The 136802-nt window shown below is 42.4% G+C and overlaps 2 protein-coding genes across 4 annotated transcripts in view; one reads left to right on the forward strand and one right to left on the reverse strand.

Annotated features, from left to right (window-relative positions):
- LOC117418613 (ras-GEF domain-containing family member 1A-like) overlaps nt 1-22387 on the forward strand; it is a 78378-nt gene extending 55991 nt beyond the window's left edge. For both annotated transcript variants that reach the window (XM_034031805.3, XM_034031803.3), the window contains exons 5-13: nt 3166-3387; nt 4852-4926; nt 6361-6453; nt 6980-7082; nt 13415-13494; nt 15195-15386; nt 15728-15851; nt 16129-16201; nt 20027-22387. In XM_034031805.3, coding sequence (XP_033887696.1) covers nt 3166-3387; nt 4852-4926; nt 6361-6453; nt 6980-7082; nt 13415-13494; nt 15195-15386; nt 15728-15851; nt 16129-16201; nt 20027-20048 — 984 coding nt within the window. In that variant the 3' untranslated portion in view covers nt 20049-22387. The remainder of the gene's footprint in view (nt 1-3165; nt 3388-4851; nt 4927-6360; nt 6454-6979; nt 7083-13414; nt 13495-15194; nt 15387-15727; nt 15852-16128; nt 16202-20026) is intronic.
- A 7744-nt stretch (nt 22388-30131) lies between these two features.
- Nucleotides 30132-107160, reverse strand: csgalnact2 (chondroitin sulfate N-acetylgalactosaminyltransferase 2). 2 transcript variants are annotated; one of them, XM_034031526.3, is made up of 8 exons: nt 106979-107160; nt 85380-86803; nt 66682-66898; nt 63523-63624; nt 43049-43227; nt 42401-42495; nt 36789-36870; nt 30132-32090 (listed from the first exon to the last, which is right to left on the reverse strand). In XM_034031526.3, exons 2-8 carry the CDS (start codon nt 86011-86013, stop codon nt 31792-31794), a joined length of 1608 nt encoding a protein of 535 aa, XP_033887417.2. In that variant the 5' UTR covers nt 86014-86803; nt 106979-107160; the 3' UTR covers nt 30132-31791. The 2 variants fall into 2 exon arrangements, with proteins under 2 accessions (XP_033887417.2, XP_058891670.1); XM_059035687.1 differs by lacking the exon at nt 106979-107160 and adding an exon at nt 89417-89539.
- Between the last annotated feature and the right edge of the window lie 29642 nt (nt 107161-136802).

Raw genomic sequence — 136802 nt, forward strand, 5'->3', positions numbered from 1 at the left:
GGAACTAAACTCTTCTGAAAGAAGTTACTCTACATAGACCACTGTGTTTGAATGTCCGCCCCCTGCTTGGCCAGGTTTTAAAACTCCTCTCTTTTTTGGAGGCCTGTGTGTTAACTTGCTTATTTCCATGTATTCACTGTGGATGAAGGTCACCGTACCCTCCTTTTCCTGATACTGACTTGAAATGTGAATTTATGGCTCTGCTTGAGATGATTGTGCTGCAGTAATGTTTCCCATTAAATTTCAACAAATCAAGGTATTATAATGGAACTGCTGTGAATGTTTACCCTGTCAAGTAAAGGAATAATTACCATTATACTGTACATTACAAATGCCTTTTATGTACATTGATATAACTATTACTGTAGTCCAAGCAGAGTCCAACCAAAAGTAGCACTTTTCAAATTCAGATTGCAGCAAGAAAGAAAAAAGCACTCTGCTCAAACAAGTGAAGTTTCAGTGAAGTTTTTTTTATGATGCTCCAGTCTGGATCAAATCTATTGAACACTTATCGGTTTAAAGCAACATTTTCAATTCACAATTAAATGCTTTATGAAAAAGCCCTGACTTGGCCAAGTAAAAAATAAATACATTAAAAAGTTATCAATTTAATGTTACGTCTCGGGCTGTGTCTTATTTAGAACCCCTCTATGTGTGATAAAAAGCTATACAAACAACTGTGGTGTGCTCCTAATCACGAGTGTGCCATTAGTCAGATTTTTTTTTTTTAGAGGACTTTTGAGCCCAATTGTGCTGGAAACTCCCAGGAGTACCGAAGAACCTGAACCAAAGGACAGGATTCGTATGTGCTTTGACTGGGAGTCTATTTCTGGACTCAGAAATAGATATCCTGACTTTAGTTGAGACATGGCTGAAACAGGACGAGACTGTGCCACTAATAGAGGCCTGTTTCTCCTTCTACCAGAAGGCACGAAATCAAGGTCGGGGTGGTGGCATTGCGACCATTGAAGAGGTGAAGAGCTTGATCTTTATCTTGAAAACACAACCTATATCTTAATAATTTACCGACCACCTAGACCAAATTATCTTTTTCTCTCTGAAATTGCCGAATTATTTGCAATGACTGTCAAACACGATAGAAATTTAATACTAGTTGACTTTAATATACATGTTGATATGGATCTAAATCCCCTTGCTAGAACTTTTAGGTCACTGTTAGATTCACTTTTCTCAAAGTGTTACTGGTCCCACCCATATTCATGTCCATACCTTGGACTTAATCATCACACGCGGTTTAAATATTCTAAATATATTAATCACAAACCTCATGTTTCTGACCATTCTGCCATCCTCTTTGAAATATCACTACCTAGCTCTACTAAACACACAGTGTGCTATATTAAACCCGCCCTAATGTAACTCACAAGCCACTCATTTATTTTTGGAAGCATTGCCTACTCAAGCCCCCATCCAGTTGACATGTTGGTGGACTATTACAACACCACCCTGAGCGCTATCTTTGACACTATAGCACCTATCAAAAATAAGAAAGTTGCTGTTGCATGATTCTCCCCATGCTTCAACAAAACTACACGAGCACTTGAACATACATGTAGAAAACTAGAACGTAGATGGAAAGATACTGCAGGTCTTCTTACTCGCTTGGAAAGATATCTTGAAATATAAGGCTGCCCTGTCTTCAGCTAGATCAGCTTATTACTGAAATCTTATAGATAACCAACACTTTCTTTTTAAAACAATAGCCAGACAATTAATCATCAGAAAGAGCTCTCCTTGGTGCACTGTCACCAGTTAGCAGTGATGATTTTATGAACCATTTCAACCAAAAAATCTTTGATATAAGAAATCAGATCTCTACTACTGACAACTAAAACAAGCCACTCAACAACACAGACAGAAAGAGTTGTCTGGGATCTGCTATACCAGTGATGTGTCTGGGTTCTGCTATACCAGAGATTTGTCTATACCAGACCATACAAAATCTACCCTTCATCCCAAACCCGAACAATGTTAGGCCTAACTCCTTAGAGAGAGTGGTAGCTAACTAACTAAATTCCTTCTTAGCAGCACATGACATATGTGAGAAATTTCAGTCTGGTTTCCACCCTGGACATAGTACTGAAATTGCTCTCATAAGAGTGGTAAATTATGTGCTTCTATCTACAGATACAGGCTCATCCTCGGTCCTTGTTCTCTCAGATCCAAGTGCAGCATATTGACCATCCTATCCTGATTGAACGTCTCGAGCATCTTGTGGAACTGTCAGGCACTTTATTCTCTTGGTTTAAATCAGCAACAATATGTTAAAATTGGGGAAGATAACTCCTTTCTTTCTGAAGTTGCATGTGGCATCCCACAGGGTTGCAGGAACGTGTACATGTATTGATAACTCCTAGATTCACCTCTTTGTGCTATACTAACGAGGGAGACTGCAGGAACATGCACATGTATAACTCCTAGATTCACCTATTTGTGCTATACTAACAAGGGAGACTGTAGGAACATGCACATGTATAACTCCTAGATTCACCTCTTTGTGCTATTCTAACGAGGGAGACTGCAGGAACAGCTCAGTGTCTGGGTCAGCGATCTTAGCGACGCTGCAGCTCCAATCCCAAGGCACATCTGCTGTTTCAGGGCTCTGAGAATGAGGGTGTGTCGGGTACTATTTAGATCTGACAGTCAAGGCGGACGTGATTGGGGTCAGAAGGTGAATCTCAATATAATAGCTTTTTAAAAATGTATTTAACAGGACCAACTGGGGTGCTCCCAATTTGTAGCCATAAAAATATAAGGGTGCTTTAAGGACATTAAAAATATATATAACAGAAGTAACGCTGGGGCAAATATTCAAACATATGCAGCTTGAAATGTATTCTGTGGCAAAAATGTCCATATTCATTCATATCAAATTTTAAAATGAATGTATCAAAGATATTATGCAAAAGAAACAAATACATAAATAACATCTGAAATGAACAATACATTTTGAAAGCGTATTCAAACATGTCCCAGCACTACATGTTGTTGTTGTTGGTGTTGCTGTTGGTGTTGGTGTTGCTGTTGGTGGTGTTGTTGCTGTTGGTGTTGTTGTTGTTGTTGGTGTTGTTGCTGTTGCTGTTGTTGGTGGTGTTGTTGTTGAGTGAACCTCTTGTTCTATACTGATCCACCCTGTTCCTCTAGGAGAACTCCACCATTAAGAAGACCCTCAGTCACGTGACAGAGAGCTTGGACAAGGCCCTGCTCAGCCGTGGTCAGCAGAATGAGATCCAGGAGAAGGTGCTGCCCTGCCTGCTGGAGAAAGGGAGTCTGCTGAAGAGCAAGGCCCAGGCCTCCCAGAAAGATATCCTCAGTGTGTGTGGAGACGCCTCAGTGCTGGCGCAGCAGCTCACTCACGTGGAGCTGGTGAGTGAGGGAAATGCACACACCCTATCCCTTTCCTGACAAATATCAACTGCAGCAAAAGAGAGGCCTCACCTTTAGAAGCAACAGCTGTTCTGTCACCTCCAGTGCTGTGAGATACTGACACTCGCTGACCCTGTCGATCAGTTCTGTGAGATACTGAGACACTCGCTGACCCTGCCAATCAGTGCTGTGAGATACTGAGACACTCGCTGACCCTGCCAATCAGTGCTGTGAGATACTGAGACACTCGCTGACCCTATCAATCAGTGCTGTGAGATACTGAAACTCACTGTCAATCAGTGCTGTGAGATACTGAGACACTCGCTGACCCTGTCAATCAGTGCTGTGAGATACTAAGACACTCACTGACCCTATCAATCAGTGCTGTGAGATACTGAAACTCACTGTCAGTCAGTGCTGTGAGATACTGAGACACTCGCTGACCCTGTCAATCAGTGCTGTGAGATACTGAAACTCACTGTCAATAAGTGCTGTGAGATACTGAGACACTCGCTGACCCTGCCAATCAGTGCTGTGAGATACTAAGACACTCGCTGACCCTATCAATCAGTGCTGTGAGATACTGAAACTCACTGTCAATCAGTGCTTTGAGATACTGAGACACTCGCTGACCCTGTCAATCAGTGCTGTGAGATACTGAGACACTCGCTGACCCTGTCAATCAGTGCTGTGAGATACTGAAACTCGCTGTCAATCAGTGCTGTGAGATACTGAGACACTCGCTGACCCTGTCAATCAGTGCTGTGAGATACTGAAACTCGCTGTCAATCAGTGCTGTGAGATACTGAGACACTCGCTGACCCTGTCAATCAGTGCTGTGAGATACTGAAACTCACTGTCAATCAGTGCTGTGAGATACTGAGACACTCGCTGACCCTGTCAATCAGTGCTGTGAGATACTGAGACACTCACTGACCCTGTCAAACAGGTGCAGGGTCACCTTGGGCAGCCAGAACACCACTGATTCCACATTGTAGTTTGCAAGGTGTTCTGCGGGGAAGGTGTTCTGCAGGGTACATGACCTTTCCTCCGTGATTTATTATTATTAACGAGTCATTTAGCAGACGCTTTTACCCAAAGCGACTTGGAGACTACAGGGTGAACTATACATCACAACTGCTGCTGCTGCAGAGTCACTTGCAATATAGGACCTCAGATTTACAAATCATTCGAAGGATGGAACGCAAGGAGGTTAAGTGACTTGCTCAGGGTCACACACACTGAGTCAGTGGCTGAGCTGGGATTGAACTGGGAACCTCCTGGTAACAAACAAGCCCCTTTCTCTAACCCCCACATTTCTTTAGGGAAGTTGTATTGGGTGTGGAAATCTCATACCAGAACTATTCACCTGAATGTTGCATAGAAACCCTTTCTTCCCTGTGAATGTTGCAGTCATGGTTTGTTACCCACCCCAGTCACAGGCTATCCCTTTTTGTTTTTTAGGAAAGGATAAAAAATATTTACCCTGAGGATCTGATGCAGCTTGTCAGTCACACTGAGAGTTTAGACAATCATAAGGTAAGACAATCAGTACTATACACACATAAAGTACATGCCTGTGTACCACTGACTCCTGACAGCTATAGAGGTTTCATGCATGATGCATTGACAGAATGCAGCCCCACTTGTTTAGTGACGCTATTGATCAAACACAACCAGTTTGACAGAGACACCATCAATGGGATTCTCTTACTCTGTGGACAAGTCTTAGGTTTCTTATTTGGTAATGCTGCTGTCCATTAGGTGCATTCTTAGATGCCTGATTCCCTCAGACCTGCCATTGGTGTGCATGATTTGGTTCTGTGTGTTCTGGGATTAGGTTTTCACAAGTCACACAATTAATTTGTTAGGGTTAGACATGCAGCATGCAGGTCATGGTAAGCCATCGTTTTAAATGAATCTAGAAAACCTCTTTCCCAGTTGTGGACGGGAGATCATGGCAATGTACTTTGTCATGAGCAGAGTTGGGCACGTTACTGAAAGGTAACTTATTACTCGCTACTCGTTTCTTCAGAAAAAAATTATAGAATGTCCTTACTTATTACTCAATAAAAAAAGGAGCGTGTTATATTACTCGTTATATTTCTTGTCCTGCGAAACAGTTGTTGTGACTACAATTGTATATGTTTGGTAATTCATTTATTAAATGTGTCAAACAGGTTTTTACAATGTTTGTAGTAATAAATATATTTCATTTTTGGCATATAAACAATGTACTGTATATTTCCTGACTCAATAATTTTGCATTATGAAGAGAAAATCATACCAATGATAAAACCACGAATAGCAAATCAACAGTAACAAAAAAGTCTGTAGAAAAACAAACTATATGGTGATAAAGCAGTAAGTGTAGAAATGATGGAGTGATGCAGTAAATATGGCCACAACTGTGTAAACAAGCAAACAAATAAATAAGTGGTACGTACAGTCAGGTAAGCCTCCTCTTGATCTTGTCCTATTGAACTCGGTGTATGCGGTGGTAGACGTGTTTTCTGTGTTTTTGAAGTGTATTATCAAAATTGGTGCCTAGTGCCTAGTCTTATTTGAAGACAAGTCTCAGAAAGACTGATTTGATTGCCCTATGGCTTATTATTGCCGTGAGACATCCCGGAACTGAGGTAAAAAAACTATGTAAGTGTACAACAGGGAAAAGGTAAGGGACGAACTTCTTTCTTATTTGCGGAAGGTAACTAATATTATTACTCGGATTAAAAATCGAACGCGTTTCATGACCTTGTAGTGACAAAAGTAAGATTACAGCAACGCATTACTTAAGTAGTGAGTTACCCCAATTCTGGTCAGGAGTACTGACACACTTGAAGCAGGTTAAAGTTTTGTAATGGCATTATTTGGAGCTGTTTAGATCATTAAAAAATAGCCCTGTTAACTTTGTACCTAAGAGACAGGGCTGGATGAGGGTGACTAATGTTTGTTTTGCATGGTCTTTTTCAGTGTTGTGGTGATATCAAGAAGACTCAAAACCTGGAAGCCTATGACAACTGGTTTAACCGGCTGAGCACTCTGGTAGCTACAGAAATATGCAGGGTGAGTGAAATATAATATTTCAGTAGGTAGCGGGCTCCAATTCAATGTAAATGCAAGTGCTTTTGAAGCAGTTTAATTACTGCACAGAACTGGCAAGGGAGGGCAAGCATGGGTTTGGGTTCTCTTTGTTTGAAGGCTTGATCTCCACAAGGATGAGGGAGGTACAAAAACAACTTCAATTACATTTAAAAATACAATCTAAATATAATGATCAGAATGCACTGTGACTGTACATCAGACATTCCAGTAAGTCTACACAATATTGTAAACAGGCATCATTATTATCGGTACATAAAAGATATCCATATGTTGGTCAGAAGTTATTTATGCAAGGGGTAGCGGGATAACTCAGCAGACTTTCATGCATTTCACCTGTAGAGACCTGGGTTTGAATCCAGCTGCTCGGGTTAGCCGTCTCTTTAGTCCAGGTAGGCAGTGGGGGTTCAGGTGAGGGTGGAGGAGCGCGCTGTTGCGGTGCAGTGCTTGTTCATTATGAGTTCTCACATCACGCTGTCTTCTCTTTCAGGTTGGCAGGAAGAAGCAGCGCACTCGGTTGGTGGAGTTTTTCATCGACGTGGCCAGAGAATGCTTCAACATCGGCAACTTCAACTGCATGATGGCCATCATCTGTAAGGATTGTCTATTTCTTCATTCCCATCCCTGCACTGTGCTGGGTGTTTTCAATGTTCAGGTGTTTAGTACGTTGAGAACTTTTGTTCCAGTGGGCATTTGCATTTAAATATCAAGTCTATCATCTCTAGGACACACAGCCGTGCAGCACGTTTCTCTTGCTGAATTTGGTGGACTCTAAACTGTTGTCCAATAGTCCATAGTAATCCCTTTCTAGCAAATAGAATTTCCCTTTCTTTGAACAGATATTGCTCTTTTTTGGGACTAGCATCTAGGCTAATGCCATTAATGTTGCTTTCCATTGGCCCTGTTTCCAGAGCAATTGCCCCTGGGTGCTGTATTTGGGTTTTACCTTCAGCTGTTGACCCAGAAGCTACTGCATGTGTGTATTTTACCAGCTAGTATTGATTCATATTCTTCTAATTCCCCCTGTAAAACATCATTGTATTCTGGATCAAGAATCATACAGCCATGGCTTTTTTTCTGGGAAGCATCCAACAAAATGAACAACCAGCAAAGATCTTTACAAAAGCCACTTGGTTCTGACTGCATGGCACAGGCTGCAGCCCATTATGTCACAAATAAGAGCTTGTTTAACTGGGACAACACCGTGTACAGAGCTGAGTCATTTGGAGGCGGGGCGGGGGTACTATTACCAGAGCAGAGTTTGCGAACTTGCATGTTGGTCAGCTACCACTGCTGCACTGCTGCCCAATGCCAACTTTATTTGACTATTTTGTACTACTATATTCTGACCTGACATTATAGAAATGTGATTATTAGTACTGTAGTTCCCTTTCAAGTATGAAATGTAACCATTACTGAATGGGATATATCTCTTGTAGCCTGATTTACCTGAGCACTTGTATCAAAGCTGCTCCTTTAAGAGCTCTCGTCAGGCGCTGTCTTCACCCCCAGGAGATGGCTGCGACCATCGCAAGGGGATCAGCAGCATTTCTTTTTCCAGCCTGCCTGAGGAAGGAGTGAGCAATTACTTTTAGTCAAAACTAAGGAGATACGTTGATATAAGAACATAAGAAAGTTTACAAACGAGAGGATGCCATTCAGCCCATCTTGCTCGTGTGGTTGTTGTAGCTTATTGATCCCAGAATCTCATCAAGCAGCTTCTTGAAGGATACCAGGGTGTCAGCTTCATTACTGGGGAGTTGGTTCCAGACCCTCACAATTCTGTGTGTAAAAAAGTGCCTCCTATTTTCTGTTCTGAATGCCCCTTTATCTAATATCCATTTGTGACCCCTGGTCCTTGTTTCTTTTTTCAGGTCAAAAAAGTCCCCTGGGTCGACATTGTCTATACCTTTTCGGATTTTGAATGTTTGAATCAGATCACTGCGTAGTCGTCTTTGTTCAAGACTGAATAGATTAAATTCTTTTAGCCTGTTTGCATACGACATGCCTTTTAAACCCGGGATAATTCTGGTTGCTTTTCTTTGCACTCTTTCTAGAGCAGCAATATCCTTTTTGTAACGAGGTGACCAGAACTGAACACAATATTCTAGGTGAGGTCTTACTAATGCATTGTAAAGTTTTAACATTACTTCCCTTGATTTAAATTCAACACTTCTCACAATATTTCCGCGCATCTTGTTGGCCTTTTTTATAGCTTCCCCACATTGTTAGATGAAGACATTTCTGAGTCAACATAAACTCCTAGGTCTTTTTCATAGATCCCTTCTTCAATTTCAGTATCTTCCATATGATATTTATAATGCACATTTTTTTTGCCTGCGTGCAATACTTTACACTTTTCTCTATTAAATGTCATTTGCCATGTGTCTGCCCAGTTGCAACAGTGTTTGCCACTCCTCCTTTTTTTGTGTTGTCTACAAATTTAACGAGTTTGCTTACTATACCAGAATTTAAATCATTAATGTAGATTAGGAATAGCAGAGTGCCTAATACTGATCCCTGTGGTACACCACTGGTTACATCGCTCCATTTTGAGGTTTCTCCTCTAATCAGTACTTTCTGTTTTCTACATGTTAACCACTCCCTAATCCATGTGCATGCATTTCCTTGAATCCCTACTGCGTTCAGTTTGAGAATTAATCTTTTATGCAGGACTTTATATATATTCACTTTTTCTCTCATTTGAAATAATTTCGCATTCATTTTAAGCGTGTAATTCTTTCTTAGCCTAGGTTCTGATTAAGTTCCCTCCGCAGCCTTGTGTGCTGCGTGAAGCTGGCGGTGCTGCTTGTCCCTTCCCTGGGATTAAGTCCCTTCTGCTGCAAAGTTTTCACGCTCTCTTCCTTGCTGCTCAGCTCTTCATATCATTTCTTGCTAATACCTTTTCATATATATAATCTGAGGACATGGATGCCCAAGAATTAATCTTCCTGTCTGAGGATGCAGAGTCTTGGCTCCCACAGTAAGCCCCTCCGTCAGAGTAGCTCACTGCTCTGATCAGACGTGCTACCCCGACCTGCGCGTGCCTTGGCCGACGGAAGATGAGCCCAAACGCTTCATCTTTGGTCGGGTTCTTGCTGCTATACGCCACCATTTGGCCCCCCAGGTTCTCCTGATAATTGCATGAGGTACAGTTATCCTGGGCATGTCCGGTGACTGCCCCTGCTGTCTCCAGATCTTTGGACAGCCTATATAGGGTACACAATGCAGATAAACTGGGCCTTGGCCAGTTTCCATCTGTTGAGGCCCCATCGCCTCTCTGGTGCAGATGTCCAATCTTGCTGTGCTGCAAAGGGACGTCTCAAAATACAGAACCGTTTAATTTACCTTTATAAGAAAGGAGATCTGCATCTTTGCCATAACCCTCTATTTTCTTTAATGGCGTTGCAATCTGTGTCACCTGATGTGAGAGTAGGGTTGCCAACAGGTTCCAGAATCTCAGGACACTTTAGGTAGGTCAGGTTTTGTAACTCGCCTCTCTAAACTGCAATGGATTCAGTAAAGTGAGTGTGAATTGTGCAAACTGTCGCTAAATTAATTGAATTGTTAACTTAATTGTTACCAAAAGCAGACACCTGCCTGCGAGGATCGTTTCTATCAATCAGACCTATAGAGCAGCTGATTGGCTTTCTGAGTCTCTGACTGGGCGGGACTGTAGAAGTAAGAAATATTAAACAAATGTAAACTTTACCTGCTGCCACAAGATTAAATGAAAGAGTGCAGGTGAGTGCACAGTTATCTATAGTAATGGTGTTGCGCTATTTTGAGAGAGATTGTTTACTGTATAAAAAAATCCAAGCTATACGATTAATCGGTGTTACGAGGCTCTCCTGATAGACTTGCCACCACAATTAAACAATTAAATACATTTACTAAACTGCTCACACAATTCACACTCACGTTACATGTCAAACATTGCAGTTTAGAGAGGCGAGTTAAAAAACCTGACCTGCCTTAGTGTCCCGAGGTTTTGGAGCCTGTTGATAACCCTATCTGAGAGTTATGAGGAAAAAATTGCTGTGATGAGTGACCTGAATCTCCCTGCGAAATAAAACCCACGTTGACTTAAATGCACTGCGTGTGTAACACATATCAAATAGGCTACGAAATAGTTTAAAAAATATTTTAATAAAACACAGCAGTTCCCAAGTGGTTCAACTTGTATTGGCACTTTACAATAACGTAATGTAATTTACTGAAGCATATTGATCAACGTCTTGCATATTTGACATATCTCAGTATGATCTCTAGAACACGTCTCAGACAAAGCAACAAAGCACAGAAGTCTATAACAGTTTGCCGTTACTATATATTACAGGTTTACTGCATAACTTTACTCCATGAGAAGTGTGATGTGACTGTGCTGTTGCATACGGGGGGTATGTTTGCATTCAGCAGCTGCTTGACGTGTTTAGTGCATGTGCCGCCAGTAATTTAGAGAGTTGAGAGCTGCAACAGAGTTCATCAAACGTGTTCTTGTTATAAGTACAACAATTATGTTCAATACGGGATTTGTGTATTATTTGAAGAATAATTGCACACATTGGAGGGATGTATTCAAATGGATGTGCATCTGGGCGGATGTAGGATTCGGATTTGGTTCACCGAATCCTAAATATTCGGCTGAATCCGAACCCTGCTCAAAAAGTAGGTATTCGGGCCGAATCCTGGATTCTGTGCATCCCTAGTTGTTGGCGATCATGCACCACAGACACCTTGGTGCTTACCACCATCAAGGTCGGCTACTCTGCAGTTTTGTTCCAGCCCACCTCCCTTTCAGGGCATGATCGTAACAGTCATGAACCTTCAAGACACTGTATTAGTGTCTCAGGAGGTGGCCATTGCAGTTGTTCACCCTCTCAACGAAAGAGAAGGGTTTTACTCCAGGTATTTCCTGGTGCCGAAACGGGATGGCAGTCTCTGACCAATCCTCGACCACAGACATCTCAACCTGTACTTGAGAGAATGAAGGTTCAAGATGCTGACAATGCAACAGCTGTTGCAGTCAGTCAGGTCAGGCGACTGGTTCACTACGGTGGACCTCAAGGACGTATACTTTCACATCCCTGTAAAACTGGGCCACAGGAAATGCTTGCAGTTCACCTGTTGCCGTTCAGCCTCTCTCTAGCTCCTTGTACTTTCTCAAAGTTCATGGACGCTATACTGCATTAGGGTGCTCAATTACCCGGATCACTGGCTGATATGTGCTGAGTCACCAGCCACCCCCAACGGCTAGGCGTCACAATGAACCATTCAAAAAGCCGGCTGACACCCTCTCAAAGGGTTGTCTATCTCTGTGTAAGCTTCGATTCAGTAAACATGATCGCATCCAAAGACTAACTCTCTGCTTGGAACTTTTTCAGCCCAATGCAGCGTTGAGGGTACTGACCTTCCAGAGACTTCCGGGCCTAATGGCATTAGCATATTAAGTTTCCCTTTAGGGCTCCTACACATGTGCCCTCTCCATGCCTGGTTACCACAGGGTCCTTCACCCTGTCTTGGACCGGCACCGCCTGCTCACAGTGTCTCATCACTGTTTGGAGACTCTCTTGGGCACAGTTCTGGGCTGTGTCATCAGGAGGATGTTCGGGTGCGTGGAGATAGATCCCTTCGCGACGTGGTATCAGTCGCATGCACTGGACCCCATGACTTGCCCCATGGCAGATATACTGCGATTTTTGCAGGACCTTTTTGATGAAGGGAAATCTCCCTCCACAATATTGTCTACCTGGCAACTATATCGGCTTGCCATATTAAAATGGCTCGGTCTCCCCAAGAGCACCGTTTTTTGAAGGGTGCTCGGAGGTTAAGACCCCCTGAGAGCACTTTGTCCCTCACTGGTGGCTCAGTGTATTGCTGGACACACTTACAAGAATGCCATTTGAGCCCCTACATTCCTGTCCTTAAAGACAGCTTTCCTGCTTGCTATTACCTCTGTGAAGGTGAAATGCAAGGTGAAATGCAAGCTCTCAACGGTGAAAGGCTGTTTGTTTTTTGCGGAGGCCAGAACAAAGGTTACTCAAAGTTACTAATCCTGCTTTCTCCCTAAAAGCATTTCTACTTTCCATATCAACCAATCAGTGGAATTGGAGGCCTTCCATCCACCTCCTTTCTAGTCTGACAGGGAGAGAAAGCTCCCTATGCTCTGTCCAGTTAAGGCACTGGCGTATTATGTTGACCACACCTAGAGTTGGCGGCAATCAGAGCAATAGTTTGTTTGCTTTGGGTCTAAGTTCCACGGACAAGCCCTATCTAAACAATGGCTATCGAGGTGGATTGTAGACATGGTCAGGATTGCATACGATCTGCCAACCTGCCCCCACCAGAGAAGGTCACTGGTGACCACAAAAGGACTTGCAACCTCCGGGGCGTTATTCCAGGGCCCATCTGTCACAGTCATTTGCAACGCTGCAGTATGGGCCACTCCTCATAATTTTGCCAGATTCTAGCGACTGAATGTCCCTGGTTTTGGGACCAGTGTTAAGGGCAACCACTCATTTAACATATTTTTATAGCGTTCCACTTTAAGTCCTGAGGTAGTTAGCCACACACCTTAATTGGACTTCTGGTGTTTTAAATGCTAAGGTTACCCAGTGTAACCTTGTAGCATATACATTGCATGAGGGCCCTCCCTCACTGTACTGTGGACCAAAAGTCATGGACCCTCAATCGGTCTTCTGCAGTTTTATCTTCCCTTGCGACGGTCATCGATATCTCCTGGGGGCGGAGACAGTGCCTGATGCAAGCAGGGCTCTTAAAGGAGCAGCATTGCTATAAGTGCTCAGGTAATTTGGGCTATTACAGATATATCCCATTCAGTAAAGGTTACATTTGTATTTCAGGGAACTAGGGTTATGATAATGATCTAATATTTCTTCTTTTTTTTTAAACCACTTCTTTCCAGCTGGGATGAATCTGAGTCCAGTTGCCCGGTTAAAGAAAACTTGGTCCAAAGTTAAAACTGCAAAGTTTGATGTTTTAGAGGTATGTGCTTTCATTTCAAGATGTGTATTTCTCACTCGGCGCAGAATGAACTGAGATGAAATTGTGGACTAGACATGAAGAACATTGTCGTTAAAGATGCTGCGTAGCATTGCTGGCCCTAGCGACTGGCTGGCTTCCCCTGCTCAATGCCTTTGCACTGCTCTGGCTTCCCCTGCTCAGTGCCTTTGCACTGCTCTGGCTTCCCCTGCTCAATGCCTTTGCACTGCTCTGGCTCCCCCTTCTCTGGCTTCCCCTGCTCTGGCTTCCCCTGCTCAATGCCTTTGCACTGCTCTGGCTTCCTCTGCTCAATGCCTTTGCACTGCTCTGGCTTCCTCTGCTCAGTGCCTTTGCACTGCTCTGGCTCCCCCTGCTCAATGCCTTTGCACTGCTCTGGCTTCCCCTGCTCAATGCCTTTGCACTGCTCTGGCTTCCCCTGCTCAATGCCTTTGCACTGCTCTGGCTTCCTCTGCTCAATGCCTTTGCACTGCTCTGGCTTCCCCTGCTCAATGCCTTTGCACTGCTCTGGCTTCCCCTGCTCAATGCCTTTGCACTGCTCTGGCTTCCTCTGCTCAATGCCTTTGCACTGCTCTGGCTTCCCCTGCTCAATGCCTTTGCACTGCTCTGGCTTCCCCTGCTCAATGCCTTTGCACTGCTCTGGGTTCCCCTGCTCAATGCCTTTGCACTGCTCTGGCTCCCCCTGCTCAATGCCTTTGCACTGCTCTGGCTTCCTCTGCTCAATGCCTTTGCACTGCTCTGGCTCCCCCTTCTCTGGCTTCCCCTGCTCTGGCTTCCCCTGCTCAATGCCTTTGCACTGCTCTGGGTTCCCCTGCTCAATGCCTTTGCACTGCTCTGGCTTCCTCTGCTCAGTGCCTTTGCACTGCTCTGGCTTCCCCTGCTCAATGCCTTTGCACTGCTCTGGCTCCCCCTTCTCTGGCTTCCCCTGCTCTGGCTTCCCCTGCTCAATGCCTTTGCACTGCTCTGGGTTCCCCTGCTCAATGCCTTTGCACTGCTCTGGCTCCCCCTGCTCAATGCCTTTGCACTGCTCTGGCTTCCTCTGCTCAGTGCCTTTGCACTGCTCTGGCTTCCCCTGCTCAATGCCTTTGCACTGCTCTGGCTCCCCCTTCTCTGGCTTCCCCTGCTCAATGCCTTTGCACTGCTCTGGCTTCCCCTGCTCAATGCCTTTGCACTGCTCTGGCTCCCCCTGCTCAATGCCTTTGCACTGCTCTGGCTCCCCCTTCTCTGGCTTCCCCTGCTCAATGCCTTTGCACTGCTCTGGCTTCCCCTGCTCAATGCCTTTGCACTGCTCTGGCTCCCCCTGCTCTGGCTTCCTCTGCTCAGTGCCTTTGCACTGCTCTGGCTTCCCCTGCTCAATGCCTTTGCACTGCTCTGGCTCCCCCTTCTCTGGCTTCCCCTGCTCTGGCTTCCCCTGCTCAATGCCTTTGCACTGCTCTGGGTTCCCCTGCTCAATGCCTTTGCACTGCTCTGGCTCCCCCTTCTCTGGCTTCCTCTGCTCTGGATTCCCCTGCTCAATGCCTTTGCACTGCTCTGGCTCCCCCTTCTCTGGCTTCCTCTGCTCTGGATTCCCCTGCTCAATGCCTTTGCACTGCTCTGGCTCCCCCTGCTCTGGCTTCCCCTGCTCAATGCCTTTGCACTGCTCTGGCTTCTCCTGCTCAATGCCTTTGCACTGTTCTTCCTTCCAGCACCACATGGACCCTTCAAGCAATTTCTGCAATTACCGCACAGCCCTGCAGGGGGCAGCACAGCGTGCACAGACAGCACGGAGCAGCAGGGAAAAGATTGTCATTCCGGTCTTCAACCTGTTCATCAAAGACATCTACTTCCTGAACAAGATTCATTCTGACAGGCTTCCCAACGGGCAGATTAACTTCAAGGTGAGTTTAAACAGCAGCAGCTCTTGGCATGGTGCTGTTGGACCCTTATGAGGCTCTGTTTGTTCCAACTAGTCCAGCACTGTACTTCACACAGCCTAATCTAAATGCAGACCAATATTCAGAAGCTTTTTTCATTTTCAAAGAATAGTAAGAAATAAAATATAGGAAGAAGAAATCAGGCAGTGTTTAGCGATGTCCAGTATTGGATGGTCGGACTGAAGGCATTGAATGTATTACTGCAGTATATAATATTTCATTGTATTGCCTCTACAGCTATCTCATTATGAAGACATTGGTCCTGCATTAAGTGTGTGTTTTGTTTTTTTTTAATCCTGGCGCAGAAATTTCTGGATATCTCTCGGCAAATCAATGACTTCATGACGTGGAAAGCTGTGGAGTGCCCATTTGAGAAAGAGAAGCGAGTCCAGAATTACCTCCTCACCGCACCAGTCTACACAGAAGAAGGTGAGAACCCTGATCCCTCTCTCAGCCTGTGATCCTTCAACCCTCGCAGCCAGATTGCCATGGGAACCGGCTGAGCCATGCTTTCACTACAGTGTGTAGGAGAGATTGCAGGAGCCCACACAGCTTCCTGGTCTGTGCCTCTTATTCATACTATATTAATGGCATGCACAAAATGCACATTCATACATGTAGCTTCACAATACTGTCATACACATACAGATATGGCCCAAGACTTCTGTGGCTAATTATTTTGCTTGTCTAAAATATCTGATTCCAGCTCTCTACGTGGCCTCTTTTGAAAGTGAGGGACCAGACAATCACATGGAGAAGGATAGCTGGAAAACACTCAGGTATGAGACCATGCTTTCTGATCATTTTTATATATCAGCTTGTAGTATTCCTGGGTCACTGTGTGTTTATAACCCTGCCCCATTCCAGTCCTATTCCACTCCCAATCGCTGCCTGTGGCAAAGAGTGTTTTGCAGTGCGCAGGTGTAGAGGTGATGTGATAACGAACAGAAGACAGACAACAAACAGATGTTTATTTTTGTAATCCTGGTCTGACGACCGCAAAGAATAATCTCAGGCAATACACAGCAAACAATGGGTTACAGTCTGAAATAATAAGCACAGTATAACACACACAAAGACACACACACATGATCACAAGCTCAGAGTGAGTGCTAACGTGCAAGTGGTGAAATATAATTTTAGTGCACAGTGGTGAAGTGTTGTCTGGGTTGGTGCTGGCCTTAAGCGACAGCTCCCAGTACGTGTTAGCCGTCTAATAAGAACAAACGAGTACAATTAGACTGACAAAACAAACAAACACTAAACACTCACGGTTATGTTATTATTTTCCTTCATGGGTTCTCTCGCAACCATTACAAAGGAACAGATCGCTTAGCCACGTCCCCTTTTGTACCGCCCTTGGTTAGCAAGTACAACCGTTTCTCCTTCAATCTGTGGTTGCCACATCACTTCCCTTCTGGGGCGATGACTTGGTGTACCGTAGCTCCGCCCCCTTTCTAGATGGCCGACCTTCCACCTTTCCCTGGAATTAATTGTCAGACCATCCAGTCCGACCATCCACTGCCCCATTCCAGTCCTATCCCACTCCCAATCACTGCCCCATTCCAGTCCTATCCCACTCCCAATCACTGCCCCATTCCAGTCCTATTCCACTCCCACTCACTGCCCCATTCCAGTCCTATTCCACTCCCACTCACTGCCCCATTCCAGTCCTATCCCACTCACTGCCCCATTCCAGTCCTATCCCACTCACTGCCCCATTCCAGTCCTATTCCACTCCCACTCACTGCCCCATTCCAGTCCTATCCCACTCACTGCCCCATTCCAGTCCTATTCCACTCACTGCCCCATTCCAGTCCTATTCCACTCCCACTCACTGACCCATTCCAGTCCTATCCCACTCACTGCCCCATTCCAGTCCTATCCCACTCACTGCCCCATTCCAGTCCTATTCCACTCCCACTCACTGCCCCATTCCAGTCCTATTCCACTCCCACTCATTGACCCATTCCAGTCCTATTCCACTCCCACTCACTGCCCCATTCCAGTCCTATTCCACTCCCACTCACTGCCCCATTCCAGTCCTATTCCACTCCCAATCAGTAGCATGGGGCTTTGACATGGCCCTTTAGGGCGATATGTAGGTAGTGCAAAACAAACAGTTTGCAGAGATGCCAGTGTGGACTGTATTGGCAGTGTGAATAGCTGTACTGAGATTTGAGTGTAGTATAAAACTCTTTCCAAACCGCAGTTAAGGGGACCTAGCAACAGGTTTGAAGATAAATTGTGATCACTCTTCAATCTGAAGGTTATAACTGTTTTCTATACACAACTGATCTTCATTCATTTTGACCATTCATTTCAACATTGGAGGTACATTTTTGGTATTAAGAAAATTAGGCAAACAGACACTAATGCATACCCGCAGATGAAGGAATTACTTGTCACAGCTCTGTGGGCTTTTGTAGAGCACATAAACAGAAAGTAAGAGGTCTGCATGATAAGAATGCACAGGAGAACTGAAAGGAAATGTACAAAGTTGCTAGGCAACAGGTTAATAAGTATTCATTATAGATTTTAAAACCTCGCACCACATCCCCTACAGAGTTTGCACATCACACTTTGGAAGATACTGAACCTGCTTTCACACTGCATGGGGGGGGGGTTACATTACTGGGTGCTGTGTTTGGGGGGAGGACTGCAGAGCGACCAGCTTTAGAAAATTATAATTAGTTGTGGGAGTGTGTTGCCACAGCCAACATTTCCATGTCACTATTACCATATAGTGATTGTTCTGTCGCCTTGGAATTCATAAGTAGAAGAAAAAAAAAGATTTTCAACACAGAATAAAGATGACCCTTAGCTGAATAGTAGCAGTGCCCACAGCCCTCAAGCATGGCAACCAGTGACACACAGAGGAGGCACATTGTAAGGGAACTGGGTTTTTATGAGTGTGTGTGGGGGGGGGACCATAAGTCACATGAACCACATAAAACCATAAACAAAGTACCATAAACTGAACACACAAATGCATTGGAATTAATATACTGGCAGAAATGGGCTTCCATACATGTAAGCACAATTATGGTATCAAAGTAGTTAATAATAGAAAGATGCAGCAAATAGCAAAGCCACAATCCACATACAATCCACATACAATCCACAAATAGCAAAGCCACAATCCACATACAATCCACATACAATCTTACAAATAGCAAATCCACAATCCACATACAATCCACAAATATCAAAGCCACAATCCACATACAATCTTACAAATAGCAAATCCACAATCCACATACAATCCACAAATATCAAAGCCACAATCCACATACAATCTTACAAATAGCAAATCCACAATCCACATACAATCCACAAATAGCAAAGCCACAATCCACATACAATCTTACAAATAGCAAAGCCACAATCCACATACAATCCACAAATATCAAAGCCACAATCCACATACAATCCACAAATATCAAAGCCACAATCCACATACAATCTTACAAATATCAAAGCCACAATCCACATACAATCCACAAATATCAAAGCCACAATCCACATACAATCTTACAAATAGCAAAGCCACAATCCACATACAATCCACAAATATCAAAGCCACAATCCACATACAATCCACAAATATCAAAGCCACAATCCACATACAATCTTACAAATAGCAAAGCCACAATCCACATACAATCCACAAATATCAAAGTCACAATCCACATACAATCTTACAAATAGCAAATCCACAATCCACATACAATCCACAAATATCAAAGCCACAATCCACATACAATATTACAAATAGCAAAGTCACAATCCACATACAATATTACAAATAGCAAAGCCACAATCCACATACAATCCACATACAATATTACAAATATCAAAGCCACAATCCACATACAATATTACAAATAGCAAAGCCACAATCCACATACAATCCACATACAATATTACAAATAGCAAAGCCACAATCCACATACAATCCACATACAATATTACAAATAGCAAAGCCACAATCCACATACAATCCACATACAATATTACAAATAGCAAAGCCACAATCCACATACAATCCACATACAATATTACAAATAGCAAAGCCACAATCCACATACAATCTTACAAATAGCAAAGCCACAATCCACATACAATCCACATACAATATTACAAATAGCAAAGCCACAATCCACATACAATATTACAAACAGCAAAGCCACAATCCAGTCTACAAATAGCAAAAAAATGCTTTCTTCATTTTTCTTAATCCATATCGATATCTAATTAGAACAAAGATCCACTGTCTGCTAATCTGTGATATCATGACCTCTCTGCTAATCTGTGACATCATGGCCTCTCTGCTAATCTGTGACATCATGGCCTCTCTGCTGATCTGTGACATCATGGCCTCTCTGCTGATCTGTGGAACACGTTAAGTTTTATAAGGGAGCACCACATCCTCGGTAGCAGTGGTACTGTCAGAAACAACATTATCGTCAGGCTTACTTTTCACTACTAAGCAAGTGGCAATACAGTCTAGATAATAGTGTGATGAACTGATTATTGTTCCAAGCCTATGATGGATATTTGATTACAATAAGACTACATTTGTTTCTGTTTTTGTTTTGCAGAGCAACGTTAAACAGGGCGTGAATCTGGGGAGAGGAACTCAGTGGACAGGTTTTCATGGAACTGTTTTTTAAAAAGGGAAAAGACCTTAAATCTCACTGGTTGGGATCTCTTTGTATATTTCTTTTGAAATCTGTATATACTGGTGCTTGGACTGGAGATTGCACTCACTAGAAAATTAAGGATTACTTTTTTAAGGGATAAATATAAGGGGCAGGGCCCTTTTATGAAGCGAAGCATCCAGGAGTTTTGTATCTGAGGGGACGTTGCACTTGAATTTGACAGGGTGGCGGTTGTCATGGAAACGAGAACGACTGCCCACACGGAATCCAGCTAACCTGTCTTGGAAGGAGAGAGCGGACATTTAAATATTTTTGTTGTGATATATAATATGCAGTTGTAATCAAACGTTTACATAACCCAATGGAAATTTATAATTTATAGAAATTTCTCAAACAAATAATTATAGGAAAAATCTTTTGTAAGCAATTTTTTGGAAAAACTCCAAAAATGCTAATTCAAAAGTATTCATACCCTGACAAGGAAAATGAAATTAATAGGTATCCATTTTACCATGTATTGAAACTAAATTTCCTGTGCCATTAGAGGAAAAACAACCTCATAGAAGGATATTACCACCTCCGTGCTTGACAGTAGGTATGGTGTTCTTTTCTTCGTACGCCTCACCAGACTTTCTACAAACATAACGACTATCAGCATGACCATATAGCTCGTTTTTTGTTTCATCACTCCACAAACCTTTGACCAGAACTCATATTCATCATTCAAATGCAGTTTTGCAAACTTTAAGTGATTGTCCTTGTGACATTTTCCTAAGAGTGTCTTTTTCTTTGGCCTGTGACCAACCATTGAGACCTTTGGATGAAATGGAAACTCCCGTCCCACTTGCAGCCGGTTCACTTTGAATATACTAGCAGTCATTCTCGGATTGTTATTAACCTTCCTCACAATTATTGTACTTGTTCTTGGTGAAAGAACCTTCTTTCTTCCAATAGGAACAATAGTTGAAATTGAGATACTCAAATACTTGGAAATCTTCTTGTATCCTTCTCCAGCTTTATGACAATAATTAATTTTCTGCCTAAGGTCTTCAGATAGCTCTTTACTTTTTCCCCATATTGACTTATTGGTAATGACAGCAATCATCCTATGCCTAACCCTTTTATACTCTCTAAGAATGTTCACCTACAATCCAGCATTTTCTAGACTTTTCTAGAATTAGGTTCTGCATTATCATATTGAAATTTCTAGCACTTTGTAGACAATACTATCATAGCATCAAAGGGTATGAATACTTTTGAATTAGCATTTTGAGTTTTGCTTTTGAATACTTTGAAACTTTTGACTACTGTACTACAACTGTATGTATGTATGTATGTATGTATGTGTGTGTGTGTGTGTGTGTGTGTATATAATATATATATATATAATGTGTGTGTATATTTATATATATTAAAATATATGTGTGTGTAAAGCTATCGCTATCATTCCATACTTAACGGAAACGGGTAACCTGTTTTGTTAAACATTCCAATTGCATTTTCTTTGGTTTTCTCAAGTTAAGTAAACGGCTGTCATTTTTAAGGGTATGTTTGTTTACAAAACAAACTCCTAATAGAATATTTTTAAATGACTCAGATTCAATCTTATGTGAGAGTGACTGCTGCCCCCAGGCAGTGTCAGTCTACTGAAGCCTTACCAGACCCTTCTTTGTCATCTCAAATAGACTTTTTTTTTAGCAGCTTTCCATTGATTCTTGGTACTCAGGAACAGCTTTGTTTTTATACTGTATATGTATTCTTGCCATTGGTTTGTGTGCATTTAAATCTGAACCACCTACACTACAGACTGCATGCTTCCATAGGCCTGACCTTGCCTCCTGTGACCACATGCATGGAAACATCTCTCAGAGTATAGATATTCTGAACCCTCAAACATCTCAGAGTATAGATATTCTGAACCCTCAAACATCTCAGAGTATAGATATTCTGAACCCTCAAACTGTCCGGTTCTAACTGTGTTTCAAATAGGTCAGACTACAACTCCAGGTCAGTCAGTTTTACAGATTTATTGAAACCTGTACGTTTAAATGTACCTGATTTAACATATTCTTCTCTAATAAAGGGACTAACTGCAACAAAGCTGCAATTCACTTTACTGTTTCTATTTTTCCTATGCTAGACTATGCTGGTGTTCATGGAGCTGAACGGTTACATTTCCTTGTTTTCCTGTTGAGCACAGAATATTGCTTATAGAATCTGCATGTAAACCATAAAACAGGTTGCTCTATTCTTCTGACTAAATGTACTTGCGACAATAAACAATTGCATCCACCAAATTGAGACTTTGTTTCTGTGTGTTATTTTCACCCAATTGTGCTTTTCTAGGCTGAAAAAGTGACACATATAGAAGCTGCACTTGGTCTCGCCCACCGAGGGATTAAAACCATCATCCTGAGGAAGGCATTTCTCTTTTTCCTTCTCAAGATGGTAAAGTAAGACCTCTATGTCTAGCTGAGTGTGTTGATAGAAAATAGCTTCTTGAGTCGAATCAAGTTGATTGTATTTCCCTTGCATTCGTGCTGAAAGCTGGCTCGACACTTCCCTGGAATCAACGACTCTGAAAAGACCAAGCCTTTCGCCTTTCTGTCTTTCAGCGGCCTCCTCGCTTGCATGGTTGGCCGCTCTTTGTTATCTGTCTGTCGTGTGTGAGTGACTGCCTGTGCAGTCACCTGCAAGTGGTTGTCTGTTTCTTTCTTGAGAGTACACAGTTCCTCCATGGAGCTAGGCTTTATTGAGTGACTCTTCCAGCTGTGCTCTCCTCCACGGGGCTAGGCCTTGCCACATCCCCACTGTCACGTAGACCTCGCCGGCTGCGTAGGCCCGCCCAACTCGGCGAGTTGGGCCTTGTAAACAAGCAGTGTGCTTTCCCCTATCCTACGTTTTTTTTATGTCTGCTTCCGACTCGCCCACCGTGGCTTCGGCCCTTGTGTCCCCCTGGTGCATGCTACGCACTGACCAGGTGTGTGACCGCACAGTTAGGGTAGGCACAATTGCATAGCTGCCCCCCGGTGCTTCTGTACCATGGTGCACGCATAGCCCTTGGCACTTCGGTATCTTGGTGCGCAAGGTGCCCAGCACTACAGCGTCAGTACACAGACACAGCGCCACTCGGTGCGTGCGGTGCTTGGCCTACTGCTACAGCGCTAGAGCACAAACGCACAGTGCTGCACGGTACACAGTGCGTACGGTGCTCGGTAGGCAGGTGTCTAGTACCTCGTTGCACGTAGTCCAGGCTAGACATCCCTGTCCAGTTGCTGTGATTGTGTGAAATAGCTCTCTCTCTCTCGAGTTTTCTGGAGTTCCCCTGCAATTTCGGAGTGTTTACTCTTTTTCTTTTCAACAGCCTACATCACTTTACGATTTGCAGTCTGCTTTCTAACCTTACAGCGTTCGCCGTTTTGTGTTTTCCTCTGCTATTGCAGTTAAAGAAAAAAGAAAACGAGACGCGTTGTCCTTCACCGGACCCTGGCTCTGCCACGCCCCGCTATGGAGTTGACTCTGTTGGATTGTCTCGGCCCACCCTCTCTGTGTGCTTAAAAATTTCAGTTCACACATGTTGCCGTGGTGTCTGTTGTATTACCCTCACCCTTTGCTGTTGTGTGCATGTATGTGTGGTTTTATTTCATTGTCTTGCAGTTGAAAAAAAAAATATATATATATAGTTTATAGTTTATAAACTATATATATATATATAAGCCTTGGTACTTCACACCACAGCACACCACAGCATGTCAATAACACCTGCACCGGTGGTCTGATTCTTCAGTGCACCAGTACTGTATTCTACTTCACTCAGTGTCCTCGGTGCTTCTGCACCCTTGGTGCCCGAGTGCTTCAATACACAGGTCTACACCTTCCGGTGTTTAAACAACGCCCTTGTGCTGTGCAGCTATTAAGCATGGCTAAAGTCTACGCTTGCACGTCCTACACAATGTCCCCTGCTAGCACGGCTGAGTCGTACGCTGTGTTGGGAGCCCCTGGCCAGACAGCAGGCTCAGACAATAACGCCGGCCCCGAAGCTGACCCCACCTGCACTGGTGGTTGCCCCGGATGTTACAGAATGTCAGCAATGCTGAGGAGGACCATGATGCAATTTCGATCGCGGCCTCATGGGAAGGTGGCTCCTTCCTTCAGAAACAGCCCCTGCCTCCCCTGACCATTCCTTTGGACCAGTGGTTGAGGAATTGCTGCAGCGCTCTCACTGAGAACACAAGGTGTCTCGGCAGGTAGCCTCAATGCTCCCCTCCTGTACTCTGGTACGGGAGAGAATGAGATGCTGGCGTCCGCCGTACTCACCAGGCTGTCTGGCTGGGTTTATCACAGTGGACCGAAAGGACGTGGATTCCACATCCCTATTCGTCCAGCACACAGGAAGTATCTCCGCTTCGCCTTTCAGGGGAGCGTCTTTGAGTTTTCTGTGTTCCCATTCGGTCTCTCCTTAACCCCCCGCACGTTTTCAAAGTGCATGGATGTCATCCTAGCTCTCTTACGGCTGCAAGTGATCAGGAAGATGAACTACTGGTTGATTTGTCCCAGTCGCAGGAAGCAGCAGTGGCCCACACAGCGATTGTGACGAGCCAGTTAATACTGGTGTAAAGTACAGTCTACTTGGGTCTCTGGCTGGATTCCCTTACGATGTGAGCTTACCTGTCGGATGTCAGAGTAGCTGCCATTCGCAACTGTCTGGCCCTGTTCAATAAGGGTTCACAGTGTAATTGGTGTTGTGTTAAACTATTGGGTCTGATGGCCGCAGCTTCATCAGCCACCCAACTAGGGTTACTCCACATGCGCCCGATCCAGGTGAGGCTCAATGCCTTTCGGCTACACCTCAAGCGCAACAGACACCTTCGGCTGACCGTGTCTCGCCTATGCTGGGAAGCTCTACGCTGGTGGAGGCAAGCTTCTCACCTGAGTGAAGGCGTAAGGATGGGAGTGATACACAACTATCAATTGGTGATGACAGATGCATCCAAATCTGGTTGGGGGGCGGTCTGGGCAGGCAGAGGAGTTTGCGAACCCTGGTCGGATCGCTGGACATCCCTGCACATAAATGCCTGGGAGTTGAGGGCAGCCCACGAGTGTCCCAAAGCGTTTTGTACTCTTTCCCGTCAATACCGCTGCTCCATGCCTGCTTCAAGAAGGTCAGGAGAGACAAGGCGACAGTTCTCCTGGTGGCCCCTAGATGGCCCAGGAGATTCGGGTTTTTAAACCTCTGCTAGCTGCTGCAAGACCAGCCCTGGGGGATCCCGCTGCGCATGGATCTCCTCAGTCAGGCGCAAGGCACCCTCTGGCACCCAGGACCGGGCAGACTCCAACTGTGGGTCTGGCCCCTGAACGGGACCGTCTGGCCACCTTGGAAGTATTTTCAAAATTGGTGCATGGCCAGAGGTCATGACCCCAATTATTGCCCTATAGTAACTATTTTGCAGTTTCTGCAAGATCTGATCAATCTCTACGTTGAAAGTGTACCTAGCAGCCATATCTGCATGCCATGTCCCCATTGACTCAGTGTCCCTGGCACTTATACTCTAACGACCCATTTTTTTGAAGGGTGCTCGTGGTTACGCACCCCCAGGCGGGCCGTTCTCCCCGAATGGAGCCTTGATGTTGTACTGGAGGCCCTCACGGAGGCCCTGTTTGAGCCCATACACTCCACAGAGTTGAAGCACCTGTCTATGAAGACAGCCTTCCTCTTGGCTATCACCTCTGCAAAGCCGGTCAGTTTGCTTCGGAGGAGGATAGGACATTGAATTTCCTCTGCCCGGTGCGGGCATTGAGGTGGTTACATGGATAAGACAAGAGATCTGTGTCATACAGATCAGCTCTTTGTCTTACCTGGTATACGGACCCTAGGACAGCCCCTCTCAAAGCAGCCCCTGTCACACTGGATTGTGCACACAGTCTCGACTGCGTATGATGGTGCTGTCTTGCCCCCACCTGGGAGGGTAGCCGCACACTCCACTAGAGGGTTGGCTACATCTTGGGCCCTCTTCAGAGGGGCCTCGCTGCCCGATAGCCACTTACTTTCTCCAGGTTCTACTGCCTTAATGTGGTAGACCCTGCCCTACCTTCATTAGGCACAAGGGTCCTTGAGGGTGTAAGTTCACACTGCTAACCTCTGGGTTAGGCAATGCTTGTGCGTCCCTCATATGCTGCCATTCCTTCTCCTTCGCGACGGCTCTGGTATACATTATCCCATACCTAATGTCGTTGGTGGTCGTCTTCAAATTGAAAGGGCATGTTAGGTAGATGACCACCAACCGCAAGGTTGCATCGGTCGCCCTCGGGTTTGACGGAAAAAGAGAAATGGCTTCCTCAGGATGACGGTTTTAATCTCTCGGTGGGCAGGACTGAGCCTGTCATCCCAGGAAGGAGCCTATCGGCAGTATAGAGAGCTCAGCAATACCTACCCAATGGGCAGGCATATCCCATACATAATGTCGGTGGTGGTCATCTTGTCTTTCAGGGAACCAGGGTTACGGTAAGTTTTCAATCTGTGGTACCGACAGTTTTTTATGAAGATATGATTCCTCAAAATATAATGCTCTGTTAATCGCACCATCGGGTATCAATCTGCTTGTACCACTGAAGCACAGAGAAATGAGATTATAATGCAGCGTTCCAGACTGTGGTTAAAATGGTTAGAAATGCCAGAACAAAAAAAACTAAAACAAACAAACAACATTGATAATTTAAAAGCAAGTGTCAATATCTATGAATGCGAGATGACGTCTGATTTTATATATATATATATATATATATATATATATATATATATATATATATATATATATATATATATATATATATATATATATTATATACCCACACACACACAATGAAAGTCTCTACAGCAATGCAAGCATTCAAATTTCTTTCAGCCAAACTATATTTAAATGGCTTACCAAACGAAATCCATCACTGCTTCAAAAGAGGTTTAAGTACTTGACTCCTGCTCGTTTATATTCTTCATCAAAATCTCTTTATTGATTTAAAAAAATGGCATAGTTGTAAAACAAACAACGCATTTCGACACCAACGTGTCATCAGGGATATTAACACCAGCAGAATACATGAACCCCAGTTTCTTGCAACAGTTGTGATGGTGACCAAACATGGAAAAAAAAAAAAAAAGCTTAAAATGAACAGTTGTTTAGGAAATGTAGAACAAGAATAGCAACAAATAAAAATACACTTAAGGTTTGTGTCTTGCACACAGTTTTTGAAGGAACTCGGCAGGTAGGTTGGCCCAAACATCTTGGAGAACTAACCACAGTTCTTATGTGGATTTAGGCAGCCTCAGTGCTTCTCTCTCTTCAGACTCGATGATGTTGAGATCAGGGCTCTGTGGGGGCCATACCATCACTTCCAGGACTCCTTGTTCTTCTTTACGCTGAAGATAGTTGTTAATGACTTTTGCTGTATGTTTGGGGTTGTTGTCATGCTGCAGAATAAATTTGGGGCCAATCAGATGCCTCCCTGATGGTACTGCATGATGGATAAGTATCTGCCTGTACTTCTCAGCACTGAGGAGACCATTAATTCTGACCAAATCCCCAACTCCATTTGCAGAAAATGCAGCCCCAAACTTGCAAGGCACCTCCACCATGCTTCACTGTTGCCTGCAGGCACTCATTCGTGTACCGCTCTCCAGCCCTTCGGCGAACAAACTGCCTTCTGCTACAGCCAGATATTTCAAATTCTGACTCATCAGTCCAGAGCACCTGCTGCCATTTTTCTGCACCCCAGTTCCTGTGTATGCATAGTTGAGTCGCTTGGCCTTGTTTCCACGTCGGAGGTATGGCTTTTTGGCTGCAAGTCTTCCATGAAGGCCACTTCTGACCAGACTTCTCCGGACAGTAGATGGGTGTACCAGGGTCCCACTGTTTTCTGCCAATTCTGAGCTAATGGCTCTGCTGGACATCTTCCGATTGCGAAGGGAAGTAAGCATGATGTGTCTTTCATCTGCTGCAGTAAGTTTCCTTGGCCGACCACTGCTTCTACGGTCCTCAACGTTGCCCGTTTCTTTGTGCTTCTTCAAAAGAGCTTGGACAGCACATCTGGAAACCCCTGTCTGCCTTGAAATTTCTGCCTGGGAGAGACCTTGCTGATGCAGTATAACTACCTTGTGTCTTGTTGCTGTGCTCAGTCTTGCCATGGTGTATGACTTTTGACAGTAAACTGTCTTCAGCAACCTCACCTTGTTAGCTGAGTTTGGCTGTTCCTCACCCAGTTTTATTCCTCCTACACAGCTGTTTCTGTTTCAGTTAATGATTGTGTTTCAACCTACATATTGAATTGATGATCATTAGCACCTGTTTGGTATAATTGTTTAATCATACACCTGACTATATGCCTACAAAATCCCTGACTTTGTGCAAGTGTATCTAGAAGAATGGATGCTGTTTTGAAGGCAAAGGGTGGTCACACCAAATATGGATTTGATTTAGATTTTCCTTCTGTTCACTCACTTTGCATTTAGTTAATTGATAAATATAATCTATTAACATGTCTATTTTTGAAAGCATTCTTACTTTACAGCATTTTTTCACACCTGCCTAAAACTTTTGCACAGTACTATATATATATATATATATATATATATATATATATATATATATATATATATATATATATATATATATATATATATATAAGCTCAAAGAGACAGCTGCCCATTGTTTCGGTATGTTGTACATCATACATTGGAGGTATTTATAGTTTTTTTGACAGCATAACAACTACTTGTTATTGTTTAGATTCAAATCCATGATTTATTCTTACATGATGTAATGGTGTTCTATATATTGCGACATCATTTTTACTTCTATCTTTGAATATGTATTAATTCTAATTAACACTACTTTATATAAACTTATATTTTTATTATATCATGCAATGCTGGCTCTGAGGATCAGTCTAGATTTGGCCTCCCCAGCGCATCAGCATGCACAACTTTTGAATGAATTTGGTTTATTTATTTAAATGTTATATATTTATTAGAGTTAATTAGTTCATTTTTCTGTTGAGTCCCGCTGACATAATCGTGTTCAGTCTATTTATCCATTTACTTTCTTTTATTCTTCTATATGTTGCATTGTCTAATTTTAGCTGTTCTAATACTACAAACTTTACATAATTTATGTCATGTCCCTGACTGGTGAAGTGCTGTACTATTGGTTCATTCTTTTTTTTATTTCTAATTAATGAAAGGTGGTTCTGAATTCTTTTGTTCCAGTCTCTCCAACATATTTGATTCCATCACATTTTTCACAGGCTATTCCATAAACAACACTGCTATTTTTACAGTAGGCATTAGTTATTAATATTACACACGTTTACAGTTTTTCTAGCTGGTTTCACACATCCAGCTTCATACTAATCTATACTAGTGCAAGACCAGTGCTAACTAGGGGTCTGTGAAACTCGTGAATGTGGCAGGAGCAGCCGAAGGGTTTAGAGTCTGTGGAGATCTTAGCAGCTCAATAGCACCACCTTGCGGGTCTGATTAAAATTGCAGACATTACTCAGATAATGTAATGGTAGATTATAGTAGGTTAAAAATGGTTACAACACTTAAATCTACAAATCAGATCTAAGCATCAATTTGCAATGTAAAGCAATGAAAAGTTACAGGCAGGCAAGTCTATAGAAAAAAAACACCTGCAGATGAGGCAGACAACCGAAAACAAAACTGAACAGAAATGTGGGGGTAACCCTTCCACTGCAATCTTTCAACTCTCAGCTGGTAGGCAATACTAACAAAGCCGGTACATTTAAACCCACCTCAGTATGTTGTCTGCTGTGTTTTGCTTTCTGTTTATCAATTACTTCTGAAATTATTATTTCCTCTGGTTTGGACCCTTTGGGACATTGTGTTTGCTAAATCCTGCCTATTACTTTACACTCACTTTAACCACGTATGATTTTGACCAATATGTCATCATTTACATTATCATACTTTTGCCTGCCCTGTTTAACAGGTATATCCATAATGATAAAAACAATTCTTCCCACAACTAAATCATGTTGTATCATTTTATTTATATTTGTATACGGTAAAAAAAAACACACACACATTTGAAAAATAGTCCATTAATGCTGTGAAGCACAAGTTGCCTGTGTGCTTGCCATGTTTAGTGCAGGAGTAACTTAGACACAGTTCGACACCATCAGAAAGCAGGAATATAACTGGATTTGAATTGCATGTTTGTCTTCCCTTTAACAAAACTGATAGCAGAGGTCATTCTTTGGTCAGTGAGGGCTTAATACATGAACACTTTCCCTTCAGTGACACTGACCCCTGCTGACCTCAGCCTGAAACAACACCCCACAAATAGAGTCACCCCTCAAACACATTCTATTGGGCGAAACAAAACAGAAAGAAAAAGATCTCCCTGGAAGTGATTGGACTTTTCTCAGATATGTCAGGAATGTAAATTGAATTAATAATTTGTAGTTCCCAAAACTACAAATTATTAAATTGACTACCAGTGTTAAACACCAAGCAAATTCTCATATCCTGACTTAAAAAGAAAACCAAATCTATCATTGCAGCTCTCCTTTAGATGGTTATGCATGTTAGAAAATAAAGTACATTTAATACTATCCACGGCTATAAACATGAAACAGTGATTTGTGTCTCCCAACACATGATTTGAAAATGATTGCGAAAATATGCAGCACAATATAGATATATTTTTTTTCATTCAAGCAAAACTACAGTAAATAAACCAATGCAGCTTTTTTATCCATACATTTAAAAATATTGTATTCAGTTACTGGTCAATGCAGGTGAATGTCCTTGCCTGCCCTCCAGTCAGTCTTGGGTCTCTTATAAGCAATAGTGCCACATTGTCTGGTGGTTTTGTGATATGGAAAAATGTCTACTGCCGTCCAAGTTGAGCCCATCAAACTCCTCTTACTTGTGCCCCAGGCCTCTTGTTGCAGCAATTTCAAAGGCAGGTGAAAGAAGCTCCCTGTAGCATGTGCAGGGATTGCTTGTGTGTCAACATCAATGTGCAGCACACAGCAGGTCACGGAATGACACAGCTGGAAAAAGTAGACAACTGATTTTGATCTTTTTTGTCTTGTAAATATGCTACACTACACCCTTTCATGCATCAGAAATCACACCTGGTTGACTTTCTTGTTTGTTTAAGTTACTTAGACTTCAGCTGCAGGCACACAAGCTTCGTCCCTCTTTAAAGCTGTTTGCCACTTGGTCAACTAAATAGGCAGGATCCTAATAGTGAGGAGTAACCATAGCAAGCTCCGCAGAGTACAGAGGAAAAGCAATAATGTCAGACAAAGAAAAGGAAAAATTCCTCTGTTAGGCATTTCTGGTTGAAATCACGTCAAGGAGTGATTAGAAATCCACTTCTTACTAACATTAGAAAGATTCACGGTGTCCCATCTGAATAGTGATAGACAGGTTGTGTGGTCTGATACCAAACGGTTCTTGAATTATTAAATTAATGATATGCTATGCAATCTTATTTAAGACTTTTAACAAAATAATCCATTGACCAGCATCATCCCATTGTGTTGCGATGCATACTGTAAGGTATAGAGATACACTGCTGCTACTCTTCTTGTATTGGTAGGATACCGTTATTGTACTGGAACACTTGGCACGGTTCTGTTCTTTGGCAGAGATGGAGTTTCTCTTGAGCTACCTCCTATCACTCTGCTGGCTTGCTGTTGCTGTGTGTCTGGAAGGCTTGCTTGCGCAGGTGGGACTCAATCTCCTCTCTGAACACCAGCATGCCCAGGTGGGAGTGGGAGGCCTCGTTCATGGCCTTGGACTGGATGCACATGCGGTACTGCTCGGGGGTCAACTCGTCCGCACACTGCTTTTCGTGCCACAAGTGAAAGAGCCCTGCGACCGGTGTGCGCACCGCAATCAGGTCACTGTGCAGGTACTTCCTGTACAGGTGCACATCCTCCACTCCCCAGCCTTTTACTTCCAGGTCGAAGCCTCCTAAGAAGAAAGCAGCTAGGGTTAGAGCAAGCAGCAGCAGGACAGGGTCTGGGATCATTTCGGTCACCTCCCTTTCCATGTACTGAACATCTTTTTAATACAACATGTTGCTTTCTGGCATGAATCACTTCCTGAAAGAGCGTGTAACCTACAGCACAGGAAGTGACTGGGTACCGGGAATCTATACAGCTCCATTCCTACTTTTTCAACACTTTGCAATTTGGCTGGTCACCACAACTGTTCCACCCAGTCATTCTGCAACAGTAGTAAAAAAAAAAAAAAAAAAAAAAAAAAAAATTCAGATACCTCTGCATTTCTGACACATCTTGTTTATTAAAATTTTTTGCCTGTTTTGAAGAGGGGACAATTCTCTATTTAGGGATACCATGATTCCGTGAGCAAGCGGTCTGAGGGGTAAGATTGGTAATAAACACTCCATCTCCGAGCACAGGTTTCACAGGTTTCTCATTTTTGGAGTCCGTGGTTTATGCAGCAAATTATATTTAGTTACAAATTTCTTTAGGTTTTAAAAGGGTCACTGGTTGTACCAGATTGACTAAATGTGCTTGATAGATAAACTGCAGATTTACTGTTAAAAAAAGGGTTACACCAAATAAAACTAGCAAATCTCCTGTGTTCAAAAATCTCCATGGTCTGCAAAAATATTTCTCTTTCAAATCCCCTTATCTGGCACTAAAACAACTGGATAACTAGAATGTGTGTGTGTAGATCCTAGAATAGGAATAGGCATTTAGACTGACTCCTGACCATGTTCTCAAATTTACACCTTCTCCCCCAGTGGGGAAGGAATCTAAAGAGGCATGTAAAATTCAGGTTAAAGTATCCTGCCATTCCCGCTACCTGCGGAGTAAACACAGAGGTGTGTGCTACAGTAACCTTCATCAAATTCCTATTACCCCTGCTCAATCACATGCTTTGATTGGACCAATTTACATATAAATTAATGTCAGGTCTCTGTCTAATAAGGCTCTGTTAATTAGTGATTTTATTCAGGATTACAACATTGATATTCTCTCTTTAACTGAAACATGGCTTGGACCGAATGCCAATGTTTCCCTGATTGAGGCTTCTCCACCTAACTATTCTTTTTTCCAGAAAGCTCGCTCTACTGGGCGGGGAGGTGGACTCGCTATTGTTTTCCATAGTGAACTTAGAATCAAAAGGGACACTGTTGAAGGTTATTCATCTTTTGAAGTTTTAACCTTGACATTAAACAGTTCATTACCTGTTCACATTGTAATTATTTATCGACCAACCAAGTCAAACCCGCTATTTCTGAATGAATTTGGGGATCTTCTATCTATATTGACAGTCAAATATGATAGGATTATTTTATTAGGTGATTTGTTTATTTTTTATTTATTTATTTATTTTTTTTAGTCATTGCCAATTATTTTTATTATTTTCTCCCAATTTGGAATGGACAATTATTTTTATGCTCAGCTCACTGCTACCACCCCGGTGCTGACTCGAGACGCTTGGCCAATTGTGCGCTGCCCCCTGGGAGCTCCCGTCCACGGTCGGCTGTGTAATAGCCTCTATAGCATGGATGTCGAACCAGCGACGTCCAGGCAATAGAGCGCATCCTGCACTCCATGCGGAGAGCCTTTACCGGATACGACACTCAGGAACCCCCTTATTGGGTGATTTTAACCTTCATGTTGACATTGATCCAGATCCAACTCCTTGGAAGTTTTGAGGCTACTGGATTCCTTAGATTATATTCTGCATGTCAAAGGTCCTACTCACAATCATGGCCATACCTTAGATCTGGTAATTTCTCGTGGTTTAGCTGTTAAGAACATCATAACCCTAGATCTTACTATTTCTGATCATCCTGCCATTCTTTTTGAGGTGAATCTGCCAGTATCTACAAAGACTGTGGACCGTATATTTAAATCCCGGGTAATTAATTCTTCAACTGCTGTTAAGCTTTCTCATGTCTTGAGCTCATTACCTCTCTCTGAGTCCTCATCAGTAGATGAGCTGGTTAATACCTACAACACCACCTTGACTGGTATCTTAGATACTGTAGTGCCAATCAAAACTCGGAGAGTGTATTTTAAAAAAAGCTCACCGTGGTTCAAGGACACAACTCTTAAGATGAAATATGAGGGTCGTAAAATAGAACGAAGATGATGGGAATCTAAACTGCATGTTCATTATATCGCATGGAAGGGCCACCTGGTTTAACATAGGAAGGCTCTTGTGTTGGCTGGATCATCATGTTATTCCAATTTAATTGAAACAAATACAAATAATCATTTATTTTTGCTGCCCTAGATAAATCAATCCTTCCCCTAACAGTCCTATCCTCGACATTGGCTCCTCTCACAGCTGCAATGACTTCTTACATTTCTTTAAAAATAAAATACTAGACATCAGAAATGAGACATCTTCTATTAAGGAGGGCTCCAGCACAATTTTACCAACTACACTATTAAGGCTACTATGGGGGCTTTTTCTTTGATTACCTAACATGAACTGACAGAGCTAGTTCAACATATGAAAGCTACTGCATGCTCTCTTGAGCCTATTCCTACAAAACTATTAAAAGATGTTCTTGGTGTATTAATGCCCACATTTTAAAAATCATAAACAGTTCACGTTCCTCTGATATAGTTCTCTCAGCACTTAAGGTAGCTGTGGTGAACCCTGTGCTTAAGAAACACAATGTGGACCCTAAAGTCCTCAATAATTGTAGGCCAATCCACAACCTAACATTCTTCTGGAGTTCTAGAGAGTTGTTTCAATTCAATTACACAAATTTCTAACTCTAATGGTACATTCAAGAAGTTTCGGTAGCACCGAGACGGCCCTTGTCAGAGTTGTGAACGATCTACTGATGAGCTCTGACTCAGGCTTTCCATCAGTTTTAATTCTTCTAGATCTAAGTGCTGCCTTTGACACTGTAGACCATTCCATCCTACTGAATCATCTTGAAAACACAGTAGGACTGGCTGGCCTTATCCTATCATGGTTCAAATCTTCTCTTTCTGATAGGTTTCAGTTTGTCTCTATTGGGGAGGTAAAATCGGCATTATCGGAAGTTATCTGTGGTGTTCCACAGGGCTCCATTCTAGGTCCCTTGTTGTTTTCATTATATAGGCTACCATTAGGTGACATTATCCGCAGACACTGAGTGAACTTCCATTGCTATGCTGATGATACTCAGCTATATTTGTCCAGAAAGCCAGGAATTTCTTCTGCCTGAGTGTTATTAGCTACTTGCCTTACAGGCATCAAGCATTGGATGTCACAGAATTTTCTAATGTTGAATTCAGTTAAAACAGAGGTTATGCTAGTGGGATCACGGAATGGAAATGTGGGATTACATGAGCTTGCAGTCTCTCATCAAAACTTAAACTAGAAATTAAGAGTTTGATCCTGATCTCTCATTTGAGACTCATATTCGGGAAGTTGCCTTTGTTTAATCTAGAATTGATTATTGTAATGCACTTTTTTTCTGAAAAATGTGTGGTATCCCGCTTGCAGCTTGTTCGAATACCGCCACTAGAATTCTAACTAAAACTAGGAAAAGTGAACACATTACCCCTGTTTTGCCTCTTTACACTGGCTCCCTGTGCTGTACAGAATTGTAAGATTTTGCTGTTAATTTACAAGGCCCTGAATGGATTAGCACCTAGTTATTTGCAGGAGTTACTGACCCCATATCTTCCAAACTGTACTCTGAGATCACAGGATGCGGGACTGCTGGTTATTCCTAGGGTCAAAAAAAGCAACACGGGAGGTAGGGCTTTTTCTTGTAGAGCTCCTAAATTATGGAATGCTCTGCCTTCGTTTGTCAGGGAAGCTGGGACCATTACAGTTTTTATGTCAAGACTAAAAAAGCACTTTTATAAAATGGCTTTGTGAGAAACCCTGGCACTGCCCCGCTCTGCGAGGAACCCTGGCACTGCCCCGCTCTGCGAGGAACCCTGGCACTGCCCCGCTCTGCGAGGAACCCTGGCACTGCCCCGCTCTGCGAGGAACCCTGGCACTGCCCCGCTCTGCGAGGAACCCTGGCACTGCCCCGCTCTGCGAGGAACCCTGGCACTGCCCCGCTCTGCGAGGAACCCTGGCACTGCCCCGCTCTGCGAGGAACCCTGGCACTGCCCCGCTCTGCGAGGAACCCTGGCACTGCCCCGCTCTGCGAGGAACCCTGGCACTGCCCCGCTCTGCGAGGAACCCTGGCACTGCCCCGCTCTGCGAGGCCAAGGGGCTAACGATCATGACCTGATAAACACAATCCACTATATTTCTGTGTTGTAGCATTAACCTGACCAACCCAGCAAGGTGTTTCCAAGCATGGCATATCATGACATACTTTTGCAAGTCAGTTTCAGTCATAATAGGACTTTTTCTTGTAGAGCTCCTAAATTATGGAATGCTCTGCCTGCGTTTGTCAGGGAAGCTGGGACCATTACAGTTTTCAAGTCAAGACTAAAAATGCACTTTTATAAAATGGCTTTCTTATTTTAGTGGGTTTTAATGTAACTTTAAAATTGCTGCTTTTGTATTATTATGTGTCTGATTGTGGCAGTTGTATGTGTGACATGCTATACAAATGCATTGTGGTTTGTTCTTTTTTCTGCTATGTACTGTACAGTGCTTTTGTATAAAAAGCGCTACATAAATACAATGAATAAATACATAAATAAAGCACACGTAACTTACCAATATTGAGGAAGTCAGTCCGGTACTGACAGGTCATCCCAAATCCAAAATCTCGCCAGAAACCAGCATCTTTTTTATGAGCCTTAAAGAAATAAGAAATCTTTCAGTACAGCATAGCGCCTGAGAGTGCAAATAGCTTGTTAAGGTGAATACTAGCCCACTGTATTTCAAAAGATGCAGTTGCTGAAAGTTTGTATTCCACAGTTGAACCTGTTCTCTGCCAGTTATTCTCAGCCCTGTTTTGGAAGCACATACCAATCTGTAACTTGGCCATGCTAGCTGAATACTGAAATCCCATTTTCACATTTGTTCATTGTGACCCTTAACCTACATCAGAGGTGTTTGTTTGATTTAAACATAATCATAATCGTCCTGTCGTGGCGCGTGCCCAGCCCCGCCCTGACCCAGCCCAATCCTTATCCCGAAGTTACGGATCGGACTTGCCGACTTCCCTTAACTACATTGTTCTAACATGCCATAGGCTGTTCACCTTGGAGACCTGCTGCGGATATAGGTACAGCCCAGCACAAGATTTACTCCTTCTCCCCTGGATTTTCAAGGACCAGCGAGAGCTCACCGGATGCCGCACAGCCCCTCTATTTAAGCATAGAACCCGAAAAAGAGGGCTTTACCGCCTGGTAAGGCCAACACTGTACCATTAAATGTCCCGAGCCGAATAGGAGGGCATTTAATATAACAAGAAGGGCCTTACTGATGGTAAAGCTTCTTATGAGGGTTATATTGCAATTAACAAATGGATATGTTAAACCTTTTTCTGTTTGTGTTCCTTATTAACAAAAACTAATGCTGCATAAAATCACGAATAAAACAATGTTTTCCCTCATTATTCCAGGAGTAATGCGGTTCCCTATCAAGTACGAAATGTAACCATTACGGTATGAGTGTGTACCTCCTAAAGACCCCGAACCTGAATAGATATACCAAAGCTGCACGCCAGTGCCTGTGACGCAGTTATGCCCGCCCCCCGAGGGCATAAAGAGACTACACGCACAGATACCAGCATCATTTTTCCTTTCAGTGGACTGAACCTGATGGGAGGGCCACAGACAGATGAGTATTTGTTACTTTTTATCTGCATATATATGGCGCCGAGCAGGTGGAGTCTTTATACCTAAAGAAAAAGATTCTACAAGCATCAGTCAGTTTCGTCCCATTTCCCTATTAAACGTAGAAGGCAAGATTTTCTTCAGCATTATTGCTCAGAGATTGTCAGCTTACTTATTAAAGAACTGCTTCATTGACACTTTAATACAAAAAGCGGGCATTCCAGGTTTCCCAGGTTGCTTAGAACACATCAATGTGATCTGGCAACAAATTCAATCAGCTAAAAAGGAGAGGAAGGAGCTCCATGTGACATTCCTGGATTTGGCTAATGCATATGGTTCAGTGCCACATGAACTACTTTGGGCAGCATTTGATTTTTTCAGTGTACCGATGACAATAACAAATTTAGTGAAAGCCTATTTTGGAGATTTGCAATTCAGTTTTTCAACTTCAGAATTCAGCACTACATGGCAATGCCTAGAGGTTGGAATAATGGCAGGATGCACCATTTCTCCACTGGCTTTTACCATGGCAATGGAAGTAATCATTAGGGCATCAAAATGGGTAGTAGGAGGAGAGCGCTTGGCTTCTGGAATGCGACTACCACCAATTCGAGCATACATGGATGACATGACAACCATGACTACAACAGTAGCCTGCACTAATCGATTATTGGGCAAATTAACCAATAACATTGAATGGGCACAAATGCAATTCAAGCCGACTAAATCAAGGAGCATCTCTATAATTAAAGGCAAAGTAGTAGATAAAACATTCTTCATTAATGGTGAGGCAATACCAACAGTGTCTGAGAAGCCAGTGAAGAGTCTTGGGAGATGGTACGACGGGGATCTAAAGGACACAGTTCGTGTGGGAGAAGTTAGACAACAAGCAGTGGAAGGGTTGAAGAGCATAGATAGCTGCGCTCTACCAGGTAAACTAAAACTCTGGTGCTTTCAGTTTGGTCTACTGCCGAGGTTGCTGTGGCCACTGACTGTGTACGAGGTTTCTTTGACAACAGTAGAGAAGCTGGAAGCTTTAATCAGTTCATACATCAAGAAATGGTTGGGAGTTCCACGCTGCCTCAGCAGAGTGGGACTTTATGGTCTCTGCTCTCACCGAGGAGTTTAAGTGCGCCAAGGTCAGACTGGAAATGACATTAGTAGAGTCACGCGATAAATGCGTAAGGGAGGCAGCACCTGTGTTGAAAACTGGAAGAAAGTGGGCGGCAAAGAAAGCTGTGGAAGATGCAAAGGCTGCCCTTCGAATTGGTGATATCATGGGGCAAGATCAGCATGGAAGAGGGGGTCTTGGTTTCAGTTCAGCTCCTCCTACATGGCACAAGGCAGCCCCAGCTCAAAGGAGGAAGCTGGTAGTCAACGAGGTGCAAAAGCAGGAGGAGAGGATGAGGTGTATAAAGGCCATTTCCCAGGCCAAGCAGGGAGAATGGATGAGATGGGAGAATGTGGAACAACGCAAGATTGGCTGGCAAGACCTATGGTCAATGGAACAGAGCAGGATCAGTTTCCTCATCAGGTCAACATATGATGTTCTCCCATCACCACAGAACCTAAACCTCTGGGTAGAAGAGGATCCCTCATGTCCTTTGTGTTCATCACCTGCAACATTAAGGCACATTTTGACAGGATGTAAGGTGGCTCTTAGCCAAGAACGGTTCACTTGGCGCCATGACCAGGTGCTGCGATGTTTGGCCTTAGCATTGGAAGACAAGCGTAACATGACCAATAAGTTGTCACCTGTTCCATCAAAACATTACACACAAAAGACAACATTCCTCCACCCAGGAGAGCAACCACCAAGAAAAGGTGTGAAAACCAATCCTCGCCCAGGACAACTGGAAGCTGCTAGAGACTGGAAAATGCTGGCAGATGTTGGTCAACGGCTTATTTTTCCACCTGAGATTGCCACCACTAACCTTCGACCAGATATTGTCTTGTGGTCTGGATCAGCACGCCTTGTTCACCTGGTAGAGTTAACAGTGCCATGGGAGGATGCTGTAGATGAGGCGTATGAGAGGAAGAAACTGCGGTATGCTCAACTAGCCACTGAAGCGGAACAGCGAGGATGGAGAGTTCGGGTTTACCCAGTGGAAGTGGGTTGTCGAGGATTTGTGGCACACTCTACAACCCGGTTTCTCAGAGACGTCGGATTCAGTGGCCAAGAGTTGCGTCGCACAGTGAAGAACTTATCTGAAGCAGCAGAGAGAAGCAGCAACTGGCTGTGGTTGAGACGGAAAGATTCTGGCTGGGGATCTCAAGCACAATAGAAAGAAAGAAACACTGATGTACAGGTAAGTAAGCTGGGCTGAGTTGAGTGGGGGACGGAGGGGGGTGATGCTGGGACGCCAGAATCACCGTCGAGCCCTCTTGAGGTGTCATGGGCTAGTCGACGAAACACTGAGGATGGAAGGTGCCCACTTGAAAACCCCAGAGATGTACCCTACTTAGCTCAATCCAGACGGTTGTCATGCTGATGTGCTGGGGAGGCCGCACTGTGGTTGATCCCCGGAGCCAGCATCGCAGCCGTTGTGTGTGCTGATGCACCAGGGAGGCAAAATAAGCTGATCCCTGGAGCCAGCATTACACTTCAGCCATTAACACCAGACAGAAGGATATCTACATCATCATATGGAAGGAAACGTAAATGGATGGAGACACATATGGATCACGTTAGTTTACTGTAAAGCTACGTCTTAGTTGGTGCTTATCTTGGCAAGAGCCGAGTTCAAATCAGCATGAAGTTTTAACATCTACTCTCGTGTAATGGAAATCACCTTTTGCTAATTGTGTATTACACTGTTTATGTGATAATTATTTACGTTGTTTTAGTTTCACTAATTATTGTCGCCCCTTCCCAGGGATCAAGCAACTTGAGCTAACTTGTGCTCTCCTCACAGGTGCTTAACTCTGGTTGGAGTTAAAATAAAAGTGTTGTTATTTTTAAACAATTTTATTGTTATTTGAACTGTATTACTGTATTTTCTGTGAGTTTTTCTCTTGTGTGTGTCTTTTCTGATTTTTTTGCAGCAACACACGCTTCAGCTGAGATTGCTTGAAGTCTCTGCCACAGTATCTCACTGCTGTCTTGGTGACTGCTTGCAGCACCGTTACGAAGGCTGTTAGGGCTCTAACAGTAGACTTCCCTCAGTCTTGTATTCGTTCAGACTGTTTGGGTTTGCCAGAAGCTATATAGATGGGCATTCCTATATATTGCTTCTTGCGGTAACGTGAACCATGTGGACCTGTAGATCACAGACCCGCTCTGTTCCCGACCTAATATCCGTACCAAACAGGGATCAAGGTTACCTGGTGCAAGTCAGACCGGGCACTAAGGCATCGAACCGCGGTTCCATCCCGGTACAATACCGCTCCGTTCCACAACTGTGCATTCTTCCTGTACAGCGATTGCTATTTGTATAATGCCTTTGTTTGTCCCTGTGATATGCCAGGCCAGCCTGCCTGTGGACAAGTAGATGTTCTTCCTGCCTGAGGCAGCAGCATGCAAAGGAGTCACTGAGTCAGTCGCCTGGTAGCCTTCACTCAGGCTTCACTACCCCAGCAGTGGATGCTTCGCGGGTATTTCTGATTGCCAAATAATACTTCAATACTAAAAAGCTGTTCTTCAGTTCAGGTACCTCAGAAAAGCAAACATGGTATGTGAACTGTTTGTAAAACATTACAAAATTAAAAAGTTAGCTGTACTTTTATCCTTTTACATTAGGATTTGAGTGCAGGTTCATGTATTTGTGTAAGTTCCAGTATTTAAGTTACTGTTAGGTCCTAAATGTATTAGCGAAAATAATTCAAAATATCTAGTGTTAATGCTGGTCATTCTTCAGAAACTTGTTCACAGTGTGTGTTGATAAAGTTTATTCAAAGTCTCTTTGTTAGAGAAGACCACCTCATCCTGTTGTTACTGAGATGCTGAAATAAAGTTGCTGAAAGTACTCAGACTGCATCCAGTTGTTTGATTTCAACTCGTCATTTAAACCAGAGACCAGTTGTTATTGTGGCTACTGTATGCCGCTGACAGCAAACACTATTCTCGATTTTTCACTTTATTTAAATTTAATACAGCAAATAAAAGTAGTTGGATAGGACAGTGAGGAAGCAGAATTAGTCTACATTGACAGACAATACTCAGAGGGCATGTACAAGAACAGAGATTTTAAAGCCCTCGTATTAACCAATCAGGTTAAAAGAAATCTCCAATCCATTTTCTAATAAACGTTTAAACTTTACCATATTGGGAAATGTGTAACCAGTCAGAAAAGTGATCAAAGAAGCCCTCCATCAGAAAACTACTGCAACATGTGGTTGTACATTAGACTACATGTACAGCATTTAATTGCATAGAGAAAAGACTGTAAAGAAAAACTGAATATGAAATAAGTCAGACTACTCTGTTAACTTGCTACTGTGCAGTCATAATTTAAACATTTCTTCTTTATGTTTTCATAACATTTCAATTGTAATCTACTGTGTACTCCATGGTCATGAAGCCACTCCGCTTGCTCCAGCACTCACCAGCTGCTGCTCCATAGGGGGCGCTATCTCCAGGTTACCATATACGATTGCAGGGTTGTATAAACTGAACACCACTGGGTAGAACACTCTCTTATCTGCACAAAGAAAAGCACATGGAAATCTCAACGACACAAGATCACAATGCAGCAGTGACTATTACTGAACAGAAAAGATATGTTCCAGCACCCCAACGAAATAGAACAGGGGAGAAAAATAATATGAACTTCCTGTGTGACACGTCACGTGATTGAGAGCAAATTTATTTCAAGCAGTGACACCTGCATTAAAAAGAGAAACATGGTCAGTACAACCTTTATTATCCAAACTACTTGAGACAGGGGTTGTTCAGATAATCAAATTACTGCGAAACTATTTAAATCAGTCAAGAAACCTTCAGACAAGATAGAATTCAACCCCTTTACCTGTAAATATACAACATAGAGTGCTGAACTTTCTGTAAATATCACAGAATGAGGCCTGAATGGCACATTTTCTATGACATCAGCGTTGGAATAATCAAGGTTTTACTGTGTGCCCATTCTTCAAGTGCCAAATATGTAAAATAATTCTGCTTAAGGGCTTTAAACTTGGCCAAAGGTTTGAAAAATAAATAAATAAAAGCTGTATAAAGCTATGAAACAGACGTACTTGGCCGTGCGTTGAGGCGGCAGGTGTTGAGGAACTCTGCCGTGAAATAAATATCAACGTCGCAGAAGAACATGAGCACGTCGCCCTTCTTCCAGGCACGGGCTCCAATATCCAGGCCACGTCCCCGGGAGAACTCCTCATCCACAGGCACCAGTGTGTAGTTGGAGAAACTCGCTTCACTGGCAAAAGAGAAAACAGGGCTGTAAAAAAGGGCAGCACAAAGGAAATGGTGTTGCAGGACACAGTCGATCTGTGTTACTGCCCTTAGGGGTGATCCAAGGCCAGACAGACAGGCTGAATGGTTTAGGTTTCAAGCTGTCGAGTTCCTTCTCTATTTAGCATCACTTGCCTCTTGTCTTCTTTTTTTATAGCTTCCCCACATTGTCTAGATGAAGACATTTCTGAGTCAACATAAACTCCTAGATCTTTTTCATAGATTCCTTCTTCAATTTCAGTATCTCCCATATGATATTTATATTGCACATTTTTATTGCCTGTGTGCAGTACTTTACACTTTTCTCTATTAAATGTCATTTGCCATGTGTCTGCCCAGTTCTGAATGCTAGCTAGATCATTTTGAATGACCTTTGCTGCTACAACAGTGTTTGCCACTCCTCCTGTTTTTGTGTCAACTGCAAATTTAACAAGTTTGCTTAATATACCAGAATCTAAATCATTAATGTAGATTAGGAATAGCACAGGAACTAATATTGATCCCTATGGTGCTCCACTGGTTACCTCTCTCCATTTTGAGGTTTCTCCTCTAATCAGTACTTTCTGTTTTCTACATGATAACCACTCCCTAATCCATGTGCATGCATTTACTTGAATCCCTGCTGCGTTCAGTTTGAGAATTAATCTTTTATGAGGGACTGTGGCAATGTGCTCCGCCCCTGTGTGCATTTCTGTGTTGTATGTTGCGTGTGTTAATGTTGGTGTATAGAGATTGGTACACGGGATATAAACGGGTCTGTGTTTCACGTGTGATTTAAATTGTATAATTGTATTTAGGCACGGGATTGCACGTCACTGCACGTGCATTTAAAGTAAGTAATATGCGCGCACGAGGTTGCACATAATTAATTCACGTGCTGGGATTCAAGTGAAATTAATTAGTAATTGAATCCCGAGAGTGGAGAACGGGAGAGAGAGAAAGGAGAAATACAGTTAAGGAAAAATAACAATTGCTACAGCGTGCTGGAAGTGCCAGCACGGTACTTGTTTAACGTTCGTCCACTTGTTTTGTGTGTTAGTACGTTTTGTTCGTCTATTTATTTTGGCCTCAAGTGCCGCGTCGTGTTTTTGTGTGCTCTTATTTTGTTTATTAAATGCTGAGCACAACCAAATGCTCAGCTTCACCGACCTCTCTGTCTGTCTGTTTCTTCCGGGTCTGATGTGTCACCACTCAGCCAGCCTTGTGACATATGGTGTCAGAAGCTGGGTAACAGCGCCCCCCAGACTCAGGCCGGAAAGAATAACGCAGTTTTTGGAAAGAAAAAAAAAAAAAAGGATTTTTTTTTTGGAGACATGGAGGGAGGAAAGACGCTAGACAGGAAGCAACAGCAGCACCCATCCTGCAGGCCAGTGACAGAGGAGGTGATCGACTGGCTGCTGGATCAGGAGAAGCAAGGGGGCCCCAGAGTAACATCAGCGCAGCAGCTGCAGGCGGTGTTAATAAGGTGCCCCGCACCGCTACTAGCAAGGCTGTTGTCCTCTCTAGCGCCCAAAGGGGGGGAGCCCGAACGTCCTACGCCTGAGTGGGAGGAGCCTGAACGTCTAACGCCTGAGTGGGAGGAGCCCGAACGTCCTACGCCTGAGTGGGAGGAGCCCGAACGTCCTACGTCTGAGTGGGGGGAGCCTGAACGTCCTAAGCCCAAGAGGGGGGAGTCGGTGCGTCCACAGCCCAAAAGGGAGGAGAGGGTGCGTCCACAGCCCGAAGAGAGGGAAGTCGGGGCTTCCACAGCCCTAGGACCCAAGCTGCCAGCAGAGGGAGAATGCCTGCTGGTTCCACCTCCACCAGCAGAAGAACAATGCCTGCTGTCCCCATCTACACCAGCAGAGGAACAAGACCTGCTGTCCCAGTGTCCACCAGCAGAGGGAGCATGCCTGTTGGTTCACCTGCTGCTGTCGTCCCAAGAGCCAGAAGGGGAGGAGTTACAGGCTCAACCCCCTGAATTTTTCTGGGGGGGGGGGAGAAGGGCAGGATGCTGGTGTCCCCCAGCAGCCTCTCTTTATGCTGCTGAAGGGAGCACGGCACACACCAGCCCAGCCGCCACAGCAGAGGGAGCCAGCACCGCCACAGCCTCCCTCTGAGTGGCCAGCATCCGCCCCATCGCCACTGCCTCCACCACAGTCCCCTGCAAGTGAGGCAGAGCCGCACCAGTCCCCTGCAAGAGAGGCAGAGCTGCACCAGTCCCCTGCAACGTCAGGAGACTACACACTGCTCCCACCTCCATCGTCAGGAGACTACACGCTGCTCCCACCTCCACCGCTTCCGCCACTAGGAGCAGAGCAGCAGGAGCTGCCTCTGCCTCCGCCACCACCACCAGCAGAGGGTGAATCCCTGCTGGTTCCACCTTCATTGTTGTGGGAGGACTGCTTGCCCCTCCCACCTCCACCAGCAGAGGGTGAATACCTGCTGGTTCCGACACCACCAGGAGCAGAGCAGCAGGAGCTGCCTCTGCCTCCGCCATTGCCAGGAGCAGAACAGCAGGAGCTGTCTCTGCTTCCCGCACCTCCACCACAGGGAGTACGGTGGCCGGAGCCCCACAGGAGGGAGCTACCGGCTACGAAGACAGGGGGAGAGGTCAGGAGACCACTTTCCCCAGCAGCAGTTTCGCTGCAGGAGTTCTTGTGGCCGGAGCCCCACAGGAGGGAGCTACCGGCTACAAAGACAGGGGGAGAGGTCAGGAGACCACTTTCCCCAGCAGCAGTTTCGCTGCAGGAGTGGACCAGCATGCTGTCAGCCGTGCCACTACCGGCAGGGGTGCTGACAGCATTGCCAGCCATGGGCCCACTGAAGCCTCCCTTCCCAGCCCGAGACTTTGTCCTGGACTGCTGGGTTTTTAAGGGGGGAGGTGGCCGTTGAGGCCATGTGTGCTGCGCACAAGGGGGGGTATATGTGGCAATGTGCTCCGCCCCTGTGTGCATTTCTGTGTTGTATGTTGCGTGTGTTAATGTTGGTGTATAGAGATTGGTACACGGGATATAAACGGGTCTGTGTTTCACGTGTGATTTAAATTGTATAATTGTATTTAGGCACGGGATTGCACATCACTGCACGTGCATTTAAAGTAAGTAATATGCGCGCACGAGGTTGCACATAATTAATTCACGTGCTGGGATTCAAGTGAATAATTAATTAGTAATTGAATCCCAGCACAACAGTATAAATAGATGCACGTTTCATTCACTCGGGGTTGGGTGTTCGAGAGTGGAGAACGGGAGAGAGAGAAAGGAGAAATACAGTTAAGGAAAAATAACAATTGCTACAGCGTGCTGGAAGTGCCAGCACGGTACTTGTTTAACGTTCGTCCACTTGTTTTGTGGTTGGTGCGTTTTGTTCGTCTATTTATTTTGGCCTCAAGTGCCGTGTCGTGTTTTTGTGTGCTCTTATTTTGTTTATTAAATGCTGAGCACAACCAAGAGCTCAGCTTCACCAACCTCGCTGTCTGTCTGTTTCTTCCGGGTCTGACGTGTCACCACTCAGCCAGCCTTGTGACAGGGACTTAGTCAAAAGCTTTCTGGAAATCTAAATCCATGTCATATGCTTTGCAATTACCCATTGTTGATGTTGCATCCTCAAAAAAATCAAGCAGGTTATTTAGACATGATCTCCCTTTCCTAAAACCATGCTGACTGTCTCCCAGGATACGGTTACCATGTAGGTAATTTTCCATTTTGGATCTTGGATCTACATGGCAGTGCAAAGTAAAAGTTACTGCGTATTGTACATGCAATACACAGAGCAGACTGCTTCTCAAAGTAAAAGTTACTGCGTATTGTACATGCAATACACAGAGCAGACTGCTTCTCAAAGTAAAAGTTACTGCGCGTTGTACATGCAATACACAGAGCAGACTGCTTCTCAAAGTAAAAGTTACTGCGTATTGTACATGCAATACACAGAGCAGACTGCTTCTCAAAGTAAAAAGCCGGGGAAGCTAGTTAAGGGCCATTTGATTTTTGTTTCCAACATGTAAAACCAAAGCAACATGCACTCAATATCACTGTTGTCAATGTTAGCCTTTCATTGCCAAACACAGTTGCAACGTTATAACAGGAAATTGCCCAGCGCTACTGTTGGTGATCCGGTGGTTAACTCAGAGGTTCCTGGTTCAAATCCCAGCTCAGCCACTGACTCACTGTGTGTGACCCTGAGCAAGTCACTTAGCCTCCTTGTGCCCTTTTTTGCTGGGTTAACCAATCTATTAAACCTGATTTAATAGATTGTATTCTATGGGGCCTACATACCAAGAGCTGGCAAGCGCAAGTAGATGCAGGTGTGTATTCAATTTGAGCTGCACAAGTGCGCTGGTATAATGCCATCATAACCCTTTCACACAGATCGTTCTCTTGACTACAGAAACTTCACTTCAACAAAACTTTCGACACCCTGCAAACGCAAATGCTTTATACTGCACACTGCATATCATTTAAAACAAATATAAAGGTGCTGATAGGGGCACTTTTAATATTTTAAACACCCTTATTTAATTTACAACTATGTATTCATTTTCATTACCATTGTTAAACCATCTCAATTACTGTACATCATGAATATCAGACAATAAAACGTGCAAAAAAAATTCTAGCTATACATTTCTTGAACAAAAGCTGTTTGCTTTCCTCTCCCTTTAAGGAAGATGTAGTCACTGAAGCACAGTACACACAACCTGTTTCAGAAAATAGATACATTCTGTCTGGAAACACACTCTTTTTAAAATAAGCAAATGACAGAAATGCAGAATTAGCAAGAACCACTGAGCTCAATAGAACGCGGGTAGTACTAGCAAAAATGTTTACAGTTCCATAGAGATTATAGTAGTATGATATTCTGCTTTATCTGTCTCTCTATCACAGTAACCCTGGACCCCTGCCTCTCCAACTCACAGCACATCTCCACTCTTGCACGCTCCTGCCGATTCTTCCTGAGCAATATACGAAGAATCCGACCCTTCCTCACCAACTACTCCACGTAACTCCTGGTCCAGGCCCTGGTACTCTCCCACCTTGACTACTGCAACTCCCACCTGGCCAGCCCCCCTGCGTCCGCCACCCGCCTGCTCCAGCTCATCCAGAACTCCGCTGCACGCCTGGTGTTCTCTCTGCCTCGCTTCTCACACGCTACTCCACTGCTCTGCTCGCTCCACTGGCTCCCGATCACCGCTCGCATCCAGTTCAAGACTCTTGTACTCGCCTACAGATGCCTTGACCAGACTGCACCCAGCTACCTCCAGACACTCATCTCTCCCTACACCCCCAATCGACCTCTCCGCTCCTCCTGCACTAGAAGACTGGCTCTACCTCCTCTACGCTCCCCTGCCTCCAGAGCCCGCTCCTTCTCCACCCTCGCCCTGCAGTGGTGGAATGACCTTCCTACAGATGTCAGGACTGCCCAGTCCCTGACCACCTTCCGGCGCCTCCTCAAGACACACCTCTTCAAACAACACCTGTAAAACTCAACTCTTCCCTTCTGGACAATATAGCACTGCCTTTAATGCACTTTAACTTGCTCTTATCTGCTCCCTATTTTACTGTATTTAATCCTGCAATTAACCCAATCTGTAGTATTTTAAGAACATAAGAACATAAGAAAGTTTACAAATGAGAGAAGGCCATTCAGCCCATCTTGCTCGTTTGGTTGTTAGTAGCTTATTGATCCCAGAATCTCATCAAGCAGCTTCTTGAAGGATCCCAGGGTGTCAGCTTCAACAACATTACTGGGGAGTTGGTTCCAAACCCTCACAATTCTGTGTGTAAAAAAGTGCCTCCTATTTTCTGTTCTGAATGCCCCTTTATCTAATCTCCATTTGTGAACTCTGGTCCTTGTTTCTTTTTTCAGGTCAAAAAAGTCCCCTGGGTCGACATTGCCTATACCTTTTAGGATTTTGAATGCTTGAATCAGATCACCGCGTAGTCGTCTTTGTTCAAGACTGAATAGATTCAATTCTTTTAGCCTGTCTGCACACGACATGCCTTTTAAACCAGGGATAATTCTGGTTGCTCTTCTTTGCACTCTTCCTAGAGCAGCAATATCCTTTTTGTAACGAGGTGACCAGAACTGAACACAATATTCTAGGTGAGGTCTTACTAATGCATTGTAAAGTTTTAACATTACTATTGATTTCTATCTCTCTCTTGGCCTTTCTAACTTCCTTTTTGACTTGTGTTTGCAGTTCCAAGAACTCTTTCTGTGTACTTTGTTTTGGTCCCTTTTAAACACTCTGTAAAGTGCCTTTTTTCGCTGAATATTTTTTTTAATTGATCTATTAAACCATTGTGGCCATTTTGTTTTAGATTTAGATTTTTTTTTTTTTTTTTTTTTTATTCTTAGTCATTGCCAATTATTTTTATTATTTTCTCCCCAATTTGAAATGGCGAATTATTTTTTAAGTTCAGCTCTCCGCAACCACCCCTGCGCTGACTCGGGGGGGCGAACACAAACACACGCTGTCCTCCGAAGCGTGTGCCGTGAGCCGACCGGTTTTTTTCACACTGCGGACTCACCATGCAGCCACCCAAGAGCTACAGCGTCGGAGGACAACGCAGCTCTCGGGCAGTTTACAGGCAAGCCCGCATGTGCCCGGCCAGACTACAGGTGTCGCTGGTGCGCGGTAAGCCGAGGACACCCTGGCTGACCTAACCCTCCCTCCCCCCGGGCGACGCTCGGCCAATTGTGCGCTGGCCCCGGGAGCTCCCGTCCACGGTCGGCTGTGGAATAGCCTGGACTCGAACTTGCGACGTCCAGACTATAGAGCGCATCCTGCACTCCACGTGGAGCGCCTTTACTGGATGCGTCACTCGGGAGCCCCTTTAGATTTAGATTTGTCTACTTTTGGGATGCAATTGTTTTGCGCCTCTAGTATTACATTTTTAAAAAACAGCCATCTTTTTTCTGTGGATGATTTCTCTATTTTACTCCAATCTACTTCTGTTAGTCTCTGTTTCATACCTTCATAGTTTGCTTTTCTAAAATTGTAAACCTTAGCTTTAGTCATTACTTTTGGGGTTTTAAAAAATACTTCAAAACGAGACCATGTTGTGGTCTGAGATTGACAATGGCTCTCTAGCCTCTGTTTTAGTTATTCTGTCTTTGTTATTTGAAAAGACTAAATCAAGGCTTCCCCTCTAGTCGGTGCCTTGACAAATTATGTTAGGAAGCAGTCATTTTTCATTTCCACCATTTAAATTTCATCTGTCTTGCTCCCAACTGGGTTTTCCCATTTTATATGGGGGAAGTTGAAATCCCCCATTAGTATGGCTTCTCCTTTTCTACACGCATTTCTAAATGTCATTGTATAACAGATTATTTTGCTCGGCATCTGAATTTGGTGGTCTATAGCATGCTCCTATTATTATGCCCTTTGAATTTTTGACCATTATTCTGACCCATATTGATTCGCCGTTGTTTTCTTTGTCCAGATTTAACACCTGGGCAATTTGTATTTCACTTGCACTCTTATCTAACCCTGATGTAACTATCAACATTATCTGCTCTTGAATTGTCCCGATATCAAATTGTACTGTGTTTTGTATTTGCAGAATAAACAGAAGCAGTCCTCACTAGTGACTACTGGGCTGATTTTTTTCTTTGTCACTGTAATTGGCGAGAATGACAAGCGACAGCGAAAACAATGACCGCAGTACAATAAAATATACAATTTATTTTTAATATAGCCCTTCATAAATGAAATAAGCCACATAAATACAGGCACTGAGTCAGAGATGTCATATTTTTTTCCCCAAAGGCATGTATTTAAAACAATATTAAATATGTATATATGTATTCTTGGTATAAATAAGATATCTAATTAAAGTCCATGACATACAGCATTTTTACGTTGGTGAATTTTATTGCTGAATTCTTCATACTGTACAATGACATTTCTAAATACTACCAGAAATGTAAAGTGTGTATAAGAAAAACACAAAAGCTTTGGTTTTAGTCATTTCAGGTTTGCAGTTAACGTTTCTCCTGTGTTTAATATTTTGGGCTTAGAGGCAGCAAAATGGGCTATGGGAATTACACGGTCATTTTAATTAAACATTTTAAAGGCTCGAAAAAGTGGCTGAATTTGTCATTCAAGGTTGTTTTTAAAAAATCTATTTTGTCTGCTTGTTACTTTTTTTGCAGCCAGCACAGACCATTTTAACTTTAGCATAACAAAGGCAGAAGTGTTAGCAGTGTGGAGTAGTGGTTAGGGCAGCAGTGTGGAGTAGTGGTTAGGGCTCTGGACTCTTGACCGGAGGGTCATGGGTTCAATCCCCGGTGGGGACACTGCTGCTGTACCCTTGAGCAAGGTACTTTACCTAGATTGCTCCAGTAAAAACCCAACTGTATAAATGGGTAATTGTATGTAAAAATAATGTGATATCTTGTAAGTCGCCCTGGATAAGGGCGTCTGCTAAGAAAGAAATTATTATTATTATTATTAAAGGGACTAGGAGCTCTTAAAATAAACAAATCCCTTGGGCCGGATGAGATCCTCCCAATAGTACTCAAAGAAATGAAAGAAGTTATTTACAAACCGCTAACCAAGATCATGCATCAGTCTCTTGACACAGGGGTTGTACCAACAGACTGGAAAATTGCAAATGTAAAACCGATCCACAAAAAGGGAGACAAAACCAAACTAGGTAACTACAGACCGATAAGCCTGACTTCTATTGTATGTAAACATATGGAAACTATAATAAGATGCAAAATGGAAAATTACCTATATGGTAACAATATCCTAGGAGACAGTCAGCATGGTTTTAGGAAAGGGAGATCGTGTCTAACTAACCTGCTTGATTTTTTTTGAGGATGCAACATCGACAATGGATAATTTATTTAGATTTCCAGAAAGCTTTTGACAAAGTCCCTCATAAAAGATTAATTCTCAAACTGAATGCAGTAGGGATTCAAGGAAATGCATGCACATGGATTAGGGAGTGGTTAACAGGTAGAAAACAGAAAGTACTGATTAGAGGAGAAACCTCGAAATGGAGTGAGGTAACCAGTGGAGCACCACAGGGATCAATATTAGTTCATCTGCTATTCCTAATTTACATTAATGATTTAGATTCTGGTATAGTAAGCAAACTTGCAGACAACATAAAAATAGGAGGAGTGGCAAACACTGTTGCAGCAGCAAAGGTCATTCAAAATGATCTTGGCAAATTACATTTAATAGAGAAAAGTGTACCTAGGACCTAGGAGTTTATGTGGACTCGGAAATGTCTTCATCAAGACAATGTGGGGAAGCTATAAAAAAGGCCAACAAGAGGCTCGGACATATTGTGAGAAGTGTTGAATTTAAATCAAGGGAAGTAATGTTAAAACTTTACAATGCATTAGTAAGACCTCACCTAGAATATTGTGTTCAGTTCTGGTCACCTCGTTACAAAAAGGATATTGCTGCTCTAGAATGAGTACAAAGAAGAGCAACCAGAATTATCCATATATTTGCATACGATTGTACGTCACCCTGGATAAGGACGTCTGCTAAGAAATAAATAATAATAATATTAATAATATTCAGTCTTGAAAAAAGAAGACTACGCGGTAATCCGATTCAAGCATTCAAAATCCTAAAAGGTATAGACAATGTCAACCCAGGGGACTTTTTTGACCTGAAAAAATAAACAAGGACCAGAGGTCACAAATGGAGATTAGATAAAGGAGCATTCAGAACAGAAAATAAGAGGCACTTTTTTACACAGAGAATTGTGAGGGTTTGGAACCAACTCCCCAGTAATGTTGTTGAAACCGACACCCTGGGATCCTTCAAGAAGCTGCTTGATGAGATTCTGGGATCAATAAGTTACTAACAACCAAACGAGCAAGATGGGCCGAATGGCGTATTCTCATTTGTAAACTTTCTTATGTTCTTATGTAAACAACTTGTTTCCAGCAGAAGTTTGTTACTTTTTAAAGATTGTTTCAATAGCGACTCGAGTTCCAGTGTTACAATAAACATTTTAAAGAATTGACTTGGTTTTTGGGTGATGTTCTTGATGAACGATCAATAACACATTTTAGACTCAGTCGAATATTTTTTTTAATAAAATTCTGGTTTCATGACACTCCGTGAAATGTGTTGGTTTTTTTGATTGGCCCCTACTTATCTCTGTCTGGAGAACACACTAACACAAGCACACCTCTTTTTACAGCCCCGTCACATCATTTACACCAGGTCCTAAGTGGCACAAAGTTAAGCATGTGCAGGTAATGGAGTGATGAGAGGCTCACTTTAGTACATATCATTATGCACAGGTGCATCTGGTCTGCATGTGTAATCAGGAGCATCTCAGAGGTCAATGAGATGCTAATCACCTATCTCCATATTCCCTGGAGCATCTTGCTGCGGAGGTGTAACGTAGCCCTTACGAATTTGCGCATGCACATTTTTAGAGATGCCCGGGACATTTCCCTTTTGTTCATCGCAATGTTACGCACGTTGATAACATGTCTGCGCACGTGCGACTTGATATTTGTGCATGCACAACTCTTAGTACACAGGCCCCTGTGTTTGTGTCAGAGAATTAACCGGGCTGCTAGTCACACTGGGTCAATTGCAACAAACTGAAAGCAGCGTACTAACTGGGGATGATCCCGTGGTTAGTAAATAGTGCTCTTCTCAGGGTGTTTTTAGAAGTGATTATCTATGATACTTCTTCGGAATACCACCCCTTCCGTTTTGTACTTGTTGTGGTCCAATGAGAACGGTGTCAAAACAGCCCGTGTGTGTTGAGTGTCAAAAAACAGCTTTGATAGATTATTTCATGGCATTGCACTTTGTTGAGTATTTATAGGCAGTCTGTGTGCCCTGATATGGAGTATTTTACTATGCATATATATCTTAAATAAAATAAAATAAAACATATTACGTGCACACAAATATATGTTAGAGACGAATTAATATTTATGTATAAATGTCAGCCTATTTGTAATATTGTAAAAATGATTATTAGCTCATAATATTGTAAAATACATACATTACTGTTACAAATATTTCAAATGTTCTGATTCAGAGCCATCCCGCCTTACGCCGTGTCTGGCTCTCTGTAAAAGGCTGAAGCGGTTCTGATAATGAATGAATGAATGATTTAGAGCCCCCTTCAGTTCCTGTTTGGTAACAACAACAATGCTTGATCCCTAGTACCGTACTAAAGCTGGGGATCAGCTAGTCTCCAACTTTGTTCCGCTTGTTTTTTCGATGCAATTGGTACTAACTTAGTACGCAGCTGGGGATGATCCCGAGATAGTACCGTACTAGCTAGTACGCCCTGTCCACACTATGCCTTTAAACCGTATTAGTTGCATTTAAGCTGGCTTAAAAGTGCTTAATACAGTTTGCGTCCACACTACGCAGCATTTAATACCGTACTCGAGAACTGGACTCGAGACCACCTCTCGAGTCCGGTTCTAATTAGATCGCATCGGGTAGTGCGGTTTATCAGAAGTGTGGACGCTGTAATACCAAACTACATTTTTTTGTGTATCCTCCAATATCCCAAAATGCTTTGTGGTATGTTTGGCGAATTACTCAGAGCAGGCGCCTGAAGGACTTGCTATCAGTGTACACTCCGCACTAGGTATTCATTTTTATGCTTCAAAAAATCTGTCAGGACATCTCTGTTAAACTAGTGGGGAAAATAACAAAAACACAACGTTAAATTAGGCGACTGCAAAAATGAAATGCAAGTTAAAAGTAGGATCGGGGATGAACAAATTACGTAATTTGAAATAAAATTAAGAGGACCAGAATTTGGCGCAGGCAAGATATAAAAGTAAAAACAAAAATTGTTTTGTAATTAACAGCTTTTTCTGAGTTTAATTATAAAACAGAATCAGCTCAATTTGTTTAAAGGGACTTCACCTGATTCAAAATAAAACCTGAAAACTTCAAGCCCTACTTGTGTGTGTGTGTGTGTGTGTGTGTGTTTGGATTTACTTTTTCCACAATACTTGTTATATTTCATTTATGCAATATGGACCTCTGTTAATATGGGGCATAACACATTATTTTAAAATAAAACACAGTGCATGGTGGGATACGATTGTATTCATTTCCACGGTTCGTTGCGCTGCTGGGAATTGTAACTGAACTATTCTAATGGTGTGTGGACGCATTAAGCCTGACTAAACATGAAACGGTACTTCAGTGCGGACGCTTTGAGCTGGATTAATTAGAGCGGTTTCGAGTACGGTTCTCGAGATCGGTTATGTAGTGTGGACAGGGCCTTAGTATGCAGCTCTGTACTAACTCTGCAAGTTTGTTGCAATTGACCCATTGAGACCCATAGTCTTGTTTGTCTTTATTATCATTATTATTATTATTATTAGACACCCCTGTGTGTTTTTGATGTACTGTTAAACGCCCATTTTGTTCTGAGATGCAGGTTTATACAAGGCGTTTTTATGGTGAATTTTCTCAGTCGTGGTGGATATTCATTTATTTGTTCTGCGTACTGTTGGTGTTCATACACATTTCAAAACACATTTATTTTCACTATTAGCCAACATTTTTAGACAAACAGATTGTTGCTCCACTTAATTTATACAGTGTAACTTCATTATAACGAACCCCCCTGGGACCTGGAGAAATGTTTGTTATATCAGGTTGTTCACTATAATAGGGTTTGGCAATTTACTGTATCAGAATAATGAAGAAACGCCCAAATTGAATTGAACATCTTTATACAGTATATAGTAGTTCTTTTAAGACAACTTCGAACTGTATATTTAAGAGAAAACAGTAAAGAAATGAAAAAATAAAAAGTACTTACATGCTGAATACAGTAATTACACGCCTTTTCTCTTGAAAAACATATCCAGCATAGATTGCTTCATATTTGTCATGCTTTTCTTAATGCAGGCTTTCAATCTTGATACCTCCTCACGCCTGTTGCCGTGGTTGCAGTTTTTGTAAAGATGGCAACGGTTGCATACGTCGTACATGATTCGCACTGCAATAGGTTATCTATGAATCAGCCTTTCGAATTAGCCTACCAAGGTCTTTGTTTTCACTGATAGAATAACACATTCACACTGGAGAAAGTTCAGTGTCAGTCACTACCGAGATCATTTTATCCAGGTAGGTTTTGTAAAAGTGATCGTTTAATAGGGCTAATTTCCACTGAAAAAAAAATGGTTCTTGCTGCTTGGATCGTTAAAAAAATGGGGTTCGTTATAAGAAGGGTTTGTTATATCAAATTAGACTATATTAATAAACTGATAAAATAAGTGTTCTATAAAGTGCAGTATCTAGTATGTTCTATATTACAAACATTTGAATTATACATTTTATTGAACTATTTAACTGACCACTCATCAATCTGTCATACTTAACATTGCGAACATGATAACTGGATTGATTTTGCACCAATCTAAAAATATATTTTCTTTTCTCCTGGTCTAATATTAGTTTCAGAATACCTTGCACTCTAACCTTGTGCTTGTTATGGGATTACAAGGACCCTCTGAGTGCTGCACAGTTTAAAAAATATATTATTATTGTTGATGTTTTATTAGTGGATTTCATTTTCACTGTAATAATGAGCTATTCTGAGCAAGGACTTTCTTAGTAAAACAAAAACACTGATGTTGTGCAACTTCCTCAATTTAACTGATCTCTGGAGGCAGCAGAGGATAAGACTGCCACACAGGAAGTTTGTTTTCTGTTTTCACAGTGAATTTGAGCCATTGTGGTCGGTCAGTGGTGCATGCAGAGCTTCCAGATTGCAGGGCAGCATAGTGCACTTTCAACACAGTGTGCATCTGCGCATATTGCACATTCAATACAGTGTGCATCTGCATCCGGGAAACAGGGGCTACGATTACTAGAGTACACTTTAGACTAGAGTATATTTGTTTTGAAATGCTTGGAATTCAGTTTTAACTTGTGGAATTGGTACAGTAAATAAATGTGGGTTCAAGGTTTGTGTCCTCACAACTAAGGGCCCTTTCATACCTAATTCATTTGGAGAGGATGGCAGGTGTGAAATGTCAAATATTTGTTTCTCGGATCCACTTGAAAATGGTGTGTCTCGTTTCGATTGAGAGGGGCTCGTTTCCCTCTCAGTCATGCAGTTAGAATTCACAACGCAGCAGAAAGCAAACATACCTGTGGTGATGTAATTCATAACCCACAGTCCACAAGAGCCAAGTTATTAAAAGAAAGGAGGATTAGTTATACCGGTGGCACAGGATATTGGTAGACCGTAAAAAAGCAGATATCACTTTTATTGTGCATGTGCAAATTTCTGATATTAAAGGGAGAGTTCATGGTGCCAGTTGGCATTTTCTATCTGTGGACTTTAAATCGTGGAAAACCCTGTTATCGATGTTTTTGTTTTAAATTCGTTACCATCAAATTTTAAAATATAGCAAACTATTTTAAACTTAAAATCTACATTTTACGAGAAAAAATATTTTGCTAATATACTACAGACATAAATCACATTGTTTTAATAATAAGAAGACCATTAAGGCTTTATATGTGTACAGAGACAGGAATTAACTGATATGCATGTTGATTTTTTTTTGCTATAGGCCAATAAATAAATTAGACTTATTTTCAGCCGATTCCATTTGTTAATTTAATTCTGAAAAAGCTGTTAAATTACAAAACATGGCCATTTACATTCATATCTTGACTGAGCCTCTCATTCTGTTTCACCTTATTTTTATTTCAACAGAGCTGACAAAGGACATTACTTAATCATCCCTGATCCTATTTTTAAAACACTTTCATTCTTGCAGTCGCCTAATTTAGCCTCCACTGTGTTAGTTTATCGTTGTGCTTTTGTTATTTTCCCCTAGTTTAACAGAGATGTCCTGACAGATTTTTTTTTTTCAGCACGGAGTGTACACTAATAGCAAGTCCATCATTTAAATCTCCTTTGTAGCAAAAAAATAATAGTAATAATCTTAAACCTAGTTCACAATTAATAGTTAAAATCGTTCTCTTAATTAGGATGCAAAGACGGCTTATTAACATTTAAAGGGAGGCAGCAGAGAGATGGAAAACAAAAACCAAAACTTCTGAAGGATTTGCCCTTTTTAAATAGACCCAAACACATAAATTGATGCTGAACACTTTTATTAAACACAAAATAAAATAAACAAAAAAAAAAACCTAACTCCCCACGGAGCACTAGCTACACTTTTCTTTTTAAAACCCTAACTCCCCACAGAGCACTAGCTACACTTTTCTTTTTAAAACCCTAACTCCCCACAGAGCACTAGCTACACTTTTCTTTTTAAAACCCTAACTCCCCACGGAGCACTAGCTACACTTTTCTTTTTAAAACCCTAACTCCCCACAGAGCACTAGCTACACTTTTCTTTTTAAAACCCTAACTCCCCACAGAGCACTAGCTACACTTTTCTTTTTAAAACCCTAACTCCCCACAGAGCACTAGCTACACTTTTCTTTTTAAAACCCTAACTCCCCACAGAGCACTAGCTACACTTTTCTTTTTAAAACCCTAACTCCCCAGAGAGCACTAGCTACACTTTTCTTTTTAAAACCCTAACTCCCCACAGAGCACTAGCTACACTTTTTCTTTTAAGTTCTTATTAGGTTGAGTGGCTAAGCCGTTTACCGATTACACAACCCTTTTTTACACGTTACAGCACACACACAATGTTTACACGTTACAGCACACACGGGCTCACACAGCACCTTGCTTTCACAGAGACTGCCCTGAACAAACATTTCTGTCCCCTGATATACCTGCCTGCTAATCAGAAACAGGTGTCTCTCATTTAGCTCAGAGCCAGGTGAACCTCCTCCTAGCTCACTCCTGTGGCATTCTGGGGATTGTAGTGCCCCCACTGCCTCTCCTCCTCCCTCTAGTCTGCCACATATACATTATATATATTTATATATATACATATATATATATATATACACACACACAGTCTTTCTACATATTTTATATATTTGTTATTTTTACATGTTACATGTATAGATGGCTTGGTCTCTCGCTGTGCAGAAGTTGATCTGTCTCACTATGCAGCTTTGCATAATTGGTTTCTCTCTCTCGATACACTTTTGTCTGAAGCAGCTCCTCACTAATAAAGGGGTATTTGCCGAGCAGTAATGTATCATTACAATACGATCATATTGAGACCAGAAAGACTGAAACAGGGGTTGGTAGGGACTACAACTTACTTATGTCGGACTAAAGCCAGTGGAAATGAACATCTAACATACATTCAAAGACTAAAGAATTCCTCCATATTTGTCGCCTTTGAAAAGGCATATAATCTAGCACAAAAACATCAGTGTTCCTCCATAATCTTTCTAACCTGACTTTCGTTCTGCCATTTCATCAATAGCAGATGGCGAATAAACAGAGCTAGTACAGCAAGCCTGACGCGGGCTCAACCTTCCATGTTTATTATGTGCTATAGACTGGGATTGAATACTAATGATAATGAAGTTGAAAACAATTAGATTAAAATTCAGGGATATAATGTCAAATGCAGTATACATTTATTCCAAATGAGAAAACACGATGGGTAAATCGATCTCTTAAAGGGTACTTCAGCACTACATGCAAGATAAAACATAAACTATCCCACCTTGCTGTTCTGAATGTATTTGGCCATTGTATAATAATAGCTATGCGCCCAAACATCTGCATAATGCCACACTGCTATGTCCAAAATCAGTGAGCATCTCTTCTGAACCAAAAAACATGACTTCCACATGTACCCTCACATGATAAGCTATATTACTTGTCTGTGTGACACACATGATCCATCTAATTTTCCATAAGGAAGGAACTTGTACCTGCTTTTGTTTTTCACACTGTACATGTTTCCTTCGCATGTTGTATTTTGATGTATTATAATGCTGCATTATAATAAAGTGGTTGCGGGAAAAGGCGGAGTTGACGGAAAAGACAGAGTTGTTCTCATTTCAAACTAATGAAAGGACCTACCCACAATTATAGCAGCACTATGTTATTTCAATATACATCCTCAACTGATTCGGAATGTTTGCAGAATAGACACGATCCCACCTAAAAAAATAAATACTGCATTTTTTCATCCTTTGTATTTGGGTTTCATTTGCATTTCCTGACGCAACACATGCACAATCGTCTACACACCGTTGAGTGGGAAAGTGGAATTCCCTGTCTGTTTCTGAACAATCTGATGTTGAAATATTGTCTGGCATTATTTTGGATGATCCCTGTGTACAGTCACACTCTGTTGCTGAGGACAATTTGAATTTAAACTGTTAATGACACAACTTTGATATGGCAGTGGAATGGTATGTTTTTCTTTCCGTTTCGCTTGCCATCACAGTTGCCATGTCCACTATAATAAGCGGAATTGGGCTTGTATTTTTAAAACATTGCTTTAATTTATAATGCTATAATTGTGGGTAGGTCCCTTCATTAGTGGGAAATGAGAACAAACTCTGTCTTGGTTTTCTTTTCCTGCAACCACTTACACAGCACACTTACACAGCACAATTTTATTGAATGTAACATTAAATCATAATAATACATCAAAATACAACATGCGAAGGACATGTACAGTGTGAAAGATGTCAACTACACAAAACGAAAGCAGGTACAAGTTCCTTCCTTATGGAAAATAAGACAGACCATGTTTGTAACACAGACTAGTGTGTTTCCACATGGAGGTAATATAGCTTATACATCGTTTCACTGAGCATACGTCGGCACGTTTCAGAGCACATGTGAGGGTACATGCGGAAGTCATGTTTTTTGGCTCAGATGAGATGCTTGTGAACAGTAATTTTGGACATAGCAGTGTGGCATTATGCAAATGTTTGGGTGCATACAGATTATTATACAATGACCAAATACATTCAGAACAGCAAGGTGGGATAGTTCATGTTTTATTCATGTAGTGCTGAAGTACCCTTTAAGCTGGGTATTAAAACAAAAGAAAATTCTATCTTTCTATTAAATAAAAGGAAGCAGCCTCACAAATAAAGTACAGAGGCCTGTAAAGACCTAAAATAAAAAACAGACTAGGAGAGCGAAAAGGGAATTCGAGAGGCAAGCAGCGATAGATAGTAAACTTAATCTAATGCTAAAAGGAAACTGAAAGAGGAAGTCGGTAGTCTATGTGGCAGCAGTGGTGATTTAGTGACAAAAGACAACCAAATTGCAGCTGAACTTAAATCAATATTTGGTACAAGAATTTACAAAGGACGATTTATACAATATACCAAGGTTAACAGAATATACACAAACATCATTACTGGAGTTTGTTATAAAAGAGAACGAAGGGAGCTAGCAGCACTTCAAATAAACAAATCCCCAAGGCCTGATGGAATCTGTCCAGAAGAAATTTTTAAACAAATATCTTATAGTGCCCTCCATAACTATTGGGACAGTGAAGTCAAAATTGCTATTTTTGCTGTACACTCAAGCAATATGAAAATACGAGTAAGAGATTAATATGAGGCAAAAGTACAGAATGTCACCTTTTATTTCAGGTGGTTTCAAGACATACATGTTTTACCCCCCCCCCCCCCCCCCCCATTTTATGTGAGTATAAGTATTGGGACAATTCAACTTAAAGCAGATATAAGAAGTATAAAAGCTAGTATTTAGTCGCAAATCCCTTGCATGCAATAACAGCAGTGAGTCTGCGACCCCATTGACATCACCACTCTTGGTATCGTCCTTTGAGATGCTTTGCCAGGCCTTTACTGCAGCCATTTTCAGCTGTTGCTTGTTTTGGGGAGTTTCTGACTTCAGTCTCCTCTTCAGCAAGTGAAATGCATGTTCAATCGGATTGAAAATCAGGAGATTGACTTGGCCAGTCCACTTTTTTCCCCTGATGAACTCCTTGGTTGCGTTGGCAGTGTGTTTTGGGTCATTGCCATGTTGCATTGTGAAGCGACGCCCAATGAGTCTGGTGGCATTGTCTTGTACATTGGTAGCCAAGATGCGTCTGTACACTTCTGAAGTCATTCTGCTGCTGCCATCATTCGTTACATCATCAATAAAGATGAGTGAGCCCGTTCCAGAGGCAGCCATGCATGCCCATGCCATGACACTACCTCCACCATGCTTCACAGATGAGGTTGTATGCTTTAGATCATCTGCAGTTCCTTTTTTTCTCTCCACACTTTTGCCTTCCCATCACTTTGATAAAGGTTAATCTTCGTCTCACCTGTCCATAAAACTCTGTTCCAAAACTCTACTGGCTCATCTCTGTACTTTTTAGCAAATTCTAATCTGGCTTTTCTGTTTTTGGTGCTGACGGTTTGCATCTTGCACTGTAGCCTTTGTAATTCTGCTGCCGAAGTCTTCTGCAAACAGTAGATTGTGACACTTTCACCCCAGCATTCTGGGGGTTGTTGGTGATTTCACTGACACTTATTTTAGGGTTGTCTTTCACAGCTGTGGTCATTTTTCTGTCATCAACTGCTGTTGTTTTCCTTGGCCAACCTGGTCGTTGCCAATTGCTGAAGACACCAGTGGTTTCTTTCTTTTTCAGGACATTCCAAACTGTTGATTTGGCTATGCCCAACTTTTGTGCTATGGATCTAAATTGAGTTCCTCTTTTCTTTTAGCATCCAAATCACTTGCTTTTCTTTCATAGACAGCTCCCTAGTCTTCATGTTGAACAATCAATGCAACAGGAAACACCTGATCAATTAGATGCACCTGTGAGCCAAATGTCCCAATACTTGTGCTCACATAAAATGGGGGGATGGAACTCTGAAAGTGCTGTTATTCTTAGTTGGTAAAACATATATGTGTTGAAACAGCCAGAAATAAAAGGTAACATTCTGTACTTTTGCCTCATATTCATCTTTTACTCATATTTTCATATTGCTTGAGTGTACAGCAAAAATAGGAATTTTGACTTCACTGTCCCAATATTTATGGAGGGCATGGTATGTTCAACAAATCTATAAATAAAGGAGCCATCCCACTGGACCGGAAAATTGGCAATGTTGTTCCTATGTGGAGATCAATTTAACCCCAGGAACTATAAACCTATACATTATAGGAGACAGACAGCATGGCTTTAGGAAGGGTAGATCTTGTTTAACTAATTCACTAGATTTCTTTAAGAAGGTGACTACTAAAGTCGACAAGGATAGTGCATGAGACATAATCTACTTAGATTTTCAAAAAGCATTTGACAAAGTACCGCAAGAAAGACATCTCTAAAGATTAAATCAGACTGATTAAAAATCAGTCTATTTATTTTAACCCACATTTCTAATATTTCTTGATAGTAGTGTACAAACCTTGCTACAGTTTCCAGGATGATTTTCACTTCTGTCAAGCCCTCCTGTCCAAAATATACCACAGTGAGATGGACAAGTCTGTCCTGCAGTATACACACGTCCCTGTTCAGGGCAAGAACACAAACATGTCAGCAACACCCACAGACACACCAGCCCAATCAGACCGCATGCTTACTAAATATCTTTATAATAACAGATTATAATAAGCATAACATCACATAAGTGCAGAAACACCTAAAATACCCAATATTACCTTCCTGGACAAGTATGACACCTTTTGGTATATGAAGATTTCTATCCCTGGTCCCTCTTTTTCTTTTGGTTTTTTCATTTTTACACTAATTCGGGACATGCATAACATTCAGATATAACACTACAAAATGAAAAGCTGCCGCTGCTACTTCTTCCGGCAACATACTCAAGTCTCAAGTCGCCAGTCTGAATTGTCTGACGACAGTTGGCAGTGAAAATCAAAATAGCCACCAGCCGCTGTCGCAGTCAGATTTGTTCTGACTGACAAATGAAGAAACCAATAATGGAGGCTGCAGGACTAATTCCGAGTCTGTACTGGCAGGCAAGATCCGTGACAACTGCCTCTTAGAGTGATGTTTCATCCGAGTCATGCGCTGGGAATCTTGGGAGTCATAGTTATTTTACAGCATGGTGAAGGGATTCAGTGGCACGCAAAAGCAGAGCAGGTACCGTCATTATAAACTACATTTCTAAATGTTATTATTAAATGGAGGCTGTGTGGTCCAGTGGTTAAAGAAAAGGGCTTGTAACCAGGAGGTCCCCGGTTCAAATCCCACCTCAGCCACTGACTTATTGTGTGACCCTGAGCAAGTCTTTTAACATCCTTGTGCTCCGTCTTTCGGGTGAGACGTAGTTGGAAGTGACTCTGCAGCTGATGCATAGTTCACACACCCTAGTCTCTGTAAGTTGCCTTGGATAAAGGTGTCTGCTAAATAAACAAATAATAATAATAATAAATAATGTTTCTGTAGTTTTAATCACCCTCTTAAAATGTGTTTTATGAAACACTGGTAGGTGTCTTCAATTTCCTAGCCGCTGTCTCGTTGGTTTTACATGTCGTGTTATGAAAAGTGTATAATTTAAATTTAGAATGCATTATTCATAATGTTTTTTTTTTATTTATATAAACCTCCTTCACACAAATATCCAAATTTAAAAGCAAGCTAATGGACTGCAACTTACTAAAATACTTTTATCTATGAATAAATTAGAAAAATGCCTTGAGAAATTATTCCTAATTGTACAAGTAGTGAATATAAAGCAAGAGCTGTCTTTACAGCCACTTCACATATTTACTACTCTGTAAATAGTAAAAAATAAGAACTTAAAACATTCTAGATTGGGTTGGTTTTAGTCTTTTCTTTGTGCAAAGAACCGCAAATAATTGCAATTTTTTTCTGGTTGCTCACAAAATAATGTTTTATATTAAAAGGGCAACACATGTTTAAATTAAAAAGAAAGCTTTCTGTGGCTTGCCTTAACCTAAAAAAAAAAAAAGTTTTAAGGTAATTCTGAATAGTGTTAGCTGCCTTTAATTAAAATAAATGTATTTATTGTTTTTAGATAGATTTTGAGCAGTTGCATCCAGCAGGGAGGTGTAGGAAAAAAACAAATACGTTTGTTAATCAGTCAGGTACCAGGCACACCATCTGACACCAGGACTTTATCATCTTTGATTCTGGATGACACGAAGCACTTCTGTAGGCTTTGCTTAGAATTTTATGCCAAGGGACAGGCAACAGCACATATCAGTAAAAGCTAAATTCAACTGACTTCGGGGTATAGTACATACTACAGCATAGAGAGGGAGTGACAGTGATATCAGATAGCACATTCACAATTAACAAAATAACACCACTGTACCAGAAAACAGTTCCCACTTATGATATCACCAAATCTACAATTCTCACATGGACTCTCGTCTTTCTTTCTATCTTTACCTTTTTTTTTTAAAGATATTAATTTGTTAAGTTTGATTATCCATCACAATGCCTGCGCAAAGTAGCTGTGTACACGCATTTGTGACTATCCCTCCAACACAAGGGAAGAAGACTGCAACAAAGATGCAGGGTCTGCTACGAGTATGAAAACAAAAAGAAAAGACACAAGAAAAATGTGCAGTGGTTGCGAAGGCAACCCCAGGTTCCGCTGTATTGAACATTTCAATAAATGGCACAGAGCAAGTCGATGATGGCACACGTTTTGATGTTGTTTGATTTTTATTTGATAATTACGGTTTACTGATTATTATTGTTATTAGCAGCATTTTTGTTTTCATTGTTAAAAAAAAGGTAATTTATGTCTTTCACTCATCACATTTTATAGCAGTTACAGGTTTGAAAACATTATTATTATTTTCAAAATTGGGTACCTGGGAAGGGGTTTCATTTTTACATCTGGAGTTGAAGTGGTTAAAAATCAGCACTCGTGTTAATGTTTACTGTATTAAGAACCAGCACTCGTGTTAATGTTTACTGTATTAAGAATCAGCACTCGTGTTAATGTTTACTGTTTTAAGAATCTGCACTCGTGTTAATGTTTACTGTATTAAGAATCAGCACTCGTGTCAATGTTTACTGTATTAAGAATCAGCACTCGCGTTAATGTTTACTGTATTAAGAATCAGCACTCGTATTAATGTTTACTGTATTAAGAATCAGCACTCGCGTTAATGTTTACTGTATTAAGAATCAGCACTCGTGTTAATGTTTACTGTATTAAGAATCAGCACTCGTGTTAATGTTTACTGTATTAAGAATCAGCACTCGCGTTAATGTTTACTGTATTAAGAATCAGCACTCGCGTTAATGTTTACTGTATTAAGAATCAGCATTCGTGTTAATGTTTACTGTATTAAGAATCAGCACTCACGTTAATGTTTACTGTATTAAGAATCAGCACTCACGTTAATGTTTACTGTATTAAGAATCAGCACTCACGTTAATATTTACTGTATTAAGAATCAGCACTCACGTTAATGTTTACTGTATTAAGAATCAGCACTCGCGTTAATGTTTACTGTATTAAGAATCAGCACTCATACACCTCGAGCATTAGGAGACCACATCATCCAGCGATATAAGAACACGACTCTACACTCATTTCAACACTTGTCATTGACTTCACCTGAAGTTGCGCATAAACTGTGCGAAGGCCTCAGTCCTCCCTGCCAGTGGGACGATGATGTTGAGGACGGTGCCGGTGGCCTCCAGCGTGCTGCTCCTCACCCTCATGAGCGGGCCGAACGGGCGGAACAGAGTGACTTGCCGGAATCCGGTCACGCCCTCCTTGTGGTAGAACAGCTCGTACTGTGTGCCTTTGTCTCGCTCTGTGCGGTATAGACCTGAAACACACCAAAGCTTTTAAACTGTAGCATTAAACACATATGTTTATTACCAATCAGAAAAGTCACCATAAGAACTATAAATCAGCGCAACATGTATCTGTGTGCAAGAATGCATTTGTGACAGAGAGAAATACTGAATCTGAAATAAATTGCCTCACACTGTGCACTTACTACTATATAAATACTAAGGGGTAGGTTTACTAAAATGTTGCACCCGTCACAAAAGTCGCTAACCAGTTGCAAACAAGTCAGAAGTCTTGGGTGAAATATACTAGACAGACGCAATGCTATTTGCGACTTTTTAGGGAATGTTCTGCGGTTGCAGTTTCTGTTTGCTGTTCAAGAGTAGATGAATTATGGGTGTTCCTGCATAAATTCGCAAATAAGGGGCAGAGCTAGTGCAAATGAGGGTTCTCAAATATTATAATGAGATGTACGAAAGTTGCAGATAATTGCGACACTTACAATTACATCAATTTGTAAAGAACTTTTGAAAGCATGTTTTAAACAGTAATTGTTGCTGGCATTTCCAAGTCCGCATTCTCATGCATTGCCAGTTGTAATCAATGTATTTTAGAGGCAAACAGTCAAACACCTATTTTTCCATAAGCAGGGTGTGCTTACAATCCTTGAAAACAAATTTCTTTACTGGTTTCCCCAACGTGCTGGACGCAATAGACTGCACACATGTACCAAACCCCTCCTGCTCATTCTGAGCATCTTTTAGCATTGCACCACTGGCTAACTTAAATAAAAGCAGACAGTATACATTTGGCTTATAGGCTACTCATGATAATACGAATTAGTGGTATAATGCAACATTAGTTGCTGGTCCCTTGAAATTGGTATTAATGAGAACTGACTGTCCTCCTGTAAGTATCGTAACTTGTCAATGCGACACCATGATCTATGTTGTGTTAATTGTCTAGGCTGCCAAGTTAATAATAATAATAATAATAATAATAATAATAATAATAAACGCTAAAATCATTGTTTCAATTTAAAATAATATTTTATTTGCATTGTGCACCAATGTGTACAATGCAGTAGCATGGTTTATTTTGTGTTACCACACCGGTAGCCTGCAGTCTAGGTGCTGTTCATTTGATTTTACTACTGTACTGTATACAGTATAGGCCCACTGTACAGATTTATATATTTTCATAACGTAATAAGATGTAACAAAGTAAACATTTTGTTATAAGAAGAACATAAGAAAGTTTACAAATGAGAGGAGGTCATTCAGCCCATCTTGCTCGTTTGGTTGTTAGTAGCTTATTGATCCCAGAATCTCATCAAGCAGCTTCTTGAAGGATCCCAGGGTGTCGGCTTCAACAACATTACTGGGGAGTTGGTTCCAGACCCTCACAATTCTCTTTGTAAAAAAGTGCCTCCTATTTTCTGTGCTGAATGCCCCTTTATCTAATCTCCATTTGTGACCCCTGGTGGTCCTTGTTTCTTTTTTCAGGTCAAAAAAGTCCCCTGGGTCGACATTGTCTATACCTTTTAGAATTTTAAACGCTTGAATCAGATCACCGCGTAGTCTTCTTTGTTCAAGACTGAATAGATTCAATTCTTTTAGCCTGTCTGACTCTACTGCCTTTTAAACCCGGGATAATTCTGGTTGCTCTTCTTTGAACTCTTTCTACAGCAGCAACATCTTTTTGTAGCGAGGTGACCAGAACTGAACACAATATTCTAGATGAGGTCTTACTAATGCATTGTAAAGTTTTAACATAGCTTACCTTGATTTAAATTCAACACTTTTCACTATATATCCCAGCATCTTGTTGGCCTTTTTTTATAGTGTGTGGCGAGGTCCACATAAGTTACACAATAAGCGTGTTGCCTGTTGTGACTTAATTGCACAGCAGAAAGCCTGGCCAGGCAAAAACGGTTCACATACAATTTTCTAAGAAATATATTTATGTTAAACAATAATCACTTTCTATAAGCAGTTTGGAATTGTGCCTGTACTTTCATTTTATTGCCTTAATCATCAATAAAGAAAGTGACGTGTTTGTGTATATATAGGTCCCTGGGGCTCCCTCGTTGCTGACCTCCACTTCCTGCATGATGTCATCGTACAGCTCAGTGTCTGAATGTACCGCTAAACTGAGTAGGGGAGAGAGATGCTTAAGCAGTAGAGTCAGAGTGATTTCAGTGTATTAGCAAGCTTTATGGTTCTAGCTTTGTTGGAAATGTATTAAATCTAGAACAGTGTTTCTCAACCTTTTTGAGACCCTCACAACTCTGTGTAAAAAAGTGCCTCCTATTTTCTGTTCTGAATGCCCCTTTATCTAATCTCCATTTGTGACCCCTGGTCCTTGTTTCTTTTTTCAGGTCAAAAAAGTCCCCTGAGTCGACATTGTCTATACCTTTTAGGAACACACCATGGGTTTTGCTGTTGTAATAAAGCTGTTACTGTGTAAACTGGAGATTATTGATTATTTTGTTAACTTTAATTATACAGGGCGATTTCATAGATTGCACAATATTGTTGGAACTTCTGCTCACACATTGATATATGGACATGTTTTTCTAAATAGTTTTGGAACCAGAATCGAAATACCCGGTTCGGAACCGATTCCAAAAATCTCCTCAAATGCAAATCACTAGATAACAGTAAGAATGAACTGTGAAATTCAGACGTGTAACATAACATGGCAACAGGCGTAAATGGAACGGCTGCTTTGTTCTGATTGGACCATATTACATTTGTGTGACAAACCGGATAGCACAAATGGCAGCGACGTTCCTGTGCAGCAACACACATTTCTGACTTGATCTGCACACGATCTTATAGTGCACAAGTCAGTGAGTACATCACTGGCACGTTGTGTGCAAGTAGATAATCAACATTTTGAAATAAGTTTCCTTAATTTTAAATAAGAAAACGCAATGCCCCCTTTTTTAGCTAAAACACCCCCCTCCCACCCTCTTGGATGTAAATGCAGCTGTCGTTTTATTTTTCGATGGATTAGAGACTGTGTTTGATTTTTTTGTTTGTTTTCATTTGGGATATACTGCGTTTCTACATTGAACAAAAAACGTAGAGTTTGAACTTTGAACATTGCATTTTTTTGTTGTCATGATCACATCTATGATTTATACAAAAACTGTGACGCTAATGAAATTTGATTGTTTCTTGTTTTGAATGTCCAGTGTTTTTTTTTTTTTTGATGCTGTTCATAACTAGCCAGGGCTGTTTTGCCAAGAAGGAGTCTGGTAATTTTTGGTATTGAGGGGAAAACTACAAATATAAAATAATGGTTTCAAAGTCTGTTAAGATTATTTCTGGTTCTTTTGTTGCACTTAATGAGTTAGGTAATAATTGCTGAAAGTAAATATAATACTCAAAGTACTAAAAGTGAATGTTTTTTTTTTTTGGAAGATATTAGAACTCAACGTTTCCTAAGCTTTCTACGCTGTCAAGCAGTTTGTTTGTTCTAGAACTGCTATATATTTGAATTTGGAGCAACAACTTTAAATTTCATTAAATCTGGAACCTTACAGTTGGCAGGTGTTAAAGGCTGCTTGTTACAATAGCTTCCCCACATTGTCTAGATGAAGACATTTCTGAGTCAACATAAACTCCTAGATCTTTTTCATAGATTCCTTCTTCAATTTCAGTAGCTCCTGTATGGTATTTATAATGAGCATTTTAATTGCTTGCGTGCAGTACCTTACACTTTTTTCTATTAAATATCATTTGCCATGTGTCTGCCCAGTTCTGAATGCTGTCTAGATCATTTTGAATGACCTTTGCTGCTGCAACAGTGTTTGCCACTCCTCCTATTTTTGTGTAGTCTGCAGATTTAACAAGTTTGCTTACTATACCAGAATCTAAGTCAATGTAGATTAGGAAGAGCAGAGGACCTAAAACTGATCCCTGTGGTACTCCACTGGTTACCTCGCTCCATTTTGAGGTTTCTCCTCTAATCAGTACTTTCTGTTTTCTACCTGTTAACCACTCCCTAATCCATGTGCATGCATTTCCTTGAATCCTACTGCGTTTAGTTGAGAATTAAATCTTTTATGTGGGACTTTGTCAAAAGCTTTCTGGAAATCTAAATAAATCATGTCATATGCTTTGCAATCATCCACTGTCAATGTTGCATCCTCTAAAAAATCAAGCAGGTTAGTTAGACACGATCTCCCTTTCCTAAAACCATGCTGACTGTCTCCCAGGATATTGTTCCCATATAGGTAATTTTCCATTTTGGATCTTATTATAGTTTCCATAAGTTTACATATAATTAGAAGTCAGGCTTCTTGGTCTGTAGTTGCCTGGTTTGGTTTTGTCTCCCTTTTTGTGGATCGCTATTACGTTTGCAATTCTCCAGTCTGTCGGTACAACCCGTCTCAAGAGATTGTTGCATGGTCTTAGTTGGCGGTTTGTAAATAACACCTTTCATTTCTTTGAGTACTATTGGGAGGATCTCATCTGGCCCAGGGGATTTGTTTATTTTAAGAGCTTCTTGTAAAAACTTGTGAAAAGTAATAATTTCATGTATGTATTGTAACCGAGCTGCAACTCACTCGGGTTCATTGCCCCTTTAAAACACCGACCCAGGACACAGAAATGGAGTTTAAGCGCTGCCGCGCTATTTTTAATAATCACACAAAAACAAAAATAAACAAAACAAATACCTAGCTCTACACGAGCACTAACTAGACACACGGAACCTAAACTAAATGGCAGGACGGCTAAGCCATTTACCTGCTACACAACTCCAACAAAACCACACAGGTTTACCCTGTACACACTTTATGACTGCTTGGAAGCAGAGCACCCTTTCTGCCTCCTCCTCCTCAGCAGCCCTAAGCAAACAGACTGCCCTCTTTAAATACCCTGCACCTGGTTCTAATTTAACAATAATTACCAGGTGCAGGGGATAATTAATAATAAAACAATTAACAAATTAAATTAAACAATAAAGCAAAACAATTAAATTAAAACAAATGTGCATGTGTTACAGTATATTTTTTTCTCTTCATCTATGATTTTGCCATTTGTATCTCTTAGACATTTTACTTCCTCCTTGAATGTTGCTTGCAAAATTGAATATATCTTTTGATTCATTGTTTGTAAACATCTGTGTTTTTTTACATTTTAAAAAGAACATTCTGGGGATTTATATGTTGTATTTTGAAGTGTTTATGTGCATGGTTGGTTTTGAAAATAACTGATGTTTTGATGATAAAAATACCGTTTGTATAACAAAGGTGTCTTTGCCAATACATATTTCTATATTCAGTCCAAAAATATATCAATAACAGAAAGAACAAAAAACTTCAATGTCTTACGTTTCTTGTGATATATAGGTTTCATATAATATATATATTTTTGGGTGTAAAATTAAGTAATTTGCTACGCTATCCCAAGTGCTGTTATTTGCATGTGACAGCTGCAGTCCTGTGGCCACAATCGGCATCGTGCATGCGCATACCGTGCTTAGCAGCCGTACTGCGACTGTAGCGGACACAACAAACGTGGCGTGTGTAAAGAATGATTTTCACTTGGAGTTCTGCACCACTGTAAAATGAGCACTTTGCCATCATTAATCCAGTTAAAGGATAATGAAATGTATTCAAATGAAGGAAAGAGCATGGAATTGGGCAGGGATCTGGAATACTGAGCAGGTGGAAACATTATAATGAGACGTAAGGATTTTGCCTTGCACTTTTAGGCAATTGCTGACCCTCCAAAAATATTGCATCTTCTCTGACAAGGAGCAAACCTTTTTAAAAGTGAGCAATTAAGAGCTGTAGAAAACTACACACCTTCAGACCTGTCATTGGCCTCAGGATGGCTGCTGTGGTACGCTTCCTGGTGCGGTGACGCTTGGCTCTTGTTGAGGACAGGCAGGAAAACCTTCAGAAGAGAAGGGTAAGACAGAGAAGATCCTGCATATTTCAAACCCAGGGTCACTTTGTTTGGGATGCCGGAGAATACGGTGGTAAGGCGTTATCGTCTCACTCCGCAGGTCATCCTAGACCTAATCGCTGAATTCCACCTTTTCATCACCTGGTTGATTGTCCTGGTAACACCAACAGCATTGACTTTCTCCACTATAGAGGACAGTATGGCCTCTTTAGTAGCATAACTGATATTAGCTGAAGATTTGGAGCCTGACTTCTATTATATGTAAACTTATGGAAACTATAATAAAAGATCCAAAATGGAAAATTACCTATATGGGAACAATATTCTGGGAGACAGTCAGCATGGTTTTAGGAAAGGGAGATCGTGTCTCACTAACCTGCTTGATTTCTTTGAGGATGCAACATCAACAATGGGTAATTGCAAAGCATACGACATGGTTTATTTAGATTTCCAGAAAGCTTTTGACAAAGTCCAGCATAAAAGATTAATTCTCAAACTGAACACAGTAGGGATTCAAGGAAATGCATGCACATGGATTAGACAGTGGTTAACATGTAGAAAACAGAAAGTACTGATTAGAGGAGAAACCTCAAAATGGAGCGACGTAACCAGTGGTGTACCACAGGAATCAGTATTAGGTCCTCTGCTATTCCTAATCTACATTAATGATTTAGATTCTGGTCTAGTAAGCAAACTTGTTAAATTTGCAGACGACACAAAAATAGGAGGAGTGGCAAACACTGTTACAGCAGCAAAGGTCATTCAAAATGATCTAGACAGCATTCAGAACTGGGCAGACACATGGCAAATGAAATTTAATAGAGAAACGAATTATCAGAATTATCCCATGTTTTAAAAGGCATGTTGTATGCAGACAGGCTAAAAGAATTGAATCTATTCAGTCTTGAACAAAGAAGACTATGCGGTGATCTGATTCAAGCATTCAAAATCCTAAAAGGTATAGACAATGTCGACCCAGGGGACTTTTTTGACCAGAGAAAAGAAACAAGGACCAGGGGTCACAAATGGATATTAGATAAAGGGGCATTCAGAACAGAAAATAGGAGGCACTTTTTTTACACAGAGAATTGTGAGGGTCTGGAACCAACTCCCCAGTAATGTTGTTGAAGCCGACACGCTGGGATCCTTCAAGAAGCTGCTTGATGAGATTCTGGGATCAATAAGCTACTAACAACCAAACGAGCAAGATCGGCTGAATGGCTCTCGTTTGCAAACTTTCTCATGTTCTTATGACACCTGAGAAACAATCCTTTACGATGTTTCACGATGTGTGGTTTCAAAGATTCATCAGTTCTGTAATTGTGATCCTCATCTGGTGAGTCAATTTCTGAACTACCACACATAACAGTGACAGGGAAGTGAAAAGGCAAATAATTTTGTGAGTCGAGTATACTCGGGGCAAAATCTCAACTGTTCCACTGAGGCAAACTGAGTTACGCATTAAAATCCTGGTGTGGAGCCAGGTGATGTCAAAATCTCAACCCCTGGTCCTTGTTTCTTTTTTCAGGTCAAAAAAGTCCCAACGATTCAATTATTTTAACCCGTCTGCATACGACATGCCTTTTAAACCCGGGATAATTCTGGTTGCTCTTCTTTGCACTCTTTCTAGAGCAGCAATATCCTTTTTGTAACAAGGTGACCAGAACTGAACACAATATTCTAGGTGAGGTCTTACTAATGCATTGTAAAGTTTTAACATTACTTCCCTTGATTTAAATTCAACACTTGTATCCAAGAATTTTGTTGGCCTTTTTTATAGCTTCCCCACATTGTCTAGATGAAGACATTTCTGAGTCAACATAAACTCCTAGGTATTTTTCATAGATCCCTTCTTCAATTTCAGTATCTCCCATATGATATTTATAATGCACATTTTTATTGCCTGCGTGCAATACTTTACACTTTTCTCTTTTAACCCTTTGCGGTCCATTGTCGGACTGGGTCCGACATTGCAATTATTCCTCAAAGGTCCTTTGTCGGACTGGGTCCGACATCATTATAGCAACGCAATAAACGGGTGTTTAGTCGTTTTTTCTCCGGAAAAAGCCGAGAAAACCATTCAATTGCCGAGTGGTAGCGACAGGAGCCGAGACAAGTCGGAAAAAAAAAAGAAAAAAAAAAAAGGCGTATTTCATGAATAGTCATACATGGTATCAGGTATCAGATAATGGGCGTTCATAGTAAACAAGCTGGCTAAGTGCGTCAGCGCACTGAGACTATCATGGACATTTGCACAGCTTTTTTCAGATGTTATAGTAATAAAATAATGACTTGGATCGCATTATTGAGGAGTTTGGTGATAAAACGAGTGATCTGGAGATGATCGATCGGTATGTACGACTATTATTATTATTATTATTTATTTCTTACATAGCTGAACGCTATAGCAAACAAAAGGGTGGGGCGGGGCTGGAGATGCCTAGTGTGTGCTTTGTTGATATGTAGGGCCATTTAAACCCGTTTGACTGTGAAAAAAAATACTTTTAAACAGCGCGTATAAAATTAACTGCGCGTGTGAAAATTAATTAGACCTGGCGTGCCTGACGCGCGATTAATAAATGGACCGCAAAGGGTTAAATGACATTTGCCATGTTTCTGCCCAGTTCTGAATGCTGTCTAGATCATTTTGAATGACCTTTGCTGCTGCCACTCCTCCTGAATGACCTTTGAATGACCTTTGCTGCGTATCCATGCCTGGGTCTCGGCGCCAACCACATGACAGAACTGTTCCATCACAATGGCTTCCCCCAGTTGTACACCTGTTTTCTGGAGGGGGCTGAGCCAGTGAGTCATGTGGTCGCACAATCATTGGATGACCACCCTGGGCCGGGTATCTCGCGGTCTCTGGTACTTAATGAAGCGCACGTGATGAGTTTCCCCCATGATGTTTGTATTTCAATAAACCTAACAACTGAGTGAAGAAAAGGACTATGTGCATTTTCTTGAATCTACTTACTCACCATCCTTTTTTTAAGTTACATCAATGTTCAAATGTTGGAGCATGGCCTGTTTTACCAACCCATACTAGCGCGTGTCGGTGTCGGTCAGAGTCTAATAGGCTGCTTGGGCCTCCCCGATTAAAATGGAGCCCAGTTGGCTACCCCAGTACTCCTGCGGCCATGACGTGGTGGTAGCCAGTTGCACAAACGCCACCAGATATGCCTCCGGGTCATTGGGGATCGCCATCACGGGTCCTGCTGGTGCGCTGTTGTTGTTACCAACCCTCTTAACCCTTTGCTGCCGACACGCTGTAATTTCGTAACTTTTGTTACGATGACAAAACAAGTCCTATCTCTGCCGTCCAACCAGGAAACTTATTATTTTTTTTAAGTGTGGGTCACAGCCATGACTACGGGGCATGTCATGATACCATTGGCTTAGGTTGGGCTAGGATGGGCGGGACATATAATATTTTGATTACAAGGACGAGTCTCTTACAACTGAGGGCACAGCGGATTCAAAGTTCTGTATCTCCGGTTTTACAATTCCAGGAGTGCTAATCTACATATCATCTAAATGGTAAGTACTTGGGCTAATTAGCCATATTGTTTTTTTGTGTTGAGTACATCTGCAGTGTTTTTTTTTTCCGCTGTGTCATGTCTGTGTGAGTGCGTGCTTACTTGCTTGCTTGTTGGGCAGGGCTAACTTTTAGTAAATTTTTGTTTACTTTTTCTAGTCGACTCATTATTTACAGTGCCTTGAAAAAGTCTTTCACACCCTTGAACATTTTTCACATTCTACTGCCTAAAAATACAATTCAAAATGCATTAAAGTAGGAGTTTGTTTCACTGATCTACACAAGATCATCTACACTTTAAAAGTGAAAGAACAATTATAGAAATATTCAAAAAGTAATTAAAAATAAAAAACCAAAAAGTCTTGATTGCATTAGTCTTCACACCCCTTGAGTCAATACTTGGTGCAAGACCCTTTTGCAGCAATAACAGCCATGAGTCGTTTTGGATAAGTGTCTACCAACTTAGCACAGCGGGATGGTGCAGTTTTTGCCCATTCTTCTTGGCAGAATAGCCAAGCTCTTTCAAGTTGGCTGGGGATCGTCTGTGGACTGCAGTCTTCAAGTCTTGCCACAGATTTTCTATAGGATTCAGGTCTGGGCTTTGACTCGGCCACTCGAGGACATTCACTTTCTTCTTGCTGAGCCACTCCATTGTTGCTTTTGCTTTGTGCTTAGGATCATTGTCCTGCTGAAAGGTGAATCATCTCCCCAGTCCCAGGTGTCTGGCAGACTGGAACAGGTTTTCCTCCAGGATCTGCCTGTACTTTTCACCATCCATCTTTCCCTCGATCTTCACAAGCCTCTCTGTCTCTGCTGCTGCAAAGCATCCCCAAAACACAATGCTACCACCACCATGCTTTACTGTAGGGATGGTGTTAGCAGGGTGATGTGCTGTGTTTGGTTTACGCCACACATATCGCTTAGCATTGAGACCAAAAAGTTCCACTTTGGTCTCATCACACCACAAAACCTTCTCCCACATGCGTGCAGTGTCCCCTAAGTGTTTCTTTGCAAAAGCTATGCGGCACATCATATGGCTTTTTTTCAGCAGTGGCTTCCTTCTTGCCACCCTCCCATACAGGCCATGTGTATGGAGTACTCTTGAAGTTGGGGAAAATGTTGACTGTTCAACAATCTCAGCCAGAGACTTCTGTAATTCTTTTAAAGTAATCTTAGGCCTCATAGTGACCTCCCTCAGCAGTTTCCTTAAGCCACGGCTACTGACTTTGGAGGGACGGCCTGATCGAGGCAGCGTCTTGGTGGTGCCAAACTGTTTCCACTTTACAATGATGGACCTGACAGTGCCCCAAGGGATATTCAATACATTGAAAGTTTCTTATAGCCTTCCCCCAATCTGTACCTTTCAATAACTTTATCTCCTTGTTCGGCATGTTTTGCCATTTGCTTCAAATTCACTCCATACAACAGAAAGAGCTTGATTCTTCATCCAGGAGTATTCGAATCAGTTGAACTACTGTGATTGGACACAGGTGAGCTCTATTTAACTTATTATGTGCCTTGTTAAGGCAATTTGTTGTACCTGAGCTAATTTGGGTTTGCTATGACAAACGGTGTGAAGACATACAATCAAGACTTTGTTTTTTTTATTTTTTTAATTACTTTTTGAATATTTCTATAATTGTTCTTTCACGTTGAAAGTGTAGATGATATTGTGTAGATCAGTGAAACAAACTCCTACTTTAATGCATTTTGAATTGTATTTTTTAGGAGTAGAAAGTGAAAAATGTTCAAGGGTGTGAAGACTTTTTCAAGGCACTATCTGTAGTCGTTATTATTTAGCTATGCATTTATTATTTTTTAACTTAATGTGTTTTTTTTTTTATTCGATGTGTAAATGAATGAGGAATAACTTAAATTGTCTATAGATAATGTCGACGCCTGCGCTGACTCGGGAGGGGCGAAGATGAACACACGCTGTCCTCCGAAGCGTGTGCCATCAGCCGCCTGCTTCTTTACACTCTGCAGACTCACCGTGCAGCCGCCTCAGAACTACAGCGTCGGAGGACAACGCAGCTCTGGGCAGCTCCCGTCCACCCCCCTGGGAGCTCCCGTCCACGGTCAGCTGTGGAATAGCCTGGACTCGAACCAGCGACGTCCAGGCTATAGAGCACATCCTGCACTCTAGCGAGTGCTTTTACTGGATGCGCCACTGAGGAGCCCCAACCCAGGGGACTTTTTTGACCTGAAAAAAGAAACAAGGACCAGGGGTCACAAATGGAGATTAGATAAAGGGGCATTCAGAACAGAAAATAGGAGGCACTTTTTTACACAGAGAATTGTGAGGGTCTGGAACCAACTCCCCAGTAATGTTGTTGAAGCCGACACACTGGGATCCTTCAAGAAGCTGCTTGATGAGATTCTGGGATCAATAAGCTACTAACAACCAAACTAGCAAGATGGGCTGAATGGCCTCCTCTCGTTTGTAAACTTTCTTATGTTCTTATGTTCTTCTTATGACAAAATGTTTACTTTGTTAAGTGTCGCAACGAAAATGCAAACTGCTGTATGTTTGCGCTGCGAGTGGCCCATCTTAGTAAACCTACCCATAAGGCTCAAATATGCTAGTACACTAATATATGTGTCTCTATGTTTAGGACAACTGTTCTGTAAAATGACTTAGTGCTGAAACAGGCACATTTTTAATAAAGACCAGGTTGAGTTTATTACCAGAATTACACATCTAACCGCATTCAGTTTGTAAATTTAACAGTTTTAAATTACTTGCCTGGAACAAAAAATTCTAAAGTGTGTAGATATGGCCAGAGGGTAAAACAACGTGACATGTTTTACAAGACAACACTCAGTGAAGGCTGTTTATGACATTTTAGCAGATGGAAAAAGTGTCGGCGGATTTCCCAGATTGGACCATTTACTGCAGATTACAGTTACTGCAGATTGGACAATTTACTGCAGATTACAGTTACTGCAGATTGGACCATTTATTTCACTATGTTAAGTAACAGTTTGGAGTATATTCTCTCTTCGATTAGAGGTTGGGGTACACAATACAAGAGTCCTAATTGTCCTAATAGATACAGGCTGCTGCAATAGATGTCACCCCCCCACACTCCTGAGACAGCATGATGGAGAAAGCGATGTGCTGAAAGAAGCTGTTAATATTTGACACAGTCCCAGGCAAACTAAACTGTGCAGCATGCTCAAGATATTGGTCGTTTAAAGCGACACATTTCAAAATGCTTACACAAATACATTTTTTTTTTTTACCGTGGCACCGTTCATTTCCCAACAGCAAAAATGTTAAAGTTTGAAATAATGAATTTCGCCATTATCAGCTCAAACTGTTCCCATGCCCGAGTTCATTCTTCCTATTAGGGTCAGTCTCACACAAAGGCTACTGAGACAGGAAACCTACTATTCCCAAAGAAAGCTCTTCAGCTGCAGCTTGAACTGCAGCCAATGCAGGCCAGCTAGCGTCCACACAGAGAAACAGAGGGGTTTACTGCCGCAGTCTCTTACACACTGTGACAGCCGCTAGAAGTAGGACATCCCCGGATAGATTAGAATGAGAAGAGCAGGCCAAGGAAACGGTGGTGTGGTCCTTAGCGGCCTGCCTGCTGGATCTAAGAGAGGAACCCCAGCACTGCCCCGCAGAGCGAGAAACCCCGGCACTGCCCCGCAGAGCGAGGAACCCCGGAACTGCTCCGCAGAGCGAGGAACCCCGGCACTGCCCCGCAGAGCGAGGAACCCCGGCACTGCCCCGCAGAGCGAGGAACCCCGGCACTGCCCCGCAGAGCGAGGAACCCCGGAACTGCCCCGCAGAGCGAGGAACCCCGGAACTGCCCCGCAGAGCGAGGAACCCTGGCACTGCTCCGCAGAGCGAGGAACCCCGGAACTGCTCCGCAGAGCGAGGAACCCTGGCACTGCCAGATCCAAAGCATAATTCAAACAGCTTTATATTAAATTGGGGTTTTATAAAATAAATAGACCTTTCTATACAAATTCACACAGACATATAAAAACATCCAACAATCCCTTCTCCTGATGTAACAAGGGTTGTACCTACGAACTAACCCGTATTTTTGTGTAATACATGAAACTTAAAAATGTCATATATAGTAAAACATGACTCCAGGATAGGTATCACATTGAATATCAGATTTAATGTAAGAGTATACTGTGTTTGCATGTTGTCACTGGAGTGGTGTAGTGCTCACGACTAACCATTCTTCTGTGATCAGTGCTGGTTACGTGGCTCTGATCACAGTGCTGTGCCAGAGGTGGCAACTCTTAGTACAAGGGACCTGGAATTTGTTTAATGTTCTCACAGAATCTTCTCTGGGAATAAGGCCCAGTGTCTGGGAATGTAATTTTTAAACACAGTTTCTGAGCCATTATTTCACGTTCTGGCTGACTAGTAATTATAGTTTTTCTGTAGCAAATGGCCAACATTTACTTAAGGTCTATTACACATATCTGTTTTTACAGCAACACATAAACACTAAAAAGTCAACTTTACATTCCTCTTCTCTATCTAAACAGCCACGGATCTTATTAACATCACCCTCAATGCTGCTGTCAGCTATGTACCAGGGAAAGGGTCAGGAAGGGGTCTGTTTCACAATTCATTATCATTTATACAGAAAGCAAAACAGTGGCACAGTTATACTACTTCTGCATCTAAAATTACAGTCTCCCTCCAGACCAATTCAAATGTTTAATCCATGACCACCTGGCTTGGGGGCCACACTCCTTATTGACAGTTAAATCTGTCAGACTACATGTCCAGACAGTCTGGAACAGCTAGACCAACTTGATAAAGAAGCACAGAAAGCAGCTGGGAAGTTTCACAGTATTTACAGCCTCCCAGGTATTAGTCTGTGGACAACTTTTCTTATCCCTTTCTTACTGGCAGCACTTTAAGGCAAGGTTTGGCTGCCTGAAGTGGTCTTTTAAAAGGAGTCCGCACTGGCAGAGTCACTGCAGTGTAGTCCCATTCCAGACACAGCTCTGAAGAATGGAGCTCTGTTTCTGCAGACATTTCATAGTTTCCTCAACAGAGTCCAAGAAGAATCAACGGTTTACTGGAGTGAGATCATGACTGCAGTGCCAAGCCTAAGTGAGTTATTGATCTCAATTGGCAATGCTAAGTTGTTCCAAAGCACTGGGAATTTATTCATTTAACCCTTAACCTGCCGTTGTTGATTTCAGTCACCCTGTGTCAGGTGCTGTTGTCAACAGAGATCCCACCCATGAAATCTACACAGCAGAAACTTAAATCACATAACCTCAATATGGCAGCCATAGGCATGTGCCAATTCATACAAGCTCTCCTCTCAGGGCTGCTTAACACTAGAACCGCCATGGCAGTCATTTTGACGGTTTGAGGTTTTCAAATTTACTCTGCCATGTGTGAAAGTTATGCGGTTGTCCATTTATGACTTTTCCTAAATACATGTATTAAATACCCTGAAGTCACCTGAAAGGCAGGATCACGAAAATAAGGAAGTTATAATCCCACCCACCTAGAATCTTTTACAATACATGTTTTTATTTTGAATATAACCGACAATATTCTATTTTACTTTTATATACAAGCCTGTTGGTATCTCTACTGGACCTGGCAGCCATCAATTCCTTCGTTTTGTACAAGGAAGGCACCGGGGAAAATATCAGTAGGAGAGATTTCATCTTGAAGCTAGCCACAGCGCTTCGGCAGAAACATTTCAATCAGAAACCTGCAAAGCAGCAGGCTGCAGCAGCTCAACTTGGATTCTGTGCTGCACCAAGTGACACACATGCAAGAGAAAACATATATTACTTCCTGTGACAGAGATCGAATGGTGCTTGGTGTTAGATCTCCCTCTCGACCTGTGAGGGCACTGTGTAACGGGAACAGAGTACCCTTAACTAAATGGCACGACAATTTATTCCGTAGGGTAGGTGGAAGTTGGTCTTTTAGGAAAGGGGCGCAGCTACGGTATCCAAACTCAATGACCCAGACGGTAAACGGTGTGGCATCCGAGGATTGGAGGAGCAGATGCGCTCGTTAACCTAGGGGTCATGAGCGAGGATATAAATAGGGGTCATAGCTGACGTGATCTGTTCCTTGGTAAATTGTTAGTGTTGAAAACCTACAAGGAGTCTGTGTGCTGTATCGTGAACCGTGAGTTTTGTCTTGTGTTTGTTAGTGTTATGTTAACTGTCATCTGTTTTTTTAATAGACTACCAGTTGCACGATCCGGAGCTGTAGCGAAAGCCAGTATAAACCCCAACATCACTTTCACCCCTGCATTTCACGAAGAACTGTATTACACCACTTGCACGTATTCACTATCACTAAGAACTGTGTTTGTGTTTTGTGTTTAGTGTTGGTATGTAAAACTGGACTTTTGGTTACGGGTCAAACCCGGGGAATTACAAATACCGAGTGATACACGCCGCTGTATCACTCCAACATTATTATTTACAGGTGTTTGCCATAAGGCTCTGGACATTGTTAATTTCTCAATAAACACCCTTGCACCTGGAAATCATTTTCTGTCTGTTTTGTATCCGCGCTGCACTGCACTCACCTGTATTCACTTAACACTTTGCCACACTTCCATTTTAAATTAAACACGGCTCTCGTTTTACTGTTTTGTATGTACATATACCTGTTTACACACTATATTTATTTTATTATAGTTTTTCATTTTTAAAGTAGTGCTCCTCTGTGAGAAACCCTGGCACTGCCCCGCTCTGCGAGGAACCCTGGCACTGCCCCGCTCTGCGAGGAACCCTGGCACTGCCCCGCTCTGCGAGGAACCCTGGCACTGCCCCGCTCTGCGAGGAACCCTGGCACTGCCCTGCTCTGCGAGGAACCCTGGCACTGCCCCGCTCTGCGAGGAACCCTGGCACTGCCCCGCTCTGCCAGGCCAAGGGGCTAACGATCATGACCTGATAAACACAATCCACTATATTTCTGTGTTGTAGCATTAACCTGACCAACCCAGCAAGGTGTTTCCAAGCATGGCATATCATGACATACTTTTGCAAGTCAGTTTCAGTCATAATAGGGCTTTTTCTTGTAGAGGTAAATTATGGAATGCTCTGCCTTCGTTTGTCAGGGAAGCTGGGGCCATTACAGTTTATAAGTCAAGACTAAAAACGCACTTTTATAAAATGGCTCACTTATCTTAGTGGGTTTTAATGTAACTTTAAAATTGCTGCTTTTGTATTATTATTATTATTTATTATTACTGTTATTTAAATCTGTTATTTAAATGGTCCGATTGTGTCAGTTGTATGTGTGACATGCTATACACATGTATTGTGGTTTGTTCTTTTATTCTGCTATGTGCTTTGCTTTTATAAGCGCTATAAAATGCAATAAATAAATGCAATAAAAATAAAATGAATAATATAGATAAGACATCAGATCAGCCAAGGCTAGCTAACAACTCAGGAAGTTTGATGTTAATCATGCTTCAGATTCTCTCTATATCTAACATCCTCTTGGTACAGCATCTGGTTTGACAAGGGTCTGTAACACAGAATGTTAATCAAACAGACCGTGCAGGCTGGCCATGTGCTGTCACTGTGAACTGTAGTTTGCAGGTTCTGTTAGTCAGACTGCAGTGCTGTGAACTGTAGTTTGCAGGTTCTGTTAGTCAGACTGCAGTGCTGTGAACTGTAGTTTGCAGGTTCTGTTAGTCAGACTGCAGTGCTGTGAACTGTAGTTGGCAGTTTCTGTTAGTCAGACTGCAGTACTGTGAACTGTAGTTTGCAGGTTCTGTTAGTCAGACTACAGTGCTGCCCTACAGTACTGTACCTATTTAAACAGGAAGGCAGGGGGCTGGGAGGATCAGCAGGTAATTCACTACCCTGTACTATCTGAAGGGATGGGTTTGAATCACAAATAAAAATGAGTTGGTCTAAACTGTTTCTGTATTTCTTGTTCCAGTTTCCAGTTCAAGGGTAGACAATCTGTACACGATCAGAGCCAGCTGACAGAGCTAGTCAGTACAATTGATTTTCACCAGGGCCAAGGAATTCCAAGGTTAGATTCCTCATTCATTAGCCAAGTTTGCATCCCATCATGCACCGACTACTGGCCAGGTTCACCCACCCCTGTGTATGCATGTGTTACAGCAGTCTGGACTAGTGTCGGGATATTGGAACGACAGTAAAACTGGCTACACAGAATACTTCATTTTTAAAATAATGGTTTGTTACATTGATAGTGAAATGTGAAATTTGCATGGAGACAACAAAGTCGTGCCATTATTAAGACCTACTTGAATGATCTAAACTACAGCAATATATAGATCTATTGAATCAGCCTCAGCCCCTTTGTATCTGTAAGGGTGGAGCTCATTTTAGGACAGCAGGAAAAAGGACGGCTCACACATGAGGAGTGACTGAAGAGGATAAGAGGACAGTTCTGTTTTAAGAATGAGACCAGCATCCATTAACAGACAGTGATGACACCTCCCAAGTGTGTGGTTCAGCTCTCCCTGTGATGGAAGCTGTGTTCTCTGTGGCTCTACCCGTGATGGAAGCTGTGTTCTCTGTGTCTCTACCCGTGATGGAAGCTGTGTTCTCTGTGTCTCTACCCGTGATGGAAGCTGTGTTCTCTGTGTCTCTACCCGTGATGGAAGCTGTGTTCTCTGTGTCTCTACCCGTGATGGAAGCTGTGTTCTCTGTGTCTCTACCCGTGATGGAAGCTGTGTTCTCTGTGTCTCTACCCGTGATGGAAGCTGTGTTCTCTGTGTCTCTACCCGTGATGGAAGCTGTGTTCTCAGTGTCTCTACCCGTGATGGAAGCTGTGTTCTCTGTGTCTCTTAGTTCTACTCTGTAAAGTGTACTCTGTTACAATCCAGTTTGGAGATGTCTCCTACCCTCTGTCTGAAATCTCCACTTTACTTCCAACTGTCCTTTAGTCCTGGTTCTGTGCTGGGCTTAAAGTATTGGCAACTTTGTCAACTCCTTTTAGTTTTTAAAGACTTGAATCAAGTCCCCCCTTCTTAGTTCTAAGACTAAATAAATTCACTTGTGTGCTTGAAGCTCTGAAAATGCAGTGACCCTACCTTCCACGAAGTCCACATCGGTGTAGGTCAGTCTCTGCTCCTCGTCCTGCTCCTCCTCCTCCTCCTCTGGGTTGTTGATGACCTCCAGCCCAGCCTCGATGACCTCGCTCAGTTCGTCACGGCGGTCCTTCCTCACAGGCTTCTCCTCGGGGTGCCGGGTCAGACCCGTCTCAAGCTGGTACACCTTGGTGGCGGTGAAGCTCTCGAAGGGCACCACTGCGTATTCGCTTGCTAGCCTGGCGCCCGTGCCTACCTCCGCCTTGTCGATCTGCGAGTGCAGGTACTCAAGAAGGTCGTTGGGCTCCTGCTCCCTGGCCCCTCCCCCGGCCAGCCCCTTCTTGTCCTGCAGAGCCTTGAGTTTCTCGCTCATGTCCTGGAGCTCCTGCTTGAGCTGGCCGATCTGCCGCTTGAGGCTAGCGGCTCGGTTCTGGTAGCGCTCCTCCTGCTCCTGCAGAAGGGCCTGGTAGTACTCCTTCCCAACAAGCTCCCCTGCTGGCCCAGGCAGAGCCGGGCTGCTGTCTGGAGGAGGCGCACACTCCAGGAGGTAAGTCAGCAGCACCAGGCTGAGCAGCAAGGAAACACCCAGGAGCAGCCAGCGAGTCCGGGCCTGCAAGGGCAAGCCTCTTCTAGGCATGGTGGAGGCTTAGGGTTTCATAGGACAAAGGGAAGTGTCATCTGCATGCGAGCACTGCCTTCAATTCCAAATGAATCACTATATAATACTATACAACTCTATCGCCGTATTGTTGTGCAGCAGAGTCTAGAGCGAGAATCATTTGGATTCTAAAAGTCGTAATTATAAACTGCAGCACATTAGGGGAGCATCTACTATACTGCATTTGACACAATACACATGTAGGAAACTGGCATGAAATATATAATACTATATAGCATTTTTCTGATATTTATACTGGTACAGTTATTGTTTTATAATATGTCAGTACCTATGCTATAATAGTGCAATATAGGACAATCTGAAATTAATATTCCAAGGAAAAGTCGTGCATGATGGTAAGCATTACATCAACAAACTGAAAATTAGAGTTTGTTCGTTCACATTTTATTGTCAGTCTTACTTTAAGTTCCCATTCCACCGATATAAACAGCATTCATTTTGGTCAAAGTAACAATTCTTCTTGGCTTTCTTGAGGTTTTTCATGATAATGCTGTAGCTCATTCAAGTTTAAAAGGTACATTACCAAATACAATGCCAAACTCTGGGTTTTTTTCCATAATGGCAAATCCAATAATTCTTATATGGCCATGGCAAACACCGAATTTCAACACAAGCTCATTTCAATTCTGTTCGTAGATACCATGCCTCAGAGTGGCAGGCAGTGAATGGCTTGGCAGGGTCAGGTTGTGCACAGAATCCTATTTCTCATGCATTTTCAAATCCTGGAGTCAGCAAAACAAGATGTAACCTAGGCATGAATGGAAAATCAGATTAGTACACAGACTATTGTTGCTGGTTTAACATCCACAGAACAGAAGTATATTAGAAACATTCAAGAAACAGCAATAAGGTAGGTATGTTAATAGCAACAGATAGTGTTTTATTGGCTCCCGGAACAGCAATGCCCGTGTAACAGGGGAGGTCTGTGCTGGCTATCGGCCACATGCGTGCTCCTGCAGGGGGTGGTCGAAAGCCTGGAGGACCCCCTTGTCAATCATGGTGATGACACAGAGGTTGGGTGAGGGTGCGTCACGTCTCTCCCTCTCCGAGTGGCTGGGAGGCAGTCTTGGGGAGAGATGGTCAACCAATAAAACGAACGCTCTGCTATTCCCCCGGTCTTGCCCTTCTAGGAGAAACAACAGGGGGAGCTCTATTCATAGACCTGGATTAAAAACAAACCAAACAGTAGTCTGGAGTGAGAGAAAAGGGACAAGCACACCTGGACCATTGAAAACCAAAACACCAAGCAGTATTTCTTTATCATGTACCCCGAGTGGGACGGTATTAGTTTAACTGGGGAAGTCTGGGCAACCCTGCAAGTGATAGCGAGGGGAATAGGAGAGCGTCATGGAAACTTGAGCTGCACCGGACAGCGGAGGCCCCGGGACCTTTTATTTGTAGTTTTGTTACAGTGTTTTATTTTCCCGGTTTTCTTTCATGGTTTGGTTTTGAACTTTCTGTTTGCTTTCTGGCACTTGCAGGTGACTCAGAACTGGATCACTGAAAATCAAATACCAATACCATTGTTGGCAGTGGCCAGCCATGGTACAAGTGTGCCCCTTTGAGCCGAAAATAAAAATGGGATGCCGGTGAGGCGGTATCAAATAAACTTTGACTCCTGTGTGTTCACACACCCTCCCACAGCCTGTAAAGAGTAGCAGCTCACACGGATTATAATAATAATAATATTATTTATTTCTTAGCAGACGCCCTTATCCAGGGCGACTTACAATTGTTACAAGATATCACATCATACATTATTTCACATTATACAGATGTCACATTATTTTACATACAATTACCCATTTATACAGTTGGGTTTTTACTGGAGCAATCTAGGTAAAGTACCTTGCTCAAGGGTACAGCAGCAGTGTCCCCCACTGGGGATTGAACCCACAACCCACCGGTCAAGTGTCCAGAGCCCTAACCACTACTCCACACTGCTGCCCATTAAATAATAAATAATAACTGACCCTCTTCCTTGTACAAGACATTTCCTCCATTCTCAGCAGCTCGTCATTGCTTGCTGATCAAGGAATTATGCTCAGGAAGGAATTTCTTTCAGGTAAGGATGCAGCAGTTATGATTTTCCCAAACCAATGTTGTTTTGTACAGTGAAAAAGCATTGGCAGTCTCAGCACTAAGCCAGCTGCATTTTCGGGAGCTCATAGCACACTTTGCTGCAGGTAGACGGTTTACATTAACATCCCTTCATAATTTTAATATGGACATTGGGATCCACAATATATAGTGATGCTGCTTTGCTGCTCTTTGCTCGGGCTCAGGCAGAGAGAGCATCTTGCAGACCCTGTGCGATTGCTCCCCAGTGTGGTCGTCGGGAAACCACGATGTGTGTAGGCTGCATAAGTTCCAATCAGGATCAAAGTAGTGTACAGTTAGGCTAATGTATGGCTCAGTGGTTTGGCTTGACCACAGGTCAAAGGTACTTTAAAATAATCATTTTCATCAACTAGTGTTGATAGGAACCATATCTTTTGCAATGAGGTTACTGCATCGGTAATTTGTTTCCATCGTGTCCTGTCTGGTTGATAGGGCGCAACATTAGAAAATGATTGACAGAAAGATTTGTTTTTGGTTTTCGATGACTGAATGTTTAGCAGGCTTGTCAGACAGTTCTTTTTTTTACCACATTTACTGTATTCATTAGGATGACGATGCCTCGGCTGATAAATAAGTTTACACAGAATGGTACTTTGTCAGAATCAGTCGATTGAATCTGAAAAAGCCCAAACCACTGAAGACGTATTCATCTAGACCAATCAGAATACATAAAATACTACAGGTTCGAAATAAATGTAAATTACATGTTTTCTACATGGTGGCTGATCATTTTACAGTAGTACCTACACGGTGGCTGATCATTTTACAGTAGTACCTACACGGTGGCGGATCATTTTACAGTAGTACCTACACGGTGGCGGATCATTTTACAGACCTGCAGCATAATTACAAGAGTACCCAATCACCTTCTGGATACTTTTTTTTTTTTTTATTTCAGACTTTTTTTTTCTGATGTTTGACCTGCTCTGGGTGCATAAAGTACAGCAGCAATGGGGCAAATCAATGACAATATGCGAAAACATAAGGCTATGGCACAAATCTGGCTTATTATAATTTTAAAAAGGAGATAGATAGAGAGAGATTTAGACAAAGATATAGCTATATTTCAATGGAAAGATTCCACACTTTCTAAATATGCACTTAGAATCTTTGTAACTGCATCACAAAAACAAAAATCAAACAAAATCACTCCATCAGCTATCAACAAAATGTCGTTTTAAAGTAAATTCCAACCTTTTTAATAAGATGTCATTTAAGGAATGGCTAAATCAAAACATACCGGAAAATACGAGCACCTCTCAGATGTCTACAGTCACTGTAAAAGAAGTACAGAGAGAAGTACTATGGGACAAACTGAACCAGTTTCTTCATCAAGCTCTTCCGAAGGTCACACTGCTTCTGCTAGGCAAGTTTCCTGGAAGCATTTTTAATAACTGCTCGACATCTGGAAATATTCAAATCAATTACCAAGGAAAAGACCATTATTATTATTATTATTACAATTGCTCAATTTTTTTTTTCCCCCCGATCTTTGTCCTCAGTTTATTTTCACGAAAGAAATTAATAACCACACTAAAAATAATAATAATAATAATAATAATAATAATAATAATAATAATAATAATAATAATAATAATATTTTTCACAATCTTTTGTTCTCTGTTTTCAAATAAATAGTATACAGTTTTAAAAACGCTGTTTTGTACACATTTTATAGAGAAGATCGTTGTTATAGATATTTATAGAACGTTCATTTTAGAGTGCTTCTGTGGCAGGATACGTGGAAAAAAAGAAAACCTAAAAATTCTGTTAAAATCAATCAAAATTACAGTTAATTGTGCTGTAAGGCTCGTTAAGGTTGCAGTTCCAAATCACAAGAAAGTCAGGAAATGGGACGTTAAGGCACGCAACCTTAACTCACCCCTATTATGCCGATGCATCACATCAGTAGTGACATCAGCAATAACTAATCACATGACAAATGCTCCACCAAGACTGCCCAGAAGGACATTACCTGGGTGTGTTTATTGGTATGCAGAATATTGTGCCGTCGGCTGTTCTTAGGAACTCATGAGACAATAACAAGAGAAAGAAGCACAGTCTGGTCCTCGTTCCCCATGGCACTGTTCTAGAAAAAAAAAAAACTATCCTTTTACTGATTGAGACACATATTCAAATGCATTTGGTAAACCAATGGTCTTGGATAGATATGTGGCAATGCTATATTGCATAGTGGCAAGTGTGCCAACTTTTGCATTGGAAGTAACATTAGTAATTATGCAACACCTATATCTATAGACAATAGTGCAAAGAGTGACCTGAGTGACAGTGTTCTTGTTCTGTCTATGATTGTGTCTACGTTGGCACGTACTCCAAGAAGCATGATAGCTACAGTCCAGAACAGTTACTTTTTTTTTCACAGTGTAACGTCCATCTGGGCAGTATTGGTGGAGCATTTGTTATGTGAACAATTCATGTTAAATTTAAATTACAAAAACAAAAAAAAAAGTCATATTCCCCTAGACGATTAGATTTGACCTGTGACCTAAGCAAAGACACCTTTATATTGTCTTTAACATATACTAATATCCAGGTATTATAAAAAATAAAAGACGTACTTCATTGAGTTACAGGTTCTGTGACCTAAAGGTCTCCAAGTTTATGATGACATCACAGAAACTCTCCAAAGGTTATTATTTTGGTAATGTCGTTCTGGGCAGTCTTGGTGGAGCATTTGTCATGTGATTAGTCATTGCTGATGTCATTACTGAAGTCATGTATGACATCATATCTGCAACCTTAACGTCCCATTTCCTGACTTTAGTGATTTTGAACTGCAACCGTAACGTTATTTTAACAAAGTTTTTGTTACTGAATTGCCATAGTTTTTTTTAACTTGAATCTACTACAGTATCAATTTCTAAACTCCTACACACGTGGACGGAAATATGTTGTACAGCAACCCATGAAGTGGAGACCACACAAACAAAGGCAACCAGCCTGGTATAATGCAAGTGAAACAGGACTGTTCTAAGAGATCTAAGTAAAACACTGCATCCCAACACATTTTTTTTGTTTTTCACCCAGGGTCAGGGACATAAAAATGTGAGATCAGCTACTGAAATGTGTCAACTGGCTTATTACAGTCAAAAAATCTGTCCCTATGCACATGACTTTTTCATACACTACAGCAATCCAGTAATGAGACCAGCGTAGTTTTTGTATGCAACACATTGTTTTTGTATGCAAAAACATGCTAGTTATCATCTATTACTGAAATATATATAATACTCCATACAGCATACCGCGTATACAGTGAGATGAACATGAGACATAAATGTAGCTTATAGTGCAAATGTTAAACGTATTTAAGCATTTGAACCCGAAGGAGCGCTATTAGAATATGGATCTGTTAAAAAATAAATAGTTTTATTCCAATTTTATGAAGAACTAGTTTGTGTTGCTAAGCGTTTACCTCAGTATTCCATGAGTAACGCGGTTTCCTCAGAAAGCATCCGTGGTCTGTTCAGGTTCTTTCAGTTTAATCCAAGTGGACCCTGTAGTCTACTTCCAGTTGTGGTGTAAATAGCAACTTCATACTGCACCAGATTTAATTTAAATATTCTACTGACATGCAGCTGTTCTTACCCTGTTTTGTGAAGGGTTTGTTATCAGTAACTTTTTTTTTAATAGGGTTTGAGTGCATATTTGTGCAGCCAGGTAAGTTTCAGTATGTTACGCTCTTTTTTTTTTTTTTTTTTAATGTTTTTGGTAATCATGCTGTTTGTTGTGTTCATGAAGTTTATTCAAAATGCTGTCAGGTGATCTGTTGCTGGTGATCTCTTAAATAAAGTCTGCATCCACTTGTTTTATTTTTAACTTGTGAATGAAACCATAGAGTAGCCTAGTTTGCTATATTTATTTACTAAATTTAAGTGTTTCTATAAATCTACTGTTAAACTGCAAGAACAATTTGACTGTGATTCTGCATCTCTGAAAATGTCTAGCCTAAGTCCTAAGACACTTTTTAAATGAGGAAATTGATAATAAGTACAGATAACAATACGTCCTGACTGCAGTATTTGCACTAAACAAGCATGACTGTACAGTACAGTGTTTCAAATGGTGTTGTATATTTGGCATTTCTGTGTTTTTGTTTTATGACGGCTAATTGAGATATTTTTTAATTCTATACATTCCATGTTATTTACACTAGAGCATCAAAGTGCATAGCTATTTATTTTTTTACGTTAGAAATAAACAAAAATGATCTCTTTGGAAGTTCTTCTGGCTTTTGTGGTTATATGGGTGAGTGTTTGATTTTTGTAAGCCTAATGTAATGTAAATAATCGTTTTAGGCATAGTATTTGAAATGTTTCACCATTATTTATAGCTGCTCAGCCTAAGTGTACATGTAGGTTTTAAATACTCGTTCACCTTCTATCACTGACTGACATGGTTTTTTATTATTTATTTACTTACTCTGTACAGTACAATATGATGCTTTGTTATGCTTGTGAAAAATGTTGTGTTTTGTGCATTCTGGGAGCTGTAGTTCAAACTGGAGAGCGTTCCCAAGTGATTGTATTGTTACAGGTCCGGTCAGAACTACACAAAAATGGTTACCAAATCGTACAACTGTCCATGCGTAGCATTTGTTTTTAAATTAAAATACACATTTTTAAAGCTCCCCACCCACAAAAGGCATTAAAGACTATTTAGATGCAGTAACTTGCAAATGGGAGTAGTAACTGTCCAGTAGTTTTTTTTACCTAGAGGTGAATAATAAACAACGCTCTCCCGGCATCAAACTTACACGAAAAACCACCCGTTTTTAAACCGTGCTGTAGCTCAAAAACTACCCGACAGAATAACACAAAATGTGTAGAAAAAATTCAGCCTACCACTCAGACCTGAAATCCAAAACGGCAGATTGATTGAACTTAACCCCACTTTTGGAGCTGCACAAAATAGGGGCTTATAATGGAAAGAACATACCAACCATAACTACACCAGGACTACCGTCCTGATAGATCTGTGTGTGTATGTGTGTATTATATATATATAATACACACATACATATACAGTCACCTCTAAAATTATTGGCACCCTTGATAAAGTAATAAAACATTCTCAAAAAGAGAGGTGTCAGAATTATTGGCACCCCTAAAGATTCTTATAAATAAAATCAAACAAAATTAAATCTGCATTAACATTCTACTTCTTTAAGTTCATCTCAGTCTTAAGGAACTGTGTTCCATGGCTTCATGTTTCACTGGGGTATAAAAATGAGGTAAAACGCATATGAAATCCATTTGTCATCTATCACCATGGGGAAAGGCAAAGAACTCACAAATGAAAAGAGACAAATGGTTATTGACCTTTATTATTATTATTATTGACTTCTTAGCAGACGCCCTTATCCAGGGCGACTTACAATTGTTACAAGATATCACATTATTTTTACATACAATTACATTATTTTTTTTTTTACATACAATTACCCATTTATACAGTTGGGTTTTTACTGGAGCAATCTAGGTAAAGTACCTTGCTCAAGGGTACAGCAGCAGTGTCCCCCACTGGGGATTGAACCCACAACCCTCCAGTCAAGAGTCCAGAGCCCTAACCACTACTCCACACTGCTGACCTTCATAAATCAGGCAATGGGTACAAAACAATAGCTAAAAAACTAAATATATCACTTACCACTATTAGGGCAATAATTAAGAAGTTCAAAACCACTAGAACAGTGGTAAACTTGCCTGGTAGAGGACACAAGTGTATCTTACCCCCACGCACAGTGAGGCAGATGGTTCGGGAGGCAAAGGGAAATCCAAGGGCCACAGTTGGAGAATTACAGAACTTGGTTGCATCTTGGGGTCACCAAGTCTCCAAATCTACAATTAGACGCCACCTCCATGCCAATAGGCTATTTGGAAGGGTTGCCAGAAAAAAGCCTTTATTGAGAGCAACCAACAAACGTAAGCGCCTGGAGTTTGCTAAACGGCATTGGCACTTCGATTGGAACCGGGTGCTATGATCAGATGAAACGAAAATACAGCTCTTTGGCCACGCACACCAGAGGTGGGTTTGGCGTCGAAAGAAGGATGCGTGTGCAGAAAAGAACCTGATACCTACTGTAAAATATGGTGGTGGATCTTTGATTTTATGGGGCTGCTTTGCTTCCACTGGTCCTGGGGCCCTTGTTAAGGTCAACGGCATCATGAACTCTACCCAGTACCAGGACATTTTAGCCAAAAACCTGGTTGCCTCTGCCAGGAGGCTGAAACTTGGCCGCAAGTGGATCTTCCAGCAAGACAATGACCCCAAGCACACATCAAAATCCACAAAGAAATGGTTAATTGACCACAAAATCAACATTTTGCAATGGCCATCTGAGTCTCCGGACTTGAACCCCATTGAAAGCCTGTGGTTTCAATTGAAGAGGGCAGTCCATAAGCGCAAGGATATTAAGGATCTGGAAAGATTCTGTATGGAGGAAATACAAAATTATTGGACTACTGGTTCTAACCTTGATAAAGCATGAAATTGTTGTACTGCTTTTAGAATGAAACACTCACCTATAGGTACCAAAACTGATTCAGTGTTACTGAATAAGAGGGTATAATTTAGATTTTTGATATTATGCAGTTAAATAAACTGTTCATTCAAAAGTTAAATAACTTAAAATAACAATCAGTATCTTTAACACACATTGTATAAACATGTTTGTATGTTCATTACATTTTTTATAAACATAAAGCTAAAGGTGGTTGTTTATGCTTATATATATTAGTCCTCCAAAAAAAAAAAATATATATATATATACAGTACTGTGCAAAAGTTTTAGGCAGGTGTGAAAAAATGCTGTAAAGTAAGAATGCTTTCAAAAATAGACATGTTAATAGATTATATTTATCAATTAACTAAATGCAAAGTGAGTGAACAGAAGAAAAATCTAAATCAAATCCATATTTGGTGAGACCACCCTTTGCCTTCAGTCAACTGGGCTAAGAGAATGACTTAATTAGACTGACAGAATAAGACTAGACTAAATTAACACTGGTGTGTTCACAGGACTCGTTGCTGTATGTATGACTCAAGCACTATGTGTGTTCACAGGATTGTGATTGTACATAAAGGCCACAGAATCCTCTATCTCCGATAGTAGTTTCCATCACTACAATACAGTAGATGAGAATCACTAAAGCTTGAAGCTAGGTAACATTGCAATGAAAAGTTGCCAAATGTAGCATAGCAGCAATTACTGTCTTGTGTTACTGAGCCCCTTGCAGGAAGAAGCAGTTCATGTATTGCTCTCAACAGTGTGTTGCAGGTTTATATAATTAAAACTACTACTTCCTTCTGCACTTGCGTCAGTGAATGTGTTAACTGGAAATTACCGAGTATACCCAAGTTATTATATTTGAAAAGCTTTACTTTAAAATTAACCAAAACGTCAAGTTCTAATATTCTTGAGCTCTAGGATATTCCAATTAGCTATTTTGCTTGGTTACAGTACAGAATACGCACAATACCTCAATTCATCTCTGAAACAAAACAAGAACACACTCAAAAACTCAGGAGCTGTTTGGGACCAAACACAGCCAAGAATAAGCTTGGTAACATCTTTACTTGTCCAGCTTTAACTGGTTTCTGGGTTCACCCTTCTAGAGCACTCTGAATGCTTTCACTCCTTCCAGGTCTTTACTTTGCGCAGCGTTCACTTTGGAAAGACACCTTCAATAGACCTAGGGATGTATCAATACACAAAGTAGGTTGGTAACCCACCATTTTAACCATCGCTACACTGAAGGTGGCACGAAACATAACATATGTCCACTGGACTTAATTTCTTCTACGTTTTAACCATTACTACCCATAGTTTTATGCACCCTGTGAGTAGGGGGAGGATGTGAGCAGGGCAGAGGTGGGATAGCACCCCCTATTGACCCAGCCAGGAACTAAAGAGAAGAAAAAAAATACAAGAAAATGGAGCGTAACTCAAATCCTGCTGGGGATACTGTTAAACTTTTTTAGCATGCCCTGCCATGAGCAAGCTGAGCTAAGGCAGCTGTGCCTTTGTGGGCTGACAAAAGATTGGGGGGACTGGGAGAATCGTCTCTACCAGCACCGCAAAGCCAGAGACAGAGTTGCCTGCGCCGGGATCAGAGTTGCCTGCAGCCAGAAAAAGAAGCACCAGCAGCCTGAAGCACCTGTCCACAGAAAACCCTGGTGTAAGTATTGTGGGTAACACCACTGGAGAGATTGCCCTGATGCCCCAGCATACTGGTGGACTCTGTGAAGAGTTTGGACATGGATGACAAGATTGCCCAGAGGGAGCTGCTGCTGTGTGCAGAGCCAGAGAGATGGGAGCTGCTGCTGTGTGCGGAGCCAGGGAGACGGGAGCTGCTGCTGTGTGCAGAGCCAGAGGGAGAAGCCCTGCCATCTCCAGAACCGAAAGGAGAAGCCCCTCTGTCTCCAGAGCCAGAAGGAGAAGCAACTGTCTCCAGAGAAGGGGGAGGAGATCAAGAGACAATCTGCACTTCAGCTCCGACAACCACCCCTGTGCCACAGTCTGGCGCCTGGGGAGTTGGATTCCTGACCTGGGCTCCCAGACACCAGACTGTTGGTTCCCAGCTTGCTGCACCACCAGGCACAGTTGTTCACCTGATCTCACGTTTGCTCGTGGGATGGCCTTGATATGGCCGTGTGTGCTGCGCACAAGGGGAAGATGTGGGCAGGGCAGAGGCTGAGCAATAAGAAATGTGTGTTTTGGGGCTGCCTATGGTATTTGATAAATTGGTGTGGTGTGATTGTTTTATTGAAAAGTGTGGAATGTGGCCAGGTGTTAACTGAATGTGTAACTTTTTTTTTTTTTTTACTTAACACAACTTTTAGTCTTTTAAATATTTTAAAAAAATAATGAACAGAAAGCAAAAAACAGACAATTTCTCTCAAATCAAAACAGTCTATCCCCTACAACAGGGGTTGGCAATTGGCGGGCCGCGGTCCAGGGCTGTATCAAGTGCGGGGCAAGAGCAGAACTTCATTGTAACATTGTGGCAAGGGGGCTGTCATGGGGGATTCCCCATATGATCTTCATGTATAGTAGCAGCGGGGCAAACACAACGAACTGTATACTGTACACACAATGTTTCCTGTGTTGTCCACTGATGTGAGCCTGATAGCAGCCTGCCTGCATGTCCTTTTTGCATATGTGTGTGTGTATGAATGCGAGTGGATATCGATGGGCCAATGGGTGATGAGTGGGAGGAGTCAGCATCCATAAAAGGGCATGCTGCGTGTCAATTGAAATAATTGAGCAGGGAATACACAGAGAGAGACAGAGACAGAGCCAGAGAGAGAGAGAGAGAGAGAGAGAGAGAAATTGACAATTTGGCCTGTCCCAAGATACAATTTGCAAGCTGACTTGCACCTCTCCAGTTCTGCCTGTACTACACACCCACTCCAGATCTGCCGGCCGCACATCCTCCCCCACCACCAGCTGCAGAGCTGATCCAGGAACACCCCCATCACTCTCACCGAGCGCAGCCCCAGCCGAGCCGCCACGTTCTCAGGGCTGCTCCAGCCAACCATCCCCGGGCCCTGCAGGGCTCTCAATTTGGTCACTTCTGCTCCAACCAGCACGGCGATAAAGCCAGGCGAGTCCAGCACCTCCAGCCTCAAGGCTGGATTATTAACCAGGGGTACCTCCAAGTACCTGTACAATGTGTCTGTCATATCCCAGCCCCCCACTTGTCTCAAGAAAGCAAAGGCCCAGGGCCTCCAACTCACGGGATCTCTGGAGTTCAGTAACTTCTATAGGGCCTGCAGCCAGAAAACTGCCACCCTGCTGGCTACATCAATCAGGCCCTCCTCCCGGGCAGGTACAGTGCACCCTACTGAAAACAGTGCAGCCCATCACAAAAGAACCGCACCAAATCACTCTGTAACTCCCTGAGCAGCACTGCAGGCGGCTCCACACAGGCCATACGGTGCCACAGCATGGAGGCTACCAGATTATTAATTACCAAAGCTCTACCTCTGTAGGAGGGCTGTGTGAGTAACCAAGGATGTTGTTCTATCTGTCCTCATGAACACGTCTAGACACTTTACTGCCCCATGCCACCACTGCAGTCCCCCAGGCATTAGAGGGGGCTCCTGTTCCTGTCAGCGGCCCAACAGAGTGGCGCTGCTCTTGGCCCAATTGATCCTGGCCAAGGATGCTCTCTCAAAGGCCTTTTGACATCAGTGCAGATTCTGCACGTCCTGCTGTGCTATAATGAAGACAGTGATGTCATCTGCGTATGCCGTCACCCTCATGATTCCATGGAGCAATGGGGGAACAGCCACTCCGGTCAGTAACAACCACAGTCTTTGACCATGGGTTCAATTGCCAGAGAGTAAAGCATGCCCGACAGGGGACATCCCTGACGCACCCCCCTGCGCACTGGAAAAGGACAGCTCAATACCCCGTTTACCTTCAGGACACTAAAGATGTTGCTGTAGAAGTGTGCAATTTGGGGTGTAAAAACAGACTCAAATCCAAAAGCTTCTAAGGTTTTTAGTAGATAGTCATGATCAACCCGATCAAAAGCTTTCTCCTGGTCCAGCGAAATCACTCCTGCATCAAAAACAAAACAGCCTTGAGGCTTCCATTACATCCCTAACGAGGAAAATGCTGTCAAAAATAGACCTGGGTCATTCCACGCCAATTCAACCAGGAAAGGGGCATTTTGTTGCCCGACCATCTCACCTGGGGGTTTTCGGGCCTGCCGAGTTCAGAAATGCTAATCTTGTTGTTTTTTTTTGATAATTTCCACTTCGAGCTGTTACCTGGCAAAGGTCAACCCAAAGTGAAAAATCACCCTGGGCTCCACTTAGTCGCTACCATCACGTGTAGCACCTCGTTCGACTCGTAATGATAGGGCTTTCAAGGAAAGCACACAACTCACTTTGTGTGACGAGTTTTATTCGAACTTCAGCCCAATCCTTTACCCTGTAGGGGATGCGGGTCCTAAAATGTTAGTATTGCTGTAAGAACCCTTAGGGACCACTCTTCCAAATTTTGTGAAACACTTTTGGTTTCAAATCCCCCCACTTGTTATTAACCCCCTCTGAAATTTGAATTTGAAAAATCACCCAAAGATATTTGATAGATGTTCATGAGATCTACAAGAATCAAGCAAAACATTTTGGTATCTGCAAATTTGTCAAGTTGCATTTGTCATGCATTTGAACATTGCTTATGGCCACTTTGATGAGGCTAAAGTACCACACAGTCCTAACCGAACAAGTGTTATTCTTCAATTTTGCATTGTCTGGGGTTAGATCTGGAGCAAAAACTGACAAGGTGTGCTTCCAGTGGCACTAGCTTGGAGCTGAGGGGTTATGAACTTGTATGTGGAACTTAGATTATTTTGTTACAGTGACATTTGAAACTACTAAAAACTAAAAACTGATAGAAAACACAAAAAATATGGATAATCTTGGCAAACTTTAGGTGCTTGAATTCCAAAAATTCTAATTTCAGGAGGGGGTTAATGACCAGTGAACAGACTTGAAACCAAAAGTGTTTCACAAAATTTGGAAGAGTGGTCCCGAAGATTTGCATCTCCTACAGGGTAAAGGGTTGGGCTGAAGTTCGAATAAAACTCGTTACTTACCCCTCGTCTGGCAACTTGCCAAAAGTGAGTTAGATGCTCCTGGTATTTTCTTTCTCGAGTCGAATGAGGTACTACACATGATGGTAGCGTCTAAGTTGAGCCCAGGGTGATTTTTCCTTTGCCAGGTCACAGCTCGAAGGGGAAATAAAAGAAAATAAAAAATGATTAGCATTTCTGAACTCAGTGGGCCTGAAAACCCCCACGTGAATTTTTCTGGCAAAATCTGTGATGGTCTGGCAACATCTCAGATTATAGAATGACCCACCTATTTGGCACACAGTATGTCTGCTCATGGTGCACCATTTCCCCATCACAGTCTTTAGCCTGTTGGCCGTTGCTGTTGACCAGATTTTACAGTCAATGCACAATAGACTAACTGGCCTCCAGTTCTTGATGCAGCAGAGGTCCCTCTTCTTGGGCAGCAGAGCGAGGCCAGCAGGTCGGCAGCTAAGGGACAGCACCCCCTCTCTAGTACTCTCCTCCAGCACCTGCAGGAGATCTTCACCTAACTGTGTCCAAAAAACTTTAACCCTTTGCGGTCCATCTATTAACTGCGCGTCAGGCACGTCAGGTCTAATTAATTTTCACACGTGCAGTTAATTTTAGACGCACTGTTTAAAAGTATTTTTTTCCACAGTCAAACGGGTTTAAATGGCCCTGCATATCAACAAAGCACTCACTAGGCATCTCCAGCCCCGCCCCACTCTTTCGTTTGCTATAGCGTTCACCCTATGTAAGAAATAAATAAATAATAACAATAATAACAATAATAATAATAATAATAGTCGTGCATACCGATCGATCATCTCCGGATCACTCGTTTTATCACCAAACTCCTCAATAATGCGATCCAAGTCATTATTTTATTACTATAACATCTCAAAAAAGCTCTGCAAATGTCTGTGTTTTCTGTGCGCTGATTCAGTCAGCCAACTTGTTTACTTACGACCCGCCCCGTAATCTGATACCAGATACCATGTATGACTATTCATGAGATATGCCTTTTTTTTTTTTTTTTTGGACTTGTCTCGGCTCCTGTTGCTCCCACTCGGCAATTGAATGGTTTTCTCTGCTTTTTCCGGAGAAAAAACGACTAGAAACCCATTTTTTGCGTTGCTATAATGATGTCGGACCCAGTCCGACAAAGGACCTGTGAGGAATAATTGCAATGTCGGACCCAGTCCGACAATGGACCGCAAAGGGTTAAAGAATTCCACAGGCAGGCCGTCAATGCCTGGAGCTTTCCCAGTGTGCAGCCCCTCCAGGGCGGCAGCCAGTTCTTTTAATGTAAGGGGATGGTTGAGGGCCCTCTTGTCCCCCTCAGGGACCTGCAGGATCCCCTGGAAGAGCACTTGTGTCTCCCTATCCTGTGAGACAGCCTCTGCAGTGTACAGTGCAGAATAAAAGTCTGACATTGGACCGGAAAGGGAAAATTGTAATGTCGGACCTGGTCTGCTGCTCTCTTCTCCAGGCTGAAGAAGTACTGTGAGGGGGCATCAGTGTTATTTATGTGCTGGAATCGTGAGTGCATTAGTGTTATTTATGTGCTGGAATCGTGAGTGCCCCCTGCATCCTCAGGTCCAACAGCTCTTGCAACATTTTCCTCTTTTGATTTAAGTTGTTCAATTTGCTGGACATTATATTGGGATTCCAGAGCTGTAACTAGCTCTGTAATGTCAGCCTCCAGCTGCCTCGTCACCTCACTATCCTTAGTGTACTGCGGACAAGACAGTTTGATCTGAATTTTGCCCATATCCCACCATTGCCAGCACGAGGGGAAAGTGTGCCTATCACCCCTCCACTTCTCCCCCAAAAATTAACACAATAGAAAAAATAACATCTTGCAAAAGTGTAATGTTAAAATGCCAATATGAGCTGTGTGGTCTTAAAGAAAGTAACACAATAGTGACAAACAATACTGTGATCTGACAGCCCATTTGGCACAATAACACAATTCTTAACACAATTAAAGCGATGACTAAACATATAAAAACATTCATTTCGATTCAGTTCTTTATTTTCTCCACACATCAACTAGGTCAAAACTATTTACAATAGCAGAGAGCTCCCTGGCAGACTGGGGGATTCCTGTCTATGGACGCATTCACAGTGCAGTTAAAATCTCCCCAGAAATAAAAACTCATCTGATTAACGCTCGGCTACAACTCTGAAAAAACGCACCCTTTCTCTCCCTTCAGTAGGGGCATCAGCATTTATAAAGCAAAAAACAGACTAAAGAGAGAGTCAGGTGCACATCTTTCAGAAAACAAAACAGCAACCCTAGTGCTAATATTTGTCCCATGACTAAACAATATTCCCCCTCCACTCCTTGTGCCAGTCAATTTCATTACTTACATCACTGTGTTTCTTGGATAAAAGATATATCAATTTTTCCTCCCTCAATATTTCAAACACATCCCTATTTATGCACATCTCTAGCCCCGTTTACATTAAAGGTGCTTATTGTGAGGTTATCCATTAAAAGAAAGAAAAAAACACACTGAAAAACAGGACAGAAACAAACCCAGTAATAGAGAGAAAAAAGCAAAAGTTTTTACAGCCATTGCGATTTCTGATTTTGTATCTGTCTGTGAACTTTTGTGGTCAATTTCTTTAATCTATATCGCTCAGGATTGCCAAGTTCACAAAGTGCAGAATTATTATTAATATTATTATTTGTTTATTTAGCAGACGCCTTTATCCAAGGCGACTTACAGAGACTAGGGTGAGTGAATGTCACAAGGCTGGCTGAGTGGTGACACGTCAGACCCGGAAGAAACAGACAGACACAGTGAGGTTGGTGAAGCTGAGCACTTGGTTGTGCTCAGCATTTAATAAACAAAATAAGAGCACACAAAAACACGACACGGCACTTGAGGCCAAAATAAAAAGACAAACAAAACGTACTAACACACAAAACAAGTGGACGAACGTTTAAACAAGTACCGTGCTGGCACTTCCAGCACGCTGTAGCAATTGTTATTTCTAACCTCTTATCTCCTCTCTCTCCCGTTCTCCACTCACGAACACCCAAATCCTCTATTTTAACACCTCATCTACCCTTTGTGTTTTGTAAAAAACGTGTAATCCGCTCTGTGTAATCCCTCTCCATCACTCTCATACTCTGAGCTTTCTTCGTCCTTTATCAGCGGCACAAGCATGCGAGGTCGGCGAGCTCCGCTTCCCCCGACCCCACTGTTTGACCCCTCCCCGATTAGTTGGACATGCTACACCCCTGCATGGAGCTCCGTGCAAAGACATTGCCCCTGGTTTACTGGATATGCTACACCCCTGCATGGAGCTCCGTGCAAAGACACTGCCCCTCTGGTTTACTGGATATGCTACACCCCTGCATGGAGCTCCATGCAAAGACACTGCCCCTGGTTTACTGGATATGCTACACCCCTGCATGGAGTTCCGTGCAGAGACACTGGCCCTGGTTTACTGGATATGCTACACCCCTGAATGGAGCTCCGTGCAAAGACACTGGCCCTGGTTTACTGGATATGCTACACCCCTGCATGGAGCTCCGTGCAAAGACACTGGCCCTCTGGTTTGATGCATGAGGAATGGATTTCCACTACAGTCCATTTTCAAAGGTATTAAGGCCCTTGTTTTCAGTACTTTGTGCACCCTCCCCTTGCAAGGATAACGGCACGGAGTCTTTTTCTATAATGTTTAATGAGATTGGAGAACACATTAGACCATTCCTCCATACAGAATCTTTCCAGATCCTTGATATCCTTCAGTCTGCGCTTATGGACTGCCCTCTTCAATTGAAACCACAGGTTTTCAATGGGGTTCAAGTCCGGAGACTAGAGCATAGAACCCGGTTCCAATCGAAGTGCCAATGCTGTTGAGCAAACTCCCGGAGCTTACGTTTGTTGGTTGCTCTGAATAAAGGCTTTTTTCTGGCAACCCTTCCAAATAGCCTATTGGCATGGATGTGGCAATCTAGTTCTGTAATTCTCCAACTGTGGCCCTTGGATTTCCCTTTGCCTCCCGAACCATCTGCCTCACTGTGCGTGGGGTTAAGATACACTTGCGTCCTCTACCAGGCAAGTTTACCACTGTTCCAGTGCTTTTGAACTTCTTAATTATTGCCCTAATAGTGGTAAGTGGTATATTTAGTTTATTAGCTATTGTTTTGTACCCATTGCCTGATTTATGAAGGTCAACAACATTTCCCTTTTTCATCCCTATCCAATAATCCTGTTTATATTACAAAGTAGTTTTATGCAATGTAATGTGTAAAAATGGTTCCACTGCTCTCTGCATCCTCAAAAAAAAAAAAAAAAGCAGCGGCGGTCTCAGCAGTGCACACGTCCCTGGCATTAGAGTGGCTCAGTAATCTGTATAAGAGCATCTCACCTGTTGACACTCAGCCTAGAATTTGGACAAGTAAAACACATGCTCAAAAATCATGGTTTTAAGATCATGGATGAAGCCTACTGGGTTTTTACTGATAACTATTCCGACATCTTTCCTGCTTTCACAAAACTTGCAGCAATTGCAGTTACGATACCTGTGTCTAGTGTACCAGCAGAATGGTGTTAGTTGTCAGAACAGAGTGCAGACCAGCAAATGCTCTCTAACATGAGGATCATCTAAAACATGACATTTTAAATGGAAGCTCCTGAGAATTATTAAGACTCTGATTTGGAAGGAGCACAAGTCATTTTTGACTTGGGTGCTAAAAGGAAAATTTAAAGAACCTTTACACAGCAAAATTGTAAATAGTTGTGATGTCGACACTACCCGCAGAGACATTGGTACATGTTCTACAGCACTGTGTTACGTTGTGAACGGGGGATTTTCAAAAGAAAAGCTTAGCATGAAACATTTTCCTTGTCTATTTCTACTGTCATTATTTATACTGTGCGTACTGGTTTGCATGTTAATTTTGTTAATCTGAAATAGATAAACTGGAAAATAATATAAACTATGTTGATGAAATATGTAAAAACACAGGTGTTCTGGTTGAAAACGCAGGTTTTGAGATGGTATGCTTTAACAAATGCACATTTTCAGCCTTAAAAGATATCACTGTGAAGACATGCTGCAAGCATTAACCACTGAGCGTCTATTTCCAGCCAATAAACGTTTTGAAACTTCATCCAGCAGGTCCTACTCCCAAACCCTTCACTTAAGAGTCATTAAAGAAGGATTTCTTGCAATTCTATTTTGAAGGGTTACATTGCCTATGTAGACTGTTACATTTACTGTCTTTACTTTGTTTAAGCAGTGTTAACAAAAAACACAATATGTTGTGCAACATCAAAAACACAAGGTAAGTATTTTCACAGCATGTGTCCAAATGTTTCAGCTCTGGTCCTATACATCCAGAATTATTTGAACACGAACATCTTCAAACGCCACACGGTTACGGTACACTTAAACAGAACATTGTGCAACATTTTTTTTGTCGTTAAGCTTTAATAAGTCATTAAAAAAGTGAGGAAATTATGAATTTATTTATTAAATATAATATTACTGCGTATTACCTTTCAGTTCAGACGGTAAACATTGGATGTAGTAGCCACTAGAAGCCGCTACAGGGCACAAAACAAACGGTGAGAGAGAATACATAGATAATAATCCGATCTTTGATGAACCGTACTGTCTAATCAACCGAACACACCTGTAATCACATAATGAATTTCGTGTGGTGTATTACGATATTTAGCTGCCAAAAAAGGACCAGCAGACGGAGGCAAATGAAAATTACAGATTTATTCAGACACCAAAACCTGAGATGGAGCATTGTGGGCTTTAAATTGTTGCAGTTAATCAAATTAAAACAGTCACCTTGTTCTTGAATTTTCTTCTATTTCATCAGTACAGGCTGGAGATGTACTGATGAAATAGTACATCTCCAGTGTTACAGTGTCTATGTTATTAAACAGCTAAGAACTTTTATTTTACTCATTTCAATTGCACGTTATTACAATGCCTTAATAGCAAGTATCAAAGTATAGAGACATTTAACTGAATTTTTAAAGTTTAATGATTCCAAAAGTTCTGTAATGTGTCAAAGTTGTACTGACTTGTATTCTTTGATGATTTTCAAAGTTTGGTATCTGGTACATTTAATCACAGTATTCCATTACATTTACTGTAGGTGTTAAAAGTTTCGCTATATATCATCAGTAGCTACTTGTGTACAAAGTACTTGTGTGTGTTAACTGTATTCTACACATTATTAAAAGGTACAGTAATTGTTATTAAAACCTGTTTGATTATCAATACAAATCAATTATGCCAAGTAGTATCGGTCCCAGTTAGTTCCCAATTGACTCTCTATTGTAATAGTAACAGTTTAATAGTGACAGGAGTTAGGTTTAGGGGTAGGGTTTAGGTTTAGGGTAGAGTTAGGTGTAGGGGTTAAGTTTAGGAGTTAGGTGTAATTCGCATATGACGTGGCAAAGACTGAGGTTGCGCAGGGACAAAAATAGTGTTATTAAGTGTAAATCAGTTAGTTCTATTTAAGGGGGAAAAGGAAGTTTTTAAAAATATGATTTGCCAAATATATCCTGTTTAAGTATAGTGTTTTTGAGAGTGTGAGAAGTGTGCCTTACCCCTCATTAAACTATCCCAAGGCGGATTTGTCCGATACAATATAACTATATTTAACCCCGAGTCCAGACCGCAGCGTGAAAGTACTAAGTTCCGCAGACAGTACAATGACCATCCAGTCGAGCTGCTGGCATTACTTTCAACCAAAGCGCTAGCAATAATCCAGTCACAAATAATATTAAAAACAAACTACAAAAGTACTTATTAAAGTTTGCACTACACAGAGTGAACCATCCATTATCACAGAATACACCTCTTCGTGTTGTGTAGCGTTTATAATTGAGATGTATAATTATCTGCGAAATCCAGGTTGACACATGTGGAACAAACACAGTACTGCTGTGTAAGTTCTGAGCGTGGGGTGACAGTTATTAGCCTGCGAATAGCACAGGGTACATTCCGATATTGTTACGATAATAACACTGTTTATATCTCTATGCTCAGCATTCCTTGGTGTTATTAAACGTGTCTTCAATACAATAGCCATTACATCATCTCTGTCATCGATTCTGTTTGGATCGAAAGGTTGAATTAATGTGCAAAAATCGGCCAGGAACACACTCTGGTATGAAATGTGGTTTTAAGCTACTTACCCCAATTTGCATCAGGCTACTAAACCAAAATACTCTTCGACGTACGTGGACAACAAAACACTGAAGCGTGAAAAACCATCAACAATAAAATGTAACTAGCTCCTGTTTCACAAAGCAGCTACGCTAGCACTTAAGAGGTACTTCCTGTCTGACGGTGGAAGTGAGTCAGGCTCCAGTTTCTTAAAGAGACACGCACAGACAGTCACCGTGACGCGGATGGCACACTCATATAATGAAATTAGAAGACTTTAAACACGCAGTTAGGGGTCTGTGCTCCAATCAATGGCAAGCTCCTCTTTACAAGGGGTGTGATGAGTGCACCATTCTGTACACACACATGGGAACTATTTGAGTATTATTTTGTATTGTGCTCAGTATAATTGTATTTTGTATCTTGCTCTTAATTGTACTGTAATTATTAATACGTATTTTTTGTATACAACTGTAAATCTCCCTGGTTAAGGGCGTGTGCTAAGAAATAAATACATAAACAAACAAAGAAACAAATAATAATAATAATAATAATAATAATAATAATAATAATAATAATAATAATAGAAACATGCCTTACTTTTAAACGTAGGGTTAAAAACACATAATCAGGGAACACAATTGTAAGTCGCCCTGGATAAGGGCGTCTGCTAAGAAATAAATAATAATAATAATAATAATAATAATAATAATAATAATAATAATAATAATAATAATAATAATTATTTATTTATTTATTAGCAGACGCCCTTATCCAGGGCGACTTACAATCGCAAGCAAATACAAATACATTCAATATAAGTCATGCAATAAGAACAAGAAATACAATAATTCTCAAGTGTGACAAACCACAATTCAATAATACAGCAGATAATAGTGAAAGTTACATCAGGATATGATTAAGTAGTGATAGTTACATCAGGATATGATTAAGTACAAAATACTACAGATTAAACACTTGGCAGATTACAATATTCTGAGGTACAGGATTAAATGCAGTAAAATAGGGGGCAGATAAGAGCAAAATAAAGCATATTTAAATGAAGGGTGATAGTGTCCCAGGATACAACAGAGGAGTTCTACAGGTGCTGTTTGAAGAGGTGAGTCTTAAGGAGGCGCCGGAATGTGGTCAGGGACTGGGCAGTCCTGACATCTGTAGGAAGGTCGTTCCACCACTGCGGAGCAAGGGTGGAGAAGGAGCGGGCTCGGGAGGCAGGGGAGCGTAGCGGAGGTAGAGCCAGTCTTCTAGTGCAGGCGGAGCGGAGAGGTCGAGTGGGGGTGTAGGGAGAGATGAGGGTCTGGAGGTAGCTGGGTGCAGTCTGATCAAGGCATCTGTAGGCTAGTACAAGAGTCTTGAACTGGATGCGAGCGGTGATCGGGAGCCAGTGGAGCGAGCGGAGTAGTGGAGTAGCGTGGGCAAAGCGAGGTAGAGAGAACACCAGGCGAGCAGCAGAGTTCTGGATGAGCTGGAGCGGACGGGTGGCGGATGCAGGGAGGCCAGCCAGGAGGGAGTTGCAGTAGTCTAGGCGGGAGAGTACCAGGGCCTGGACCAGGAGCTGGGTAGCATAGATGGTGAGGAAGGGTCGGATTCTTCGGATGTTGCTCAGGAAGAATCTGCAAGTGCGTGCCAGAGTGGAGATGTGCTGGGAATAAGAGAGGCAGGGGTCCAGGGTGACTCCAAGGTTCTTAGCTGAGGAAGAGGGAGAGAGTGTGGTAGATTCCAGAGGAACAGAGATAGAGAGATCAGAGGAGGGGGAGGAGGAGGGAAAGAAAAGGAGGTCAGATTTAGAGAGGTTGAGTTTGAGGTGATGCGAGTGCATCCAGGAGGAAATAGCAGACAGACAGGTAGAGATACGGGAGGAGATGGTGGAGTCAGAGGTGGGGAAGGAGAGGAAAATCTGAGCATCATCAGCATAGAAATGGTATGAGAAACCATAGGATGCGATGAGGGGGCCCAGGGAGCGGGTGTAGAGAGAGAACAGGAGAGGACCCAAGACTGACCCTTGGGGGACTCCAGTCAAGAGAGGGTGAGGTGTGGAGGTTGCTCCACGCCAGGTTACCTGGTAAGTGCGGTTGGAGAGGTAGGAGGAGAACCAGGCCAGGGCAGTGCCAGAGATCCCCAGGTCAGCAAGAGATGATAGTAGAATAGAGTGATCAACAGTGTCAAAGGCAGCAGAGAGGTCGAGGAGAATTAGGACAGAGGAGAGAGAGGCAGCTCGGGCACACTTAAGTGAGTTGGTGACAGACAGAAGGGCGGTTTCAGTGGAGTGAGCAGAGCGGAAGCCAGATTGGAGAGGGTCAAGCAGAGAGTGGTTGGACAGGAAAGCAGAGAGCTGGCGGTGTACAGTCCGCTCGAGGGTTTTGGAGAGGAAGGGTAGGAGGGAGACAGGACGGTAGCTCTGGAGGGAGGTGGGGTCGAGGGTAGGTTTTTTGAGGAGGGGAGTGATAGAGGCTTTTTTGAAGGCAGAGGGGAAGATGCCAGAAAGTAGAGAGGTGTTGAGGAGGGAGGAGATGAAGGGGAGTAGAGCAGGAGCAGCAGCTTGAAAGAGGTGAGTGGGGAGGGGGTCCAAGGCACACGTGGTGGGTTTGTGACCCTGGAGCAGGGAGGAGAGGTCAGAGTCTGAGAGGGGCAAGAAGGTGGAGAGGGAGGGCGAGTTAGTAGGGGATGTAGTGGGTGTAGGGGTTGGAGCAGGAGGGGGGGGGGGGGAGGGAGAGGTGTTAAAGAGTTTGCGGATATCTGAGATTTTAGAAGAGAAGAAGGAGGCAAAGTCGTCAGGGGAGATAGAGGAGGGAGGAGGAGGGGGGGGAGGGTTTAGGAGGGAGGAGAAGGTAGAGAATAGTTTACGTGGGTTGTTAGTGGAGGCTTGGATTACAGATTGGAAATAAGCACATTTAGCAGAGGAGAGAGTAGAGGAGAAGGAGGAGAGAAGAGTGCGGTAAAGGTCTAGGGCAGCAGGGAGTTTGGTTCTCTTCCATTTCTTTTCAGCAGATCGCAGTGTGATTCTTGCCGAGCGGAGCACAGAGGAGAGCCAGGGATGGGGAGGGGAGGGGCGAGCAGGTCGGGAGGTGAGGGGACAGAGGGAGTCGAGGGAGGAGGTGAGTGAGGAGAAGAGGGTGGAGGTAGCAGAGTCTACGGAGAGTTGTGAAAAGGAGTCGATAGGAGGCAACTTTCAGGCAACCTCTTCTGGTAACTTCTCAAGCATCTAGCTGCAGAGGACTTTTTAAAGCAGAAGCACAAATCAATCTTGTAGCTTGAACTATATATACCCATTGTAAAAAATATTTTAAAAAATGTCATCTACAGCATGTTTCCTAGGCTTAATACTCAGAGTAACAGAATTCCAAAGGAAGGGGCTTTCCAACTGATAGCTCTGCTCATGACACAGAGAACAAGGAGAGCAGCAACCTGAGATCACAGAGCGAGCAAGGGACAGGGATGGGATTGGGACAGTGATGGAAGAGGGAACAGAGAGGGGAGAGGGACAGGGATGAGAGATGGACAGGGAGGGGAGAAGGAGGGGAGGGGAGAGGGACATGGACCAGAGAGGGGCAGACAGGGGAGACATGTAGGGGGCAGGGACAGGGAGGAGAGGGGAGGGGAGAGGGACAGGGATGGGAGAGGGGAAGGCAGGGGAGAGGGGCAGGGAAGAGAGAGACAGGGAGGGGAGGGTGCAGGGATAGGAAAGGTGCAGGAAGAAGAGAGAGACATGGACAGTAGAGGGCCAGGGAGAGAGGGGAAGGGAGGGGAGAGGGACAGGGAAAGGGGGAAGGTAGGGGAAGGGCAGGCAGGGGAGAGGGGCAGGGAGGAGAGCAGAGAGAGGAGAGGGGCAAGGAGGAAGGGGATAGGGACAGGGACATGGTGGGGAAGGTATGGGAGAGGCAGGCAGGAAAGAGGGGCAAGGAGGAGAGAGGGACAGGGAGGGGAGGGGCAGGGAAGAGAGTGGGACAGGGAGGGGAGAGGGACAGGGATAGGAAATGGGCAGGGAGGGGAGATGGACAAGGAGGAGAGAGGGGCAGGGAGGGGAGAGGTGCAGGGAAGGGAGAGGGGCAGGGAGGAGAGGGACATGGAGGGGAGGAGACAGGGACGGGAGAGGAGTAGGCAGGGGAGGGGAAAGGGGAGAGGCAGGCAGGGGGGAGAGGCAGGGAGGAGAGAGAGAGGGACAGGAAAGAGAGGGGAGAGGAACAGGGATGGGAGAGGGGTGTGGAAGAGAGAGGGACAGAGAGGGGTGTAATGATATTTTGGAGCTTTATATTTAATTGGGAATTGAGCTTAATGAAACCTAATACTAGAAAGCCATACTCTGTTTCATGGTCCAAAATCTTCCCTCCCCCTTAAAACACTTAACTTGCATTTCTTTATGTAAAGAAAGAAACTGATCTAATCTCTTATCTTCCAGACCACAAGAAAAGGTCACCCTCTCCAAGCTTCAAAGGGAATTGATTAATTTATTATACTGGAAAGGTACTTCCTGGAACCAGGAATTTGAATGGACTGTCATTTTAAAGGTTATGGGCAACAGCGACATCTAGTGGATAAACAGACCGTACACTTTGGTAATAGTCTCAATGAACAGAGATAAAAGAAACTTCATGTCTAAAAAAGATATTTGATGTTGTTTTGTATTAAATCTAATACGATATAAATGTACATAAGCATGAAATGTTCTTGTATGTAAAACCATGACACTGGGAGTATTATAGATCTGAAACAAAAACACATTGGAAATGTGAAAAAATGCAAAGTTAAATACATAAGCTAAGTTAGAAGAAACAATTTGGGTAACCCTTGTCAACACCAAGCAAATAGCCAAATAGCGGTGGTGGTCAAGGTTGCCCCAATTGTTTCTACTAACTTGGCTTGTGTTTTTCAGGCACAATAAAAGCGGATCGAACTTGCATGAAAAACACAAGCCAAGTTAGTTTGGTTCTCAAAAGGATTCACTGAGCCGCAGCACATGAAGCGCTTCATGCTCTTCAGTGCCATCTCTTGGTAGATCTGCACAACGCAATACATTGAGATTAAAGACAGCCCCCTATCTCCAGAAATATAGAAGATATTTATGAGAGGTGAAAGTAACAAAAAGTAAATAATATAATGCAAACTCATCTATTAACAAAAAATTACTCTATTAACAACAAAACAGCATACCTTAAATCAAAATTCAATTTACTCAAGGACAAAAATGAGCATACCTTAAATTAAAATTAAATTCTTTATTTAGCTGTGTATAAAAAAAACAACTTCCCTTAAATGGAAATTCAATTCACGCAAGGGGGCACAAGATCTTCATTTGAGCTGTGTACTTTTGAGCCACCTTTTATTTAAATACATTTTATTTGAACTGTGCAAGCACAAAGTGTCAATCATCCCCCTCAGCCCCGCCCACTTCCATCGAGGAAATCGGGGCTTGCTCTTGCTGTCTGCCGACACGTTCAGCCAATCACAGCTAACTTTAGTTGGAACCCAAAACTGACACTCAACAGACGAGTTCTCGATGGAGGCTCCAAGCTTTACAGGAGGACCGTTAGTTAGTTAGTTATTTAGTTACTTACAGTGGTTAAAGAAAAGGGCTTGTAACCAGGAGGTCCCCGGTTCAAATCCCACCTCAGCCAATGACTCATTGTGTGACCCTGAGAAAGTCACTTAACCTCCTTGTGCTCCGTTTTTCGGGTGAGACGTAATTGTAAGTGACTCTGCAGCTGATGCATAGTTCACACACCCTAGTCTCTGTAAGTCGCCTTGGATAAAGGCGTCTGCTAAATAAACAAATAATAATAATAATAATAATCCCAATTCGAGGCTGAAGTTAGTTACTTATTCCCAGTTCGAGGCTGAAGTTAGTTATTTATTCGCACAGTTGCATATTGAATATTAGCTCACATTCTAAGGGGGAAATCACATAGATCAGGGGTGGCCAAACTTCCTGACCCTACGAGCCACATACAAAGTTAAAGTATACCAAGATTCACGGCAATCGGCCAAAGGGTTCCTGAGGAGTTGGCATTTAAACATTTTACACAAGATCCAACATGGCCACCACATCATGTGACCTATCGATTTTTCCTTAAATAGAATAAATCATGAGACTTTTGATTTTGGTCCATTTTGGTGGCGGAAGAAAAGAAAATAATAATAATAATAATCTTTACAAGAACAATAGGCTTCCAGCCATTCTGACTTGGAAGCCTAATAATAATAATAATAATAATAATAATAATAATAATAATAATAATAATAATAATAATAATAATAATAATAATCTTTACAAAAACAATAGGCTTCCAGCCATTCTGGATTGGAAGCCTAATAACTAGAACTGCCAGGCAGTTTTACAGCTTCCAAGCTAAGTACCACTTGGAAATTTTGGCAAGTTGGAGGTAAATTTTTGAATAGAACATATATGGGTTCCTAAATGTGTTGTATAGTAACCATAACCCTGTGTGCACTGTAAGTAGTTATAGTTTTACATTTGACCTTAGAAAGGTCTAAGGTCAGAGGCAAGGTGATTTTTGGATAGAGCATATATGGCTTCCTATCTGTGTTCTATAGTAACCATTAACCCAGGGATGTAGCGTACACTGAGGCAGCCGAGGCAGACGCCATGTGTAGTTCCAGAATTGGATCCAACATCTCCAGTGAATTCGGATCCAATCCCATTTTTTTGTTCTCGTTTGTGCAACCAGCCCGTGGAGCAGCGGGTAGTCCCGTATATTATTTAGTGGATGGTTCGGTACTGTACATACTCAAAGATGAAGCAAAGAAACCAATCTGTAACGCATTTCTTTCAGAAGAAGCCAACTCTGGGTACGAATGTTTAGTGATTGTATTTCTTATATTAATATTTTCTGCTGATAGTCCTGTTCAATGTAATGTTTAGCTGTGAGTCCCGCATAAAAGATTAATTCTCAAACCTAACACAGTAGGGATTCAAGGAAATGCATGCACATGGATTAGGGAGTGGTTAATATGTAGAAAACAGAAAGTACTGATTAGAGGAGAAACCTCAGAATGGTAACCAGTGGCATACCACAGGAATCAGTATTAGGTCTTCTGCTATTCCTAATCTACATTAATGATTTAGATTTAAATCAAGGGAAGTAATGTTAAAACTTTACAATGCATTAGTAAGACCTCACCTAGAATATTGTGATCAGTTCTGGTCACCCCATTACAAAAAGGATATTGCTGCTTAGAAAGAGTCCAAAGAAGAGCAACCAGAATTATCCCATGTTTTAAAAGGCATGTCGTATGCAGACAGGCTAAAAGAACTGAATCTATTCAGTCTTAAACAAAGAAGACTACGCGTCGATCTGATTCAAACATTCAAAATTCTAAAAGGTATAGACAATGTTGACCCAGGGGACTTTTTCGACCTGAAAAAAGAAACAAGGACCAGGGGTCACAAATGGAGATTAGATAAAGGGGCATTCAGAACAGAAAATAGGAGGCACTTTTTTTACACAGAGAATTGTGAGGGTCTGGAACCAACTCCCCAGTAATGTTGTTGAAGCCGACACCCTGGGATCCTTCAAGAAGCTGCTTGATGAGATTCTGGGATCAATAAGCTACTAACAACCAAATGAGCAAGATGGTCCGAATGGCCTCCTCTCGTTTGTAAACTTTCTTATGTTCTTATATGGACGCCTCCAGCTCATATTTTTTTGGTCTGGTGCGGAGTGCGGTGCAGCACAGGAAGATGAATTGTCTCCGGCTACCCTGTGGGAGAGTGATAACAAACCTGGGGGAGATGCGGGGAGAGGCGATGTCCTTTTATTCAGACCTTTTTTGGACTAAGGTTTCTGTCCTGGCGCACACAGCACTATTGCATCAGCATCTCCCTTCGCTGGCCCCAGAGCAGAGGAGTGTGTTGGATACTGCGCTTACAGCGGCTGTCCAACAACTATCCTTGGCCGTATACGAGGCATTGACGGGCTGCCTGCATAGTTTTGCAAGCGCTTCTGGGGCTGCACTGAGGAGGACTTTTATGAGGTTCTGCACGAGAGCTTTCGAGAGCTGGAGCTGCCCCACTGCTGCCAAAAAAAGGAGCTTTGTGTCTGTTGAAGAACTGGAGACCTGTTGCACTGCTCTGTGTGGAATATAAGATTTTGTCCAAGAGTCTTGCTAATAGGCTCAGGGACCACCTAGCAGCAGTGGTACATAGGGATCAGACATATTGTGTTCCTGAAAGGTCAATCAAGGACAACCTCTTTCTTTGACATTTTGGATGTTTCAAAACTTTTCCATCTGGATGTTGGGTTGCTTTCTCTTGATCAAGAGAAAGCTTTTGATTGCATGGATCTTGGTTACCTGTTTGAGACTCTAAAAGCCTTTGGATTTGGGGAGGGTTTTGTGTCCTGGGTGCGGCTGCTGTACAGGGGGGAATCGTGTATGGTGAAGGTGAGCGGGGGTCTGAGCCGGCCCATCGCAGTGCAGAGGGGGATCAGGCAGGGCTGCCCTCTCTCAGGATAGCTGTACACCCTGGCCATAGAGCTGCTGCTGTGCCTGCTGAGGAGCAGACTGAGGGAGCTGATAATGCCTGTGGCCCTGCAGGCTCCAGCCATTATGCTGTCAGCTTATGCAGATGATGTGACAGTGCTAATCAGCAGTGAGGAGGATGTGCATTCCCTGGGGCCTTACAGTGGGGCCGGGCTGGGTTAAAGGTTCTGGGAGTGTATATGGGAATGGATCCTTTTGCACAGACAAACTAGGCAGGGATGGTGGAGAAGGTGGGTGCCAGGTTGTCAAAGTGCAAATGGCTGTTGCCCCAGCTGTCGTACAGGGGGAGGGTGCTGGTGGTAAATAACTTGGTGGCTTCTATGCAGTGGCATAGTCTGGCAGTGCTGGACCCACCTAGGGGATTGTTGCCAGAGATACAGAAGATGTTGGTAAATTTTTTCTGGTCTGGGCAACACTAGTTGAAAGCAGCAGTGTTGTACCTGCCGCTGCAAGAGGAGGGGCAAGGTATGGTAGATCTGGGCAGTAGGGTGGCAGCTTTCCGGCTTCAGGCAGCCCAGAGGCTGCTGTATCACCCTGAGTTGAGCTGGAAAGAGCCAGCCTGTGCTCTGTTGAGATGGGGGGAGGGGGGACTAGGCTTGGACAGGCAGCTGTTTTAAATGTAGCTTGAGCACATGGATATCACTGGGCTAACACAGTTTTATAGTTCTGTGTTGCAGGCCTGGCAGGTATTTGTGGTTTCACGCTGTGAGGAAGTAGCACAGGGCCCCTGGGTGCTGGAGGAGCCCCTCCTGTACAATCCAGTGTTTCCAGTAGAGGCTCTGGCCTCTCCTAGTCTGCGTGGACAGTTTATAATAACAGGGGTAATAAATCTGGCTGACCTGCGTGGAGTGGGGGGACGTGAGTGGAGGAGTGCAGAGGAATTAGCACGGCACACAGGAGTTCACTCAGTCAGATGTATTGAACAGATTTTGGACAAGGTGTCTGCAGTGTTACCCAGCTCTGTCACAGAGTTCCTGACAGGGGAAGACACAAATCAGGGGGAACAGGAGCTGTTTTTCCCTGCCCTGATAGTTACACCTGCTGTCAGGGAGTGGCAGGATAGTGAGGGGAGATTGCTCTCCTTCAATACTCCTATATTGGGAGCTTTCCACACAGTTAATAAGAAGGCTCTGTATGGTGTCTGTGTAAAGGTTGGCTTTTTAAATTCATTGAGAGAGGTCAGGGTTTCTAAATGGAGGGAGGTTTTAGGTACTGGCCCTTCTAGTGCAATAGACTGGAGAATATTGTACAAGTTGCCAGTTCCTAAGAGGACAGGGGATCTTCAATGGAGAATTATACACAGGGTGATAGCCACTAATAAACACCTGGCACACCTTGATCCAGCGGAGGAGGAGGGCTGCCCCTTTTGCTCAAAGGCTGAGTCAGTGGCACACATGTTTGCACAGTGTGATCGGCTGCATGCTCTGTTCAAACTACAGGGGGAGGGGTGTGAGAGGCTGGGGGTAGTTTTCACTTTGGAGATTTCTATTTTTGGGCCCAAGTATTCTTTTCTGCAAAAAAATAAAATGTGTCTGATGAATTATGTTTTCGGGCAGGCAAAATTGGCAATATTGATACCCAGAAAGAATAAGATTCAGGGGGAGGGGTGATAGACCATGAGGTGTTATTGGGGGTTTTTGTCTCTGTGCGTCTGAGAGTCGAACACGCTTCTCATGGGCTAGTCCATGATATGGGGACTTTCGAAGGTAAATGGTGTGTTGGTAATAGTGTGTGTGGGGTAGATGAGGAAGGGGATTTACAGATGGTAATTGAAATATTGAAACTCTGTTTATAGAATTTAATATATAACTAGGTTATGAATGGTGGATATTTGTATTGTTGAAACGTGATTTTGTTTTTATTTTTTAAAAGTCAAAAGTCTCTCTCTCTAAGCTTTTGCAATTATTTATATATATATATATATATATATATATATATATATATATATATATATATATATATATATATATATATATATATATATTGTGATGAAGCTAGACTTTGTCGCTTTTTAAAATGGCTGTCCGAGAGTAAAAAAAAACAAAAAAAAAAACAAAAAAAAAACTACATGTCCCAGGAGCCCCCGTGGCAGAGACAGGTTGGGCGGGGACTCCTGGGTATATAAGAAGGCAAGCTGAGGGAGTCAGGACAGTTCGTGGGAGGTTGCCGCAGGGAACAGACTCCAGACTCCAGTTTGCTTGGAATAAAACTGGAATACCACAGCCTGTTGCAAGCTTGAAAGGGGTATGTGATTCAGGACTGCTGCAGTTTATGCAATGTGTTTTTTTTAGTTAAATTGGCGGGAGAATGAAATCGCCAATGTTAATTTGCTACAGTGTGGGAAAGTTAAACTAATATAGCCAGCCAAATAGGGATCCTGCGAGTGAGAGGTAAACCTGAAGGCATGTGACTTTGTGATTGAATATAAAAATAACCACACAGACACGTGAGAGACTTTAAAAAAAAGAAACTTTATTTTGTTGAACACTATTTCTGGTGGGGAAACCAGAAAGCCCGCCTTCTTCACATCTGGGAGGTCTGGAACGGTCATCTCGGCAACGCAGGAAGTGTTGGACCTTGTGGAGCGGTGTTTGTTGATTTCACTGTGTAGTGAGGGACAAAGAAGAAAGTCAGTTAGGCCCGAACAGGGCTAGGCATATTATTTTTTGTTTGTTTGTTTATTGTTGTGTAAATAATAAACTTACCTGGACCATACAGTCCATTCTTTGAGAAACTCCTGTCTGGATCTCCGGTTTTTGGGACTCCCCCACTTACTTGTCTGTCACAATATATATATATATATATATATATATATATATATATATATATATATATATATACAGACGTGCTCAAATTTGTTGGTACCCTTACAGCTCATTGAAATAATGCTTCATTCCTCCTGAAAAGTGATGAAATTAAAAGCTATTTTATCATGTATACTTGCATGCCTTTGGTATGTCATAGAATAAAGCAAAGCTGTGAAAAGAGATGAATTATTGCTTATTCTACAAAGATATTCTAAAATGGCCTGGACACATTTGTTGGTACCCCTTAGAAAAGATAATAAATAATTGGATTACAGAGATATTTCAAACTAATTAGTTTCTTTAATTAGTATCACACATGTCTCCAATCTTGTAATCAGTCATTCAGCCTATTTAATGGAGAAAAGTAGTCACTGTGCTGTTTGGTACCATTGTGTGCACCACACTGCACATGGACCAGAGAAAGCAAAGGAGAGAGTTGTCTGAGGAGATCAGAAAGAAAATAATAGACAAGCATGGTAAAGGTAAAGGCTACAAGACCATCTCCAAGCAGCTTGATGTTCCTGTGACAACAGTTGCAAATATTATTAAGAAGTTTAAGGTCCATGCAACTGTAGCCAACCTCCCTGGGCGCGGTCGCAAGAGGAAAATCGACCCCAGAGTGAACAGAAGGATAGTGCGAATGGTAGAAAAAGCACCATCTGTCGCTTTTTGAGCAAAAGTGGGCTCCATGGAAGAAGACCCAGGGGGACTCCACTTTTGAAAGAAAAACATAAAAAAGCCAGACTGGAATTTGCTAAAATGCAATTGACAAGCCACAATCCTTCTAGGAGAATGTCCTTTGGACAGATGAGTCAAACTGGAGCTTTTTGGCAAGTCACATCAGCTCTATGTTCACAGACGAAAAAATGAAGCTTTCAAAGAAAAGAACACCATACCTACAGTGAAACATGGAGAAGGCTCGGTTATGTTTTGGGGCTGCTTTGCTGCGCCTGGCACAGGGTGCCTTGAATCTGTGCAGGGCACAATGAAATCTCAAGACTATCAAGGCATTCTGGAGCGAAATGTACTGCCCAGTGTCAGAAAGCTCTGTCTCAGTCGCAGGTCATGGGTCCTCCAACAGGATAATGACCCAAAACACACAGCTAAAAGCACCCAAGAATGAATAAGAACAATACATTGGACTATTCTGAAGTGGCCTTCTATGAGTCCTGATCTGAATCCTATCGAACATCTATGGAAACACCCATCAAACCTGAGACAGCTGGAGCAGTTTGCTCAGGAAGAGTGGGTCAAACTACCTGTTAACAGGTGCAGAAGTCTCATTGAGAGCTACAGAAAACGTTTGATTGCAGTGATTGCCTCTAAAGGTTGTGCAACAAAATATTAGGTTAGCGGTCCCATCATTTTTGTCCATGCCATTTTCATTTGTTTTCTTATTTACAATATGATGTTGAATAAAAAATCAAAAGCAAAGTCTGATTTCTATTAAATATGGAATAAACAATGGTGGATGCCAATTAGTTTTGTCAGTTTCAAATTATTTCAGAGAAAATTGTGCATTCTTCGTTTTTTGTGGAGGGGTACTGTGGCAATGCGCCCTGCCCCTGTGTGTATTTGTGTGTTATGTGTTGTATGTTGCATGTGTTAATGTTGGTGTATAGATTGGTACACGGGATATAAACGGGTCTGTGTTTCACTTGTATTTAAAAAGTGTAGATTTGTACTTAGGCACGAGGAGAGCACAAATCACTTCACGTGCTGGTTAAATGTAATATGTGAGCACGGGGTTGCACAGAATTAATTCATGTGCTGGGATTCAAGTGAATAATTAATTAGTAATTGAATCCCAGCACAACAGTATATATAGATGCACGTTTCATTCAGTCGGGGTTAGGTGTTCGGTGAGTGGAGAACGGGATTGGAGCGGAGGTAAATGTTAAGAATAATAATAATAAGAAGTAGTAGTAAAATCTGCTCACCGTGTTGTGTTCGTCTGTCTGTGCACTGTTTAGTTCGTTTTGTTTGTCTATTTATTTTGGCCTCAAGTGCCGTGTCCTGTGTTTTGTTACAACCGTTTATTTTCTGTCTGTTTATTCATTAAATGCTGAGCGAAAGCATTCGCTCAGCTCCACCAAACTCCACATCTCTCTGTCGTTTGTGTTCCTGTTTCTGGTCTGACGCCACCCACTCCGGCCGTCTTTGTGACAGGTACCAACAAATTTGAGCACGTCTGTATATATATATACAGTGCCTTGCAAAAGTATTCAGACCCCTGACCAGTTCTCTCATATTACTGAATTACAAAAGGTATATTGAAATTTCGTTCTGTTTGATATTTTATTTTAAAACACTGAAACTCAAAAACTATTATTGTAAGGTGACACTGGTTTTATGTTGGAAAATATTTTTAAGAAAAATTAAAAACTGAAATATCTTGCTTGCATAAGTATTCAACCCCTGTGCTGTGGAAGCTCCCAGTTTACACCGATGAAAGAAATTGCCCTAACGAGGACACAATTACCTTACCATTGGCCTCCACCTGTGAACCATTAAAGTTGCTGTCACATTTTCTGGATAAAAACCCCACTGTTGAAGGATCATTGGTCAGGCTGTGAATCCGAAGGAAAATGAAGACCAAAGAGCATTCTACAGAAGTTAGAGATAAAGTAATACAAATGCATAGATTAGGGAAAGGGTACAAAATAATATCCAAGTGTTTGGATATCCCAGTGAGCACAGTTGGATCAATAATCAGGAAGCAGAAGCTGCATCACACCACCCAGGCACTGCCAAGAAAAGGCCATCCCTCAAAACTCAGCGCTCAAACAAGAAGGAGACTTGTGAGAGAAGCCACAGAGAGGCCAACAATCACTTTGAAGGAGCTACAGAGTTCAGTGGCTGGGAGTGGAGTAATGGTGCACCAGTCAACCATATCAAGAGCTCTGCATAACACTAGCCTGTATGGGAGGGTGGCAAGAAAGAAGCCGTTACTCAAAAAGTACCATCTGAAAGCACATCTGGAGTTTGCCAGAAAGCATGAGAGTGACCCAGCTGCGATGTAGGGAAAGGTTTTGGGGTCAGATGAGACCAAGATAGAGCTTTTTTGACCAAAACTCAAAGCGCTATGTGTGGCGCAAACCTAACACTGCCCATGCCTCAAGACACACCATCCCTATAGTGAAGTATGGTGGTGGCAGCATCATGCTGTGGGGATGCTTCTCATCAGCAGGGACTGGGCATCTTGTTAAAATTGAAGGAAGAATGGATGGAGCAAAATACAGGGAAATACTGCAAGAGAACCTGCTCCAGTCCGCTAAAAAACTGAAGCTTGGGAGGAAATTCACCTTTCAGCAGGACAATGATCCCAAGCACAAGGCCAAAGCAACATTGGAGTGGCTCAAAAACAAAAAGGTGAATGTCCTACAGTGGCCCAGTCAAAGTCCTGATCTCAATCCCATTGAGAATCTGTGGCACTATTTGAAAATTGCGGTCCACAAGCGTTGTCCAACCAACCTGAACAACCTGGAGTAAATCTGCCAAGAAGAATGGACCAAAATCACTCCGACACTGTGTGCAAAGCTGGTACATACTTACCCCAAAAGACTTAAAGCTGTTATTGCAGCGAAAGGTGGCTCTACCAAATATTAATGTGTGGGTTGAATACTTATGCAAGCAAGATATTTCAGTTTTTTATTTTTCTTAAAAATATTTCCCAACATAAAACCAATGTCACCTTACAATAATTGATTTTGAGTTTTTTGAGTTTTAAAATAAAATATCAAACAGAACGAAATTTCAATGTACCATTTGTAATTCAGTATTATGAGAGTCAGGGGTCTGAATACTTTTGCAAGGCACTGTATATATATATATATATATATATATATATATATATATATATATATATATATATATATATATATATACAGTGCCTTGCGAAAGTATTCGGCCCCCTTGAACTTTGCGACCTTTTGCCACATTTCAGGCTTCAAACATAAAGATATGAAACTGTAATTTTTTGTGAAGAATCAACAACAAGTGGGACACAATCATGAAGTGGAACGAAATTTATTGGATATTTCAAACTTTTTTAACAAATAAAAAACTGAAAAATTGGGCGTGCAAAATTATTCAGCCCCTTTACTTTCAGTGCAGCAAACTCTCTCCAGAAGTTCAGTGAGGATCTCTGAATGATCCAATGTTGACCTAAATGACTAATGATGATAAATAGAATCCACCTGTGTGTAATCAAGTCTCCGTATAAATGCACCTGCACTGTGATAGTCTCAGAGGTCCGTTTAAAGCGCAGAGAGCATCATGAAGAACAAGGAACACACCAGGCAGGTCCGAGATACTGTTGTGGAGAAGTTTAAAGCCGGATTTGGATACAAAAAGATTTCCCAAGCTTTAAACATCCCAAGGAGCACTGTGCAAGCGATAATATTGAAATGGAAGGAGTATCAGACCACTGCAAATCTACCAAGACCTGGCCGTCCCTCTAAACTTTCAGCTCATACAAGGAGAAGACTGATCAGAGATGCAGCCAAGAGGCCCATGATCACTCTGGATGAACTGCAGAGATCTACAGCTGAGGAGACACACCAAACATGTGGAAGAAGGTGCTCTGGTCAGATGAAACCAAAATCGAACTTTTTGGCAACAATGCAAAACGTTATGTTTGGCGTAAAAGCAACACAGCTCATCACCCTGAACACACCATCCCCACTGTCAAACATGGTGGTGGCAGCATCATGGTTTGGGCCTGCTTTTCTTTAGCAGGGACAGGGAAGATGGTTAAAATTGATGGGAAGATGGATGGAGCCAAATACAGGACCATTCTGGAAGAAAACCTGATGGAGTCTGCAAAAGACCTGAGACTGGGACGGAGATTTGTCTTCCAACAAGACAATGATCCAAAACATAAAGCAAAATCTACAATGGAATGGTTCACAAATAAACATATCCAGGTGTTAGAATGGCCAAGTCAAAGTCCAGACCTGAATCCAATCGAGCATCTGTGGAAAGAACTGAAAACTGCTGTTCACAAATGCTCTCCATCCAACCTCACTGAGCTCGAGCTGTTTTGCAAGGAGGAATGGGCAAAAATTTCAGTCTCTCGATGTGCAAAACTGATAGAGACATACCCCAAGCGACTTACAGCTGTAATCGCAGCAAAAGGTGGCGCTACAAAGTATTAACTTAAGGGGGCTGAATAATTTTGCACGCCCAATTTTTCAGTTTTTTATTTGTTAAAAAAGTTTGAAATATCCAATAAATTTCGTTCCACTTCATGATTGTGTCCCACTTGTTGTTGATTCTTCACAGAAAATTACAGTTTCATATCTTTATGTTTGAAGCCTGAAATGTGGCAAAAGGTCGCAAAGTTCAAGGGGGCCGAATACTTTCGCAAGGCACTGTATGTATATATATATATATATATATATATATATATATATATATATATATATATATATATATTGTGTTTTATGTAAAATTTGTTTGTAGGTTTATTGTAATAGTGTTAGTATATTTGTGAGTCATTGTTGTTTGTTTAGCATATCAGCAAAAACGCTGATATGGCGTGTAGTTTGGGGGAGCGGGGGTACTGACTCGCCGACACGGCTGCCGCTGTATGCCTGATATCGGGGTGTCAGTGGAGGAATGCCTGGTGGCGGTAGGAGAGGTTGTGGGCTTTAATAAAATAAAATCAGCTTCTTTTTTTTAACTGATATGGGTTTGGTAAACAAGCTAGTGGAGGAGGGGTTTAGTGTGCAGGGGTCTTTTATTGACGTTTCACCTTTAGCAGAGAGGAGATCAGTGAGGCAGCTGTGCAGTTCTACAAGCAGCTATTCACAAAAGAACAGTGTGATCCTGATGACACTTAACCCTGCTCCAGGTTCTACCCAGCCTGAGTGAGGAAAAGCAGAGTGGACTGGATACAGATCTGACCTTCGAGGAACTGACTACTGCAATGACACAGCTCTCCAGCGGGAAGGCACCTGGGATAGACGGCCTCCTCGCTGAGTTTTTCAAACATTTCTGGGCGGTGATCAGGGAGGACTTCTTCCAGGTGCTGAAGGAGAGTCTGGAGAGAAAAGAACTGCCTCTCAGTTGCCACAGGGCAGTGATCACACTGCTGCCCAAGAAAGGAGACCTCTGCCTTTTAAAGAACTGGAGACCTGTTTCGCTGTTATGTGTCGATTCGAAAATAATTTCCATCTAAAAAATGTATAAGTACAGTAATACACAAAGACCAAAGTTATTGTATCCCAGGAAGATCTATTTTTGATAACCTGTTTTTAATTAGAGATTTTTTAACTTTGAGTAAAACATGCCATTTTAATGTGGGATTGGTCTCACTTGATCAAGAGGCTTTCGATAGGGTCGACTACACCTACCTTGTGAAAGTCCTGACAGCCTTCAGGTTTGGCCCTGTTTTTATTTCCTAGAGCTTTTATACCCTAATGTTTTTTAGTGTTTTAAAGATTAATAATGGGTTGAGCAAACCTTTCTCTGTGAGCAGGGGCATTAGAGTGTGGAGTAGTGGTTAGGGTCGCCAGTGTGGAGTAGTGGTTAGGGCTCTGGACTCTTGATTGGAGGGTTGTGGGTTCAATCCCCAGTGGGGGACACTGCTGCTGTACCCTTGAGCAAGGTACTTTACCTAGATTGCTCCAGTAAAAACCCAACTGTATAAATGGGTAATTGTATGTAAAAAAAATAAATAATGTAATTGTATGTAAAAATAATGTGATATCTTGTAACAATTGTAAGTCGCCCTGGATAAGGGCGTCTGCTAAGAAATAAATAATAATAATAATAATAGACAGGGCTGCTCTCTAAGGCATCGCCTTCAGGGCACATCAGCAGATAACCAAGCTCAACCGGTGGGGCAGAGGGAACGCAGGTCGTGGTCGGTCCACAAACCAGTGTCCCAGGGGTTGCTTTCAGGACCAGCGCCCTAAACATCCACCCCAAACTGCCCAGCCTCAGCCTCAGCAGCCCCAGCAAGGCCCCTGAGGGCTGGCAACCTCAGACCCCCTTTTCGGCACAACAGCTGCAGTACTGGCACGCTTGCACTTCAGATTCCTGGGTGCTCGCTACCGTGCAAACCGGCTATGCGCTTCAGTTTCGCTTGGGACCTCCTCCCTTTCGAGGTGTCACAAACCCTTTCATTACAGACCCTCTACAAGCCTCGGTACTTCAGAAGGAAGTGGCTGCCTTGCTGTGCAAGTGAGCCATTCGTCGCGTAGAACCCATCTCCCACGGAGAGAGGTACTACTCGAGGTACTTTCTGGCACCCAAAAAAGACGGCGGTTTTCACCCCATCTTAGACCTGAGGCTTCTGAATGGGTTCTTAAAAGAAAGGAGGTTCCGAATGCTGACGCACCATCACATCCTCCAGTCTGTCCGGTCGGAAGGTAAACGAGGTAGCAGCTGCAGGCAATAGAGTCAGCTGTAATCGTTTACCAAGGGGTCATGCATGATTGCATAAAGGGGGCTGGGGGAATTGTAAATCTTTTCCTTCGCTTGGGTTCAGAGATGCACGGAACTGGAAGGACCGGGAGAGTTCCCAAAAAGAAACGAAAAGTATTCGTGAGTGTTTTGTTTGTTTGTAGCACTGTTAGTAATTGTGTTTGTTTGTAAATTCACTAGATGGCTAACACGTCTCCGGAGCTGTCGCCTTGGGCCAGCACTACCCGGAACAACAACACCACAGTCACTGTTATTTGTTATCACCCACCTTGAGCACTACTGCACGCACCCAGACTGGTGATTTGTGTTAGTAGTATTGTGGGAGCGGATAATGTGTTATTATTTGTTTTGTTTACAAATCATTATTATTATTTTCCTGTCGGAGGATTATTGTTTGGTCGCCAGACCAGGATTTGTGTAAAAATAAAAATAACATTTCCAAATAGGGGTGGCACGGTGGCGTAGTGGTTAGCGCTGCTGCCTCACAGCACCAGGGTCCTAGGTTCGAATCCGGCCTAGGTTACCGTCTGTGTGGAGTTTTCATGTTCTCCCCATGTTCGCGTGGGTTTTCTCCGGGTACTCCGGTTTCCTCCCACAGTCCAAAGACATGCTGTCCAGGTTGATTGGTCACTCTAAGCCCTCTGTGTGAGTAAGTGTGTGTGTGGTGCCCTGCGATGGACTAGTGTCACCTCCAGGGTGTAGTCTCGCCTTGCGTCCTGTGTATGCCGGGTTAGGCTCCGGCTCACCGCGACCCTGTAAAGGAGTAAGCGGTTAATGATAATGGATGGATGGATGGATTTCCAAATTGGATTACAGTTTTCACTTGTGATTATTTCTGCACTGCATCACCTCTGCATCTGGTCTTAATCAGCCACTTTGTCACACGGCCCCTTAGATATTTAGCTTGCTAGCCATGCTAATGCCTGTGATATTGATAAACATTAGATACAAATGTATGCATGTGCGCAAATTTCATATGCTTAACTACACAATTATTTGAATTGCTCCGAAGGCCAAATTTGAATGAAAATGGCTAAGTTTTGCGATTAGCATGACAGGCTTGCAATGCGCAGAATGTTTCCATTACATGCGTTTAGCTAAGTGCCCTATCCTCAGCAACACTGGCAAAGGGCCGCAGTGCCCATGGGCTCAATCCCTGTAGTGGCATTCTCCAGAGACTCCCTTTCCTTTTCACAGGCAGCGTTCTTGGCCGGCCCCATGCTGAGATTCCCGTCTTCGGGGCTTCCGAATAGAGTAGTGTTTTCAGCACTGTGGGTTTGTTTTACAGTCCAGACTTCTGTAAATATGTTTATGTACAGTGTAAGGAGCACGGGTCGGAGCTACTCAGAACACTGGCTGACAGGTGTGTTTCTGTAAAATAGAATGGAGTTTGATGCTACAGAGCTATTTTGTCCATCTCCTTCATGTTGACAGTTCTCCAGTAAGCAAGTTGCTACAATATATTTTTATTTAAGTTATATGTTGAATAGTCTGCACTATCCTGTGGTCCACTGTTTCATTTCTCCATTTAGTAGCTTATTTATATATTTGTGGGGGTGGGCATGCAGCTTCGGGGGTGCCAATGCTACTGATGTGTGTTAAGCTTTGATTCTGCATTCCATGTGCAGGTTACATTTGAGTGTAGACTCGTCTAAGGAATATTGGTATGTACTGTACACCTATGACAGCTGCTTGGCAGGGTATGGTTAACAGTCCATTGTCGTGTAGTATTCCAATTCTGCACATTCACATGTAGCTCTTGTGCATTTCTGCTATATTGGTATTGAATGCGCAGATGGTTTTGCGAGGCACCCGTCTGCTCCAGCTCATCCAGAACTCTGCTGCTCGCCTGGTGTTCTCTCTGCCTCACTTCTCCCACGCAACTCCACTGCTCCGCTCAATCCACTGGCTCCCAATCACCGCTCGAATCCAGTTCAAGACTCTTGTACTCGCCGACAGATGCCTTGACCAGACTGCACCCAGCTACCTCCAGACCCTCATCTCTCCCTACACCCCCTCTCGACTTCTCCGCTCCTCCTGCACTAGAAGACTGGCTCTACCTCCTCTACGCTCCCCTGTCTCCAGATCCCGCTCCTTCTCCACCCTCGGCCCGCAGTGGTGGAATGACCTTCCTACAGATGTCAGAACTGCCCAGGCCCTGACCACCTTCCGGCACCTCCTCAAGACACACCTCTTCAGAAAGCACCTGTAGAACTCCTCTTTTCCCTCTGGACACTATCACTCTTCCTTAAATGCGATTTACTTGCTCTTATCTGCTCCCTATTTTACTGCATTTAATCCTGTACTTTAGAGTACTGTAATCTGTCACAAGTGTTATTTAATCTGTAGTATTTTGTATTTAATTATTTCCTGAAGTAACTATCACTGACACTGTTATCTGCTCCGTTATTGAATCGTATTTTGTCATACTTGTACTTGCTAGAACTGAAGTCATTGTATTTTATCTTGCTCTTAATTGTATTAATACTTGTACTGTGATTCTTGAAATGTATTTTTGTTTACAACTGTAAGTCACCCTGGATAAGGGCATCTGCTAAGAAATAAATAATAATAATAATAATAATAATAATAATAATAATAATAATAATATATAAAGATCATATGGGGAATCCCCCATGACAGCCCCCTTGCAGCAATATTACCAGTGATGTAAACTTGTTGTATAGAGAGTCTGGCAGTTCTCGCAGTTCGCTGATAACTTCGCTGCATTTGTTTTTGATCTGTTACTACGCACTGTACTAATTAATAATCCAGTTTAATATTGTATCGATGCTAAATTTTCACCAGGATTGATGGATCTGAACTCAATGGATATTACTCTATAGAGTCCATTGTGTACAGTGCCGAGAAAAAGTTTGTGAACCCCTTAGGATTTTCACATATTTCACATATTTCAAACCTAAAATGTTATTAGATCTTAATCTAAGTCCTAATGATAGATAAAGATGATTAAACCTGATTAAACATGATACTTTTTCAACATTTATTTATCCACAAATGATTCAACATTCAATATCCATGTGTGAAAAAGTATGTGACCTTTAGATTCAGTAACTGGTGGCACCCCCTTGAGCAGCAATGACTTCAACTAAGCGTTTCCTGTAACTGTTGGTCAGTCTCTCACATCGGTTTTGAGGAATTTTGGCCCATTCCTCCTTTCAGAACTGCTTCAACTCGGTGACATTTGAGGGCTTCCTTGCATGGGCAGCTCGCTTCAGGTCCTGCCACAACATTTCAATGGGGTTTAGGTCCGGACTTTGACTAGGCCATTCTAAAACGCGGAATTTCTTCTGCAGCCATTCTTTTGTAGATCTGCTTGTATGTTTAGGATCATTGTCTTGCTGCATGACCCACTTTTGTTTCAGCTTCAGCTCACGGACGGATAGCCTGACATTCTCCTCTAGAATCTTCTGATACAATGTAGAATTCATGGTTGTGTCAATGATGGCAAGCCGTCTAGGCCCTGAGGTAGCAAAGCAGCCCCAAACCATCACACTCCCACCACCATGCTTGACGGTTGGGATGAAGTTCTTCTGTTCGAACGCAGTGTTTGGTTTTTACCAAACATAACATTTTTCATTGAGGCCAAAAAGTTCTACCTTTGACTCGTCTGTCCAGAGAACATTGTTTCAGAAGTCTTGTGGATCATCTATGTGTTCTTTGCGAACTTCAGATGGGCAGCAATGCTCTTTTTAGAGAGCAGTGGTTTCCTCCTGGCTATCCTTCCATGAACACCATTCTTGTTCAGTCTTTTTCTGATAGTTGAGTCATGAACACTCACATCAGCCAAGGCGAGAGTGGCCTGCAGATCCTTGGATGTTACTCTGGGGTTCTTTGTGACTTCCTTGATGTTCTTGGAGAGATTTTGATAGGATGACCGCTCCTGGGTACAGTGACTGTGATCTTGAACTTTCTCCATTTGTAGACTATCTGTCTGACAGTGGATTGGTGGAGCCCCAAATCCTTAGAAATGTTTTTGTAACCCTTTCTAGACTGATGAGCATCAGTAACTGTTTTTCTGAGATCCTCAGAGATTTATTTTGATCGAGGCATGACGTGTTTCCACACACCTGTATGGTGAAGACCAAACTCACAAAGTTTCTGATCTTTATATAGGGTGGGGCCTCCCAAACTCATCCCGGAAGATCTACCTAATTATTTAAACACCTGATTCTAATTATACCCTTAATTGAGCTGATAAAACCAGGGGTTCAGTTACTTTTTCACATACCCTGAATCTTAATTACTCATTGTTTATCTAATTCATACATCATTTTGTTTCAAAAGACATGGAATTGGTTAATATAAACCTTATTTGATATTTAAGAAAATACTGGTTTTGATTCAAGAAGGCTATCATGGTAAAACTCTGGAATTTCCATAATTATCATTGGGGTTCACAAACTTTTTCTCGGCACTGTATATTCCTATTGCGATTATTTCCATTTGGGGCAATAATTGGAATACAAGTCAAAACAAAAATAGTAGTTGGGATTAATTCTCTAGATAATTAAATTAAGTAAATATCAGCTACAGGGGAGAGGGGCAGGGAGGGGAGATGGACAGGGAGGAGAGAGGGGCAGGGAGGGGAGAGGCTAGGAGGAGAGAGGAGCAAGGAGAGAAGAGGGACAGGGAGGGGCGAGAGACAGGGAGGAGAGTGGCACAGTGCTCAGTGAGAGCAGGAGCAGCACAGCAGCACAGTGAGAGCAGGTTGCAGAGCAGGAGCAGCACAGTGTTCAGTGAGAGCAGGTTGCAGAGCAGGAGCAGCACAGTGCTCAGTGAGAGCAGGGGCAGCACAGTGCTCAGTGAGAGCAGGAGCAGCACAGTGCTCAGTGAGAGCAGGGGCAGCACAGTGCTCAGTGAAAGCAGGAGCAGCACAGTGCTCAGTGAGAGCAGGTTGCAGAGCAGGAGCAGCACAGTGCTCAGTGAGAGCAGGGGCAGCACAGTGCTCAGTGAGAGCAGGAGCAGCACAGTGCTCAGTGAGAGCAGGGGCAGCACAGTGCTCAGTGAGAGCAGGAGCAGCACAGTGCTCAGTGAGAGCAGGAGCGGCACAGTGCTCAGTGAGAGCAGCAGGAGCAGCACAGTGCTCAGTGAGAGCAGGAGCAGCACAGTGCTCAGTGAGAGCAGGTTGCAGAGCAGGAGCAGCACAGTGCTCAGTGAGAGCAGGGGCAGCACAGTGCTCAGTGAGAGCAGGAGCAGCACAGTGCTCAGTGAGAGCAGGAGCAGCACAGTGCTCAGTGAGAGCAGGGGCGGCACAGTGCTCAGTGAGAGCAGCAGGAGCAGCAGGATGCTCAGTGAGAGCAGGAGCAGCACAGTGCTCAGTGAGAGCAGGGGCAGCACAGTGCTCAGTGAGAGCAGGAGCAGCACAGTGCTCAGTGAGAGCAGGGGCAGCACAGTGCTCAGTGAAAGCAGGAGCAGCACAGTGCTCAGTGAGAGCAGGTTGCAGAGCAGGAGCAGCACAGTGCTCAGTGAGAGCAGGGGCAGCACAGTGCTCAGTGAGAGCAGGAGCAGCACAGTGCTCAGTGAGAGCAGGGGCAGCACAGTGCTCAGTGAGAGCAGGAGCAGCACAGTGCTCAGTGAGAGCAGGGGCGGCACAGTGCTCAGTGAGAGCAGCAGGAGCAGCACAGTGCTCAGTGAGAGCAGGAGCAGCACAGTGCTCAGTGAGAGCAGGTTGCAGAGCAGGAGCAGCACAGTGCTCAGTGAGAGCAGGGGCAGCACAGTGCTCAGTGAGAGCAGGAGCAGCACAGTGCTCAGTGAGAGCAGGAGCAGCACAGTGCTCAGTGAGAGCAGGGGTGGCACAGTGCTCAGTGAGAGCAGCAGGAGCAGCAGGATGCTCAGTGATAGCAAGAGCAACACAGTGCTCAGTGAGAGCAGGGGCGGCACAGTGCTCAGTGAGAGCAGCAGGAGCAGCAGGATGCTCAGTGATAGCAAGAGCAACACAGTGTTCAGTGAGAGCAGGGGCAGCACAGTGCTCAGTGAGAGCAGCAGGAGCAGCAGGATGCTCAGTGATAGCAAGAGCAACACAGTGTTCAGTGAGAGCAGGGGCAGCACAGTGCTCAGTGAGAGCAGGTTGCAGAGCAGGAGCAGCATAGTGCTCAGTGAGAGCAGGTTGCAGAGCAGGAGCAGCATAGTGCTCAGTGAGAGCAGGAGCAGCACAGTGCTCAGTGATAGCAAGAGAAGCACAGTGCTCAGTGAGAGCAGGTTGCAGAGCAGGAGCAGCATAGTGCTCAGTGAGAGCAGGAGCAGCACAGTGCTCAGTGAGAGCAGGGGCAGCACAGTGCTCAGTGAGAGCAGGTTGCAGAGCAGGGCTTTGCAAGTGGAAACAGTTTCAGACACACATGTATTTCCATGTTCCGCTCTTTGAAGGTGACAACATAAAGATGTGAAAGGAAGTCGCTGGTTTTATGAATTTTCTGATATGCAGTGCATTCCATTAGCGTGCATTCTCTGTGCTCTTCATTGCAGGGTTCCCAGTTCTAGGTAAAATTAAATAATTAAGTAATCTAGGACCTGGACTGATCTGTAATAGGTTCAATTAAACAACTGAGAGCATGGATAACAGAACTAGTCTATTCCCGATCATTAAAAGGTGGACCTTTGTGTTCACAGGTCCTGTTACTCTTGTGGCAGGGCAGGAGAAAAGCCCTGCACAAATGTTTGTTTATTTATTTTAGAATGGTGTATAGTTTGTATTTGTTTTGTATTATTATGATTTATTTTATTTATAAATATGAAGCTGTGTGTTAATGTATTGTTTGGCAGCATGGCACAAAACCTCATGCAGAAGGTGACCATCTCCCGAGTTAATTACGTGTCACACTCTGTATATGTTAAGGTTTACTTCCCTGATCTACACCTGGGGGGCTCACCTTGACACTGTCCACAGCAGCAAACCCTTCACAGCTGGGCAGGACCTGCAGCTGTCGCACCATTAGGAGCTGTGAACATCCCTAACATTGCAAGAATACCCTTCCTTTAGAAACCCAGAGAAGCCTTATTAAACAAGACACATATACAATATGGTTTAATGTGGATGGTGTGTGCTTTTGTATACCTACTTTTACATTTTCTTATTTAAAGAAAAAAAAGCTTTAAAAGTAGAATTTCTGCTGAAATAGGATTCCTTTTTGGAGAGCAGGTTTCTATTAATATTAAAACGAGGGTCAGTTTTGGGGTCTTTTTGCAGTCTCACTTTCACTGCTTTGCTGAGAACACTCCATTTTATTTCTCCCCTATACCTGATCCCACGTATCGACTTTGGCTGTACTGCCTGTCCTGCAAATATCAGAAAATTCATAAAAAAAACTAAAAAAAAAAAATTAAAATAACTTTGTAAAGCTGAAGTAAGGTGATTGAGTTCCAGCTTCACCTTATGAATATAAATAGGTTATTAGAAACTTGGTAGTGTTTTTGGACACTGATTCTGAGCCTCAGTACACCTGGAATTTAGAGTTGATTTGAAGGTCCTGCTCTTAACCTCTTCAAGTGATTGTAGCTGACAATGTAATTCATCACAGCTTACATGTCGGGAGCTTCCATTCTGTGTATAGGTCTCAAATGTGCAGTTTTGTAAAAACACATGTACAGTAAACATATTTGTATTTTAAAGCATATTTGGTAGTACACAGTTTCCTGTTTACAAGTCACTCTTTCAGATAGCGTTGCCCTTCAAGGTCATTGCACTATTGCTGTGCTGAAATGAAATGACCGAGCAAGTGCATGTGTAACTGATTCCCTGTGAGTAAGGAAGGAAGACTGATAACTTTGAACACAGTATACATTAGTACCAGATACCATGCTTTAAAATGAAAAAGAAGTTTGCTATCACAGGCATTTCTTTCAAAACTTCACACTTGAGGCCCATGTAGCGAATTGATTATTTTGTTACCTACATTCGTATTGAGGATATAATGGTCTTGCCTCCTTATACCTGTCTTGCTTTGAAATCCTGTCTGAAGGCACACTTGTTTGAATCAGACATTCTTAACAGCGAGTGTGTGTTTGCTGAAAGGCGCTATACAACACGAGTGAGGTTCTTTGAAGCCCTTCTTTTCTAACAGCAGCCCCCTTGTAGGGATGCGTCTTAATTCTGGATCTCAAACAGAGACAAGTAAAACCACTTGGGAGTTTTGTTTCTTCTCATTTTAATGCAAAACAACAATTTACAATGGCGTAAGTGTACTCTTATTGCATAATCAGTATTGCAGCTGCTACACCTACACAACAGATGCAGATTAAAATATTCTTTATGCAAAAGAAGGCTGAAATATACAGCAGAAAAATATCTCCATTCGCGGTCAATAAATTAAACAGTTTCTTCTTATAAACAAGGATGCTTAATAAAATACACCATAATGTAGTCATAAATAAAATGACAGGAATTACTGTCACATAAGAAACGGCACGACAGCCTGGAGCAACGAGCCCGAGATGGGCCTCTCCTTTAGTATTGTGAGCATTCAAAGGACCGCGTGAGCTCAGTAGGGACTGGACCAGCGGCTGTGTGTTAAACACACCACCAAGCTGTGCAGCTTTTTACAGCACATGGTCCACTTTTGTGAATACTGCATGTGAGATTTTCTTAAATTTGACACCTCTATTCTGAACTTTCTTGTGTAGATTATACCGCAATAGACAGGTTTGCTGTATGCTATCTGCTTGTATGGATGTGTTTGCTGTTTGCTATCTGCTTGTATGGATGTGTTTGCTGTTTGCTGTATGTTATCTGCTTGTATGGATGTGTTTGCTGTTTGCTATCTGCTTGTATGGATGTGTTTGCTGTTTGCTGTTTGCTATCTGCTTGTATGGATGTGTTTGCTGTTTGCTGTATGTTATCTGCTTGTATGGATGTGTTTGCTGTTTGCTATCTGCTTGTATGGATGTGTTTGCTGTTTGCTGTATGTTATCTGCTTGTATGGATGTGTTTGCTGTTTGCTATCTGCTTGTATGGATGTGTTTGCTGTTTGCTGTATACTATCTGCTTGTATGGATGTGTTTGCTGTTTGCTATCTGCTTGTATGGATGTGTTTGCTGTATGTTATCTGCTTGTATGGATGTGTTTGCTGTTTGCTATCTGCTTGTATGGATGTGTTTGCTGTATGTTATCTGCTTGTATGGATGTGTTTGCTGTTTGCTGTATGTTATCTGCTTGTATGGATGTGTTTGCTGTTTGCTGTATGCTATCTGCTTGTATGGATGTGTTTGCTGTTTGCTATCTGCTTGTATGGATGTGTTTGCTGTTTGCTGTATGTTATCTGCTTGTATGGATGTGTTTGCTGTATGTTATCTGCTTGTATGGATGTGTTTGCTGTTTGCTGTATGTTATCTGCTTGTATGGATGTGTTTGCTGTTTGCTGTATATTATCTGCTTGTATGGATGTGTTTGCTGTTTGCTGTATGTTATCTGCTTGTATGGATGTGTTTGCTGTTTGCTGTATGCTATCTGCTTGTATGGATGTGTTTGCTGTTTGCTGTTTGCTATCTGCTTGTATGGATGTGTTTGCTGTTTGCTGTTTGCTATCTGCTTGTATGGATGTGTTTGCTGTTTGCTGTATGTTATCTGCTTGTATGGATGTGTTTGCTGTATGTTATCTGCTTGTATGGATGTGTTTGCTGTTTGCTGTATATTATCTGCTTGTATGGATGTGTTTGCTGTTTGCTGTATGCTATCTGCTTGTATGGATGTGTTTGCTGTTTGCTGTATGTTATCTGCTTGTATGGATGTGTTTGCTGTATGTTATCTGCTTGTATGGATGTGTTTGCTGTTTGCTGTATATTATCTGCTTGTATGGATGTGTTTGCTGTTTGCTGTATGCTATCTGCTTGTATGGATGTGTTTGCTGTTTGCTGTTTGCTATCTGCTTGTATGGATGTGTTTGCTGTTTGCTGTTTGCTATCTGCTTGTATGGATGTGTTTGCTGTTTGCTGTATGTTATCTGCTTGTATGGATGTGTTTGCTGTATGTTATCTGCTGTATGGATGTGTTTGCTGTTTGCTGTTTGCTATCTGCTTGTATGGATGTGTTTGCTGTATGCTGTTTGCTATCTGCTTGTATGGATGTGTTTGCTGTTTGCTGTATGCTATCTGCTTGTATGGATGTGTTTGCTGTATGCTATCTGCTTGTATGGATGTGTTTGCTGTTTGCTGTATGTTATCTGCTTGTATGGATGTGTTTGCTGTTTGCTGTATGTTATCTGCTTGTATGGATGTGTTTGCTGTTTGCTGTATGCTATCTGCTTGTATGGATGTGTTTGCTGTTTGCTGTATATTATCTGCTTGTATGGATGTGTTTGCTGTTTGCTGTATGCTATCTGCTTGTATGGATGTGTTTGCTGTTTGCTGTATGCTATCTGCTTGTATGGATGTGTTTGCTGTTTGCTATCTGCTTGTATGGATGTGTTTGCTGTTTGCTGTATGTTATCTGCTTGTATGGATGTGTTTGCTGTTTGCTATCTGCTTGTATGGATGTGTTTGCTGTATGTTATCTGCTTGTATGGATGTGTTTGCTGTTTGCTATCTGCTTGTATGGATGTGTTTGCTGTTTGCTGTATGCTATCTGCTTGTATGGATGTGTTTGCTGTTTGCTATCTGCTTGTATGGATGTGTTTGCTGTTTGCTATCTGCTTGTATGGATGTGTTTGCTGTTTGCTATCTGCTTGTATGGATGTGTTTGCTGTATGTTATCTGCTTGTATGGATGTGTTTGCTGTTTGCTATCTGCTTGTATGGATGTGTTTGCTGTTTGCTGTATGCTATCTGCTTGTATGGATGTGTTTGCTGTTTGCTGTTTGCTATCTGCTTGTATGGATGTGTTTGCTGTTTGCTATCTGCTTGTATGGATGTGTTTGCTGTATGTTATCTGCTTGTATGGATGTGTTTGCTGTTTGCTATCTGCTTGTATGGATGTGTTTGCTGTTTGCTGTATGCTATCTGCTTGTATGGATGTGTTTGCTGTTTGCTATCTGCTTGTATGGATGTGTTTGCTGTTTGCTGTATGTTATCTGCTTGTATGGATGTGTTTGCTGTTTGCTGTATGTTATCTGCTTGTATGGATGTGTTTGCTGTTTGCTGTATGC

This window comes from Acipenser ruthenus, chromosome 13 (genome assembly GCF_902713425.1).
Source record: "Acipenser ruthenus chromosome 13, fAciRut3.2 maternal haplotype, whole genome shotgun sequence".
In the NCBI taxonomy this organism is placed as follows: Eukaryota; Metazoa; Chordata; class Actinopteri; order Acipenseriformes; family Acipenseridae; genus Acipenser; species Acipenser ruthenus.

Coding starts and splice junctions, on each gene's coding strand:
- csgalnact2 (XM_034031526.3), bottom strand. CDS start 86,013: ATGCCTAGAAGAGGCTTGCCCTTGCAGGCCCGGACTCGCTGGCTGCTC. Junction 66,899..85,379: donor CGATGTGGACTTCGTGGAAG/GTAGGGTCACTG, acceptor GGTGTGTTTCAG/GTCTATACCGCACAGAGCGA. Junction 42,496..43,048: donor CCGCCTCAACGCACGGCCAA/GTACGTCTGTTT, acceptor TTCTTTGTGCAG/ATAAGAGAGTGTTCTACCCA.